This window comes from Ursus maritimus (assembly GCF_017311325.1).
Source record: "Ursus maritimus isolate PB19 chromosome X unlocalized genomic scaffold, ASM1731132v1 scaffold_X1, whole genome shotgun sequence".
Lineage (NCBI taxonomy): Eukaryota > Metazoa > Chordata > Mammalia > Carnivora > Ursidae > Ursus > Ursus maritimus.
This window is the reverse complement of record NW_024423319.1, coordinates 87,098,557-87,200,215: the sequence shown is the minus strand read 5'-3', so window position 1 is coordinate 87,200,215 and position 101,659 is coordinate 87,098,557. Positions and strand designations below refer to the sequence as shown.

At 44.7% G+C, this 101,659-nt stretch overlaps 1 protein-coding gene across 1 annotated transcript; it reads left to right on the top strand.

The window, feature by feature from the left end:
- Window positions 1-18,692: 18,692 nt before the first annotated feature.
- Window positions 18,693-87,590, top strand: LOC103679200 (amine oxidase [flavin-containing] A). The gene is made up of 15 exons (XM_008708715.2): window positions 18,693-19,944; window positions 38,111-38,205; window positions 48,361-48,498; window positions 65,216-65,320; window positions 66,076-66,167; window positions 71,175-71,316; window positions 71,952-72,101; window positions 72,399-72,558; window positions 73,522-73,618; window positions 76,492-76,545; window positions 80,539-80,596; window positions 81,999-82,096; window positions 83,990-84,101; window positions 84,311-84,373; window positions 84,567-87,590. Exons 1-15 carry the CDS (start codon window positions 18,861-18,863, stop codon window positions 84,711-84,713), a joined length of 2,595 nt encoding a protein of 864 aa, XP_008706937.1. The 5' UTR covers window positions 18,693-18,860; the 3' UTR covers window positions 84,714-87,590.
- The last annotated feature ends 14,069 nt before the right edge of the window (window positions 87,591-101,659 follow it).

The following is a 101,659-nucleotide window of genomic DNA, read 5'->3' as shown; positions in this document are numbered from 1 at the left end:
CATGGAGCTTGCTTTTAAAAGAAAAAAAGAGGGGGGGATTTGCCTTGGGAACGTTTGTCAAAAATATCAAAAACGCTTTTAAAGCAGTTGTCAAAATGGGATCACAGATTATTATAAAACTTAATAATTACCTACTAACAAAACTTCACTCTCTTAAATATTAAGACTCGGTTTTCCTGATTATTGGAAGACCTGATAGGGAGAGCAAACATAGGCAATTATTCTGATAAAATGCAGACTCTTTCTTTCCTGGGTAGAGTACTTTAAATAAAAGTAAAGGAACTTTCAGAATCTGTTATCAAAAGGACACCAAAAGCCAAAACAATTTATCTTTTTAACAGAGAAAACCAAATTCTAATTTTGCACCAGCTCACTTTAGTAGCCGGGGCTCCGGAGGCCCCAAACTGACTAGGTTCAGCCACTGGCTGCTGACAAAACCTAAAAGCAGAGACAAACGAGTAGACGAGGTGAAGCAAAGGAATATATTTCAGCGAGGCCACCGCCAGGCAGACAGCGGACTAAGGACTCCAATACTGTATCCGAGGTGCTGGAACTTCTCAGTTTGTAAAAGGAAAAAGAGGAACAAAGGTCAGGGGTAGGTACAGGTGGGCAGCAAAGGTCAGCTCCTCATTGCCAGGGGTGGGGTACGGCTGGCGCAAGACAGTCCTTATTGTTTATGGGGGGGAGGGGGCCAGGTAGTTTCGGTTCCCATCAGGGGGCACTTTGCCCACAGGGTCTTTTGCCTGAGTTAAGAGATAAGCTGGAAAGAACTTAATTAGAAAGTTTCAGGTCAAAATGGAGGTCGTTGAGGTCCTCTTTCACTTTTGATATTAAAATATATTCAAAAAAATAAATAAAGATATATTCATTTCAACCTTAGACCTGAACACACAAAAAATTCCTTTCCAAAGATTCCTTTTGCACAAACTTTCAACTTGCTTTTTCCTCAAAAAAATGCATCTCCATTCCCTGTATCTTCTTTTACCGAAAATACATCTTACTTTCTTTGCATATGAAGATTCTCCCCTTACTATTCTAGTAGCTTCGATGACATATATATACCAGAATTCTTAACCCTTAGAAACCTTAATTTCTAGTGAAAACTAAGAAGTAAACAATTATGAACGGTATTAGCAGTCTGTGGCTTGACAGACTTACAAATACTTCTTATAATTTCTAGAAGCATATGCTTTCTTCTAGTAAATGTCTCAGCATGGCACAAAGTGTGTTTAACAAAAAATCTTCAGCTTCTCTGTAATAAGCTAAAAGTGGATAAACCTATGTTCAGTAATTAATCTTTCCATATTTGGAAACGATCTAAATATTCACTAAATGTCCATCATTTAATTTAACTTAGCAAAACTCTGAAATTTCAAGCTACCAACGAGATTTAGGAAGCTACTTTTAAGGACACCTACCATAAAACATAATTATTCCTAAAGATTTTATCGATCAACTGTTATTCTGCTTGTATCCAAATCATTTGCTTCCAACACGCAACTCTTGATCTTGGGGTTGTGAGGTCAAGCCCCGTTAGGTGTTAGAGATCACTTAAAATCTTTAAAAAATAAACAGGTAAAAAAAAATGATTTTATCTATTTGGAATGTTCCTTATAATGGCCACTGTAATTCCAGGTCATTTTTAGTAAAATTTTGCCAGCTTGCTAGATCTCCGAAACTTATGGGACTATACTTTTTTTTTTAAGTAGGCTCTACACCCAGCATGGAGCCCAACGCAGGGCTTGAACTCACCACCTGAGATCAAGACCTAGCCCACATTAAGAGTCAGACACTCAACCAACAACCAACTGAGCCACCCAGGCATCCCTCCGGGACTCTACTTTTTATATATAAAACAAGCAGGTAGGCTGGAGGGTCCTCGCATACGCACTCACCTCTCTGGATATAAGGGATCCCATTTCTTTTAGCTAGGCCTTTCAGTTTCCCAGAGCCACACAATACCTAAGGAGTGGGGAAAGGGCTGAATGAGCCTGCAGGCCCCAAAGAATGAGGACCACAGTTGCCATCAACGCTTCCTAGCATGGCATCTGGGAACTGAGGAGAAAAAACAACTCTTGAAAGGCCTGAGATAGAGAAGCCTGGGTGGCTCAGTCAGTGCTTTAATAAACCACCGTTTTGCACCAAAAACGTCTCAAGAATTCTTTCTTGGTCGTTGGCTCCGGACCCCACCCCACTGAACCCCACCTGTATTCCAAAACCACATCACTACCAGCCGTTCCCAACGTGGAATCCGCCAACAAGGATGGGCTCCGGCTGGAACCCAACTGCCAGGTCAAGCGGACCTGCTCTGTTAAGGAAAGCCAGTTATTTCGGGAGCTTGTATGCAAAAAAAAGAGCTAAGCTCAACCCCAGGAAAAGGGGAGCACTCCATCTAGCAAGTAGAGGAATGATACAAAATGGAAGCCTCTTGTAGGAGGGAGGGAGGGAGGGTGGGGCAAAAAAAGTTATCAACAAAAGAGAACAAAGGGTTATTTCAGGCCAGGACATCGTTGTGGGGGGAAGGGACCACAGGGTTTTTACCAATGCAGATTACTTCACTAGTGCCAATCAGAGAATTTCAGATTGTTAATAAGGTCACATTCCTAGGAGAGTTGAAACTGTAACTAAGCCTTGCTTTGCCTTCATGGGGGGGCAAATGACTCCATTTTGTGCTTGTTCTTTCTTTTTTAACAAATGAATCAACAACATCCAAGCAAAAATTCGTACAGAGGGAGAATTTAGGTCAAGAAGCAACACAGTATAAAAAATTATGAAACACTGTGTGGCTCTTGCCCATGCATGGCATGTGTGTGTGTCTTGGGGAGCTGGGGAGGTGGCCTGCAGATGGAGAGCCAAACCAGGAAATTGACAATGGCAATGCAATTAACTAGATTACAACTCTTACTTGGATTTGACCATAACAATATTTTATAAATCGAAGTGTTGGCATTTGAACAGTGATATGTATACACATGAAGTATAATTGCTAGTGGGTTCTATGGACTATTATTCAGAAATAACTTCGGCGATGCCGGTGAGCATGCCTAAGTACATTTCCTGGTTTTGATAACTGTACTATGGTTTTGTAATTATTACTGTTGGGGGAAGCTAGGTGAAGGGTACCTAGGACCGTTTTTTGCAACTTTCTGTGAGTCTGTAATCATTTCAAAATAAAAGCTTAAATTTTTGGATTAATGTTTCAGTGATTCTCTTTGCTTTACATAATTGAGACCACACGCCACTTAAATTTTTCTCATGCTTTTTCATTCAATCTTATATCATAATAATTTTCTCATGCCGTGATAAAAGTCGTTGTAAATATAATTTTTGAAGGCTGCATGATCTCCAGTGGCATATTTATAAAATATTCCTCTCCATTTCCTTATTGTTGCATGTTCAGTTGTTCTGAGCTGTAGGGGTTCTTTTTTTGGAAGGGGTTATTATAATAAAAATGATTGAAACAAAGTCCTTATACATAAATGTTTTCCCTGTGTTTATATTTTCATGAACAAGTCACAGAAATAGAACAGTTCAATCAGTAGGAGTGAATATTATTAAGGCTTTTGATACACACCGCCAAAATGTTTTTAGTTTGTACCAGTCCACTTTCCCAAGAGTTAGGTGTAAAAGAATCTTTGGTCACCAGCTAGACCCCAAGACCTGAACTTTACTGCTCACCTGCTTGTCCCCACAGACCTTTGTCCCACATTTTTCAATTAGCCCTTCTTTCCAGCTTATCTCTTAACTCAGGGAAAAGACCCAAGGGGCATAGCAACCCTGATGGAAATTGATACTGTCTCTCAAGTGATAACAACTCCCTCTTTGAAGAGCTCTCCAGGCCCAGGCAACCCTGACTAGATGGAGCTAAACCCTCAACTCACACCTGCTCAGAGAGACCCAGGGAATGACTGATAGTTACCTTTAACTCATTATAATACTACATCTCACCTCACCAGGAGCACCAGGCTCATTCACATCATGTACAATGTACGGATAGGCATGGCTTTTAAGGCGCATGTGTGACCTTATGCCCGCCTCTACATTTTGTGACAAACTCCACTTTCTAAATAGTCATCCTAACCCTCAATAGAAGGAACCCATCCACCCTGGCTCAGGGAGGGCGGGCTTTGGAAGTTATCGCCAGAGATTTTATTTGCTGCAAATAAAGTTTGTGCAATAACTCCACCTGGTATAGTTTCTATCTGGGACTTACCAAGGAGAGAACTCATGTTAGTGTGGTTACACTTTTTCCACACTCCCATTGCCATTTCTGAAAGAACACATCAAGAAGCACTTCAGACAGCAGATTCCTGAGACCTGACTAAGCTTCAGTTCCAGAAGATACCACTTGGTCACATCTCAAAATTGTGGTTTTGCCAACTAAGACCGTTTACAGCGGGTGAACGACAGACAATCAGAGACTGACGTGGCTTGCAAGTTAAAATGTATTTCTTAGAAGAGCCTTAAGGGGCATCTGGCTGGCTCAGTCAGTAGAGCACGTGACTCTTGATCTTGGGGTTGTAAATTCAAGCCCCGCATTGGGTGTAGAGATTACTTAAAAATAAAATCTTAAGGGGTGCCTGGGTGGTGCAGTCGTTAAGGGTCTGCCTTCGGCTCAGGGCGTGATCCCGGAGTTCTGGGATCGAGCCCCACATCAGGCTCTTCTGCTGGGAGCCTGCTTCTTCCTCTCCCACTCCCCCTGCTTGTGTTCCCTCTCTCGCTGGTTGTCTCTGTCAAATAAATAAATAAAATCTTTAAAAAAAAAAATAAAATAAAATAATAAAATCTTAAAAGTCATTCAATCCTTATAATGACTTTAGTTAAAATTTTTTAAAAAATAAAAGAACCATAAATTTTGCACACCTGAAACTAATGTAACATTCTTAAATGTTCACAATTCTTAAATTAAAAAAAAAGAGCCATGGATTCTGCCTACTAGGCCTGAAAATGACATGATTCACAGTGTTGCTTTCACTGAAGGCTGCCTGTTCTGAACACCTTCCAGTTACCCCTCTGGATCTGCTTTCCTCTCTTCCACACCGCTTCCTGCCACGGAAGGCTGTCTTCTGTGGTCTGTAACAGGCTCCCATACGCTCTGGCTTCTTGTTGAGTTCGTCCAATGGGGAGTTAACAGGGAAAAGGGTAAGTGCGGGGTACTGACCCCATCACTCTTTCCCTGTGAGCTCTTCGGGGGCCACTTGTGTCCCTCAACCAGTACTCACTGCTTTTCTCTAGGGAGTCGTCTCCGTATGACTTTATCCTTCCAGATTCCTGGTCTTTCTGGCCCTTCCCGAGGGTGGTAACAGCTCTGCTATGATTTCCTCAGGGGTACCTCGCTGTGCTTTGTAGTCTTCCCGTACCCTGCCCCCACTTTGGTAACTATTCTGGTTACTAACCCTTCTTCAAATTATCCTAATTTGTGTGTGCCTTCTTTTTCCTGGTGGGGCCACAACTTTATTTGCCGCACACCCCACCACAAACTTTATTTGCAGCAAATAAAATCTCTGGCGATAACTTCCAAAGCCCGCCCTCCCTGAGCCAGGGTGGATGGGTTCCTTCTATTGAGGGTTAGGATGACTATTTAGAAAGTGGAGTTTGTCACAAAATGTAGAGGCGGGCATAAGGTCACACATGCGCCTTAAAGTGGAGTGGCCGTTCCGTCTTAACTTTCAGAGAGGTCATGGGCCCTGTGACTGTCAGTGCTGCGCTTCTGTTGGGAGGGATCAGGACTGGCTGGATGACAGAGGGCAGGTGCAAGTCTCCGAGGCTGATTTGGCATCTGTCAATGCCGTGTTCAAGGTTTTAGGCAGGTAACTACCTCTACAGAAATGACACAAGGACACAGACACTGACAGACGGCAGGCAATCAGTTTCCAAATGGTTTTTCTGTCCCGTGTAAGCACTCTAGATAACAGGGGGAGGGGCAGTGGGGAAATCTAAAAAGAATGTCCCATGGACCCCGGTGACCCGAACAGAGTGGTCCCTATGTGTGTCCTACCTGCTGAGAGGAGCAAAATCAATGAAGGGCCTATTGGCAACACCCAGCAGCAGTGCTGTGCCTGGCGAAAGGAAAACTCAGAATTACTAATCCTTGCTTCATTTAAAATGTGGATACTTTGTTCATGGTGAATTTTGGCATTTATTTTGATTTTTTTAAGCTGTATTAAAGTATTATTTATCTTGATTACTCGGTGGTACTTGGTACCCCCTAAACATTGCACCCCGAGGAAAGTGCCTCATTTTCCTCACCCTAGTTTGCCAGACCCGCTGAAGGAGTTAGCTTTGACTCCTCTCTTCCCCCTCGCAGCCTGTACTTGGCTTTACTCTCCAAATACTTCCAGAATCTGATGACAACTGGCCCCCTCCTCGGCTACCACCCAGGCTCAAGCCGCTGTCATCTCTCACATGGTATTCTGCTTACTAGTCAGGCATCCCACATTCCCCCCAAAAAGTGGTAGAATAAATAACAGCCACTTAATTTTGCTCACGATTTTGTGGGACAGGACTTCAGGAAGGCCTCAGCCGGGCAGTTCTTGCTTGGAGTTCCTTAGGCTGTTGTAGCCAGGTGTCAGCTGGGGCTGTGGTGATCCGAAGGCTCAGCTGGGCTGACCGTCCAAGATGGCTCACTCATGGGCCTAACAGCTGATGGCGGCTGCCAGCTGCGAGCTCATCTTGGGCTGTTGAGTGGAACACCTAACACATGGTGTCTCCAGCATGGGGTTCTCTCAGGTGGGGGCCAACTCCCACCGAAGCAAGTGGAAACTTCATGACCTTTTATGTTGTAGCCTCAGAAGTCACACGTTATCACATCCACCAAATTCTCTTGCTTGTAGCAGTCTTAAGATCACCCAGATTCAAGAATGGCCCTAATTGTCTAGCCATCACAAAGTAGCTAGAATCATCCTTCTAAAATGAAAGTCAGATTATTTTACTCTTCTGCTCAAAACTTTGAATGGCTTCCCATCATGCAGAAAAAATCATCCAAAGTCTGTAGCATAGGGGCACCTGACTGGCTCAGTCAATGGGGCGTGCAACTGTTAATCTCAGGGTTGTAAGTTCGAGCCCCACAGCGGGTGTAGAGATTACTTAAAAATAAAATGTAAAAAAACAAAACAAAACAACTCCTTAGCATAGTCCACAAGGTCCGATAAGATCTGTCCATCCCTGCCGCACACTTATTTCCCCCTATTCCCTACATTGTTCACTCCACTCCAACATTGCCTGACTCCTTGCGGTTCCTCAAACAAGTCAAGCATATTTCTAGATTTAGGTATTTGTACTAGCTGTTCTTCTGCCTGGCGTGCTCTTCCCCAGTTATCTTCTTGGCTCTGCCCCTCAGTTTGTTGTCATGGCTACTCAAATGTCACCAGATAGAAGAAGCCTTCCCTGCTCACCTTATACAAGATATTAAACCTGCCCTATTACTCTCCTTCCCCTTGCTGTGCTTGATTTTTCTTCAGAGCACTTGTACTACATGACATCCTCTGTAGCTATTTATTTATTTTTTATTTATTCATTCCTTCTTTATTTATTTATTGTTTCCTCTTCTTTTCCTTTTCCGTCTAACCCCATTAGAATCAAAGCTCTAGGGGCGCCTGGGTGGCTCAGTCGGTGAAGCGTCTGCCTTCGGCTCAGGCCGTGATCCCGGGGTCCTGGGATTCAGCCCCAGGTCAGGCTGCCTGCTCAGCGGGAAGTCGGCTTCTCCCTCTCCTTCTCCTTCTGCCCCTTCCCCCGCTCATGTTCGGGCACTGTCTCTCTCAAGTAAATAAATAAAATCTTTTTTAAAAAAATCTGGAGCGCCTGGGTGGCTCAGTCGTTAAGCGTCTGCCTTCCGCTCAGGGCGTGATCCCGACGTTGTGGGATCGAGCCCCACATCAGGCTCCTCCGCTATGAGCCGCTTCTTCCTTTCCCATTCCCCCTGCTTGTGTTCCCTCTCTCACTGGCTGTCTCTCTCTCTGTCAAATAAATAAATAAAATCTTTAAAAAAAAAAGTCTAAGCTCTATGAGGGCAGAGACATTATCTGTTCTGATCCCTGATGCATCCATACCATCAAGACCAGTGCCTAGCACGTAGGGAGTGCTGGATAAATCTCTCTTCTTCTTTTTTAAAGATTTTGTTTATTTATTTTAGAAAGAGAGAAAGAGAGAGCATGAGCTGTGGGAGGGGAAGAGGGAGAGAGAGAATCCCAAGCAGAATCTCAGCTGCGGGAGGAGTATGACGCAGGGCTCAATCCCAGGACCCCGAGATCATGACTTAAGCCAAAATCGAGAGCCAGACACTTAACCAACTGAACCACCCAGGTGTCCCAATAAATATTTCTTAATGAATCAATGAAAGAACATAGCCATGANTACTCCTGAATGAAATATACATTGTTATTTTTAATGGTTATAATCATCCATTTTATGGGTAATCCAAAATGTATTTAACAAATCCCCTTTATTTGAGTTCCTCTCAATGTATCGCCTGTATTAACAATGAACATGCTTATCGGTAACTCTCTTATAATTATTTCCTTAGGATCATTCCCTCAAGTAGAATTACTAAGTGAAAGAGTATCCATATTTTTAAGGTTTTTATTTTTATTTTTTTTTCCAAATTATTGCCTTAATTTGTATATTTTATTTTTTTTATTTTTTTTTATTTTTAATGATTTTTTATTATATTATGTTAGTCACCATACAGTACATCCCCGGTTTCCGATGTAAGGCTCGATGATTCATTAGTTCTGTATAACACCCAGTGCACCATGCAATACGTGCCCTCCTTACTACCCATCACCGGTCTATCCCATTCCCCCACCCCCCTCCCCTTAAGGTTTTTAATACATATTATCCTAAGATGGACTACTGAGATTCACAATCCTATCGCCAATATATGGGGGTGCTTTTTTCCTGCGATCCCAGCTCATGGCACTATTCCTTCATTTGTCTACTTTAGACACTGTCTATTGACTTCCCTGTATTTTAGATGAGGATTTAATTCAGTTACACCACTCCCACATTCTCTCTTCACTCCCATTTTTGCTTGTTGGCTCATTAATTTAGTTTCTCCTTTATATCTCTGAATAATACACTTAAACCCTTATTTCGGTTTCTACCAATTTTCTACAGTATCTCTTGACGCTTGATAAGTATTATGACACTTCTACATTTTTCTCTACTCCTTCCTCTCCATCATGTGTCAGCTGTTCCTTTATTTTTTATTGTCAACATTGACAACATTTATATTATTTTCCGTAACCGTAACTAAGTATTCTAAAAGTAGAAGAATTAATACAATTTTTTATATAATAACATAGTTAATTGTAGAGCTGAATTATGTGGCATAATTACATAGTGCTTTCTTCTATCTGGTTCCATGGTCATGACCCTCGTGCCAAGCAAAGGAGAATTTGCCTAGTGTCAAGATCAAATGGATTTACTTTTCTTAAATACAACAAATTGCTCAGTAATGGCGCTTTTTTGTTTGTTTCTCTGTTTTTCTTTAATTGAGAGGATAATAATAGGCTTTCGTGGGTGATGGGCATTAAGGAGGAGGGCACGTGATGTGATGAGCACTGGGTGTTATATGCAACTGATAAATTATTGAACACTACATCTGAAACTAATGATGTACTATAAGTTGGCTAATTGAAGTTAAAAAAACAAAAGCAACGATAATAAACTCAAGAAAACAAAAAACAAAAAAAATAATAGGCTTTCATTACTATACTCCTATATGGTCCAATTTATTCATTCTATATCTCCTTTGGGATCCACTATAGTCTTCTTAGAGCCCACCGAATTCTAATTTGTTCTCTTTGCTTTCTAGACTACCAGCCTGTGGTCACTCATATTTTACTGGATTTCCAGTTAGTTCCTTGCCATGGGATAGCCCTCTTTCTTAGTTTTCAGCCTTATTTTTCTAGAGTGCATACTAAAAAAATGTACTTTCAGAAAGAGAGGTAAACTTTCTTCTTTGCTTGTTTGATGAATTTCTTTTGCCTTCATAATGATTAATAACTTCCCTTAGCAAAGAACTTTGGGCTCAAAATAATTTTTCTTCCAGATTGTTTTCTTCCCAACACTTAATATGGAAAATCTTTCAAACCTACAGAAAATTTAAGAGACTATTTTCATTAACAGAGTGCCTGGGTGGCTCAGTCAGTTAAGCATCAGACTCAATTTAGGGTCAGGTCATGATCTCCAGGTCCTAAGATCGAGCCCAGTGACTTAGCATGGAGCCTGCTTAAGAGTCTCTCTCTCCCTCTCCCTCTGCCCTCCTCTCTGCTCATGAGTGCGTGCACGCTCACGTGCTCTCTCTCTCTTTAATAAAAAAAAAAAAGAATATTTTCAACAACGCTAATACACCCTTCACTAGATCCACCAAATGTTGTGCATATCACCACATTTTCAATATTTTTTTCTAAATTATTTGAAAATAAGTTGAAACACTCATGATATTCACCTCAAAGAATTTCTGCCTGCATCTCCTAAGAGTAAGAAAGTTCTCCTACAAAGCCGCAGTACCATGAGCACATCGAGGATGATGAACACTAATGAATAGCATCACCAAATATATAGCCCATATTCGAATCTTCTCAACTGTCACCACGTCTATAGATTGTTTATTTTCCAATCCAGAATCCAATCAGTTTTCTCAGTGTTCGGGCTTTATGCCTTTTTATTCTCTTCATCTTCAACAGTGCTCTTGCCTTTTAGTTTCTTTTCAACATTGACTTTTTTTTTTTTTTTTTTTTTGAGGATCCGTGCCAGTTGTTTTCTGAAATATCCTTTGTCTGGATTTGTGTGATTATTTCCTCATGATGATTCAAGTTAGACATTTTTGGTAAGAATATAGCACACATGAGATTGTGTACTTACTACACCACATCAAAGGACGTTTTATATTAGAATCTTTTTTTGAGTGAGCTCTACACCCAACGTGGGGCTCAAACTCACGACCCTGGGATCAAGAGTCGCATGCTCTACTGACTGAGCCAGCCAGGCGCCTCTATATTAAATTATTGATAACTGATGATCTTAAGTTTGATCATTTGGTTAAGATGATAACTACCGGATCTCTTAACAAAAAAAAAAAAGTTTTTCCTTTATAACTAATACCATGAGCACATGGTATTAGTCTTGCTTGGAGACCATGTGCATAAATTGCTTGGAGACCATGTGCATAAATTGCTTCCTAATAATCTTTCACTCAAGGTTTTTAGCATCTGCTGCGATCCTTGCTTAAACCAATTATTACAAGAGTTGAAATGGTGTTATTAAAAATAAATTTTCTATGTTTACAAGCTGATAGTTTCTGTAAAGAATAACTTTCCTTTTTAAAACTCCTTTCTCCCAATATTTTATTAATTTACGTTCTCATAACACAGCAGACTAATGCATTTTTATTCATCTTTTATTGATTATCATCATAATCCTTTTAATGCTCCAGTTTGATGAGGCAACATTACTTATGGCAAACCTAAGTGCCCTCTGATCAGTAAATAGCATGTGGACTGGTAGAAACTATAAATGAACTATAAATACTTGATGTAAATGTCATAAGCTGGGGTTTCCCTGGTGTGGTGACTGTTACAGTTGGGTATGTCCCATATGAGGGACCCTGGATAATTACGCCTGTGAATAAGTTATTGCCTCCTATGGGGCATGAGGCTGTTATTCCAGGTTAGGTTCCAGGCTTGGCTGATGTGAAACTTCTTCCCTTGTGCCTGAGCAACCACTTGCGGGACAAGAGAGTAGCTGATCGATGCTATGTGGACTGCTCTATGATCTGTCTGCTACTATCGGGTTTCCCATGGCAGAGCATTCTGCCCTGCTGGAAGCTGTATCTCTCTGAGCAGACTGATGCCAGAGGGGGCCCATAGGAGTTTTGTGAGTCTGAAGGTTTCATTGAGCCCATGGAAATCCATAATGGGAATTGCACTCTTTTAAAACAGAATACTCTCAGAAATCCTACTCCCATCCCTACCCCACCATTACATTGTCACACATTTCTCCATTTATGATTTATCTTACCTATGTTTCTGTTTGCAAATAAAGGTACATATTTTTCTTACACAAAGGTACACACACACACACACACACATACCTATAAAGGTATATACCCTGAAAATCACTCATATCAGTTCATAAAGAACATCCTCATTCTTTTTTTTTTTTAAGATTTTATTTATTTATTTGAGAGAAAGAGATAGTGAGAGACAGAGCAAAAGCAGGGTGGAGAGGGAGAAGCAGACTTCCCGCTGAGCAGAGAGCCTGACATGGGGCTCGATCCCAGGACCCTGGGACCATGACCCAAGCCAAAGGCTTGGTCAACTGAGCCACCTCAGGCCCCCTCTCTTTTTTTTTCTTTCTTTTTTTTTAAATGGCTGCATAGTGTTTCACTCTGTAGACAGAATAAAAGTTCATGCAACCAGTTTCCCATGGATGGACATGTAAATTGTTTCAATTATTTTGCTATTAAAAATAAGTTCACAGTAAATAACCTTGGGCATATGTTTGTCCTGTTTGTTGAGGTGTATGGTTAGGGTGAATTCCTAGAAGTAGGAATGCGGGGTCAAAGGGTGAATGCGTACGTGATTTTGTCAGATATCACCAAATTCATCTCCACAGGGGCTGCATAGCATTTTGCGCTTGAGCTCCCGATGAATGAGTGAGCGCTACGTGTCTGCGAAGAAGAGCATTTCAAACTCGGTTGATGTTGTCTGCAGAAAATGCATAAAACTAAGTCTTTGTGAAACAAAATTCGGGAGTCATAAGGAGAAGATACGATGAGATATAGGTGGCATCAGTGAAAAGTGAGCTGGATGAAATGAAAGCTTCAAGTTCAAGAAAAACCCTAAACTGAAATGGCATTGTCAATATCTGCTGTAGAAGCAATAAAAAATAGAATTAGAACTGCAGAGGGGCACCTGGCTGGCTCAGTCAGTAGACCACCTGACTCTTGATCTCAGGGTTGTGAGTTCGAACTCCACATGGGGAGGGGAGCCTACTAAAAAAAAAAAAAAAAAAAAGAAACACTTAAAAAAGAATTAGAACTGCAGAAAATTAAATCACTAATCCGAAGGATAAATGTGATTAGCAGTCTCAGAATTCAGAGGAAAAGGACAGAGACATGGTAATGATAAAGGACATAGAAAGATGCTCCAGTAACATAATTATAAGTGTTTCTCAGGAAGAAACCACTTAGAACAAATGCAATAATCCAAATCAGAGTAGAAGAAAATTGTCCTAGCATGGGGATTAATTAAACCCACAAATTAAAAATCCACAGATTGAAAGGAGTTATGATACCACATGCATACACCCATACACACACAGATCCCCATTATCTTCACAAAATTATTTCATTTCAGGGATAAATAAAACCATTTCCTATAAATATTCTAGAAATAAAGATATCTTTTAAAAAAGATGTTAGGAGCACCTGGCTGGTGCAGTCGGCAGAGCATAGGACTCTTGATTTAGGGGTTGTGAGTTCAAGCCCCACCTTGGGCATAGCATTTACTTAAAAAAAAAAAATAAATAATAATAGTAATAATAATAAAAAGATGTTAAATGAGACTGCCAAATATAAATTTCCTGGATTAATGTTTAGGAATAATCACCATCCCAGTTAAATTAACCAAGGGAGTTTTTAATTGATGAAATGATTCTAAAATTCATTTAAACATACAGGAATATATTAACAGAAACAATATGTAAAAATATCATAAATAATTTATAAAGAAGGGTATTGGGAAGGGACTAGTCCTTCTGTCTGGTGAAATCTACTATAAAGCAGCTGTAAGTAAATCAACGTGGCATTGGTAGCAATGTGGAGAGAATATGCATGTAAATATAATAGAAGAGATGATCCAAAGCCAGATCTCAGTATTTATGTTATATAACGTCAACAAATCCTTGGAAAATGGAAGGATTTTTCTTTTCTTCTTCTTTTTTTTTAAAGATTTCATTTATTCATTTTGAGAGAGCAAGACAGAGAGAGAATGAGAGAGTGAAAGAGCACAAGCCAGGGTGAGGAGCAGAAGGAGAAGGAGCAGCAGATTCTCCACCAAGAAGGGAGCCCGACACGGGGCTCTATCCCAGGACCCCAGAATCATGACCTGAGCCAAAGGCAGACGCTCAACCGACTGAGCCACCCACGTGCCCCTGGAAGGATTTTTCAATAGACAGTTTTGTTATGAGTGGTTAACTATTTGGGGGTGTGTGGGGTGTCTATTTATTTGGTGCTGAAACCCGCGATAGAGCGTCTATTTAAATCCTCACCTTATAACATAACAAAATACATCCCAGTAAATTAGGATTAAATAAATTCTAAAATAACCAACCATCAAAAAACAAAAGAAAATACAATTCATCCTTCAGAACTGTAAGTTTAAAAGCAATGGAAGAAATTACTAAAAGATAGACACAAGCACATCAACTTTAAATTTCCGCTTATCTCCAATGCCATAAACAATACTAAAATATAAATTGGAATAAACTATCTGCAGTGAAAATACAGTGAAGGGTTAATATCTTATTGTACAAATCACTTACAGAAATCAACGACATTAAGGCACGAACTGATCATTCACAACGGAAGAAACTGAAATGGCTAATAAACATCTGAAAAAAGTGATCAGTAATCAAAGAAAGACCATTGCAAATAGCAATGCCATGCTGATTTTTCACCTTTCATGTTAAGAAAAGTTAAAAAGTTAGCTTCCTTAATGGCTTAATGTGAGAGTGGGGGCCGTAAGAACTCAGACAGCAGTTTTTTTTTGTTTTTTTGTTTTTTTGTTTTTTTTTTTGAAGGAGCAATGAGAGCTTTGTTCAGATCCTAGGGCCCTGGACAGTCATTCTTAGACATTGTTGATGAAGTATAAATTTGTATGATCTCTTGGGCAAGTCATTTGGTAACTTCAATCATAGAGCTTTAGAAAAGCTCCTACTCTCTTACCCCATAATTTTAGTTCTAGGACTCTATCTCAAGGAAGTTCGAAAAAAATATGTACAATATTTTTTGCACAAAAATATTAATCTCCAAGCTATGCATTATATTTAAAAATTAGAAAGTATTACATGCTTCATGTTAGAGGATAATAGTTCAGTAAAGTACATCCACGACATGATTATAATGCAATTTTTGCAAATTAAAATGTGAGTATGTATTGAGTAATTATCTAAGTATTGTGCATTTGCTCATTGAACCCTCACTACAGGGATACTGGATATCTTCCCTTGGCCCTTCCAGGTGCACCCACCACTCTTCTCTTTTTCTGACTGGTAAGGGCTGCACCAACAGGATCCCTTGCCTTCTAGCTTCTGGTTGGGGTAGGTCAATGGAGAGGACCAGGGGGCGGCGGGCGAGGAAGATTGGGAATTATTTGTCCTGGCTCCCTCTCTGTGAGTTTCCTGTGGGCTGAAAGCCTCCCTGAACTAAAGGCCACAGCTTATGTAGGCAGCCCCCATCAAACACCACTGTCACCAGGTTCTGATAACTGTTCTCTCCCTTTCCCACTTCACAATGATGCCTTCTTGCTCTCACCAGCCTGGGGATACTGTGTGATTCCCTGTGGTTTCTCTTCATCTTGCCTACCTCTTTTAAAATATTTCCTTTATGATAATCTCTTCAAATGATCTAATTAGAGTTTGCTGTTTCCTACTGGAACCTGACAGATACAACGGCTTATGAGAGTCTATATTTGAGGAGATAGGCACAGAGAAGTCAAGTAATTTGCCCAAGGTCACACAAGGGAGAAAATAATAATTGTAGGGCATGTTGAAATTGTTCCTTTATTTCTCTATTTTAAAATAACTTTTATTGTTTTTATTACAAAAAATACACAAAATATACAATACAAATAAGATGAAGAGAAGAAAATACCCATATTTCCACTCATCTAACCCATCCGGTATTTCTTTAATGAGACTCCCACATTTTTGTCTCCAGCCAAACTTCCCCAATTCTTGTCTCAGGCTCTATGTTCAATTGTCTACTCTATAATCTTCATCTGGATGTCTCAAAGGCACTTGAAACTGAACATGTCCAAAAACAGGCTCATGATCTTCCAAATTCTAGCCACAACCAAGTCCTGTCAATTTTACATGTAAATGTCTCTAATATATCCACAGCTCTCCAGCTGCCACCACCCACCTTAGTCCAAGATGCTATCACCTCTTTCTTTGAAGAATTCCAAGCTTTGTTCTCCCTGTATCTATCTACTCTTGTCTCCTTTAACCCATTATTTACACAGCAGGCAGATAGACCTTTTCAAAATGCAATCTAGTCGTATCACCCCTTGCTTAAAACCTTGCAGTGGCTTCCATTGCTTTGAATACAGACCAAGAGTCTTACTTTGGCTCAGCTAACCTCAGCAGTTTTGTCTCCCCTGTTCCTTTCCTCCCTTTGCTTAGCTCCACTGTCTGGCTTTCAGCTGTGCCCGGGAACCATGCTTCTTTCTACCACAGGGTCTTTGCCCACATTGTCCCTCTTTTGGGGACACATTTTTAAAAAATATTTTATTTATTTATTTGAGAGAGAGCGAGCACATGCATGAACATGAGGGGCTGGGGGTAGGGGAGGGGCAGAGGGAGAGGGAGAAGCAGACTCCCTGCTGAGATGGGGCTTGATCCCAGGACGCTGAGGTCATGACCCTAGCCCAAGGCAGACACTCAACCATCTGAGCTACCCAGGCGCTTTCTGGGACATTTTTACACCCTTCCCCAAAGTTAACCTCCAGAGTGGTCAAGACACCCTAACACTTTATCACTAGGAACCTTTCCAACATAACGTCTATCAGAGCTTACATGAATACATCAAGCATGTGGCTGCCTGTGCATCCCCAGTACTTTGCCCCATGCCTAGTATGAAATCAAATATTTTAATGAAAAGAAATAAATGAAACAGGGATAAGGACAAAGTTGGACGAATCATATTAGAAAGGTCTGAATTTTTTACATTTATTATTTCCTCTTTCTTCGCTTCAGAGTCTAACAAGATAAAAATGATATGGATTTAGTCATGTCTCAACTACTTTTCTACAAAGTAAAAGCTTTTAAAACTGGATAAAGAGGGGCACCTGGGTGGCTCAGTCAGTTAGGCCTCTGCCTTCAGCTTAGGTGATGATCTCAGGGTCCTGGGATGAGCCCTGACCAGCTCCCCCTGGGTTCCCTGCTCAGCAAGGAGTCTGTGTCTCCCTCTCCCTCTGCCTCTCCCCCCATGCTCTCTCTCTCAAATGAATACATTTTTAAAAATCTTAAAAAAACTGGAAAAAGAAAAGACTATATCTCTATTCCTGTACAGTTTCTTCAACAAGATTATTTGATACAGAATTGGGGGGGGGGCAGGAGAAATATTTATAGGTGGGGACGGATCTAGTTGACTTCCTGGAGTTCTCATCACTTACTCTAGATGTTATATCTGTTTTGAGGGTTCTGGTGATGACAAAACCAGCTCTAGGAGGATAAAGTGGAAATTTGAAGAGGGGATAAAACCAGCAAGAGGCTGATTGTACAGTAAAATATATTCACTAAATATCTCTCTTTTTGGTAGGATGGGGAAACATGGTTTTTTTTTTCTTTTGTTTCTGCACCTTAACCAGCCCTTGATCTTCATTTTTTAAGCGTAGGTCTCACTTAATCTGATAGTTAAGGGGTATTGTTTGTTCGTTTTCTTTTTTCTTTTCTTTTCTTTTTTTAAGACTTTATTTACTTATTTGAGGGACAGAGTGGGCCTAAGCTGGGGGAGAGGCAGAGGGAGAGGGAGAAGCAGACTCCCGGCTGAGCAGAGAGCCTGAGGGTGGCTCCATCCCAAGATCCTGGGATCATGACCTGAACCCAAGGCAGAAGCTTAACTGAGCCACTCAGGCGCCCCCGATCATTACCTCTTTTGTAGAGTTCTATGTAAAGAGCCTATGTAAAGAGCCAAAATACATAAAAACTAATCTTTCACATATAAACTAATCTCCTACAAAAACGAATCCCCCTAAATCATAGACACACCCCTCTTCAGCATACCCTAATCCCACCCATTCATTAATAACCAATTTAATGCCACTTTCCCCATAAATTCTTTCTTGATCCTATTCTCCCACCCCAGCAGAAATATCTTCCCCTCTAGGTACTTATCTCTAACCTGTGTGTAGGAAAGTGTTAGCAAAGAATCACATCCCCTCACTCTAGACAATCTAGTGTGCTGAAGAGACCATGAGCTTTGGAGTCCAAGTAAACCCATAACTCCTCAAATACCCTTGTAACCCTGGATGCCAGACTTGGGATAAGTTATTGAAACCTTTTGACTAATTTCTCAATCAGAAATTGTCTCAATTTCTTCATCTATAAAATGGTAACAGTACAAGTACCTCAGAGGTTGCTTGTGAGGATTAGAGACAGTGTTAATTATTTCACCCTACCACCATGCCTGGAACTTAGGCACTCAATAACATTACTCCCCTTTCCTTCTTTTTCACTTAATACACAGCCTTATTGTATGCACAGACTACATTCTACCCAAATTTGAGACCCTCATAGAACCTAAAATCTTGCTTTATACAGGGTACATACCAAATATGCATAAGCAGAATGACTGAATTAATGGAAACGTACTGTCATAAAGACATCAATGTAGCCATTTGTGATACAGGAGCTGCATTTTTCTAAGGCTGATTGCAAGATACCTTTTGCTTCTATGTAAGGGACCTGCCCCACCCTCAGGCCCCCCTCGAGTGTCAGTACCTGAGTCCACCCCGCCCGCAGTGCTTGGCTATCCCCGAATATCAGTACCAGGATCTCCTACATCCACCAACTCTACCCGAGAGTCAGTGCAAGGGTCTGTCCCGCCCTTGAAGCCCGGCTTCCTCAGGGTATCGATGCCAGCACCTCCAGCACCCGGTAACACTCCCGAAGTGTCAGCACACGGGCTCGCCCCGCCCTCGGTGATGGGCTCCTCCTGGAGTACGGCGCAAGGACCTCCCACACCCAATAACTCCCCCCTAGTGTCATCGCTAGCGTCCTTGCAGTTCTCAGGACCCGGCTCCCCCCGACTATCAGCGCACGGATCTGTACGGCTCTCGGAATCCTCCCAAGTGTCCTTGCAAGGGTCTGCCCCGCCCTCAGTGCTCAGCTCCCCCCGGAGTTCGCTGGGAGGATCTGCCCCACTCTCGGACTCCTCCCGAGTGTCGTCGCAAGGGTCCGCCCCGTCCTCGGAGCTCAGCTCTGTCCCAGTTTCAACGCAAGTATCGGCCCAGCTCTCGGAGTCCTCCCGAGCATCGGGACAAGGGTCCACCCCGCTCTTAATGCCTGGCTTCCCCTGGGATTTCATACAAGGACATCTTACACCCAGGAAACCCGGAGCGTCGGGACAAAGGTCCACCCCGCCCTCAGCGCCCAACCCTGCCCGGGATTCTGTGCAAGGACCTCTTACGCCCCGAAACAACCCCGGAGGGTTGGCACAAGGGTCCATCCAGCCCTCAGTGCCCGGCTCCCCCCGAGATTCGATACAAGGACCTCTTACGCCCCGGAACAACCCCGGAGGGTCGGCACAAGGGTCCATCCAGCCCTCAGTGCCCGGCTCCCCCCGAGATTCGATACAAGGGCCTCTTACGCCCAGGAACAACCCCCGGGGGTCGGCACAAGGGTCCGCCCAGCCCTCAGTGCCCGGCTCCCCCCGGGATTCGGGACAAAAACCTCTTACGCCCAGGAACTCCTCCCGAGGGTCGGCACAAGGGTCCACCCAGCCCTCAGTGCCAGGTGCCCCCAGAACATCCGCGGAAGGATCGGCTCCGCCCCCGGACTACCCCCGGCAATCGGTAGAAGGGTCCGCCCCGCCCTGGGCACGCTCCACTCCTATACCTACGCCCCGGGAGAGTCACAACCAGAGCATGGCGAGTCGGGAGAAGGCGAGTACCGCTGGCCACATGTTCGACGTAGTCGTGATAGGAGGCGGCATCTCAGGTCAGTATGGACCGTGGCGGTAACCTGAGGGCCCCTGTCCGGCCCGGGGTGGGGGGTTTACAGTAGTGCCGCGGCATTTGGGGATCTCTCTTGTGCATGCTGGAGTGCAACAGTGCCCAGCCCCGGATCCTGCAAGGCGAGAGTGGGGGTTGGGCCAGTTTTGCTGGTGGTGTGAACTGGGGGAGACAGAACAATAATTTTACTACTACTGTTAAATACTAGCATTTAATTAGCTCTCGCTGTGCAGTTATATTCTGTTCTTTACTGGCATTTCCTCAGTCCTCAGCAGTCCTGTGAGATGGGTACTAGCCCCCATTTTACAAAACCAAGTAACTGAGGTCTGGAGACTTGCAGTAACTTTCCAGAAGTCAAACCACTTAGCTAGAAAGTGGCTGAATGATTTTTTTCCATGTAGGACCTTCACTTCTCATCTCTGAGGTGGCTGCTTTGCCTCACTGATTTCACGTCCTTTGCCCTAAACAGACCATCAGTGTTGGGATTTTTGTAGTATTGAGGTAGTGATAGTGTTATTCCGGTTCTGTTCTTCTCCAAGCACTTTTCCTTAGAAAATTTGGTAAGTGAAGAGGAAGGAAGAATCGTTGAGTAAAAGGTGGGTTTTTTTTTTTTCTCTTTTCTTTCCTTTTTTTCTTTTTTTTTAAAGGAGAGAGGGTGGGCTCTTAGTTTTAACCTACTCGGGCTGTTTTTTCAGAACTTGCAGGAAGATGTAGGGCATGTGTTGTCCAAAGGGAATCCCTTGGTGAAGCAGAGGCCCACAGCCGGTCAGAGAATGCCTTGTTGCGTCCTTTCGTAAGAGCTCCCAGTGACCGAATCCTGTCCTGTGTGGAGCTGGTGAGCCTGGGTTCCCCTGGTCCTGGCTTAGGTTTGCAGCTGACCAAGTGTATGAGGCTTGCCTGTATCTTCCTGGAAACCTCATCATGACTGATAGATTCAGTTGTCACTTTGAGCTGTCATAATTGCTAAAATTTGAAATTCAGGAATTGTGTTTCAGCCCTAGCTAGAATCCCACATGAATCTGCCCAGGACCTGGGAGGGTGTTAATTTCTAAAATATACCTGCAGGATCTGATTTAGAAAGAAGGAGAAAGAAGGGGGAAGGGAGTAAGTAGGATGGCCCCACAGTAGCCATTTGTATAAATTTGGGGGGGGAAACTTAAAAATTAATTTTGAGTGGAGATAGCTTTTGACTTGGTCTCGTGAGGATCAACTGTCTGAATCTCCAGAGGAGAGGCCGGCCTGAGCTGTTGCTCTGGCACTCCAGCCAGTGCCAGCAAAAACATGCAGGTATGTTGGAGCGTCGGAGGAAAGCAGATAATGGTGGAGAGTAAGAAAAAGAAGTGTATTTCTCTTGTTTCCATTCATTCATTCATTCATTCATTCCTTCGTTCATTCAACAAACACTTGCCGAGTGCCTGCAGTGAAGAGAACTGTTGTTTCCAAAAACCTAGTCCTCCCATGCATGCTCCTCATAGTGTGATTGTTGATCACTGGGAAATAAATGTTCCGATTGTGTGGTCTATAAATTGATTAGTTCTCTCTCTTCCCCCATCTCCATACCATCCGCATTTCACAATTTGGGGTTCTTTCTGGGATTTTATCTTTGTCCTTTTCTTGTTCTGTGATCCAGTATTCCTTAGGGAGCATTTTGTCTTTCATTTTCCCTCTGCGCGATTACCTGCTGTATCTCCGTTTCCGCACCTTATTCCCAGTAGTTGGTTGTGAGCAGAGGTGGATTCACTATATGGCTGGCGACGCTCATGCTTTATGGCCTTAGAACTGCAGTTGCCTTCTGGTTTTCATTCTGAATAAATAGCTTCATACCGTGTCTTGTATTGGTAATCTTGCAGTTTTTTTTCTTAGAGGACACCCAAATCATATAAGCTTTGGGCCCCTCGAAACCTGGATCTATGATTACTATTAATTATTAATTTGTTTGTTTCATTTGGGGGAAAGTAAGGGGCCTTTCTTGCACAGTAGTTCACACACCTATTCCAGCAGCCAGCTTCCAGTCCATTAGTGACAGTGGAAAAGGCACGGGGCTTTCTCTCATATCATCTCTGTCACTCGATTGGAGTGATTTTAACACGAAAACTGACCAGAAACATTGCATTTGGGCTGCGGTGCTTTTCCAGATGGTTCACAACTAAAATCAAAAGTAGATGCAAGTCCGGCTCAGGCTAAACCCTGCACACCGACTGAGTATTTCATGAGCAGTCCTACTTAATCCCTATATCAGTTTTAAATGCTTTGGGATATTTCTTATAACTTTTGTCACAACTTGCACACTTTAATATGCTACCCACACACTTAAATATATGGCCAGTACTCAGCATCTGCAGTGTCATTACTTTTGTATAACAATGTAGCTCCCAGAAGAGTACAAATTCCAAATGACATTCCTCAAAATCAATCCATAGTAACAGAATTATCTTTCATTTTTGATAACTCTCTTGGCTGTACAAAGAATGGCAGCATCTTTTTTAATCTCAATTTTAAAGATTATTTGTTTATTTATTTGACAGAGAGCACAAGCAGGGGGTAGTGGGAGAGGGAGAAGCAGGCTCCCCGATGAGCAGGGAGCCCCATGTGCGGCTTGATCCCAAGACCCTGGGATCATGACCTGAGCTGAAGGCACACGCTTCACTGGCTGAGCCAGCCACCCAGGCGCCCCAAGAGTGGCACCATCTTGATATAGCTCCCTCTTGTCATTTAAAAAACCCCATAAAACAGGGGTGCCTGTGTAGCTCAGTGGGTTAAGAGTCTGACTCTTGGTGGCTCACGTCATGATCTCATGGGTGCTGAGATCAAGTTCTGTGTGGGGCTCCATGCTCAGTGGGGAGTCTGCCTGAAGATTCTCTCCATCTGCCCCTCCTCCAATCATGCATACATGTGCATGCTGTCGCTTGCTCCACCTCCCAAATAAATAAATAAATAATCTAAAAAAAAAAAACCCGTAAAACAGAGCATGTCTTGTAGCCACAAAACCCCTTTTTCTGTCCACTAATCAATTACATAATTGTATGTACTGTAGCAGTAGTGGAGAGGGGGAAACCCTCTGCTCATTTGTAAGTAATATAATGGTGTCTTAAACAGACTCTGGCCCTTAGCTGTCATCCATCATCTATCACCAAGTCCTCCTTGAAACTCCTTTCATTCTGTGACACTTGGATCCTGAATTTTTCTGTTGCTTTCTTTGCACCCATATTCTTTTGAACTTCCGGTTTTGAACCGGCCTCGAGGTTCAGCTGTTGATCACTGTTGTGCTCTTATGCACTTTTCCCCTCTCTTTCTCATTCTAGGACTTCACATTTCCCTTATCTATAGAAAGCTCTTAAGTCTCTAGTTTGGATCCATTTCTTTCTCCGAGATCCTGTTCTATATAAGTTCTATAACTTATCTGCTCCTGGATATTTCACCCTTTAATGTCCTGTTCTTAGTTCATATTCATCATGTCCAAAAGCCTCCTTGCCCTCCAACCCAGCTTGTCTTCCTCACTTCCTTGGCTCGGTTCCTGGCACCACCGTGGTGCTTTAGACCCAGTCAACCGATCCTTCTAATTTCTTGTTTTGGCTGTTCCTCTTTGCCTTTCCCAGTGACTCCCCCATCCCCAGGATAGACCCTGGATCCTTTTGGCTTACCAGGTTATGATTGTCTTTCCAGTGGCCACCCTTTACTTCGGGGCTCTCCTTTCATGTCCATCCTGCAGTGTTCTCCCAGAGCTGATTTTTTTTTTTTTTTTCAATTTGAGCATAGTTGACACACAATGTTACATTCGTTTCAGATCTACGACATAGTGATTGGATAAGTCTGTATGTTATTCTAGGCTTACCAGAAGTGTGGCTACCATGTGTCCCATTACACTGCTAGTACAGTACTATTGATTATATTCCGTGTGCTGTACCTTTCACCCCTGTGACTTATTCATTCCATAACCAGACTTGACTTTTTTAAACACTTCTTTCATCACCTTGTTCTCCTGCTCAAGACCTTCCTTCATTGGTCTGTTACCAGCCCCTCAAGCTTCCCTCCATACCCTCAATTATCTAGCCCCACTTTGTTGGACAAGTAGCATCCCCCACTGTCCCCAACATGGACTCACACTGCTGTCTTGTGATCGGTACTACACCATGTTTATTTTGTCCCTTCACCCCTTCCTTGTTTTTGTCTTTCTTAACATGGGAGTGCTTCTCTCTGACCGTTTACATCTTATCCATTCTTCAACACCTGATTAATGACCCTTTTTTTTTATTATGTTATGTGAGTCACCATACAGTACATCATTAGCTTTTGATGTAGTGTTCCATGATTCATTGTTTGCGTATAACACCCAGTGCTCTTTACAACACATGCCCTCCTTAATACCCATCACCCGGCTACCCCCTTCCCCCACCCCATCCCCTCTGAAACCCTCAGATTGTTTCAAGGAGTCCATAGTCTCTCATGGTTCGTATGACCCTTTTTTAAAAAAATATTTTATGTATTTATTTGAGAGAGAGAGTCTGTGCACGCGCGCGCAAGAGCCGGGGAAGCAGAGGGAGAGGGAAAAGTAGACTCCCCTCTGAGCAGGGAGCCCAACGCAGGCCTTGATCCCAGGGCCCTGAGACCATGACCTGAGCGGAAGGCAGACGCTTAACCATCTGAGCCACGTGGGTGCCCCTCATGACCCTTTCCTTTTTTTTTTTTTTTTAAAGATTTTATTTATTTATTTGACAGAGAGAGACGCCAGCGAGAGAGGGAACACAAGCAGGGGGAGTGGGAGAGGAAGAAGCAGGCTCCCATTGGAGGAGCCTGATGTGGGGCTCGATCCCAGAACGCCGAGATCACGACCTGAGCTGAAGGCAGACGCTTAACGACTGAGCCACCCAGGCGCCCCATCATGACCCTTTCCTTAATCACTCTGCCTGCCCTTGATTTTTCCCTGTTAGTGCTTGTCATCTGTAGCTAACAGTCCACACTTATTTTCTGTGTCTATTTCTTGATGTTATTTTAACTATAGCCATTCAGTCACTGACCATAGATGCTAGTTCTAATTCAGGAGCTGACACAGATATAGCAAATGACAGAAACCCAGTGGCATGCGATTTTAAAATCTGCCCCGACCCGAGAATTTCTGAATTGGCTCTCTGTCAGGGGAGAAAAAAAGGAAAAGAAAAGAAAAAACAAAAACAAAAACCCCATCTCCAGGGGTCAATGTATACTTCAGAGTCTTTGGGCCAAAGGGGTTTTTGCCAGGCAGTCCAGTCCAATCACCTAAGATTTTAAGCCTCTCCACGGCATCTCCTTGGTGATGATCTGGCTGTAGCTTTGAACACATCTAGGGAAGGGGAATGCTCTGCCCCTCAAAGCAACTCATTATGAGCAGAGGTGGACCCACTGCCTGGACTCATTCAAGCCCTTTGGGAGCCTCTACCATACGCCAGGCAGTGGCTAGATCACCAGGGGAAAGGTCTGATGTTGAGTAAGTAGTTTCCCTGTCCATAGGGTGCCCCGTCCTCGTGCAAGAAGGAATCGAGTAAGAGAATAATCGATATTCATACAAGGGAAGAAATATTATTGTCATGAGTATGAACAAAGTGCTGGGACCTTGAGAGATAAGTTTCGAAGTGAAAACACTTCAGTCATAGCGCTGGAGAGTCCTGGGTAGTGAGAAAGTTTTTCCATGGTTTTAGAAATTTTTAAGGGCCTGGGGTGCCTGGGTGGCTCAGTCATTAAGCGTCTGCCTTCGGCTCAGGTCCTGATCCCAGCGTTCTGGGATCGAGCCCTGCATCAGGCTCTCTGCTTGGTGGGAAGCCTGCTTCTCCCTCTCCCACTCCCCCTGCTTGTGTTCCCTCTCTTGCTGTCTGTCTCTCTCTGTCAAATAAATAAATAAAATCTTAAAAAAAGAAAAAAGAAAATTTTAAGGGTTGTGTGGAAACAGATCATTTCCAACTAGTGTCTAAGTAGTGGGAATCTCCCCCCCCCCCGCCATATTTTTTATCCACGAGCCAAGCTCTACTTAAAGAATTGAGCACACTAGCCACGTCGAAGTCGGGGCTGTATAAAATCAGTGGGGATTGAATCCTTTTCATCCTCTGAGACAGAAAAGCCATTTTGCAAGAAGGTTGACTACTGTTCTGAATCCCGACAATGGAGTCTACAACATACCACGGTTTCCCTTTTTGCTGAAATACATCACTCTGAAGAATCATTTCTGCTGAGAGCATTTTTGGCATTTTAACCCAGAACTTGGCAGCAGACACTTGGGGCTTTGTAGTGATTAAGAAAAACATTTAAAAAATGCTGCTTATTTTTGGTGCCTTACTTATTTAGATACTCTGAGGTTCAGTGCAGACGGGGCATTAATGTTCTGCCTTTTAGGACAGTTTTGTATTTTGTTCTCAAACTAGGATCCTTTCACTTTAGAAACTTTTTTGATGATGAACAAAGAACACAAGAATATCTGGGTTCTGACTTTTTGAAATCTTCGTGGTTGAATGAGATTTGGGGTTTAGCTGACATTCAATGGGCCGTTTTCTCATTTAGCCAGTGCTAATTGGCTTGACCCAATACGTAATCCTCAGCTAATGTGAAAAATATATTTAACAATAGATTTAAGTACAGTATAATTATATATAAGTATAGTATAACTCTAGTGTAATTGCATCACAGAGACCCATAATTGAGAAAGAGAAAGGTGGAAGCTTGTTATTGGCAAATATGGGTCATACAATCTTTGTGTAGGTGTGACATACACAGATTTTATATATAACTGATCTTGCCAGTATTTGGATTCAGGTGTACCCAGAAAGACTGAGGTTCTGTTGTAGTTTTATTTTTGTTTAACTTTTTAAGAAGATTTTTAGTTATTTACACAAGCAGAGGGAGGGGCAGAGGGAGAAGCAGGCTTCCCGCTGAGCAGGGAGCCCGACATGGGGATTGAGCGCGCGGGGCTCAGTGTCAGGACTCCCGGACCCTGAGCTGAGCCGAAGACAGATGCTGAACTGACTGAGCCACCCAGGCGCCCCCTGTTATAGTTTTATATCACATACGAGAGTTTGCAAGAGCATAGGCATCCAGTCAGCACTTGTTTGAAGACTTTGCTTGTGTGTACGACATGGGTAGATTTCATAATGACAGCTCCCTCCTTTTCCTGTTAGGTTTGAGTGATCAAAACTGCACACAGTGAGCCAAAAGAAGTTTCGTTACATTTTTCACTATTGTAAGGTTTGAGACAAGCTGATTGTTAAGGACTGTTTTTTGCCTTTATGGTGAAAATTATTTTATAGTTTTGCCAGGAATTTGTATTTTCTTCTGGATGATCTGTTCCTTATTATGTTGTTATTTGGCATTATGAATTAGGGCAGCTTCAAGTTTTTTTTCACGTTTAAAAACTTTTTTAAGTCATCTCTCCACCCATTGTGGAGCTCGAACTCACGACCCCAAGATTAAGACTGGCACACTCTACCGACTCAGCCAGCCAGGTGCCCCCAGGGCAGTTTAAAATGTTTAAACTATGGTTTTGTCTTCTATAAAATGAGAGGTTGGGTTAAGTTGGATGATGTTACATGGGATGTATCTTCCAGCGTCTCTTTTAGTAATTAGTAGTCGTCCTACTGTCTGTCTCTTCAGCTTTCTCTTTTGAATCCCCTCCTCAACGTGTTTTTCCTCCCGTGTTGTATTCTGGAAATGGCTTGCACGATCTCTCATGCTGACATCCTACACTAACTGAAATCCGAGTCTGGGGCTCTCTTGCGCATGCTCATTCACACCTCCTCCATGACTTCTCTGAGCCTTAATTTCAAAGCCCTTTTGTAGTTGTTGTTAAGCCAAAGTAAACAAAACCCCACTTTATAGTAATAATCAATTGATTAGGTAAAAGTGTCAATAAGAACATAAACATCAAATGATAAGCTTTGAGAGTTGAGTTTATTACATATTAACCACGTTCAAAGGTCACCGAATTACAAACCGTAAGGGCTCACAGGGACCAGCACAGAGGCACGCAGGGATCAAGCGAATTACCAAACGCCACAAAATTCTTAGCAGCGTAACTTGACTTTGGTCCCTTAAAATGTTGACCACCAGGGTGGTGCTGCTTCTGTACCCCGCCTCGCTGGGCTTGCCCTATAGTTCCATTCCTAGAACTGCAGTAAACTTTAGTTGTGCTTTACTTTGATGCTTGATGCTCTAAAACCTGGTGACTATTGTTTCACAGTAATTTATATTTTACAGTATGTTACATGGCATGTTACTGCTTCACGAACATTTATACTTAAAAAGATGGGACACCCTGTTAAGGTCAAGTGACTTTCATATGAAGAATTTATTTCCTTTTTGACAAGTCCATACCAGGTGTGTTTAGGATAATGTGTAGCAATTGTTCGACTAGTTTCCGTCAGTGGTTCTTCACCTTTTGGATCGTATCTCCCTTTGAAACTCTCCCTTTGAAAGCTACTGAACCTTTCCACCAAAAAAAAAAAATGTGTATTTTTACTCATAGAATTTTTCCCCCTGCCCCAGGCCAGCATCAGATGTTATGGAAACGTCTTCAGTGTCACTGTCCCTGTAGTATAAATATTTGGGGCTGAGACTAAGACTTCACAGAAGTGGTGAAAAATAAGAATTCAAAGGATTCATTAGGTCATTAGACAGTTACAGGTAATGTATATGCAAATAGATAATGATAAAAACAGTCAAGACATCTAGGCTGAAAAATAAGGCACGTGTATCTCCTATATTAAGTCCATGATAAATCAAACAGTGAGCCTGACATGTTTTGGAAAAAAAGAATTTGGGGAGACGACACAGATGAAGAAAATGGAAGGCTGTGGCAGTTGATGTGATTTTTTAAAATAGTTTACCAAGATCGGTATTGACAGATTTTAGGTATTGAAATGAAGCCATTGATATTAAATATACATTTGTTATTTAACATGCATTTGTCATGGCTTATGATCCTCAGTCATTGGAAGCATTTGACAAAATTCAGACCCAAGTAGAAGAGTGAACTTCTGTAGTTTATCTGAGAGTCCACTTGTCTCTCCAGTGACCGTGTGAGGCCCAGAAACCTTCTGTGGTTTTCCAACTAGAAACCTGAAATGCTCTTGGTGTTTGAGGTTGGTTCAGGGGTTCAGTGGTGGCACAGACAAGGGAAGCAGGAAATGACAGACAAGGAAAGGATTTCACGGAGGAAGTAATACCTGGCAGAAGCGTTGTGGGTTTTGGATAAATTCTGAAATGCAACGAAAACGACTTTTCTTTTCTTTTTTTTGCCGGTAAGTCATTTCTTTCGTTTTTAAAACTAGAAACATTTTTTTAATTGAAGTATAGTTGACATATCAAAGATGACCTTTAAGGTGACCGTTTCCAGATTAAATGGGTTTGCTTTGAGCCGTGGCTTAAATTCCAGACCTTTTTCTTGCACACCTGCCTGTGTTTGTTCATTCATTAGCTCATGCATCCATTCATTCAATAAATATCTGTTGATTGAGTGCTCACTGTGTGCTGTGAGCAAAATTTATGTTTTCTTGCTTTGGGAACATTGCTTCCAAACCTCCAGTATGAGCTGCTGTTTGACCATACTTTTTATTGTCCTGGGAGTTTGGAGACCAAGAGTCCTAATGTGCAGTTATGTAAGAATTCTGTTGGCCAGAGATCACGTCACCGAATAATAGAAAGTTAACTTTAAAAACTTAATATGTGATACACATTCTACACGTCCCTAGGTGGTGATGAATGTGGAAATGGAAGAAAAATGTCACTTTTAGGAATTAAGAGGAAGAACTAGGAGAGCCAGCAGATTTTAAGCCGTAGTTGCACTAATGTTTTGCTTCAAAACTCTTGGCTTGTGCTCTAGGCATTGTTCACCTGGGTCCCTGTCCAGGAGAGTTTATTACTGTCAATATTTGGACACTCTTATAAGAGATGAAACCAGCTTTCCCAAAGTGTGTTTTGAGGAGTAGTTTTTTTGAAAAGGCAGAAGGTGGAGAAATGCTGAATTGAACAGGTCTTTTCACTGCAGGACTTATTAGGGCCCTTTAATACACCAGTGTGGGCCACACATTTCCCAGAAGGAGAAAGGGCGTATGTCGCAACGTCCGTGAACACTGATACTTTTCCCCTGAGCATCTTGAGGACTAGTGTTCCCATAAAACATTTTGGAAACTATCTCTTTAAACCACAGTGCAGCTTAGTGTGCAGAATCTAGGGATAGCAGTGTGGAGGGCCCTTGGTGTATTTTTTTTTTAAATTTATTTATTTGAGAGAGAGAACATGAGCGGGGTGGTGGGGGGAAGGAAGAGGGAGAAGCAGACTCCCCACTGAGCAGGGAGCCTGATGCGGGACCCCATCCCAGGCCCCCGGGATCCTGACCTGAGTTGAAGGCAGACGCTTAACCGACTGAGCCACCCAGGCGCTCCCCACCCCGCAACCCTTGGTATATTTTTAAAGTGTCAGTGAAAGAATGGGGTGGGTCGTGAATTAAGGGGTAATTGCATTCCCCAACTTGGGTGAGATCATTTATTTAAAGTGAAGATGAATGCTGAACAATAATCAAATAAATTAGGACTGTCTAGACAACCAGTCTGTCGAATTCAGGGTAAATTGAAGTTAATTGTTAGCTTTCATCTATTTATCATTTGAGACAGCCCTGTCTTTTTAGCTTATCAAAGGGATTAGAAGACTTGGCATTTTCAAAAGCAGAGAATTATTTCTCTGAAAGGAAGCACAAGCTACAGATGGCTATAGGGATGGATAGATAGATCAGAATGGTTAGATGTATGGGGGACGACTTGTGTGTGCGTTGATACTGTCTGTTCTCTTTTGCTAAAAAGTACAGTAATGGATCAGAGACCAGAAAATGTGCTAGTCGCATAGACTCTGCTGACTTAACGTAGGCATAAAGGTTAAAAATGATGCGGCACCCTGTCCTTGTCAGTCTTTCTTAGTTGCTCGAGAGAAATATAATCGAAGCATTAGAAACTTCCTTGTTGCCCTCGTCCAGCTGAGCATTGTTTCGTTTTCCCAGTATGTGGTTATTCTGTTCATTGCAACAAGTATTTCAGCACCTGCGACATGGCAGGATCTAGTCTAGGGATGCGAAGATGTACAACACATTTCTGTTCTCAACAAAGTCCTAAGACACTAGTTAAAAGTCAGATCTCTGGGCAAGGGCTCATGGTGCCTTGGACGAGGGCAAAAGGCCCCGATGGCTTGGACTGGAGTGGCTGTGGTGGCAGTGGGAAGCAGGCAGATTCAGAACATAGTCTGAGGCCACAACCAAGAAGGACCTGGCCCTCGAATGGATTGAGGTATATGACGAAAGGAGAGAAGAGTCAGGAATAGCTTCGAGAGTTCTGACCCGAGCATCTGGCTGTACGGTGGAGCCATTTCCTAAGTTGCAAAGGGGCGGGGAGAGGAATGAGTTCTGGGGAACTATCAAGTGTCCTGCTTTAGACATATTGAGAGGCCTCAGTGACCCGACTTTCTTGGGGACGTCACGGTTTGTTCTAGTGAAGGAGTGGAGCCACCAGGCCATTCGTTGTGGCAGGAAAACCAGAAATTGAACTGGAAAGGGTAGCACGAGCCCCCCCCCCCCCCAAATAGAGTAATATGAAGGTACTTGAAGAAGGAAGGTGAAGGGAAGGGCCCTCGGCGAGGTAGGGAGGCTGGCAGGGCCAAGTGTGAGCCAGGTTCCACGGTCACAGATTTGTATCCCAGGAAGCAAAGGACCATTTCTTCGAAGGCTTCATGGCAGATATTATGAATTCCTTCTCCAGGCACGCTGTGTGGGGTAGGCCCTTCCCCGTCCCGTTTCTATGGGGAGCTTAGCCGCCGCAGCACGCTGGAGACGGGGCAGAATCTGCGAACACGGTTTCCACGGGGCCGGGGCTTGGAGAAGCTGCAGCTTGCTTTGAGGTTGCCATGGCAGCGCTGCTGCCGCCTGCATACTTCCTTGCATCCGGGCCCTCCTGCTCCACCAACCAGCAGTCACCAAAACAATAAAATAAAATAAAATAAGGACAATATTTTGCTTCCATTTGCTCTATAGTAGTTCACATCGAACATGATTTCTTAGTAAGAACAAAACAATTGCCTCAACTCTCCGACGACGACGTGTGCTTTGAAAAGCAGACTTGCCTTTTTTTTTTTTAAGCCTGTCTAATACATCCTTTCACCTATTTTATTTTGGTGTATGTGAAACCCAAATGATGGAAAAAAAATTGGAAGAGGAACTGTCTTGGTTTTTTTTGTTTTTTAAAGATTGTATTTGTTTATTTGACAGAGAGAGAGACCCGACAAGAGAGGGAACAACACCAGCAGGGAGAGTGGGAGAGGAAGAAGCAGGCTCCCTAGCGGAGAGGCCTGATGTGGGGCTCCATCCCAACGACACTTAACGACTACACCACCCAGGCGCCCCAAGGAACTGTCTTGTTTTAAACACCTCATTCCTCTTTAAAATACCGAATTGCCAAGCGATTAAAGATTTGCGCATGCCCTGCTCCTCTGATTTTCCTGTTTTTCAGATTTTTTTTTGCATTTTGAAAGTGATCGGATCCTTATTTACACCATAAGTCCTTTATGGAACTCTTCGGGTATGGGGCTTCTCTGGGCTCTCTACTCTCATTGAAAACCACAGGACATTTGGGAGTCGTGGGTTCTTTTCCTCCTAAGGAGTTTGATTCAGGAGAGGAACAGCTCCTGGTGCAGGTGCAACGAATGGTAGATTTTACCAGTGCCCACTTAGACCTCTTCCCTCCAACGGACCCATGGGAGAACCAGAGCCTTTAGACAGGAGGACACCTGAGCGTCTAGGACACCTTTCCAGGGTGGCCCTTCATCCCTCACAAGCCAATGAATCTCATACACCTGCTGATTTAATACACACTTTCCCCTCCCTGCCTTTATCTCTCTCCTCGAAAGTCTGAGGCCAAGAGTTTATACCTCTCACAGTGTGTGTGGGAGCCAGCTTCTACTGGCTGGAAAGGCCTCTTTCCAATTCCACATTCAGTGATACCACATTGGTAGCTTGAAATAAGTAGTTTAAATCAGACATGATGAGAGTGTCTGTATACCATGGAAACCCAAATGGTGCAGATCAGGTGCCCTCTCCCTCCCTGCAGCCCAGAGGTGGTTGTTAACCATTTAGCAGCATAGCACTATATCAAACCCTTTCCTTATTTTGGTGGGGGTGGTGGTGCACACCAGGAGGGCAGGGTGGGGGGCAGGTCTCTTCTATCCCTCAGAATTCCATGTGGCAATGAAATGATGGAAAATGAGTGAAAGGAGGACCTATAGTGTTCAGTGCTCTTAGCTTTGGCTAATCTATATTTGTTTGGAACAAGATGAACAGTAAATCTCCATGAGATTTATTGTTCTGTTCATAACACATGAAAATTAAAAAAAATATTTGATTATAAAATCTTTTTACAGAAGGAATGAGTCACAGAGACAAAAGGTCCAGCACAGGGAATATAGTCAATGGTACTGTACTAGCGTTATATGGTGACAGATGGGGAGTTACCCTTGTGGGGGGCCCTATACTTCAATTTAAAAAAATAATAAAATGAAATCCATTTTGTAGTAGCTACGTTATATTTGGTGACTTGCCTTCAGGCTTAAAAGCCTTTTCTTTTCTAACAATTTTATCCCATTTACAAAAAAAAAAAAAAGCTAAATAAACATTTTGAAAGATAAGGCAAAAGCCCTTAAGCTAATCCGTGGAGTTGACAATTGAGATATGACTTTTTTCTGTAAATGATTATTGAGTTTTGTGGCGACGAGGGGAGGGCAGAAAGCATAGCGACACACAGAAATGAGAACAAAGTAGGAGTTAAGGAGTGTAATCCAAGACTTAACACCTTGAAGCAGCCGTTGGCTTCATTTGTTTCATTCAAATCAACAGTCACAGAGTAGAAAAACTTTTCTGGACTGTAAGAATTTGCCTGTGCTTTATTTTCAACTTACCGAGTTATTTATTCAAAATTAGCTATTAGTTATTATTTGAAAATAAACACTCAGTCCGTTAAGCATCTAACTCTTGATTTAGGCTCAGGTCATGATCTCAGGGTCCTGGGATCATGGGGTGGGGGCTCCCTGCTCAGCAGGGAGTCTGCTAGAGACTCTCTCCTTCCTCTGCTCCAACCCCCTGCGCATGCGCGCTCTCTCTCTCTCTCATGAATAAATCTTTAAATAACTTTAAAAAAATGGCACCTTGCTATTATTTCCATATTCAGTATTTTCTAATCTTCCAGTTATCGTGGAAGTTCCTTTTTAAAAAGCCTTTTTTAAAGCATTTTTTTCCCACAAATCCTTTTAAAATGTTTTAAACATTGTATTTCTTAAACTAAGGGTTGCAATTTTCCTTGCTGAGATAGGGCCAGTCGTTTTCCTAGAATGCAGAAACCGCCCTTGTGATCAGCTTTTTAATTTTGTTTATATCCTAAAATACCCTTTGTCACTGGTGTGGTCACTGTCCCAACTCAGCTCCCCCTGCTCCCCCCACCCGCTCTAGCTTCCCAAGTGGTGCTTATTCATTATTTGGCTCTGAACGCCACTCACCAAACTAGTAGAGCGTTACACGTTAGATTTGATTTTGCTCAGGCTCCAAGTGAGGGTGTGAGAAATAAAATCCTTCACTTTTCAGGAGACTTTGGTGTAGCCATATTGGGGGCGCGGCTTTCTCACCCAGAATAGGGGGATAATGAAATCGACTCCAAGTGATGCGAACAGGAAAGGCACATGCACCTGACGCTGCGGGACACTGGGGCTGGAGGTCAAGGCCACCTCTGCTGCTTCGTAGGCAGCATGCAGAAGGCCACTTTCTCCTCCTTTAGAAGAGGAGCTACCGATTAATTCGAGTAAAGCCTTGACTGTACTTTTCTAATTGCTTTATAGTTTGATTGAGTAAGGCGAACTGGGAAGAAAGTAACCTTTTTTGTATCTGAGTTTCTGTGCTTTTAAATGTAGAAGACATATAGACATAAGAAGACTGGTGGATAAATATGCTTTTAATAACAACTTCGTCCTTTTTTTAGTGACCCTCTGCAGAAGCGCTTTGGCTCTGTCCCAGAGAACGCATTGCACCAATGCAGACATTTGCTGGCATTGGTTTGAATTTATTTAAATGTCACGGGATGGATGCTTTCTTTATGAGGGGATTCCAGAGATTCTTTGCATACCTAAATCTTTAATGAATGTCAGCAATGTAAGATTACAATGTACTTGAAGGGGCCAGTACTGGTTATTATGGTTTAGCCTCACCACATTCTGGATCTTCTAGACCCCAATTCATCCTTGATTCTGTATAGGAACAAAATGCTGTGTCGGTCTGCGTCCTCTGAGAGCAGACATCAAGACAGAACTAGCCATGTAAGAGACTGACTGTAGGAAAAGCCTGCAACGGAGAAAGGGGGGAGGGAACAGGAGCAGGCAAGTTGCTAAAAAAACCCAAAAAACAAAAAACACAGGGTAGTCCTGTATGATTTCCTACAATCTGGCTTTTGTTGATTGCATCCCAGTAGTACTATTTAAACATGTTCCTCTGGCCCCTAAGTAGAAGATCTAGAGGCTTGATGACATTAGAATTTAGTGTTGGCTCGTTGTCTCCCTCCCCTTCCTTCCTTCCTAACAGCTTCCTAGGTGCTGGTGTGTTCTTCCATCAGGAGGCAGATAACATCTGGTTATCTCTCTTTCTTTGCGTGATGTTAGCAGATGTTGAGGCTTATTACACTAGGTCCATCAATTGATTAAGCATTGCAACATGCTGATATTCTGATTTTATTTGTCTTCACTGATGAGCCAGCATACTTTTATACAGCAAAACCTCCCTTTGTTAGCTCTTTGGTTGCCTTGCAGTTCACTGCAGGTAGAAGTAGGATGAATGCCAGATGCTTTTCTTTTCCTTTAGGCATTTCCAGACTGGTAAGGTGGTTCTTTACCATTCTCCAAAGAACCGGTGAGAGTTTTTTTATTTGTTTAGTATTATTATGAATTCATGGATTTAAGCCATTGCAGTTGTTTTGTGTTTGTCCCCCTGCCCCATCTGCCTCCTGCAGTTGTTATTTTGATTTGATACTCAAATCGTTTCATCTTTGGCCAGTGGGAGTTTCAGTAGGTAGGTTCCTGAACCTTTTTGTCTCAATCCTGGCGGTCTCTGATAGCCTCCTTGCTTTCTGTATGACTTGATGTTCATACTTTTTTGTAATGGGAGTTTGAAGATACCTAGGTATAAGATAGCGTTGGAAGTACAAATAAATAGGGACGCCTGCGTGCTCAGTCAGTTAAGCGTCTGCCTTTGGCTCAGGTCATGATCCCAAGGTCCTGGGTTCGAGTCTTGCATCGGGCTCCTCGCTCAGCGGGGAGCCTGCTTCTCTCTCTGCCTGCTGCTCCCCCTGCTTGTGCTCTTTCTCTCTCTCTGACCAATGACTAAGTAAAATCTTAAAAAAAAGGAAGTACGAATAAATGTAGATTTAAAAATAAATGTGTACACACATAGATTTCCTTACTCTGTGAGCTGAGAGATCCCAGAAGCAATGACACCCCAGTGGCAAGCAGTGCACCTAGAGCCCAGATCTTGGTTTCTAAAACGTTTTTCAGGGCCGCCTGGATGCGCAGCGGGTTGAGTGTTTCCACCCAGGTCATGATCTCAGGGTCCTGAGATCGAGCCCTGCATCTGGCTCCGCACTCAGTGTGGGTCTGCTTGTCCCTCTCCCTCCCTCTCTGTCTCACTCTCAAATAAATCTTAAAAAAAAAATGCTGTTCCCCAATAAAAGGAACCAAGGCTCGTTGGAGACATGGCTGATTCTGGGGCTGGGCAGTGAAAGACAAACTCAGCCTGGAACATCTTGTAATACTAGAAAGTAAGTGCCCAAGCGCGAGGGCGCGCGTGCGTGCACACACACACACACACACACACACACACACGCAAAACGATGGGGGACACAGGAGCTGACTGAAAGAACTCCCAGTGAGCAAAGCTGGAACAATTGGAGCAAAAAAATAAATAACGTAATATTGGATTATAACCCCAAGTATAAAACAACTATCTATGGGTCCATACTGATATAAATAAAATGACTGAATAAGTAAATAAACAGGAGAGAAGAGAGAAATCTCCTTGTGGGAGGATTCCTAATAATTTATGTAGATACTTCATCCTCCAGGAAGTGGAATGTAACTCCCTGCTCCTTAAGCGTGGGCTGTGTGTAGACTTCCTTCCAAAGCATACAGGATGGAAAGGGAGAAGGGAGAGTAGTAGCTTTAGAGTGAAGAAACCTGGCAAACACCACTTCAGCCAGACGATCAGAATTAACGTCAGTGACAAGTCCTGTTGGTAGCATGCCTTGACGTAATGTTAACCCAAGCATTTCCCCTCCTTTTCTGGTATCACTATACTGGGTTTTAAATCTATCTTGTAGGACAGTTTTTATTTACATGTAAAAACCCTGTTCTCAGCTTTGAGCCAATGAATGAAGTGTGATGCATGGTTCCTACCTTTGGAAGCTTTGAATCTAGTGGGAAAAAACAAGCTCTAGCAAGCATGTAATCCAGATATAAATCAGAGGATGTGATTATAAGGGTTTTGTTTTGTTTTGTGTTAAGTAGGCTCCACACCCAATGTGGAGCCCAGCGTGGGGCTTGAACCCACAACCCTGAAGTCAAGACCTGAGCTGAAGTCAAGAGTCAGATGCTTAACTGACTGAGCCACCCAGGCGCCCTCACAAGGGGTTTTTAAGCTCAGAAAAGCACAGATATACTGAGGGCTGGTGTAGCCAGGAGAAGTTTGCAGGAAAACATACTCTTCTGTTTATGCAATTAGGTTTTCTGGAAGAAGGGCACAATAAGGGTTGATTTAGGGGCTCAATACATTCTCTTAAATAGGATTTCATTATCACCAAAAATATATATATTTTTAAAATAATTACATTTTGTCAACCTTATGAGAGATGATAAAATTATGGTAATGTAATACAGGATAGATTATCGAATTGGTGGCCCGATTAATCACAGTGTGGTCAAACTTTATTGGAAAGAGAGCAAAATCAAATGGATTATGTATGATGCCGTGCGTTCATTTTATGGGTAGATCTGGCTAAATCTTGGCTATTTCATGTTCACGTCTTAATATGTTCTTGATTTTGTTTTCGTGTTTGTGTTTGCTTTCTTTGTAGGACTGTCTGCTGCCAAGCTCTTAGCTGAACATGAGGTTAATGTTTTGGTTTTAGAAGCCCGGGACAGAGTTGGAGGAAGAACGTACACCGTGAGGGTAAGTGCTTTTAACGCTTACGTGTAATATCTCACTCACACTGTAAAGGGGGGCACTGGAAGTCACAGAGCTCGAGGTGATCTCAGGGGTTCATGCAGGGAGGCCATTTATCCTTCAGAGCCCCGAACTGCTCCAGCAAGTAAGGGTCCACGCTTTTCAACAAGCACCCGCTGAAGAGCGACAGCCTCTGACCTTTTAGTAGCTTGTATTCTAGTGATGAAAACAAACATGAACAAATAACTTCAATGCACTGTTATAATTTCCATTCCAGAGACCTAAGAGAGTATGTAGTGTCTCCAGTGGGGTTACAGTTTGGCTGGACTTGAAGTGACTATACACCCAAAAGACATGCACATGCGCGCGCGCACACACACACACACACACACACACACACAGAATATAGGTTCCTTATTTATTTATCCAAGGATGCACAACTTAAAAGTTGTGTGGCTACAGTAAGCAGCAGCAGATGTAGTGTATTTTTGTGCAACTTTGTCCTTGGTCCTTGTTCCCTAAAGGAGTGTTGCTGCCAGAGACTCTCTTCGCTCAGGTAAGGCCCGCTAGACACTGAGAAGCTCAGTTCTTGCTATACCGACTGCCTTTTTATACTTGGGCTAACGGCACCATTCTAGAAAAATGCACGCTAACTTTTTTTTTTTTTAAGATTTTATTTATTTATTTGACAGAGAGAGAGACAGCAAGCGAGAGAGGGAACACAAGCAGGGGGAGTGGGAGAGGAAGAGCAGGCTCCCAGCAGAGGAGCCAGATGTGGGGCTCGATCCCATAATGCTGGGATCACGCCCTGAGCCGAAGACAGGCGCTTAACCGCTGTGCCACCCAGGCGCCCCCACGCTATTGTTTACTGTTATTCAAGGACACTGTTGCAGGTGGTCCAGCTGCTGGGAGCTGATGAAAGTGCCCAGGGGGACGACAGGGGGTAGGGAGGAGAGGGCCAAACATGGAAGTTTGGGGAGCATGCAGCTTTAATGGGGGGCAGCGGCAGAGGAGCCAGAGAGAAGCGGTGGAGGCAGAGCAATGCCACGCAGATCGGTGGAGGAAAGAGGAAGGGAGGATGCACTCAGCCAATTCCAAGGGCATCTGACATAGGATGAGGGGCCGCGAAGAGGCCCTTGTGTTTGGCAGTTAGGTCATGAATGAGAGCCTTTTCTCGAGCACACAAATAGACTGTTTTAAAGGCTGGGCACCGACAGGACAAAACCAGACAGTTGCAGTGACTGGTGAGAGAGGAAGCATCTATCTCATTAGAAGATGTATCAGACTTCCAGCGAAATGGCTTAGGCGGTGCTCATTGCAACGGCTCGAGCAATATAAACATTCAGTTATTTTGCGTGAGAAGTCTGGCGGCAGGGAGTCCAGGCTGCTGCAGGCGCCCAGCTTTGTCGTCAAGCCTTTAGGCTCTTCGTGTCTTTGCTGCTCAGCCGTTCTTCGCGTGTTGGCTTATTGCCTAGCAGTAACCAGATGGCCGCTGCGACTCTAAGCATCGAGGCCTCATTGAAGACCGGAAAGAGCACGAAGAGGCCGTCCCGGTTTGTATTTCGATTCCAGCTGGTTACCATGCGGTGTAGTATTCGTTTCCGGTGCCATAGAGCGATTCAACACTTCCGTCCGACACCCTTTGCTCATCCCGGCAAGTGCGCGCCTTAATCCCCAGCCCCCGTTTCACCCATCCCCACGCAGCTCCCCTCTGGGGACCATCTGTTTCTTCTCTAGACTTAAGAGTCTGGTTCTTGGAGAGGCGCCCCCAGTTTGCTCTGCAACAAAGCTTTTCCTTTACGAGAAGACCGCAGCAGACATTCGCTAGTCTCCTTGGCCAGAGTTGGGGCACACAGCCAGCTACCCTGAGCATCTTGGAAGCAGGCGTGGGCCAGGCAACATGAATGGACATGGAAGAGGCAGCCAGGCTCTGAACTACAATAGTGTACCGGCTCTTGCAGTCATACCACGCCATGCTCTCCCTGTCATTTGCTCCCTACCTTTTTTAGATGTACGGGGATGTACCATAGGTCCGTTTTCACTCGGCTCAGCTCTGAGAGTGCTCACCAGCCTTGCTACTCTACAGCGTGGCCCGTGGCCCAGCAGCCTCAGAGTCACCCGGGAGCTTGATAGAAATGCAGAGTCTCGGGGCGCCTGGGTGGCTCAGTCGTTAGGCGTCTGCCTTCGGCTCAGGGCGTGATCCCGGGGTCCTGGGATCGAGCCCCGCATCGGGCTTCTCTGCTGGGAGCCTGCTTCTTCCTCTCCCACTCCCCCTGCTTGTGTTCCCTCTCTCGCTGGCTGTCTCTGTCAAATAAATAAAATCTTTGAAGAAAAAAAAAAAAAGAAATGCAGAGTCTCAGGCCCCGTCCCAGACCCACTGAATCCAAATCTGCGTTTCAACAAGCTGAGACTACTTCCGTAGCATGCCCTATGGTGTATGTTCACTTGCATGCTTGAAATTAATGTAAATCCAGATTAATTGTATCCAGAGAATTTCTGAGTGCCTCTTCAGACGTAGTAGTAGTAGTGGAGTGTAATTCCCTGGGATTCTGGCCCCTGTACTGCCTGCCACGCCGTCTTACCTTGGGTAAGTCCTGTTGGCCCTTTACATCCCAGTTTGCCCATCTGGGCGGCGAGATACGATCGAAATGTACTCGAAGCTCCCTTGCAGCTTCAAGCTCTAGTTGAAGACAGTGTGTTGGAGTGCAAAAGAAGCATTGTGTATCCTGCGTGTCTGACCTTACTAGATAGAATTCTCCTGTCATTTTCTGAAAATTAGTCCTTCACTTTGGAGATGATTATTAAGTTGTTCCTTAAGCCCCACGTTTCTTATCTCTAAAACCTTTTGGTTATTAAATAGGAGCATCAGTCATGTTACAGATTCTTGGTGAAGAGCAGGTTTCTTGATCTAAGGGAAATGAGAATTCCAACAGGCCTGTCCGCGGCTCCGTTATTGCCCAGGCTGATTTTTCACGCTGCATCATTTATATATGTCAGCACCATACGGGAACTATTGTGTATTAAGCATGATACCGTAACTCCTTAGGTATCTGAGGAAGGAACTTTGAAATGCACTTTGCAATACTTACAAGCTAGGACTTAACATTTATAAGATTTCAAATGAATAGGAGGAGGAAAAAGGGCTTTGCGAAAAAGGGACAGAAATGCTATTTCAGAAGAAACTGAATTGAATATTGTTAGAATTGCTTCTAAGAGCATAGTCGGTTAGGATAATTTGGGGTGGTGTTGCCCTAACAGTTACTCTGAGTCTTTAAGTACCGAAATGTTAAATTTGGTGTTGCACTTGGCAGCTGTTTGGGGAGATCCCCGATGAGTTCTGAACTTCCCAATTTTTCGGGTCGCCTGGCTGGCTCGGTTGGTGAAGCGTGCGACTCTTGATCTCGGGGTTGTGGGTTCGAGCCCCACAATGGGTGTAGAGATTGCTTAAAAATAAAATAAAATCTTTAAGGGCTCCTGGCTGGCTCAGTCGATAGAGCACGTGACTCTTGATCTCAGGGTCATGAGTTCAAGCCCCATGTTGGGTGTGGAGCCTACCTAAAATAAATTAAAAAAAAAAAAAAGGAACTTCCTAATTTTTCCTTAGTGTGGTTCCTTTATCATTCTTCAGGACCAAATTTATGAAGTCGAAATGCCTGCGGGGCTATCACAGGGATGGTGTATTGGTTTCCTAATATAGTTGCGTGTTTGTGGCCTCTTCAGAGACTGAGAAATAAGATGAGAATCAACACCCTCAAGATGGAGGTGCAGCATAGCAGAATATGGTGTTACAGTTCCAATATCTTCACGCTGAACCTGAGGCACCTCCTTGAGAATCTTTCACCTTTTCACTTTCTTTCTTTCTGTAAAGAAACATTCTGTAGAAGAAAACAAACGAGCACAAAGACAACAAACAAAACCAGAAGCAGACTAAGTACAGAGAACAAACTGGTGGTGGCCAGAGGGGAGTTACCTGGGGGGGGGGTGAGGGACAAAATAGGTAAAGGGGATTAAGAGGTACAAATTTCCAGTTAGAAAATAAGTAAGTCACTTGAAAGGATTGAAAACTACAGCCTAGGGAGTAGAGTGGATAATATTGTCATCATTCGTGTGGTAAAAATAGGAACTAGTCTGTAAAATGCCTCACACTTTCTACTACTTCACTCAGGATTATTTGCTTTAAAGAGAGTGTCAGTATTCTAAAGACCTCACGTGTCAAATTCCCATGAGTCCTCTTGCTGCCTTTGTTAAAGCCTAGAAATGTATTGGAGTACTGACTCCAGTTTTGTTTTATATTTAAAGAGGGTACTGGAAACTAGAGAAGGTTTGGAGAATAGTACCAAGGGTTAGTAAAAGATAAGGTAAGGGTTATATAAGGGCCAGGTGAAAGAAAGTCAAAGGCACACCTCATTTCTGGTGTTAGGGCAGAATGAAAGCCCTGATTAACGCTCTCCACTGGAATAAGTAGAATGCTGAATAAAATATACACTGGAAATCAGGAATTTGCAGATCTCCTGGAGGTTGAACAGACATCTCAGATTTCACACACCCAACCTGATCTTCTGATCTCTCCATCAAGACCACCATTCCAGAAGCCTTCCCCCATCAAAGGATGGCAACTCCAAAAAACTCAAGCATCACACTCAACACTGTCAGGCCCCACTTTCATTCTGTTGGCTCTGCCTTCAAAATATATCCAGAATTCAGCACTCTGCACTGCTTCCATGGCTGCCACCTGGTGGGAGCCACCATCATCTCTAGGCCAGATTGCTACAGTGGCCTCCTAACTGATTTCCCTGCTTTCACCCCTGCCTCCTAGAATCTACTTAGTGCAGTACCCGGAGCGAGCCTTTCAAACCGAAGTCAGCTTTTGGCACGTCTCGGCTCAAAAGCTTCCACAGGCTTTCTTTCTCACTCAGAGGCCAGGCCAGTGTCCTTACAATGCCCTGTGAGGCTTTCTGTGACCTGCCCCTCTAATAACCTCTCTAACCTCATCTCCAGTTCTCTTTTCCTTTTTTTTTTTTTTTGAGGGGAGGGAGGGACAGAGGGAGAGAGAGGGAAAGAGAATCCCTAGAAGGCTCCACAGCAGGGTGGAGCCTGATGCGGGCTTTGATCTCACCCCACCCAGAGATCATGACCTGAATGGAAATCCGGAGTCGGACACTTAACGGACTGAGCCACCCGGGCGTCCCCTCCAGTTCTGTTTTCCTTGCTCACTCTGTTCTAGCCACACTGGCCTCCTTAATTCTTGAACACACTACTCACCCTCTGCCTTCGAGTCTGCCCTGGCTGTCCTTTCTGCCAGGAATGCTCTTCTCCCAGCGGATGGACACTTCCTCCATTTCCTTCAGGTCTTTATGCAAATATTACCTCCTCAAGGGGGCCGACTTAGCCATTGTATTTTGAACTGCAGTCTTTCCTTTTCTCCCTGCCCTTTCAGTCCCCTTGTCCTCCTGTAGTTTTTTGTTTTTCATTGTTCTTATCAACTTCTGAGATAGTTATCATGTTTGGGGTTCATTCCCAACGGGTCTCTTCCCAGTGAATGTAAGTTCCTTCAGAGCAGGGATCTTTGTTTTGTTTACTGATATAACAGAAGCTCCTTGAAGAGTACCTGGCATCTTGTAGGAGAGCTCGATCTATTTGTTGAATAAACAAGTGAATCCCCAACGCAGAAATAGACTCAAATCCTTTCCACCCAGGCCTCAAATTATTTACACAGGAAAAGTTCCAAAGAAAATAAGTAACTCATAGTTCAAAGTGAGAAAAGTGAGGAAACAAGGCACCAAAAAAGGATAAGCATAAAAAAACGATCCAGAAAGATTTTGTAACAGTCTTATTATGCAAAAGTAAAAAATTACGGTTAAGCGTGTTTTTGTTTTATTTTTAAACTTTTAAATTAATTTATTTTTTAATCTTTGGTTTTTCTCTTCAGCATGTTTTAAAGAAAAGAAGTTCTTAAAACTAAGAGCAGGGTAAAGAAACTAAAAAATGATCAAGTAAATTAAACAATAATTTCTAGATATGAAAATATGCTAATTAAAATGAAAAACTTCAGCGGGCAGATTTAACAGCCTATTAGACACAGCTGAAGACAGTAGATCTGGGAAAAATTATCTACCATGCAGTTCTGAAGCAAAGATTGGAAAATATGTTTTCAGGGGTGTCGGGCAGCTAAGACATGAAAGATAGTGTTATTATGGTATAAAAAAATAATAGCTGATGATTCCCAGCATTGTTGGAAGACACGAGGAAACCTATCAGTTCCAACACACGATAAATGAAAAGAAATTCTCACCCAGGCACAGAGAAGCTGCAGTATACCAAAGAGATCTCACAAGCAATTGTTTTTATTTTATTTTATTTTTTTTATTTTTTATTTTTTAAAAGATTTTATTTATTTATTTGACAGAGAGAGAGACAGCCAGCGAGAGAGGGAACACAAGCAGGGGGAGTGGGAGAGGAAGAAGCAGGCTCATAGCAGAGGAGCCTGATGTGGGGCTCGATCCCATAACGTCGGGATCACGCCCTGAGCCGAAGGCAGACGCTTAACCACTGTGCCACCCAGGCGCCCCAAGCAATTGTTTTTTAAAAAACAAAAAAGGCAAATCACACATACTCTTAAAAAACCCAACAATTAAATTTATGAGTGACCCTTGACTAACAAAAACAGAAGCCAGAAGATAATGTCAGTGTTCTGAGATAGAGAGAAAGAGGAACTAAGCTGAATTCATTACCTGCTTGAACTATCTTTTTGCCAGATGGACAAAAACAGAGACTTTAGGACGCAGATTGGAGGAAATTATAAAGAAAAATGTATTTCAGGCAGAAGGAAAAGATTACAAATAAAATGTCTGAGATTCAAGAGGGGACAGTGAGCAAAGACGTTGGTAAATATTTAAATACAACTCAGCAACATCAAAACAATAAAACAAAGTAATGTCAGATTTGTTTTGAGACACATCTGAACCAAGGTACTTTTATAGCTTATAGATTGGAAAAAGGGTGATCACAGTTGATGCATGAAGGTTTTTGTATTTTTCAGTAGGAAGATAATCTCCTGATAAACTGTAGACTGTATTAGATATGCATGTTAATATTGCTAGGAAAATGTCTGAAATAGGCCTGACTGTTTAACTTCCAAATAAGTACAAGGAAAAAATTAAAAAGAAAAAAGAAGAAACCCCTCATTCCAGAAGAAGGAAAGAAATCAGGGGGAAATGTATTTGAAAAGGCATAATAAAATAAGTAAGTTAAAATATTTAAAAAGAAATAATAATAAATATAAATGCTAAATTTGGGGCGCCTGGGTGGCACAGCGGTTAAGCGTCTGCCTTCGGCTCAGGGTGTGATCCCAGCGTTCTGGGATCGAGCCCCACATCAGGCTCCTCCGTTGGGAGCCTGCTTCTTCCTCTCCCACTCCCCCTGCTTGTGTTCCCTCTCTCGCTGGCTGTCTCTGTCTCTGTCTCTGTCGAATAAATAAATAAAAATAAAAAAAAATGCTAAATTTGTCAGTTAAAGGAAAGCAATTGTCAGACTAAAAACTCTAACTGGAAGTTAGAAAAAGAGATAGACAAATATTAAACTAAGCTGTTATAACTATATTAATATCAGACAAAGTAAACTTTGAACAAAAAAATGTCATTGAAATGTCAGTGCATAATGATAAAAGACCCAGAAAATCAAACAGTTCTGAACTTGTATACAGTGAATAATGTGGCCTGAAAATATAAAGCAAAAATTAACAGCAATCAAAGATAAATGCCCAATGGAGTAGGGAATTTTTTACATAATTTTCTAAGTTACTAATAGATTAAGCAAACAAAAAAGGCTGAGGACCATCAAGCTCATTCTCATGGACATGTATAAACGATACATATCATTTTTTAGACTATATTTTTTTCAAGCAAATATGAAAGTCTTTGAAAATTGATCATGTGCTAGGTTATATAACATGAGCCTGAAGAATTGTTGTCATAAAAACCACATTCTTTGACCACAATGCAGTTATGACAAAAAGATAAACAAAAAAAGTCCCAGCTGGAGAAGTTAAAATACAACAAAGGTTTTAGGAATGCAAGTCTAAAGAGAAATTGTAATGGAAACATGAAAATACTTAAAACTGTACAATGGAAATATTAAAATAAAGTTGTCTGTATAGTTAAAGCAATATTTAGAGGAAGATTTATAGCCCAAGTTCTTCCATTTAGGAAAGAAAAAAAGGCTCAGTATGAATGAATTAAGCATGTAAGGAGTTTGAAAATTAAGAATATAATAAATCTAAAAGAGAGGGGAGAAATAGCATACATCCATGATACAGAAGATAAATATTCAATAAAGAGGATCAATGAGACCAAGGTTGATTCTTTGAAGAGACTAAAAATAGAGAAGTGTCTGGTAAGATTTTTTCAAGAAGAAGAAAAAAGGAACATCTCAAATAAAAGGGATGAAAATGTAGATATAGCTACTGATTCAGGAAAGAATAAGTGAAAAAAGGATATCATGAAATTTAAACCAATAGTTTTGAAACATACATGAAATGTATAAGGAAAAATATGTTTATCAAAATTAACGCTGATTTAAAAAGAAATAGAAAATATGGGTCCTGCGTTAGCCTGGAAGTAAATTGCATCTCGTAGTTTAAGATTTTTCCACAATGAGAACAGCTAGCCTAGATACCTATAGGGTTATATTCTACCCAATGTTTAAAGAATAAATCATTCTGTTTATATACAAACACTTCCAAAGAATAGAAGAAAGTATGATCACTAATTTATGAGATTAGCGATACTCCACTGCAAAAGATAGACAAGGGTTGAAGAAGAGAGGAGAATCTCAATTTCAGTCATGAACTTGGCTACAAAAATCCTAAATAAAACGTTAGCAAAGCATGTCCTGCAATAGAAAGATAATATCAGATTGGGTTTCGCCAGGAAGGCAAGTTGAATAATATTAGACAATCAGTTTTCTGGAAATAACACTTTAGGTGAATTGTCCCAACCCTCCTACTAAAAACAAAGAGATTGGACAAATTGCACTATACACACGCACACAAATCTTCAAAGCATCAGAGAGCTAAGAATGTAGTGAAGAATCACTGGGCCATCTTTTTTCCGGAAAGAATTGACCTACTTTTCCCCTGGAAGTGGGGGGTGGGGGGTGGGGAGTGGGAGTTTTCTGACCACCCAAGAAGCAAGTGAGAGGCTGAGTAGGGCTTTCAAAAGTCATCCAAAACTAGAGCAACAGAAGGTCAAGTCCGGAGCCCACCAAAGTGTGTGCATATGGAGGGAGGTATTGGTAAAGTCCTCATGCTTTGCCTTGGCCTGTGTCCTTGGACCAAGGGTGAACTGTAAGAAAACCAGAGCATGTGTGCATTTCAGCCCAGCTTCGAATCATCTCAGGCACAGGAAATGCAATAAAGTTATCTAGGATTATAAGGGCCCCCAGGTGCTGGACAGAAGCAGACAGAAGTCCTCTCTGGGAAAGATATCATCCTCTTAGGATTCAAATTACTTTGTAGTTTTTCAAATTCAATGAGTGCCACGCAATACAAATTAATCAGGCAAACGAGGAAAGGCAGCATGGATGAGAACGGGTATAAACAACAAAATAGAAACGGACCCAGAAGTTATTACAAACACATGAAGGAAATTAAGTCACCAATATTCAATCTGTTGATTAAATTACCAGGAAATGCGTTCATAAACAAAGCTGGAGAAAATGTAGAACTGCACATTAAGAGGGGAAAGTAAATTATAGTTTATGAAGGAGGGTTTGTATATTTATAAAATAATTTGTTAGGTATACGAATCTTTTTATAGCTTTGTGTGACTTTTCCTGTGATATATTCTTCCCACCTAGTATTTTGTCTTGTTTTTATTTTTTTTTTTTTTAAGATTTTATGTATTTACTCAACAGAGAGAGAGAGAGAGCATAAGCGGGGGTGTGGGGAAGGGCAGAGGGAGAGGGAGAAGCAGGTTTCCCACTGAGCAGGGGGCCCGACACGGGGCTTGATCCCAGGACCCCGGGATCATGACCTGAGCCGAAGGCAGATGCTTAACCGACTGAGCCACCCAGGTGCCCCACTCTTGTCTTTAAGTGAGACATAGAAACTTTTTTCCCTGAGTTTTAACTAAAGTCTTCTGGCCACTTTTTCTCTTTCTACAGAATGAACATGTCAATTACGTAGATGTTGGTGGCGCTTATGTGGGGCCAACCCAGAACAGAATCTTACGGCTCTCTAAAGAACTAGGGCTAGAGACTTACAAAGTGAACGTAAGTGAACGTCTCGTGCAATATGTCAAGGTAAGTCTGACATTTTACTCAAGTCATCAGCGGGAGAGCACCGTACTTGGGAAAATACTTGGTTTTGTTTTTAGTTGTTGTTTCTCAAAGCAATTGTACCAATAGGCTCTCAGCTTTACGGTAGTGTTCCATGTTTTCTTTTTTCTTTTTAAAAAATCCTTGTGGACTCTGGGAATCACTGCCAGGGGTCAGGTCTCAGCTTGTCCCTCCTCCATATCACCCACTGTAACCCTTGAAGGCTGCACCCTCACCCCCAGTCCAACTGGAGTAGGAGGTGCTCAGGTGTTTGGTTTTTTGTTTTTGTCTTTTCACCGTTTATGGAGAGTGGGGGGGGGCGGGGAATTGGGGGGAGCAGGAGTCACCTGTGGCAGACACACACACACAGAGCCGCAGGCAGCCCCCGAGGCACCTATGAGGCAATTCTAAGGCCCCAAGGAGCACAGTAGGCTGAGGCCAGTTCTTAAGATTGAACAGGTTATTCATTCTCATTCTTACCTGACATTTCTTTGCACACTTGATAATTTCCTCTGTGTCGGGCCTTGTCTCTTGGGGAGTCTGGCTGGGTTGTGCAGTTTCTCACTGTGGAAACAAGGTTGTTTCAACTCTGCTGATAATCCACGCAAGAAAAGGGAGCTATTGCCAGTGTTATTCCTTCTTACCGAAGCCAAACATGGAGCATCTGGAGTCTGGAGATGGGCCTTGAGAGGTCAAGTTCTCTGACCTGCCATTGCAGCCCATTTCCTGGAACTAGCATCACGAGGGCAGGGCTCATTTACTCTTTTTTTTTTTTTAAACATTTATGTATTTATTTGAGAGAGAGCATGGGGGGATGGGAGGGGGTAGAGGGAGAGGGAGAGAGTCTTAAGCAGACTGGGCGCTGAGCAGGGAGCCCGACGCGGAGCTTGATCTCAACGACCCTGAGATCACTACCTGAGCCAAAACCAAAGGTTGGAGGCTTAACCCGTTGCACCACGCAGGCGCCCCTCATTTACTTATTCTAATGCCAGGATTCCCACACCAGTAACCACATCATTTCTCAACAGCTTCACCCCAGGCTCCAGACCCTTGGGGAAATTCTGCTGGTTTGGGATGCTTGGGGGAAGAGTCTGGCAAAACCAAATCCAGAAATCCAGGGACGAATGAAGAAAGTGTAAGAGTATAAAAAATTACACGAAGTGTTGATGAACGCTGGCTTCCAGAGGCTTCACGATCACAAAGGGAAAAACCCCTTTGCATCCCCACTTTCTCTTTTCTGCAAGGCCTGGTGTTTCCCTGAACTACTCAATAATAACAACACTGAGAACGATAGCTACTAACATTTGCTGAGCACTTTTACGTGTATCAGCATACGTAACGTATTCGCACTCAACTACTGATTACACAAACGTTCATGGACATTCACTCTCTAGTCCAACTGGGAAGCAAATGAGTTGATGATTGTCCTGGAATCTGAGCAGACTCATGCTTCTCATCTCTTCCTCTCTAACATTCAGGAGCTGAGAGATTTTTCTTTTCCCTGGAGGCTCCCAGTAAAGAACCAAGTGCTTTTTTTATGCATGAACTCATGACATCACCTTGTTAGGCAGGCTTGATTGTCCTCATGTTACAGAGGAGAAAGCTGAGATTCAGAGAAGAAAGCAACTTGACAAGGCTATGAAACTAGTAATGGTCTGCCTCCCCCCGAGCTCCTACTGTTCATGAATCCGAGGACTGACTTACAAAGAAGCATATATTTAAGGGAGTAAACTAAATACCATTCTTTTCATTTAAGACATAATCTCATCTAAAGAAAAGATGGGCTCTAGAAATACTATTAAACCATCCTCTCACATTCTTTAACCTGCCAAAGAACACATATTTCCCCCCAAGATAGACAGCAATGTTAAGGTCAAACAATAGTGGGTCAGTGAGAGGTTCATTTATGTTACCTGAATGAGTGCCTTTCTGCTAGTGATTCTAATAAATTGTATTATTTCTGCAATGAGAAATGGTGTGGGAGATGTTTTTATAATGACCAGGAAGCTGTAAAGTGAAGAGGCCAGATTAGAGAAATTTTATAGTCCATGTAATATTATTAATAAACCATACAGCAAAAAATAATTCCACTTATTTAAAAATATCTCAACCCTTACTGTTCCGTCCACTTCTGGGAGAAAACATGGACTTTTCCCATCACCATAGGGCATTGGGCTAATAATGCAAATTATCTTTGTGACATGCTCTGCATTGGCTCTCGTGACAACCCCAGCTTTTCTAATTTCCCACAGTGCATTCTTTTCAGTAAGTAACCCCAAAATGGTGGTGGGTGAATCACCAGAAGATTGCCATTGTCTAGTTAAAACTAAGCCATATTAATTTTCCCAGTGTGCAGCCTTTTTTTTTTCTTTTTGAAGATTTTATTTATTTGAGAGAGAGAGAGCACAGAGGGAGAGGGAGAAGCAGGCCTCCCGCTGAGCAGGGAGCCCGATGCGGGACTCGATCCCTGGACGCTGAGACCATGACCCGAGCCGAAGGCAGACACCCAACAGACTGACCCACCCAGGCGCACCCCCTGCCCTGGCCGTGCGCAGCCCTAAAGAATGCCTCAGTTATTTCTTCTGTCAGCAGACTGTAGTGCATCCGTTTCAGTGTATTCTAGGATAATTTTAGTATTCACCAGAGAATTATTCGTGACCTTTGGTAGATTGCATTGACAGGGCACACTTTGACACGACAGTGTGCAGTTCCAAGCCTGAGCCTTTGAGCTGAGCAATGGGGCTAGACATCCAGGGGCGTTTTTCACCCTGTCCCTTCCCAGGGAGTCTCTGTCTGTCTACTTCATACATAGAAGGTTCACGTCATTCTTGCTAAATTCATTCATCAGTTCAATAAATAGTTCCTGTATAGTCTTCTCTGTACAAGATATTGTTCTGGGCTGGAAATGGTGGACACAGGATCAAAGTTTCTGCTCGCGTGGAGCTCACCATTAGCTAACATGTCTGCCCGTATCCTTCATGGATCTTGTGAATGGAATACCTATTCTGATTCTTTTTTCTTCAGTTTATTTATTTTTTTAGTAATCTTTACACCCGACGTGAGGCTCAGACTCACAACCCCTGAGATCGAGAGTTGCATACTCTACCTACTGAGCCGGCCGGGTGCCCTAGTAGATCCTGATTCTTCTAGAATAGGTTTTTGAACAGGTTTTACAAATGTGGTGAATTTGATATGGGTCTGTCTAGGAGATCATATCTGATTTGTGAAATTAAATTAACCATGTTGTCTTTACCCTAAACGGTGGATTTGATGTGGCATCAGCTAGGTGTGTTTAATTTTTTTTTTTTTAAGATTTTATTTATTTATTTGACAAAGATAGAGATAGCCAGCGAGAAAGGGAACACAAGCAGGGGGAGCGGGAGAGGAAGAAGCAGGCTCATAGCGGAGGAGCCTGATGTGGGGCTCGATCCCATAACGCCAGGATCACGCCCTGAGCCGAAGGCAGACGCTTAACCGCTGTGCCACCCAGGCGCCCTGCTAGGTGTGTTTAAAACATTATCTCGTCTTTTCCTCTGGATGGTTGTAAGGGAAGCAGGTGGACTTGAGTGCTTCTTGGATTGATTGATCCATGACTCGCATTAGTAAATTGGATGCCCCATCACGATGATTATTTTTATGAGTAAGTTTCATGGAGTTGTGGACACTTTTGGTAAGTTTTGCAGTGCTAAGTCTTGGAGAGGAAGGAAGAGATGCTTGATTTCCTTTTTCTTTTTTCTTCTTTTTAAAGATTTTATTTATTCGAGGGAGAGAAAGAGAGGGAGAGCACAAGTAGGCAGAGGGAGAGGGAGAAGCAGGCTCCCCGAAGGGAGACGCTTAACGGACTAAGCCACCCAGGTGCCCCCCCTTTTTTCTTTTAAAGGGTTCTTCCAGATCTTAATAATGCATGTATGCTGTAGAGAGAGGAACACTGCCTCCAGAGATGGAGGAAGGCATTTTTCAGGCGCTGCTCTGCAGGAGAAATTGACACATTTATGCATTCCCATTTTCTCCCCGCTTTCACGCCGTAAATAAAAATGGAGACTATAAATATATACCACACATTTCTTTTTAGAGAATGGTGTGATACAAATTTATTTAAAACAACATAGGCTTTCCTGATAGTAACAGCTCGCCAAGCAAGTTTTCCTAGTATGGGTTCTTTTCTTCCCACAGCCGTTTACTTGAGGTTTCTATGCCAACGACTGAAATCAAAGGCTTTTCAGAATGTGTGTGTGCTCTGGAATACTAAGTAAAAAAATTTTTTGTTGTTGCTAAGAGGTGAACTCTGTTTTAGCCAGTAGGCTGTGTTGAAAGCCGGGGATTTCTTTTTTTCTTAGTTTGTCTTAATGCTTGCCAGAAATAACGGCATTATGTGGCCCCTTGCTTTATGATGGAGTGTTTCTTTGGGATTAGGGACATATATTTTTAAGCTTTCAACCGTTCCATACCAAGTCACCGAAAGTTATGCTTTCGCTTTCAAGTCTGCTCAGTAGGACAGGCAAGAAACCAAAGGCGTTCGGCTCTTGTAGGGATGTTGCTTACTGGTGTCTTTGTCTCCTTTCCTTCCATCTGTAATGGGCTTCTATTGGTGTCACCTTATTTGAGTGATCCTATGAGGTAGTAAGTATTTCCCCCCATCTTACAGATGAGAAAACTGAGGCTGAGAAAGCTTAGGTGCCAAAGGAAGGCTTTCCAGGTCTTGAGTCTAGGGTCCTGTGGGTTGCATCACATCATTCCGTATTGTGCAGGCAGAAAGTCAATGTGTAAATCCCTTTAAGAAACCGCTGTGAGGTATGACAAAAATCACCTCACCCAAGAGGGTTCTGGACTCCTAATATGACACTCGGGCAGTAGGGACTCCTGTGGACCTGGCCTGCTGTGGACACAGGCACTGGGAGCCCTATATGGTGTCATTCACCAGGGTGGCGTCTTCTCTCACACCCTGAGCCATAAATCTGGCATCGCTCTGGCCTTCAGTGAGCTCTTGACTCCTGAGCAGCCCCCAGGCCACCCCAGTTAGGCACAGCAGGCTGAAGACTACAGATGGGTTCTGTTACTGTGTGAAAATACTAAGTCTAGAGGTCTAGGGCATGGTTTGGAATTGTTAGCCATATATTCTTTTTGTGAAGTGATTTATGTGAACTCATTCGTCAAAGTATGATCGAGATAAGAGTATCTTATTTTATGCCATTATGTCCTCCCTGGCTTAAAAAGAAAAAAAAAAAAAAAGAATAGAAAGGAAAAAAGAGTGGGGCACCTGGATGGCTCAGTTGGTTGAGCGTCCAACTCTTGATTTCGGCTCAGGGCATGATCTCATAGGTCGTGGGGTCGGACTCTGCACTGGGCTCTGTGCTCAGTGGGGAGTCTGCTTGAAAATCCTCTTTCCTTCTCTCTCTGCCCTTCCTTGCCCTTTAAAAACAAATGAGGCTTTAAAAAAAAAAAGGAAAAAAAGAAAGGATTTAAAATAATTTGTATAAATCGGGGTAGAGATGAAAAAAAAAACAATTAGATAAGAACAGGCACATGGTAAATGGGCAGGTGCTCATGATAAATTCTGTTTGATCATAGATTATTTGCTTTCTTCTCTAAATTACAGTTATACATGGGTTTTTAAAAGCAGAGAGGCTAAACATGTTCATATATTCTCACCTTGATCTGTCAAGGGTTTAGTACAGAGATATATGGATGTTGCTTGTAAAAAATAGTTTTTAGTAACTTCCATTCTTTTCCACCTTCCCATTTTAAGAAGACTTCATGTCTTTCTTTTTTTTGTTGTTGTTTTTGCTTATTTCTTGTGTTTACAGGAAAGCGTAATGACAGAAATTCCTCTTAAAGCCTTGTACTGTTTGGAAAGCTAGGTCAGCATTAGCCATTTTCTCTCAAAGCCTCCTTTCTTTTTCCTATAAACTTTCAGGGAGAAATCTCCGATCTAGTTTGTAGAGCATAAAGCTTCTATTTGGTTGAAGTGACAGCCCGATATATAGAAAAGTCAGGTTAATTGTTAGATTTTTTTTCCTTTCTGTTTTTTTTTTCTTTTTTAAAAAAATTGTGGGGGCCCCTGGGTGGCTCAGTTGGTTAAGCGTCTGACTCTTCATTTCGGCTCAGATCATGATCTCGGGGTCGTGGGATCAAGCCCCGCATCAGGCATGGAGCCTGCTTAAGATTCTCTCTCTCCGTTTCCCTCTGCCCCTCCCTGCCCCACATGCGCGCGTGCGCACGCCCTCAAAAAAAAAAAATTCTGGTAAAATGCACATAACATAAAAATTTATCTGCTTAACCTTGAGGTGTACAATTCAGCGACATTAGGTACAGTCACGTGATTGTGCTCCCATCATCTGTTCACAGAACTCTTTTCATCTTCTTGCTATTCATTTTTAATAGAGGCCAGTTCATTACAGCAGTCCTTTTCTTTTTTTTTCCTTTTTTTTTTTTAAAGATTTTATTTATTTATTTGACAGAGATAGAGACAGCCAGCGAGAGAGGGAACACAAGCAGGGGGAGTGGGAGAGGAAGAAGCAGGCTCCTAGCGGAGGAGCCTGATGTGGGGCTCGATCCCATAACGCCGGGATCACGCCCTGAGCCGAAGGCAGACGCTTAACCGCTGTGCCACCCAGGCGCCCCTAGCAGTCCTTTTCTAAGCATTCGTTGAAAAGTGGTCTAGAGTCAGCCTCTGTGACTCAGTGAACTGGCTTTCAGTGGCAGCGCAGAAAGGGGATTCGGTCACACACAAAGGATTTCTCTCAGGCTGTGGAACTTTGCAGTCATCTCCTCAAGTGGGGCCTCGGCGTTGCCGTTAGTGGCCAGTGGAACGAAGCGTCCCATAAGCGTTTTCCTCAAGAGAAAATGCTCTAGTCTCCATGATAACCCAACTGCTAGAGGTTCTGAGCTTTCAGGTTCAATGTTGCCAGTTTGAGGTCAAAATCTCCTTTTTCCTCCCCTTACTTTCTACTTCCTCCCTGTTCCCCCCGCTGCAGCCCCTACTTTACCCCCGACCATGAACCCACTATCCGAGCCCAAAGACTTAATCATTGGTCCTGAAGTTTCAAACTTGTGTAGAGTAGCCTTCTAACCGCTGAAACCTGAAACACCCTTGAACAGCCTTGTAAGTCCCATACCTGGTGCATTCTAAGGTATGGGATTTACAAGGACGTTGAGCACACACTGACCCACCAGAGAGTCTTTGCTTTCATTGCCCTGTTCTGCCGTTTAACGGGATCGATGCTGCCACATGTAGCCCTCTATTTCAGGCCTGGACTCTAAGCTTTTTCACTTCTGTGTCAAGCTCATTGAACAAATACCTTTTGAAAACCGGGTGGACCGCCGAGTTTTAGTAAGTGGCAGTTTTCCTCCCTTTAGAGATGGGAGGAATTTGTAAGGATGCACGTGTTTGGTTCAAGGTCCTCCAGAAGTGTGTGTGAGAAAGAGAGACAGACAGATTTGAAAGCCTAGTCGATAACTAACCTTAGCAAACACAGACCTTGAAACTGGAGAGACAAATGAGGATCGTAATGTGAATACCTCCTATCTGAGCAGTCCAGTACTGCTTTCATACCACTTCCTTTTGTTGTTCCCTTTGTGTTTGGGTCTCATGCAACCAGAAGAAGAAAATTCTAGGTGGAATGGCAGAAAATGTGAATGTTAATTACAGTTAAATGTAATGAACGCTTTGACCCCGAATGCTGTGGAAATGAGTCCTTTCCATTTAAAGCCCGTTTCTCATGTCAGGTTTTTCAAACAGGGGGATCGATTTCTGAACGACTAGTCCATTTCCTTTTATTCTGACAGCGCTCGTGCAATTTGTCAGACTCAAATGATACACTGGGAACCTCAGGCTGAGATTTAATTTTGTATGTTTGCCAGAGTACCCAGTGGCCTAGTTTCCACAGCCATATCCTGCAGATAAATGTCTCTGAAAAAACCTCAGGCTTCAGAGACAATGGGAAGAAAGCGCCACTGGCCCACACTTGCTGCCCAGGAGTCATACGTACAAGCTGACTGGAGGCCCGGAAGTGGGCACAGTCGCTAATCTACATAATCATAGGGGCCAGCGAAGTCCTGAGTATCGGTGACTTTTCCCAGTTCGTAGATTTTTTAAAAATCCTTCTCTGATGTTCAGACGTGGGGAAGATGGTGCTGAGGCTCTAATGGCTCCCGGTCCCCTCTCCCTCCCACGTCTCCCCATCATGATCACGGGGGCCCCCGCTGATGTAACTCCGCGCGGTAGGACGGCAGGCCTGCGTCTGCCCCGTCGCTGGGATACACGAGGTGAATGCGCTCAGTTAACAGCCAGTCTGGCAAGAAGCTCTGCTTCGCGCTTGACCGTCTCTACCTGCTCTGACGTACCTCTCTTTGTACTGCCCGGTTCCTGTTGACTCACTGGTGTGGGATGACGTACGTTCTGGTTGAGGAGACGTCCACATGAGGCTGTATTGCCATTAGGAGCATTTGGAAAATAAATCCTCTGGCTATCACGGCTCCTCTTCCTAGGCCCTGTCTTCCTGTGTTCCCTTGGGCCCCCGAGGGTGCCAGCCAGAGTAGGAAGAAAGCATGCCTAAGGGAATATTTTCTAAGCGACATTAATCCCAACAGTGCTTTGCAAGAGAGGGGGTTTCTTGGCCAGATACACTGTGGGAATGCTTCATGTTCTGTCCCTATCGTTGAGTGCCAAGATGTCTGTTAGCAACTTAGGGGTCTTATGAGGATGAGCAGAAAAAAATTTTTTTAAATTAAAAAGAAAAGCTGTTTCACTGTAAGTCGGGATTTCCCGGGTTCATGACCATGGAACCCATTTTTATATAGCATCCATAAAGAGCAGAGTGAGAAATGCGCACATAGGAAATGGTTTTAGACATTTTCATCTTTTTCTCTTCCCTTCAATACCTTACACATAGGGAGTTCTAGTAAATCTGATGGTAGTATTGATTATGGCTATTTTAGAAAAAATGATGATTAGAAAAAAAATGATGAATGGAGTTCATCATTAAAAATCAGCGCAAAATTGCCATTCATTAGAAGATCTTGTCTGAGGTGAGAAAAGAGGGAGTCATTTGTGTAGAAAGAGGCTGGACTCTTTCTGGAGCCTGGAGGAGCTAGATGTGATATCAGATGGGCTATACCTGTAAGAATTGTATTCTCCTCCCCTTTTTAAAAGATTTTATTTATCCATTTGAGAGAGAGAAAGCAAGAGTGAGAGAGGAGAGAGCACAAGCAGGGGGAGAACAGAGGGAGGGGGAGAAGCAGACTCCCCGCTGAGCAGGGAGGCCCACTCGGGGCTCATCCCAGGATCCTGAGATCATGACCTGAGCCTAAGGCAGACACTCAACCGACTGAGCCCCCCAGGCGCCCCTGTATTTACCCTTTTATTCCTCCATTTAACGAGCGTTTCTCGGAACCTCGGTATATACAAGGCAGTGCAGGAGATATAAACGTGTGTGAGGCATAGCCCCTCTCAGGTGTGTTGAAACTAAGTCGGGAAAGTTCTTACATAAATCAGTTTAATAGGGTAGAAAAGAGTGGCGTGCCATGGGCAGCAAAGTGCTTTAGTCTGCCAGAGGAAGCAGAAGTCATTTCCGACTTCTGTTGCAAGGTAGGATCTTTGGGACCATGTTTCTCTCAGAGCTGTATTTACTCACGCCGACAACATCCACACCTAGAAAGTACATCCTAATAGGCTCCCAGTGGAGGGTCCAGCTCAGGGGCGCTGCAGGTCCCATCTTCCTGACATGGAGACTGAGGCACAGAGGGGGCGGACGGGGGAGTCTAAACCAAGAGGGTGGAGTCATGAACTCTGCTTCTGCCTCTGCCAAGGCACCAGCTGGGATTAATTATACATGTACACGCATCTAGCCACATATATGTTATCCACGCACACCCACCCACATATATGCCATACATGTACATGCATCTACCCACACATGTTATCCACGCACACCCACCCACATATATGTCATACATGTACATGCATCTACCCACATATATGTTATCTACGTGCACCCACCCACATATATGTCATACATGTAGATGCGCCTACCCACATATATGTTATCTACGTGCACCCACCCACATATATGTCATACATGTAGATGCGCCTACCCACATATATGTTATCCACGCACACCCACCCACATATATGTCATACATGTACATGCATCTACCCACATATATGTTATCCACGCACACCCACCCACATATATGTCATACATGTACATGCATCTACCCACATATATGTTATCCACGCACACCCACCCACATATATGTCATACATGTACATGCATCTACCCACATATGTTATCTACGTGCACCCACCCACATATATGTCATACATGCACATGCGCCTACCCACATATATGTCATCTACGTGCACCCACCCACATATATGTCATACATGTACATGCGCCTACCCACATATATGTTATCTACGTGCACCCACCCACATATATGTCATACATGTACACATATATACCCACATATATGTTATCTACACACACATACCCACATATATTATATAAGTACACACACATATACCCACATACATGTCACAAATCTAATGTAAACATAACGTGGACCTCTGAATATCTCCAAAGACGTAGTGAACTTACTAAATTCATCAAAAGCTGCCCAAAGATATTACCCTGTGATGCATCTCACTTAGGATGATCACAAGATTTTAATTAGGAGCAAGGAAAACCAAGAGAAATCAGACGTGAAACCCAGGAATCATAATATCAAACACGTAACAGACAAGAATAAAACAAGTAAATGATTTTTTTTTAAAGGTTGATTATTTATTTATTTATTTGAGAGCGAGCGAGAGAGGAAGAGAGACAGAGATAGCGACAGAGCCTGATTTGACTGGCCGTCGTCAGTCCTTAGGGACATGCAAGTCAAAACTACAGGGAGGTACCCCTCTGCCCCCAGCAGGGTGGCGAGGATCACAAAGTCAGTGACGAGTGTTGGTGGCGAAGTGGAGCTATGGAAACCCTCATCCGACACTGGTGGGAACGTAAAATGCTGCTGCTGCTTTGCAAAATAGTTGTGGGCTCTTCTTCAAAATGGGGTGGGGGGAGGATGGAGAGTGACTGTTAATGACTAAGGGTTCCTTCTTCAGGTGACAAAAATGTTCTAAAATTAGATACGGCGAGGGATGCGCAACCCCATTGAATTAGACACTTTAAATGGCTGGATTACCGAGTATGTGCATTTTTTAAAAGATTTTAGTTATTTATTTGAGAGAAAGAGCAAGCACGAGCTGGGGGAGGGAGGCAGAGGGGGAGGGAGAAGCAGAATCCGTGCTGAGCAGGGAGCCCAATGTGGGGCTCGATCCCAGGACCCCGGGATCATGACCTGAGCCACCCAGGCGCCTCTTGAGTATGTGAATTATGTCTTAATAAAGCTGTTCTGGAAACACAGCCACTCATCCTCACAGTGTAACATTTTCATCTTTTTTTCTAACTGCCTGTTTCTCCTGAGTTAGTGGCATTTGTAAGAGGAGAAAGGTCTGTCAATTATCTTTACTTACCCAAGAGCCTCCGGAAGAGCTCAGGCTGCTGCTGTCTTAATTGCTTTGTTTGTAATTTCTGTATAGAACTAGAGTCCCTTGGGAAAGGCAGCTTAACTATTCATTGGAAACCTTTCATTCTTGACGCCGTGGCGTCATTTGTACGTGAGCTTACTGGTTGTCTTTTTGCCCCGAGATGGGACTGCACAGCACACATGCTGCTGCATCGGCTCACAGCCGTTCAAGTCCCGAGAGAGGCACTGAGAATAAGATGAAGTATCAGGTCATGAGCAAACACCCGGTAACGTGCTGCCAGCCCTTGAAAGTCGTGCAGGAAGTTGTACATTACAGTTGGGAAGTTCTCTTCAATATGGAGGGAGCAGAGGCATGGAAAGTGCAAACCACAACGCTGTGCAAATAGAACAAATCCCTGTGTTGGCTGAGTTCCCCCGGGAAATGGGCGGGCGCGGGGCGGTGGGGGGGGGGAAGGCTGAGGATCAGACCCTGGGGAGGCAGTGGATGGAGGAAGGGTTTTGGAAAGAAGAATGGACACTGGCTGGAGACTTGGGGCAAGCTGCACAGTACGATGGGCTAGATGTTCCCATGGTAGGGTAGCTTGTTTTCGGTAGAGTAGAATGATGTAGGTTTGAAGAGAGCTTGGCTAACCTGCATTTGGAAAGGGGAAGAAAATGATTTTTTTTTTAACTCCTAATAAAACACAGTGCTGCCATCCTATTTAATTGGGTGTCTTTTCAGATGATTTCTTTAGTTAAAGCGTTATTAAGTACTGTGGAAAAGAAACCACCAAAAGATTTCTCTTACAGGCTTGTCAAAACACTGGGACAAGAAGGATGCCAAGAAATTCATAGGAGTTGGGCAGGCTTGTTCCTAAACCAGTCTAGAACATATCTGTTTATTTTCAAGATGATTAAAAAATATTTGGCAGCTTTCCTCAGGAGCCTGTGTTGCTCTTTAATAACACCCACTTCCTTTTGTTTAACTAAAACCTAAAAGTACAAAGAGCTGAAACTCTCCAACACGCCAATCAGTAAACGTTACTCGCTTACTCTAAACTTGGGTTTATTTTCTAGGACCAACAATAAAGAATGCTGTGGGAGCTGTAAACTGTCGTCTCCTGGCGATAGTGTCTTGTTATTAGGAACATCAGTACATTGAGGATGTGGTTTCTCAAAGGGATTTAAGTATTTTGGGCACAGTTCCAGGGACATTGTGTCCTAGTCGACCTCAACAATTTCTACTGTGTCAGAGACACTGTGCTTTAGAGATTAAAGGCCACTTTGGAAGCGTTGGAAGGCTTCAGAGTATAGGTACAAAATGAACTTGACCTTTACTCAAGATTTTTTTCCTTTTATTTTCCAAGAGCAGTAGCCATTTGGAAGTATCTAGAAAGTACTGACCCCTTTGTCAGAAAACTGTACAGTCACATTTACGAGCTTGAGAAGGTCGGGCTTGCAGGCTGTTCTCACTCCATCAGGAGACAGCTCCAGGCCCTGCCACTGCACTGCTTTAGGGATTCACACGCGCAAAATGTTGTCTTGAGTTGTCTAGTTTAGAAGCAGGCCATGGACTATGAGAAACAAACTGAGGGCTTCAGAGGGGAGGGGGCTGAGGGAATGGGATAGACCGGTGATGGGTAGTAAGGAGGGCACGTATTGCATGGTGCACTGGGTGTTATATAGAACTAATGAATCATCGAGCCTTACATCGGAAACCAGGGATGTACTGTATGGTGACTAACATAATATAATAAAAAATCATTAAAAAAAAAAAAAAGAAGCAGGCCATGGAGGAAATAAGCCTTCCAGGGTTTCTGAGAAAGCAAGAGGTGACATAGGTGCCTGTTCCCACATATATGCATTTCTTTAGCAGACTTAGGTTTTCTTTTTTTTTTAAGATTTATTTATTCATTTGTCAGAGAGAGAGATAGAGCATGAGCAGAGAGAGAACCTCAAGCAGACTCCACACCAAGTGCAGAGCGCGACGCAGGGATTCGATCTCACGATCCTGAGATCACGACCTGAGCCAAAACCAAGAGTCAGACACTTAGCCGACTGCGCCACCGAGGCTCCCGAGATTTAGGTGTTCTACAGAATAAGAGCAGAGAAGCCAGACATGAAGAGTGAAACTGACTGATGAAATCCCTTTATCAACTTGGTGCCTCTGTCAACGGAATAAAAATTAATGTTGTACGGGGCGCCCAGGTGGCACAGCAGTTAAGCGTCTGCCTTCAGCTCAGGGCATGATTCTGGAGTTCTGGGATCGAGTCCCACATCAGGCTCCTCCGCTGGGAGCCTGCTTCTTCCTCTCCCACTCCTCCTGCTTGTGTTCTCTCTCTCGCTGGCTGTCTCTCTCTCTGTCAAATGAATAAATAAAATCTTAAAAAAAATTAATGTTGTAGTTGGCCTTTATGATCTTCTTTAGAAATTTCCATGGCTCCCGTTTCTAAAAAGATTGTCAGGCTGCACTCTTCTCTCTCCTTGGATTCTTTACTTCTCCTGCCACCTCTTTGTTTATCAAGGCTCAGATCGTGGGGTCTTTAGGCCATGTGTGAAATGAGACTCCGGTTGGCATCATCCTGAGAAGAACTTTATTAGGAATGTGGGACACATTTTGTTGAATTATATTTATGATACTTTTCTTAATGTCCCCAGATGATTGAGCATGTTTGTTTTTATAAAAAAATATTTCTTCTCAAAGCAAAGATCAGTTTTGTATGAGACTGTTCCTTGAGTATAAATACATTTTACAGAGGAAAATGTAGATTTTCCCCGATTTCAGTTAAGGGAAGAACTGTAATGAAAACCTGATGTTCTGTAGGCTGTCTGTGAACTGTTAGCCCGTCGGCCTCCTCTCTGTAGCTAGCATAGCATTCTGGGTAAAATATCTGCCCATTTTTCTCCAGACGTGCTTCCTCATTTTCCAGGGTTGCTGCTGTTTCCTCAACAGCCAGCTTATACCCCAGAGCTTCTTCGTCTCCATTTTTACTGCTTAGAAACATAAAGATGGTGTGGAAGATTTCTAAGTTTCACATTTCCAAACTCTCCTTCATCCAGTTGGGAAGGTTAAGACGTCTCTAGAACAAAGCTATCTCCGCATTCTATCAACCCTATAGGAAGGCCAGAAAGCTTAATTAATGTTTATGAGCTAAGGCTTCGGGAACAGGAAATTTCCGTTCTACTATTTTCCAGCTAATATCCCTGGGCTTTAGTTTCCTCGTTTATAAGATGGAAATATTAATAGTGCTTGCCTCCACAGGGTTGGGTGAGATAATGCATACGAAGAGCTTAGCCAGGGCCAGGCATGGAGAAAGATCTCAATAAATGTTAGTAATAATGGTGGTGATAGGGGTGGTGGTGATGATAAAGGTTCGGAGTCTTGGCGAGTCGTATTGCAGCATTACAGCAGGGCATGTTGCAGATAAGAAATCAGATCACATAATCTGCCAAGGTTATTTGAATTTGCTGCCGTGGCAGGCAAAATTACTTGTCACTTAATGGCTGCCGTATATCGTTACTCAGTTGAAGAGTGCGTGTGTGCACGCGTGCGTGTGCAAGTGTGTGCACACGCATGCAAATGCTGTTAGCTCTGGTGTCCCTGCCTTGATGGTCAGGAGTTTGGCTTTAGCTCCCCTCCCCCCCCTTTTAAAAAAATTCAACACAGTTCTTAATATTGTGCGGTACACACAGTAGGCTTTCTGCAAATATTGAGTAAGTTTTTATTTGATAAAAAGTAAGAATTGAATGAGTAGACACTATTTTGATCTTACGAATGTTTTAGTTTTAGAGGAACTAAACTAGGAGTAAAACGTTTGAAAATACCTGGGCCTGGTCTCTTTTCCCAAGGATTCGCTCTTGCCTCACTCCAGCGTTTGCCTAGCAAAGGACTTGTCACACGATGGAAATGAAGTCAGTGTGGCAAATAATTAGCTGTCTTTATGTTAGAGGTCTCGGTACCAAGCAATAGAAAGCCGACTCCGGCTAACAAGAGGGGATTTAGCGAAAGGATATCAGAGGGCCCACAGAATCAACGGGAGGCTGGGGGGCCACATTTAGGAATAAGCAGTGATCGGGGGAGCTCTGGCAAGTTAGGGGCAGGAAGCACAGCCATGGCCTTGAGAACAGGAAGCATCTGCACAGAGAGATCCCAGAGTTAGCTTGCTTCTGTTGTTGGGTGACTCATTCCAGGGTCAGAGGGTGTGTGTGATTGGCCAAGCTTAGCTGACAGGCTCACAGCCTGGCTGCACCAGAAGCCAGAGGGGGTGGAGAAAGGATCTAGCCCATCGCCTGCGATAATAGGAGATGATACCCAGGACCATCCTCCCTACACATCTATCCACAGACGAGGAGAAGCAGTTTCCCAGAAAGGAACCAGGATAATATTGGAAAAGGAACATGGATGCTGGGGCAGCCAAAAAAATGTCAAATGCCCGTTGTTCTGTTTCTCATATTTTGCATATTGACTTCCGGCATGGTTGGTAGTCTAGCCAGTCCTTATCTACCCTGTGTGAACCCTAAAACTCAGTCTGAGCTGTTCTGCTTTGTTGTTGCAGTCTTCTTCTTCTTCTTCTTCTTTTTTTTAAGATTTTATTTATTTATTTGACAGAGATAGAGACAGCCAGCGAGAGAGGGAACACAAGCAGGGGGAGTGGGAGAGGAAGAAGCAGGCTCCCAGCGGAGGAGCCTGATGTGGGGCTCGATCCCATAACGCCGGGATCACGCCCTGAGCCGAAGGCAGACGCCCAACTGCTGTGCCACCCAGGCGCCCCTGTTGTTGCAGTCTTCTGCGTAGGCCAAGGACAGTCCTCTGTGTCATCGTCCTGGTCTCATCGGAGTGGGAGGATCCCTCCAAAGAGATGAGCTAGGAACTCAAGGGTCGAGAATATTGTGGCATCAGCATTAGCTATTAGGACGAGCTACCTTTATTTATTTTTTCTATATAAGTAGAAGTAAGTTTGCAGCTATTATTTCCTGTAAATTAAAAACAGCACAATGCCAGGGGGATTTTGCTAATCCAGTTGAAATTTGGGGCCTGTATAGGTGAAATGTATTTACTCCCCACCAGAGGTGCTGCTTCTGCAACAGGAGAGGATACTGTTAGTTTGCAAATGGCTCTTATGTTGGCTGGGTTTTGTTTTTTAGAATACCACCCTAATTTAAGGGATTCTCCTTTGCTTTTATGTTGTAGGGGAAAACTTATCCGTTTCGGGGAGCCTTTCCTCCGGTGTGGAATCCCATTGCCTATTTGGATTACAACAATTTGTGGCGGACAATGGATAACATGGGGAAGGAGGTAAAGTGTGTGTTCAGCTTACACATGACCTGTTACTAACATAACAACAGCAGCTGTTTAATATCCTTCCAATAGTGCAGGGAACATTGCTCTGGACACTCATACATATCCTTTCCAATGCACCCAGCTACTCTGGCGACTCGGTAGCATTTCCACTTGCAAAGAAAATGAGTGCCGAGGGGCAATGGTAATTTCCCCAGCACCACACAGCGAGAGAAGCAGGATTCAAACCCACATGTCTCTGATTGTAATGCCTTGTGTGCTTTCAACTCTATGCCACTGAGAATTTGGGTGACATATTTTCGCCAGGTCTCCTACTCATAGTTGCCTTATCTCTGTGTGATGCCACTTTATATAGTAAAGGAAAGAGGGATTTATTCCCTCCAAGTTTTTTTACTTAGGCCTAGGCTCCATAAGATCATTCTCTCACACTTCAATTGGGGACTTAAGATGGGTGTTGGATTTCAATAATAGGGATCATCATCATAATTACATATTAATTTATACATACATTTATATGTAATTCCTGCTCCCTTTTTTTTCATCATCATCATCATTATGGCGACAGCCTTAAGGCATAGAATGCAGAGTACCTACCCATCCCAACCCCACCACTACCTATATTAGAATTCCGTGCCAATCACACATTCCAACACAGACCCAGAGACTGGTTTTCAGAGGTTCTCCTGAAGGCCTCTTGGCAGGGCAGTGGGCAGTAACCATCACACCTGAATGTGGACCTTCTTCCTCTTCAGATTCCAGCAGATGCACCATGGGAGGCCCCACATGCTGAGGAATGGGACAAGATGACCATGAAAGATCTCATCGATAAACTCTGCTGGACAAAGTAATCTTGACTATTTAAATTTTACTTTTCATCTTTCCTTTGGATCCTTTCTGTCCTATCTTGAACTGCAGTGTTTTTCTTTTCTTTTTTTTAAAGATTTTATTTTTTAAGCAATCTCTCCACCCAACGTGGGGCTTGAACTCACGACCCCAAGATCGAGAGTCACATGCTTCCCCAACTGAGCCAGCCAGGCGCCCCTGCCGTGTTTTTCTTAATAAGTTATAAGAAAAAAGTTAAGAAGAAACCTAATGATCTTTCAGTCAGTAGCAACTTAGAGGGAACTTTAGACACTTGGGGGAGGATTTGAACGTAAAATGAATTTAAAACATTAAAAAAAAAGGAGGTGAATGAAGTGGAATTTTTTTAATGAAAGGGCTATGTGATTTGCAATAAAACAAGTAATTGTGTATTCAGATTATATAGCAGTCAGCTACAGAAGCAATTTGGAAAGATATTAAGGTAATTCCATACAGATGTAGAAAAACATGGAACTGAAGGCAAGCTAGTCTATATTAATGAAAAATATAAATTTTATAATGTTTTCAATGAGAACCTGTGTAATGAGTTGAGTTACTTACAGGTTGTTTAGTCAGCTTTCTGGGCTTGCTATGTGAAGTCACTGTAGCCATTGGTGAGGAATTGTGGTGAATGTGTTAGGCATGGCCCCAAAACTCATGGAGTTAGTATTCTTCTAGCAGGAGAGACTGACATTATGTACATAATTCCATAATGCTGCTAGAGTGACTGTAACAGGGATCTTCACCTGAGCGTAAGGAAAGATGCAGCCATCTTTAAACATAAACCAAGGACTTAGTACATCAACTAAAAACGAGGCAGAGGATGCGAGGAGATAGGGAAGGGTGGATGGTTTGGGGGACAAGGTATCTTCCAAGAATGCCACAAAGTGTATGAGGGAGAGAGAGAGGAAAGATGGATGGTGTAGAAGGAAGCGTCTTCCAGAAATGAGCCATGGTATTTGGGGATAGACAGGAAGGGAGGATGATGTGGGAATATGAAATCTACAAGGAATGTGCCACAGTGGATTGGGGGAGACCAGATGGATGGATAGTATGGAGATGACATGTTCCATAGCAGACGGGGAGAGACAGAAAGGGTGGATGGTGTGGGGGAATGGTATCTTCAAGGAATGAACCACAGTGGAAAAGGAAGAAATGAAAGTTGGATGGTGTATGTGGATGGTATTGTCCACGGATGAGCCACAGTGTATGCCAGTAGACAAAAAGCCTGGATGGTGTGTGTGTGGGGAAGGTATCTTCCAAGAATGACCCAACTGATAAGGGAGAGAGTAAGAATGAAATATGTGAGGGGATGGCATCTTCTAGGTATGAAACACAGTGGACTGGGGGAGACAAGAATGGATGTTTGGTGGGATGGTATCTTCCACGAGTGAGCTTAATCCATGGAGTGAGACAGGAAAGGTTGATGGGGTGGGGGAATGGTATCTTCCAGGAATGAGCCACTATGGATGGGGGAGACAGGAAAGCTGGATGGTATGGGGGTGGTATGTTCCAGGAATGAGGCACAGTGGATGGTGTGTAGAAATGGTATTTTCCAGAGATGAGCCATTTGATGGGGGAGACGAAAAGAGTGGAATATGTGAGAGGGTGGTATCTTCCAGGAATGAGCCACTTGGATGCGGGGGTGGGAGATAGGAAAGCTGGATCATATGGGTTGATGGTATCTTCCAGGAAGGCGCCAAATGAATGGGGACAAAGAAAGAGAGGATGATGTGGGAGGATGGTATCTCCTAAGAATGAACCACAGTGGAGGGGGGCAATAGGAAGGCTGGATGGTGTGAGGCAATGGTAACTCCCAGGAATGAACCACATGGATGGGGGGAGAAAGGAAGGATGGATGGTGTGGGTATATTTTATCTTCCAGTAATGAGTGACATGGATAGGGGGGACAGGAAAGGAGGATTGTGTGGGGTGATGGTCTCTTCCAGGAAGGAGCCAGTGCAAGTGGGTAGGCTGGAAGAGTTGATGGTGTGACCAAATGGAACGAGCCACAGTGGATGGGGGAGGAAGAGAAGATGGTGTGGGAAGATGGTATCTTCCAGGAATAGGCCATGGTGGATGGTGGGTGGGGGAAGATGACAGTAAAGATGATTGGATGGTGGGATGGCATCTTCCAGGAATAGCCATTGTCTATGGAGGTAGATAGGAAGATTGGATGGTGTTGAGGGGTGGTATTTTCCAGGAATGAGCCATAGTGGATTGGGGGAGATAGGGAAGAGAGGATGGTATGAAAAGATGGTATCACCGAGGAACGAGCTACAGTGACTATGGGGTGGGGGGAGTCAGGAAGGCTAGATAATGTGGAAGCAAGGTGTCTTCCAGGAATGAGCGTCAGTGGATAAGAGAGACAGGAAGGATACATAGTGTGGGGGGGAATGGTATCTTCCAGGAATGAGCCAGTTGACTGGGAAGACTGAAAGGATGGTTGGTGCGGTGGGTAGTATCTTCCAGGAATTCACCAATTGATGGGGGGTATAGGAAGAGTAGAAACAGTTGAGGGGTGAGGGGATGGTATCTTCTAGGAATGAACCACTGTAGGGGGAGAGAGGAGGGATGGATGGCTAGAGGGGAAATTTATCTTCCAGGAAGGAACAGTAATGATGGAGATGGGGGAGGGGTACTGGGAGACTGGATGATATGGTGACAACTGTCATCTGGGAAACAACACAGTGATTGTGGGAGACCTGAGGGAAGATAGAGGTTGGAGGATGGTATCTTCCAGGAATGAGCCACAGTGTACGGGGGAGAGGGGAGACAGGATGGTTGGTGGTGGCTGAGAGGATGATATTTTCCAGGAATGAGCCACAGGTTATGGGGGAGACATGAAGGTTGGATTGGTATCTTCTAGGAATGAGCCATATAAATGGAGGAAGACAGGAAGAGTGGGTAGTGAGGGTGGATGGTATCTTCCAGGAATGAACCACATGGATAGGGGGAGTCAGCAGAGATGGATGTGGTGGGGAATGTTATCTTCCAGGAATGAGCCATAATCCATGGGGGTAGACAGGAAGGATGTAGGTATGTGTTGGGGCGGAGGGGGGGCAGTGACATCTTCCCGGAATGAGCCACAGTAAATGTGGGAGATGAGAAAGCGCTGATGGTATGGTAGAATGGTATCTACCAGGAATGAGCCTTGGTGGCTGGAGAGGAGAGAGGAAGAGGATGAGATGGAACCACCCAGGAATGAGCTACAGTGACTGTGGGGGGAAATAGGAAGGGTAGATCATGTGGGAGCATAGTGTCTTCCAGAAACGAGCCTCCGTGGGTAGGAGACACAGGAAGGATGGATGGTGCGGGGGGGATGATATGTTCCAGAAGTAAACAATAATGGATGGCAGGGGAGAGGGTGAGTGGATGGTGTGGTAAGATGGTATCTTCTAGGAATGAGCCATTATGGATGGGGGAGGCAGGAATGTTGGATGGTGTGGAAAGATGGTATGTTCCAGGAATGAGCCATAGTAGAATGGGGGGAGACTAGAGGTGTGGCTGGTGTGTTGGGAAGGTTGCTCCCACAAATGAGCTACATGGGTGGGGTAGATGGGGGAGAGTAGACGGTGTGGGAGGATAGTATCTTCCAGGAATGAACCACAGCGCATGGGGGGAGACAGTAAAGATACGTGGTTTGGTGAGGTGGTATCTTCCAGGAATGAGCCATAGTAGATGTTGGGGAATAGGAAGGGTGGATGGCCTGTTGCGTGATGGTATCTTCCAGGAAGGAACCACAGTGACTCAGGTATGTGGTGGTGGGGGGAGCTACAGGAAGGATACATGGTCTAGGGGATGGTATTTTCTGGCAATGAGCTACAGTGATGGTGGATAGGAGACAGGAATAGGGATGATATTGGAGGCATGGTATCTTCCAGGAAGGAGCCATAGTGGTTGGAGGAGACAGGAAAAGTGGATGGTGTGAGGGGATGGTACCATCCAGGAATGAGCCACAGTGACTGTGGGAGGAGACAGGAAGGGTGAATGATACGACAGTTAGGTAACTTCCAGGGATGAGGTGCGGGGCATGAGTGTAGACAGCATAGGGGAGTGATGTTGAGGGATGGTATCTCAGGAATGAGGAAGGTTTAAGGGAGATACAAAGAGTGAAGGTTGGTAGGGGAATGGTGTCTTCCAGGAATGAGCCACTGTGGATGGGGGAGACCACAGAGAGGGATGGCTGTGATGGGTGGTATCTTCCAGGAGTGAGCCACCGCGAATGCTGGGAGATAGGACCGGTGGGTGGTATGGGGGGTATCATGTTCCCTGTAGTGAGAACAGGAAGCAGCTCTTGAAGGCCCGAGATGGGGAGATGGGCATGTTTTAACAATATGACAGTGTACCTGGTATGACTCTAAGGGTGCCACGAGAAAGCGATGTAATCAGAGGGCGGAGAGCTGGTTGAGAGGCTGATGGTGGAAGACAGAGCGGCCACGGTCAAGATTTTTGCCTTTTGCCATGAATGCCATTGCAGGGTTTTATGAAGAGCGGTTTGGTTTGGTTTGGTTTTGCGTTGTCCAAAGACGTCATTGGCTGTAATGTGGCGAAGGATCAAAAGGGGCTGAGTCATAAACCAGGTGGGGGGGGGGCACGACCGTTGTGACCCCAGTGAGGGATGTGGGTGCACTGGAGCAGGGTGGGGGCAGTGGGGGTGGAGAAGAGAGGACGGTTGTCCAAATAAATGAGAACTGTATCTTTAGCCATCCCTCACCAGCATCTTGACCCTCGCAGACGGTACCAGAATGTATATATTCGGAGCGAACCCATACCTGCCTCAAAACAAAGGGAAAGGTGGTGTTTCACCAGGAATTAAAATACGCATTCCTTCAGAGGCTGAGCCCGTGAGGGTTGGTTGGTTTGTTGGTTTTTTCCCTCAAAGCAGCGCGAATGCTTTTGAAGCACACTGAATCGTGTTTTACAAAGTTGCTGTGCTGTGAAGCGTGTACGCGTCTATGCCTGACTGTCGCCTTTGTCACGTGACCAGGACTGCTAGGCGGTTTGCATCGCTCTTCGTGAACATCAACGTGACCTCTGAGCCCCACGAGGTGTCGGCGCTGTGGTTCTTGTGGTACGTGAAGCAGTGCGGAGGCACCACTCGGATATTCTCTGTCACCAACGGGGGCCAGGTACGGAGTGCCCGTTCTCAGCCTGTAACTTCATCTGTGGTGCTGCCCTCGCCCTGGAAGCCAGCTTCGTGGCCGCTTCCGTGTCTGGAAACGTGGGTGGATTTCAAATGATTTCAACAAACGTGCCCCAAACCACAAGCTCCCCTTTCCTTTTCTCGTTCCTGGAGATCCGTTCACAGCTCAAGAATGTTTTGTTTGGAGCGAATTGGGTTTTGGGAATTCGGGTCCCTCCTTTTTTGGGAGGTAGGTAAAGTTAGTCTCTCTCTGTGGGAGGAGCTAAATGACGACGCTCAGCTCATTCTCAAAAACTTCTAGAACTGGTAAAACGATGGTACTTCAAGTCCTCTCTGTTGCGGACAGGCTGTGTCCCACAGTGCAAAGTGTAGTGTCTTTCTCCACTAAGTGAAGAATTCCTCTCCTCAGGCGACCTCCAGAACTCCCTAAGTTGGTCTTGTGGCCCCAAGAGGTGTCGGCCCCTTGACCCGTAGCCTTAGGAAATGCGGGACAGTTGCATCTTGGAAGTATCTTTATACTTAGAAATTCCACATTGCTTCGTTTGGCCTGTATTTTACTTTCCGAGCTATGGTGACCGATATTTGATATTTATAGCCCCCGTTGCCCGCCTTCTCCTACAGGAACGGAAATTTGTGGGCGGATCGGGTCAAGTGAGTGAACGGATAATGGACCGCCTCGGGGACAGAGTGAAGCTGAGGCGTCCTGTCACCTTTGTGGACCAGTCAGGTGACAACATCATCATCGAGACACTGAATCATGAACTTTATGAGGTAATGCAGCCGAGGCCCAAGGAGCGTATATTGAATAGGCTTCGTGTCTTCTGCAGCTTCTAACCAAATATAATCCAAGCAGCGGTGTGATTAACGTTGGTGTGTCTCCAACTCCGTTTTCCAAATTACCATTTTGAGTTGACCTGCCTTGTTCTGTCGTGCTGCCTCACAGTGGCCTCATTTTGTATGTGGTGACTGCTCGGGGTCATTCTAAATGATAAATGTGGTGTCTCTCCCCCTCTGTGAAGACCGAGACTCACACGTTTGAGGTGGTATTTTTGTGTCTGTGTCTTTTAGTGCAGATACGTAATTAGTGCCATCCCGCCAACTTTGACTGCCAAGATACACTTCAACCCCGAGCTTCCACCCGAGAGAAACCAATTAATCCAACGTCTTCCGATGGGGGCCATCATAAAGTGCATGATGTATTACAAGGACGCCTTTTGGAAGAAGAAGGGTAGGCTGCGCTTACGCACGTGTAAATTGTGTTAAGTGAAGGGACCCCACTCTCTTTAGGGACCTTCTAGTAGACCCCGAACAGAAAAAAGATGACAAAGATCAGTATTTTTAAGTTGGCAGAGAAAGGATCAGAAATGTCAGTCTGTCCATCTCTTCACAGCCCCTGGTGTGGCACAAAGTGACCCCAAGAGCACTTGCTGTCAGTGAAAGGGAAGGGAGAGTTCCCACTGAGTGGAGGGGGCACCGTTGCCCTGGTTCCTGGCGTATGTCCTGCCCCTTACTCTAAATGAGACAGGGACCCAAGGGGTCCAGTGCGAAGAGTGTCGCTCTGAAATCCCGCAGTCCTGGGCTTCACTTGCTTACTGGCTGAGCGGCCTTGGCTGCGACACTTGACCTCTCAGCATTGGTCTCCTTGCGTCAAATGGCGACAGGGAGACCTACTGTCAGGATGTACACAATTAGCCCAGGCAGGGCCTGGGTGGATATGGTGACTACGGTTTCGTAACCCTGCCCCTCCTCAAAGGATTCCTTCCTCCTGCTTCTCCCCTGGGCTCCCGGGGTGATTCCCTCCGACGCAAGGCAATTCCTCTCTTCCCCCATGTATTGCAGGGCTCTAGGGCCATGGTAGTTTGAGCCCTGCATTGGTCCTATGTGACCTTTATGTAAAGGTCATTGAGATGGGTCGTTTTCCACGTGTCTGGGTCAGCAGACATCCTTGTGTAGTTAATGTGCGTATTTAATAAGGAGATATCTTCTAGGGTTGGGGCAAAGACTATTTGAGATTTGCCTTCCTCTTAGCAAAAAAGTTTTATATATAGCACACACACATACATACAACTTTTTTGCTAGGCAAATCTCACATATAAGTATCTATATATTTATTTTACATATGTATATAATGCTTTCCCTAAGTTTTTGATGACGTCAGTGTCAATCTCCTATTAATTTTCTCCTTGTTAAGATTATTGTGGTTGTATGATCATCGAAGATGAGGAAGCTCCAATTTCAATAACCCTGGACGACACCAAGCCAGATGGATCGCTGCCCGCTATCATGGGGTAAGTTAGAGCTCGATGCTCTGCATTTTCTTAGTCGCGTTCATGTCTAGGTGTGGATGTGGCCAGAGCCTATGGAATCAAGCTCAGGCAATCGTAAATAACCCTGTGGAAATATATCCTTTTCCATGTTTTAAAATATTAATGTTTTGTATGTGGCACGAAACTCCAGGAAACTTTACGAAAACTGAACACTGTTTTGAACTTGTGCCCATTTCTCTCTTTCCCCCACGGAACTATTGAGGACAGAGTGAAGGAAGAAGCTAGACAGACAGGCGGTGTGGTAGACAGCCCCGCCCAGGGGCAGAATGTCCACACTCACCTAGAATGAGAATTGACTGTTTAATTCTGTAAAACCGTTCAGAGCTAGCATTTCTGGGCTGTAGGCTTTTCTCCATTCCAGACATCACTACACCGCAAACTCGAATACACTAATCATCACCCAGCGATAGGAGACCAACGACCAGTGAGGAGGGGCCTTTTAGGCAGAGCCGGGCCTTGAGTGGATGTCCCTCGTTGTGATGGATCGCGCCGCAGCTGTCCTTCACTAGGGATGGTCCAGGGTTTGGTTCTGTGTCCGGAAGAGGAGAGCTCTCCCTTCTCCTCCCAGCCCCCCCCAGGGGTCCAGACAACCAAGCAGTGCTTTCACAGAGGAATTGCTAGGGAGTGCCTCCGCCTTCCCAAGTGCCCTGGCTTTGACCCTTCCCCAAAGCTCCACAGATAAAAAGGCTGTTGATTCTACCACATGACAACAGAAGAGCGCAGGGTCTGTAACAGCCAAGTGACTTCAGACACTGGCGGTTTTCCCCTTCCCCCTTGGGAGAGTGGAGCTCACGCACATTGCATCAGTGAGGGGAAATTACAAAACCAGAAGCAGACCCATGACCCGGGACTTAGCAGTCAGTGCCACTGGACTGGCCACGAGACATTTTGTAACCACGTCTCTGGCTGCAAAATATCAGACCTAGCACCGGCCTCCCTGGGAAGGGCGGGGGCTCACGGCGTCGTGAGCAGAGGAACAGCGCATATGCTCTTCATCTCCAACCGCACTGGGCAAGAAGGGACACGGATCGTGTGGGCAGTTTGCCATCACCTTCTGAGTGCCAGAGTAAAAACCCTCAAGACCAGTCCCACTGTGGATGGAAGGACACCGATGTTCTTCTTGCCCTGGGGGTTAGATATTGTGGGAATTGCCTTTCTGGGCTTTCTCGGGCTTTATTAGTCAGGACACGTATGGCAGAGGTTTTCCAGATGGGAATGGGGTTATTTAGGCAGTTCCTAAAAAGTGATACTCTAATCTGTTTTATCTGGACAGTTGCTTACGCCCTGCCCTGCTCTGGGACACTGCATGGTCTCCACCCTGCTCTTTGCTCTGGGCCATGAAAGCCTTAACGACGGGGGTGGTAATTGTCCAGCGCTGTATTTGTGATGACTCGTACCTTTTGGCAAGTAGAAAGGACCTTGTACTTTAGAGCCGTGAAACGTCCCCAACCCAAAGCCAGCGTGTTTAATTTCCTCAATAAAACCGCAAAGCAAGTTAAAGAATAGTTGTCCATAGTTAGAGCTGGATCAAAGGGGTTGTTTCATTCTCGATTTGAGATTTGGCAGGAATGGCCACCGAGAACTGCCCTTTAGGAAAGGAGCTTTAAGAAGCACCCAAGATCGAAATCATTTAATGTTTCATCTGATATCGGTGATGTTCACTGAGGGCCTGTCTAAGCCTCAGATAATTGATTCCTGCATAAACTTAAAATTTAACCAGAATCATTACTAGCAAGCCACAACGTAACAGTGTTAAATCAAGCAAAAGTAGGACTGTACCCCATCAAGTTCACTATTCAGATTTCTTCGGTAGTCACAGATTCCTCTGGATTAACGCAAATACCTTGCTTCCCAGAATGATCTCGAATAACAGACAGCTCTAAAGGAATTGCCAATCAAATTGAGGAACAGTTTAACTTAGGGGTGAGGGAGAGGACGAATTGTCTGTTGGGCTCTTGCATTCTCAGTCCCGTTCTGCTTGTCTTTTTGGTCTAGAACAAAAGAAATATAAGTGTAAAATTTTTTTTACAGATAAACTATAACTGAGTTTCACTGAGTTACTGAATTTGGGGACTGTGCTAGGCCAGTTTCCCGGAAGCCAACTAGGAGATGGAGATTTAGGTGCAGGGGTTCATTAGGGTGTACGCCGGGGTCACTGCCTGTGGGGAAGCGAAGGAATCAGGATTGGGGAGAGAGAGAGGTTGGGCTCCAGTGTTGTCATCCATCACATAAGGAGCTCTGGAACTGGGATGGCCCTTTAGAGGTGTCATGCCCTGAGGTGAGGGAGTGGACTTTGGTACTCACCGTACCCCAGAGCCGATCATTCTGGGGCGGGGCGGGACCTTGAGCCGGGCAGCCCTCTGCTACAGAATGCCGTCACTGGGGGGGAAGGGTGCAGCCCTGAGCTCAGGGTAATGACTGCTTGGTCCTGAAGAGGGATCTGGGGGGCCCACCATGGCATCCACTACAACTACTTACTTTGATTTGGATTTCCAGCTTTTGCTAAGTATTTGGCAGAAGGCAACTGTCAATTACCAGGATATCATTTAACGCGTTCAACTAACATTTGATTTGTCACTCCATGCCAAGAACCGTGCTGAAATTTGGGGGCAAAACACTGGTAGGAGGCGGCCAGTTACATAGGGGTCTGCAGCCTAGATGGGTTCTGGACACAGGCAGACGGAAGGCAGCCTGGCGTTTGCTCTAATGGAGGGAAGTAATGGGAGTGCGGGGGAGAGTTCCTGAATGCTGAGTGGGCGGAGCCAGGAACATTTCCCAAAGAGGAGGCAGCTCTTTCTCTCACCTAATCGTTCAAATGTAACCTCTCTCTGCAGCTTCATACTTGCCCGGAAAGCAGACCGACTTGCCAAGCTCCATAAGGAAATAAGGTACGAAGCGACGTCTGAAACACATAGAAAAGCTGAGCTTTATATTGTGCTTCTTACACTAACAACAGTATAATGGCGTCGTGAGAAACACCACGATTCACTAATAGTCTTAAGATCCCAATACATCCACCTTTTTGTCACCATGGCAACCTTTGTGTTACAAGTCCCCTCGACTCAGTGCTTGCCTGTATGCATAAATTAATTTAGGTTTACATATTCGGGTTTATCGTACAGTGGTTGAGAGGTAGGGTTTCCCTGTGGGGTAGATGGAGAAAAATTAGAGGAAATGTTAATGGTGCAGAAAGCTTTAGAGGCTGAGTCCTGATCGCCTTGCGAGACCATTATCCCTTTTGCAAGGTTCTCCAACGTGTGCTTTTTCTGAAGAGCAAAGCCATACGTGTGGGTTTCAACCTCTTGCCACTTGTGTACGTGGAAGTGTTCCCCTTTGATTTTCTAGGACACAGCTCTGACGTTCCCTTCTCCTGGTAACCTCCTAGTATAAAACAATCATTTTAGTACAGTGGCTTTTTTTTCTTCCTTTCTCCCTTTCTCTTTCTGCCTTGTATTTGTTTTGTTTTGTTTTGCCTTGGAATCCTTTCCTTTGTTCAGAGAAAATCAAACCAGGAACTCTTAACCTGGAAGCAGTCGTTTGGCTATTGGGGGCGGGATGCCTCTGGGAATTTCTGGACTTCCCTTCCGGAGGGTAGCCCTAAATCCTTTGTTAGCTTTTGAAGAGGACCAGGACGCACACAGACATGCACTTCTCTCTGCCTTTAATTAAACAATAAATCCGCAAGCAGCTCTTGCTTTGAGAGTGACTTTGATGGCTTTGGCAGTCAGGCTGCAGAAGTTCCCATGTTTGCGCATGAAATTGTTTCTTTGAGCTACTCCGAGGTCTGATTTCGGGAAGGGAACTCTTTGTCCGTCTCCTTACTCAAAAGGGAATCATGGAACACTACATCAAAAACTAAGGATGTACTGTATGGTGACTAACATAACATAATAAAAAATTATTATTTAAAAAAAAAAAAGAATTTGGGGTCTGGTGACAGGGAATGGTTTGCCCAGGTCTCCACAGCTAGCTTGTGACAAAGTCAGGAATAGGATTCAATGCAAACTTGTTTTTCATGACGCCACACTAAGCTTGACATTTTCTTTTGGATTTCCTGCTTTCCCTCTTTATTAATAGTAAAATAAATACCAGCCTGGATGTAGACATTTGGTTATGATTCCACATGGTGGCTGAACTTCTCAAAAGTTTTTATAAGGCAAAACCCTTAGAACTCCGAGTGTGTCTTTGACCGGAGCGAGATTCCCAGAACTGACCGCGTCAGCATCTGCCAGAGAATCTTTGGAAAATACTTTTTTTTTCTAAGGCCCATAGATTATGATTTGGTAGGTTAGGGGTGGGGCGTGAGTATTTTGTATTTTTTTTTTAAGATTTTATTTATTTATTCAATAGAGATAGAGACAGCCAGCGAGAGAGGGAACACAAGCAGGGGGAGTGGGAGAGGAAGAAGCAGGCTCATAGCGGAGGAGCCTGATGTGGGGCTCGATCCCAGAATGCCGGGATCACGCCCTGAGCCAAAGGCAGACGCTTAACTGCTGTGCCATCCAGGTGCCCCAGTATTTTGTATTTTTTAACAAGCTTTTCAAATGATAATGAGGGGCGGCCAGATTTAGACACCAGTGAGTAAGCACAACTACGCGAGATCTGCACAGTGATCTCTTTTGGCCATCACTGAAAATATGTTCTATTATTTTTAGAGCCCAACTAACCAATCACTGCATTGCTCTAACAGTTTTGACTTACATAACTTTTCCAAAAATTACATTTTCAGGGAGGAAGGGATGGGGGGGGAAGGTACTTTCCTGATGGATTTGTATGAACTCATCCTTGACTCCTCTAATAATTATAAAATACAGTAAATAATGACTTCCATTTCTATTATAAGTGGCTTATTGTCCATGCATGAAAAATTAACTGCAAGGTAGGTTGATTGGATTTTAGATTTCATTCTGTTTTAATAAAGATTTTATCACATGTCCCGAAAATAAGCTAAGCATCATTTAAACCTTCAGAATAATGATCGTCCATACTTTTGTTTTCTGATTGACTCTCAAATGTTGGAATTTCCCTTGTAACACTCACTGGGAATAGGTAAGAATCTGTCATCTCATCATAGAATAGGAAAGAGGCTACCATACTATGCTGAGGATAAATTTTGATTCAGTACATTTTTTTAAGGTTTTACTTATTTATTTGACACACACAGAGAGAGAGGGAGAGAGCACAAGCAGGGGGGAGCGACAGGCAGAGGAGAAGCAGGCTCCCCGCTGAGCAGGAAGCCTGATGTGGGGCTCGATCCTGGGACCCCGGGATCATGACCTGAGCCGAAGGCAGATGCTTAACCCACTGAGTCACCCAGGCGCCCCAATTCAGTACATTTTTATTGAGCTTCAGCCTCCTCATCTTTGACATAAGGGGCTTGGATTGGGCAGAGAGAGACAGTGGCAGACAGTAGTCTGGAAACTTCTTCCATTTCTGCCTTTCCTTTATGGTTATTGAATCTGCGGTAGCAGCACCTCCTTCAAGGAAACCAAACTTTTCCTGTTTGTACTGGAACTTATAGAGCCACCTGATGTTCTAGGACATCACCTCAGCAGTGGCCTTTTGTCTTGTTTCTGAAAACTGTCCGTGGGAACATGGTGACAGTAAGCCGCCATGTTTATGATTTCACCTCCTCTTCCTGACTTAACACTGTATCTCCATGAAATGGAAGTTCTGGGAGTTATATAAGTGGCCTAAATGTGAGCATTTGGACAAATTTATAAGGTTAGATTTTGTCCCCCATTGTTCAGAGAAATTGATGATGTGTTTTAAAAATGTTTTCTAATGTAATTGGCAACATAAAATCATCATTTAAAAAAACCACTCTTTCTTTTATTACTATTAAGTATCACTGTCCCTCCCTTCCTTTCCCCCTGCTGTCATTTTTGGCCATTTGTCTCTTTACCTTTCAATACTTGTCTTTCAGATTTGAGGTAAACCCTGCACCCCATTTTTTAGCAATTTTTTTTCCAGTCGCTCATTAGCACATAACAAATATTTTGGAGCAGTTTCAATGTTTAAACTATATAAAAACTAAAGAAGGTAAATACCAAAGTATATAACTGGCTCAGCATGAACCTGTTCAAACAAATCCTGAAATTGAACCATTTATTTCAAAAAGGGATGATTTTAGTAAATTAGCACTTTTTAATTTCCCCAAGAGGGGTTGTGAGTTTAAAAATACCTGTTTCAAGAAGCGCTTAAATCAATGAAGCTACTGATTTTTTTTTAAGACCTACCACGTGTCATGTGCTGTGATAGTCATTTACATAATGAATTAGGTGGGTAGCCAAAGATTGAGGTGACATCGTGTAGCACATCCCTTGGAAGTACCGTGTCTACAGACCATTCTGTCACGTGCCCGATGACTAGAGTCGCACGACCATAGGCCTCTCATGGTGTGGGATATTTTATGTTACACTTAAAAGATTAAATGAGCTTCAGATGTTCATAGATCTTTAGAACATAAGTGGAGGATAGTTAAAAGATGCTGTCATATGAACTCTGGACTTCTAAAAGGGATTATTCTAGAGTTCTACGTGTTCCAGAAAAGTGACTTAGCATCATTTCCTAAACGGACCGCGCTTAATCGAATCTTATTTTCCCCATTTGAATCCTGAATAGATATGCTATCGGGTAGTAAAAGAGGCAAAAACGTAAAAGGGAAATTCTGTTGCGTCTTCAAATCAAATGACCGCATTGAGGCACAGAGGGCTGACCTGAGTGCAGAGATTCATGGAACTGTTCGTGTTGTGTAGTTACCATTGATGTTAGGTTTTCCTTAATACATCTGGCTTATTAGCGAGAGCCCTGGAACTCACTGTGTTTATTCTCTACTCAGTTATCACTTCCTTAACATTTTTTTTTACTCTTCTTTATAGGAAAAAGAAGATCTGTGAGCTCTATGCCAAAGTGTTAGGATCCCAAGAAGCTTTACAAGTAAGAAACCCTCAGCTTTAATCCCTAGAAGGTTCTGCTGTGTTTGCTGTAAGTGGTAAAGCAAAGCAGAGTCTGGTTTCCTGACAGTCTTATGAAGAGAGTCTTATGAGGGGATATGCTTACTGGAGGATTAACTTCGGTCACAAAAAGGCCAATGAAAGCTGCCGTCAGGTGCATACAGTTTCTGATGCCGCAGATTCTTGGGCTGTTTCCGTGTTCCCTGGATAACTGGCAGCCAATTGCAATCAGGGCCTGGAGTCACAGGTATTAGCTCCGGGGTGGGTGAGCCCAGTTCCCAGAACAGAGGTCCTGCCCTTGCGTCAAAGCCAACTGATTACTCTGAAGCGAAATCCCAAATACTTCCTCATTTGCTGGTGAGGGCGAACTAGCGTATACGTGACAGGATGGGCAGACTCTCTCAGGTCAGAGCCACACTAATTGATTTTTCCATCCATAGACTCCATTCACAGCTCGTGTAGGGATTTCAGTGCTTTCAATCCACCACTGAAAGTGAGGATGGGAATGAAATTCTATCTGAAGATCCTATTAGCTAGCTGGGGGCTCTTTCAGGGGATTATCTCTGAACTGGTCAAACAATAAACTTGCAGACTCTGTTAGGGAAAAACTGAGAGAATGTTCTCTCATGTCTCTTGGAAACCATTGCTCATCTTTAATTGTCCCCATTTTAGCAGGATTCCCATCATTTACTTTTCCAGCTCAGAGAAATGGCTCCAAAAATAGCCTTTCTTAGACATTGTGTTTATCTTTTTTTTAAAGATTTTATTTATTTATTTTAGAGAGAGACAGTGCAAATGGGTGGAGGAGTAGTGGGAGAGGGACAAGCAGACTCCTCGCTGAGCACAGAGCCCGACTCGGAGCTCCATCCCAGGACCGCGGCCTGTGCTGAAATCAGGAGTCAGACACCCAACCGATTGAGCCACCCAGGCGCCCCCACATATCTTATGCCTCCTCCCTTCCACCCCTTGTTTTTTTCCCAGCCGTGGTAGATGGGGAAATAAAGTCTGTTATTCAGAGAATCCAGAGATTTGAGCAGATCTTTCCAGAATGTGATTATTGATGGGGTTTCCCCTACGGGAAACTTAGTCTAAAGATTTCAGAATCTGTGCGGCAATGCCCTATCTCCCAGATATTGGAATACTCCATGCCTCCCCTCGTCAAGGGGTCGAAAAAGTCAAAGTATACGTGTTTTGTCACTTGGTACCTCCCCGAAGGCCATTTACTTGGTACTGTCGTTTCCCCTAAAATGAAATAAAACAGGGCCACTTTTTTTTTTTTTTAACATAAACTTTTTGTTAAAGTAAAATACATGAGAGCCTTCATGGTTGACGGGTAGCATTTCAGCTTTGTCTTCCCTTTGGAATTCTCTCCCCACCGAATACAGCCGGTGCATTACGAAGAGAAGAACTGGTGCGAGGAACAGTACTCCGGGGGCTGTTACACCGCCTACTTCCCCCCTGGGATCATGACTCAATATGGAAGGTACTACCCAGACACCATCCCAATTAATCCAAGACATGCACCAAACTTTTTTTTTTAAGATTCATGTATTTATTTATTTGTCAGCGAGAGAGAGAGCACAAGCAGGGGGAGCAGCAGGCAGAGGGATAAGTAGGCTCCCTGCTGAGCAGGGAGCCCAATGCAGCATTCGATCCCAGGACCCTGGGATCATGACCCAAGCTGAAGGCAGACGCTTCACCGACTGAGCCACCCAGGTGTTCCGACATGCATCAAACTTAAACTCATAAGCAAAGTTCAAGGGGAACTGTAGAAATAGTAATCAGCATTCTGATTTCGAATGCCCCAGGTAGTCAGCGTGTAGATTTCTGGGTGTCCGTAGGAGAGTAAGGATGTCAGTACGTAGAAGGTTAGCGCAGAGAGCAGTAGCAGAGCACCGGTGAGGGTTTCAGATGTCAGTGCTCCCTGTGAGCACTCCGCGAGCTGCAGTGTCCTCCAGCTGGCCTTCTTGAGCTCAAGTAGACATTGAGTTTCACATGACTGCCCTGGGTAGCAGTCTCCCCCTAAGGACGTTGGCTAAACGCATCTGGCTGCAGCTGCTCCCCTTCGGGCGAGCCGTCCCTTCCCTGGACAGCTAACCTGTGAGGAGGGGATCTCTGCACCAATTCGGGGAGTCCACCTTGGCTTCGAAGCCCCATAGGCCCCAGAAGAGCCATTGTCTCTTGTAACGGCCTCATAGGGCACGGGGGCTGTCCAGGGACATGCTCAGCTACAAGAGGCGGGACACTCGGGGAAGCCCAAAGGGAGAGCGTCCTGCTGGGTATTTGTAGCTCCTGGCCGTCTTCCCAGCCCCGACGCAGTTGCCAGTGGGAGGCCGGGAAAGGCGTTTTGGCATGAGCAGTGTCGCTTGGGAACGTCCGCGGTGGGTTACTTCCATCAGATTCCCAGGGGAACTGACCTGGAAGGTTAACTCCAGCTCACGTGTGTCCACAGAGAAACCCTTCCTTACATGAGATTTTTCTTTGTTTTTAATTAATTGAATCAAATAGTCTTTGTTAGTGATAACGGGACTGATGAACCAGAGTAGTTCCGAAGGCAGACTAGAAGCCCAGATTTGCAAACTAGAATCAAGGACAGGTGAAACCAAAGATTCCTGAATTGGAAAAAGGAGAGAAGGCCTTGGGGGTGGAGGGTGTGCCGTTCGGGAGATTGTATGAAAATGGCAGCAGACATGACAGGAGTCAAAGCCGACAAGCTAGGAGAGGACGCTTGCCCATTCAGCCCAGCCCTTCCATGGCTTTCTTTTTCAAGACCTCTTTGGAAGAGAAGGCCCATTTCCCTGTCCTCAGCCAGTCTCCACATAAATTCACAGAAGCCAACTGTATAGAGGTGGTTATTTTGAGACAGAAAGACATCTAATCCCTCGGGTCCCTCCTCTGCTAGAAATCAGTTCCTCTCCCCGTCTTCCCACTCGCCACTGTTGTTCCTCCTGGTACCCTGGAGTGCCCACATGGCTGGGGCCTGCTGCCGGGTCCCCTCTCATGAAAAAGGCACCCCTTTGGAAAGATGGTGTCCGGAGCACAATGGACCGCAAATAGGAAACCTACAGCCAAGAAATCGATTGTGGATTTCATGTGTGCTCTTGTCTTCTGATCCTGGCTGGCTAGGAAAAGGCCCGCGTCCCCTTTAGTGACTGGTGATCTGATAGCCTGATTCTCTCTGGCTTGAAAGTTCAGATCCTTGGGCACAGGCCCAGGGAATGGGGAGGGGCCTTTCACCTTTGGCTGAGCCACCAGGGAGTTCTGGAAACTATCTGAGTTGCGCTGTCTTGTCTGGGGCAAATGAGGGCAGCGACAGGCTCTTTCCCCCTCTGCGCCTAACCAGGTAACTCTGTGTGACCTCTCTGTTCTCTCGAAGGGTCATTCGAGATCCGGTTGACAGGATTTACTTCGCTGGCACAGAGACGGCTACACACTGGAGCGGTTACATGGAAGGGGCAGTAGAGGCCGGTGAACGGGCAGCTAGAGAGGTAAGGGAGGGAGCCACGTCACCGTGTCTCGCGAGGCCGGTGGTGGTTTTGGCATCAGGCCTTTCCGGCTCTTGACACGGATAAATGTGCAACTCCGCCTCTGTGCCGCTCAGTCCTCTCCTGGGGGGGCTCCTCGAGGGCGAGCAGGGCCTTGCGTCCGTCGGAACTTTCGGAGCTCGCTGCATAATACCCCGGCCACTTTCTTGCAGGTCTTGAGTGCTCTGGGGAAGGTGGCCAAGAAAGACATAAGAGTCCAGGAGCCCGAATCAAAGGTGAGTTCCGCGGCTTCTCCCTGGCCCAGTAATCGCATGCAGAGCTCTTGACTGTCATCTTGTAGCGTGTGAGGTCATTGTAGATGCCGCTCTCGGGCATATGTCCACACCCTGGCTTGGCGGGTATGTTCTGCCCGCCCTCGTCAGGGCGAACGAGGGTCGCTCTGCTAACGGTCTCTGCTCATGCATCCAGGATGTACCATCTGTGGAGATCACCCACACCTTCTGGGAGAGGAACCTGCCTTCCGTGACAGGCCTGCTGAAGATCATTGGATTTTCCACATCCGTCACTGCCCTGGGGATTGTGGCGTACAAATTCAGGCTGCTGACACGATCCTGAAGTTTCGGCCTCGAGCTTTCTGCTTACTCTTCCCCAACATCACCAAAAGCAAAAATGTTGGCGAAGGCTGTATCTTTGGACCATCTTTAAATGCACTGGTTTTCACCCATAAGTTTAGTCTCGGTGTCAGCGTAAAAACAACCCAAAGAATCACCTCATGAATTTCAATAAGATCAAGTTCCATCGCATTATTTGCCTTGTGTAGACAAACTTGGGTTGACTGGTAGAATAAAACCCTGTGATCCACCCCTTAATTTCAAGATGCCTAATTGAAGTGCTGATGAGAAACAATTTCTGTGTCCTGTTTTGCTCTTCTTTAACACGAAACGTCTGATGATTGTGGAAATGAAGTGTTTCGCTTCCTCTTTGTAGACGTTGAGTAGGTGACGGCCCAGCCTGTGACTGTCCTTTTCAGTCCTTAGGAGAGAGTGAAGTGTAGGTCGAGAGCCCAGAGGCTCGCAGCTTCCTGGGGGTGAGCAGCTCCCCCTTTGGATGAGGGGTAGTAAATGAAAGCAATGGAGGCGTAGGCCATTGAGGGACATCTTATGGGCCGTCCTGGCCACTTCTGCTTCCTGTGAAGTTTCTAGGCATCTCGTCTTGGTGTTTCAGGTGACTTCCTGTGACCTGTGTGCAGCTTCCTCGGGGAGCAGAGTAAACTAGTGGCAGGCCTATCCCCCAGGAGGCCTCCTAATGAGGTCCACATGACACCCACTGCAGTAGGCATCTTCCCTGCCTCCTGGAATATGGCTAGACGTCATGATAACCTTCTCTGCCAATTTCAAGAAAGTATTTTCCTTTTTTCGGGTAGACCCTGGCTGTCTGAAGGCCCCTAGTGGTATATATTTTTTTTCTTTTTTCCTAGGACCACAGTAGAATTAGGCAGATCTATTAACTTAAATGACAGAGGTACCTTTGAGTAAATATTAGCCTGCTGATCTCTCTCAAATAGGAACTGAAATACGCATGATAAATTTCTGATGGCTATTTGTTGAGACTATCAAATAGAGAAAGGAAATTGGGGCTTTATATTATAACTTCACTGGCTTTAGTTGTTAAGTTTATGACAGACATGAAATTGAGTGATTTTAGTATGAAGACTGAGTTCTCTATTTTAGGAGTAATGTGGGCCCAGAACAGTGCCCGCTTCTTTCTGGCCTTTCCCATTTTAAAAATTGAGATTTTTTTTAAAGTCCCTTCCAGAGGTTTCAGCCATAAGACTACCGTTTTACATATAAGCATCTGGGGAAAAAATCAACACCGATGTGATCAAATAAAGCAGTTGACAAGATTCAGTGGACTTGGGTATACAGGTGAATACATAGTAACACCTTATCCCACATCAGTAATGAAGGAGACATTTCGTTTTAGGTGGAGTTTCTAGGTAGCTAAAGTGTACTCTTTCATTTGCCAAAAATTTTACGTTAAAATTTTGATGGGCATACTTCCACACATGATTCAACAAGCTTCATTCAAATTCACCTTCTTAAATTAATCAGGCCAATCCTTATGTGTCTCAATCATTTTATACTTTTATAAGAGAGTAATATTACTGTTGTGTTTGCCCCTCTACTGAATATGTCACATGGTGGTTTTGTAACTCGTGAGTCTACGGCTTCTCTCATACTGCTTCTCCCATATTCGGGATTTTCGTACCCTTATTATCTCTTAATACCTCTGAACCTAATCTCCTATCTTTATTGAACGGAATTAAAGGTTGCCAGAGAAAATCAACCGAAGTTTATTACATAATTAACCTTATAAATTCACAAGTCCCTGGACCCTGATAATGAGGGGTTAAGGTATTCCAGTTTTGCCTATCCTAAGAGCAAAGAGCAGGATTTTTCTGCCACTCTTTACTTTGTAATTGAAAAGCGTTTTAGCTAACGTAGGAGTTTGGGTAACGTCTTGGATATGCTCCAGTCCATAAGGAGTTGCCACACATTATATCAAACTGCTCAGAGAAATCACATCCCTGATCTATTTGAGTTGTTTCTGTTCACTTATTAACTTGGTTCTGACACACCTTTTGGGAAATGCTGACTTAAACTTAACTAGCAACACTTTTAACAGTAAGGAGGTTGTTAACGTATCTAAGTCTTTAATGCTAATGGACTCCTGAGTATGTGATTGACCCTCTTTTCAAACTTTTTAGAAAACCAATGAATTTACCCTAATGAGATCACCCCTGTTAAACTGTAGATTAAACTATAGACTGAGCTTAAAAATAAATGCTTTTAGGGGCGCCTGGGTGGCACAGCGGTTAAGCGTCTGCCTTCGGCTCAGGGCGTGATCCCGGCGTTCTGGGATCGAGCCCCACATCAGGCTCCTCCACTGGGAGCCTGCTTCTTCCTCTCCCACTCCCCCTGCTTGTGTTCCCTCTCTCGCTGGCTGTCTCTGTCTAATAAATAAATAAAATCTTTTAAAAAAATAAATAAATAAATGCTTTTCTAGGTGTTCTGAGACAGGAAATCAGAGCTGAGAACTCCCACCATTTTATTTGTCCACCACCAAGATCCTGTAGGCCTTTCTTCCCACCCCAAGAAACGACAGGCAGTTCAAGCGGCTGACAGAGCCTGGCATTTGTTTCACAGTCCTGAAGGCTGCGTTGGCCTCACTCCACAGTAAGGTTGAGAATTAGACATAAAAAGGTAACCTTTTGGTCACAACTCTTAAATAAGGACTTGGACCGCACTGAAGAGAAAATACCGAAGGATCGTGAACTGTGCTTGGTTTGACTGTGAACTTGGTGCCTAGTGTTCTGTCTGAAATGTACGCTACATGTGGGAGTTTGCATATGTGTATGTTTTGCCATTGAATTAACGAGTTTGCTGGTGTGGTACTGTTTTGTTTGTTAATAAAGAGCACTACCATCCCTGATTCAGTCCTGGCTCCTCTTTGTAGTCAATGGGGGATGGGCTTACAGGGCCACTTCGTGCTGATTCCCAAATTCTCACAGTTCCCTTTGACTGTCTTGTTCTCGCAAGGTTTCCTGGGAGCTGATGAAATGCTAGAATATTGTGTTCCTGACTGGGTCACAAGCGGTGTGGAGTCCGATGGCAGCTTTCTCACCTAATTCGCTTCTGATGCCTTGAGCAGATCACGGTGTCAGTCTCCCCATCTGGGAGAGGGTGGGTTGCACTTGATGGCATCTAAGGATTCTTTTCATGGCAGCCTTATGGGCTTTATACGTGGGTTGCCAGCTCTCTATTTTCGCCTCTACTGGTATGGCAGGGGCAAGTCACTCTGTGCCTTGGTTCATTTCTTTTCTTAGGTTGGGTTCCCTGGAAACAGATGGAGAATCGGGGCAGAAACTTCAGTGGGGACGGCTCTCAGGAAATACAGCTAAGGGGGGTGAGCAAGGTGGGAGTGGGCAGGACTTGACCTACTAAGCAATTGCAGCTGAGGCCTCAGCAGATCCTAGGGGGAGCTGGGAAGGCCCTTCACAATTGACCCCCATTGAAACAATGGGTCTGGCCTCTATCCCTTCATTAGCTGCCCTCTGGGAGCGGGTGTTACCGTGGCAGGTCACTAGGCAGGGCCAAGGACCATTCCTAGTGAGGAACTGCAGTGAACTGAGATCAGCCTGTATTCCCAGTAGCTGGGGAATCCTAGGAGGGGCACCCACGGTATCCACTTACTCCCCATGAGAATACAGTTGTCCTTTGTCATGTAAAAGACGTTGTGAACTTGAGCTCTGGTTTTACAGATAGTATGGAGCTATCTCTCTGAGCCTATCCCTGTTAGATAAGGAAACTGCTTTTTGAAGGTTGTACTTCTTTTTTTTAATATAATATTTTTTTATTATATTATGTTAGTCACCATACAGTACATCCCTGGTTTCCGATGTAAAGTTCGATGATTCATTAGTTGTGTATAACACCCAGTGCACCATGCAATATGTGCCCTCCTTACTACCCATTACGGGTCTATCCCATTCCCCCACCCCCCTCCCCTCTGAAGCCCTCAGTTTGTTTCTCAGAGTCCATAGTCTCTCATGCTTCATTCCCCCTTCTGATTATCCCCCCTTTCTTTATCCCTTTCTTCCCCTACCGATCTTCCTAGTTCTTATGTTCCATAGATGAGAGAAATCATATGATGATTGTCTTTCTCTGCTTGACTTATTTCACTTAGCATTATTTCCTCCGATGCCATCCATGTTGCAGCAAATGTTGAGAAATCGTTCTTTTTGAAGGTTGTACTTCTGTACTAGTTACGTGGAAGCTAAAACTCAGAATTGGAAGAAACTCTGGAAATGCTTCAACCTCTGTCTCAATGAAGAAGCCCCTTCAACAGGTTACTAACAGATCAAAGGGCGGGGGGATGTGCATTTATAAGCAGGAGCCCCAAATCTGATGTTTTCAGGAGTGAGGCATCTGGAAATGAACAGCAGCAGGTATGATGCATTAGGGAGTAGTGGGGATTGTGGTTCACCTGGTGAGTATCTGCCTCTCTCAACAGTACCTACATTCAAAGTGCTTTAAAAGATTGTTCACGGATGAAAACATGTGAAGGCTTCACTCACAATTGTCAAAATTGTTCTGAAGTCTCTGATAAATAAAACAAGGCTTGGTTTTACATCATTTTTTATTTTATTATTTTTTAAAGATTTTCTTTATTTATTTGACAGAGAGACAGCCAGCAAGAGAGGGAACATAGGCAGGGGGAGTGGGAGAGGAAGAGGCGGGCTCCTAGGGAGCCTGATGCAGGGCTCGATCCCATAACGCCGGGATCATGCCCTGAGCCGAAGGCAGATGCTTAACGACTGAGCCACTTAGCCCCCTCCCTTCCCCCACTCCCTTTTAGACCAGAAATCTCCCTCAAGAGCTAACCCTTCCCCCAGCCCACCCCGGGCAATGCTTATCTCCCGAGTCGATGTATGATTGACAAAAACAGTGCCAAACTTTATTGGAAAAACCGCATCCTTGCAGTGAGATAAAACGCACAGCTCTTCTGTCGGCGTTCAATCTGGGCTGACTACAGTGTCATTTGAGTAAACAGGACCTCAACATTGGATGGATTTTTATAACTACGAAGCTGCTGTGTCTGCTTTATACCAAGGTGGTGGGGAAAATGCCAGGTATGTCCGTTGGCCTGGAGGGGCTGGCTGAGACATTGGAGGAACAGACAGTCATTCAACACACGGTTACTGAGCACCTACTATGTGCTAGTAAGCACCGCGCTGGGAGTCAGCAGTGAGCAACACAGACAGAGCCCACCTCGTGGAGCACAAAGTCTAGCGCAGACGCCAAGAAACACATTCACTGTGGCTCTGATCAGTGCTGTGCCCGAAAAGCAGAGAATGTGCGAATGCAGGGGAAGTGCTCTGGGGGGACATGAGATTCAAGGGGAAGTTCCTAGGATCTGTCCTGACCCCTCCATAAGCGTCACTGTGTGGCCATTCAGTGAGAATACCGCATTGGGCCGAGAAAGGAAGTACAAAATAACAAGAACGGTGTCTTAGTCCCTTCGGACTGTTCAGCAAATGCCGTCAGCTGGGTGGCTTCTACACAGCAGGCATTTATTTCTCACAGCTCTGGAGGCTGGGAAGTCCCAGATCAAGTGTCCAGCAGATTCAGTGTCTGGTGAGAGCCCGCTTTCTGGTTCATAGATGAGGCCTTTTCACTGTGTCCCCCATAGGGTAGAAGGCACTCGTTCTGGCTTCTTTTTGTAAGAGCAGTAATCCCATTCACGAGGGTGCCACCCTCATGACCCACCCACCTCCCAAAAGCCCTGCTTCCTAATACCGTCCACGTTGGGGTTAGAATTGCAACGGAGGAATTTTGTGGGGAGACAAACATTCAGTCCTTAGCAGACAGCATGGCGAAATGGTAAAGAAAATCACAAGCACCCTCAGTAAGTGCTGAATGTTAAGTCCCATTTGCTCCATTGACCACTGCTCACCTTAAGTCTTGTTACTGTTCTCCACCTAGCCCTTCTCCGCCCCAGGACATCCGTATCAACTAGAACTATCTTGCAGCCCCCTGTGCGCACAGGCCACCTAAATTTGTTTTAAAAGAGTGCCATCTTCTGGCCAAATACTGCTGTTTCAGGTATACAAGAGTTCTGGTTTTGGGGAAACTAAGAGGTGTCGCCTTCAGCCAGAATTTCCTCCAGACACATTCGTCTGTGCTCTCTTACTTCCCAGTTGCTACGTGGATCAGAAACATTTACTGCTTAATATCCACAGGCTTTCCTCTGCCCAAACCCCCCAGGAAGAGTTTTTGTTAGAACGGCTCAGTTGCTCGGCTTCTATTGTGTTCGTTGGGATACTGGGTTAGGAAAATGGGTGCGAGCCGAGAGAGCTGGAAGGAATTATTTTTACCGTAGATAGGGCAGGGAACGAATCCAGGAAAATCAGGAGACAGGGGCTGGAGATTAGGGGGGAGAGGAGAAAGTTCTAGAAAATCAACCCGGGGCTCTGGAGTGCAGCTGGAGAGAAGGAGTTTGCAAAAACTGCCTTGACCACCTAGGAACACAGAAAGTGAGGAGGATTTTTAGGAAGTCTGGCTAAGAGTCGTGTGGTGCAGTAAGGATCTACACTACTCTTTATACTTTGGGAATCTAAATTGTGTTTCTTACAGATACTATATTGTACTAGGAGAACCTTAGAGGTCCCTCAAACAGCTTATATTATTCCGGGCTATATAAATTCAGAGAACATATGCTTAATAGTGCCTGGCATCCTGAACTGTGCCTAAGGGTCCTGTGGGTTCAGTTAATGGGATCTCAGACGAACTAAACAGAAGGATGTCAGCAACCATGCCCTGGAAAGACCACATCTAAGCTGATAAACCGTGCATTCGATTCTCCCAGTGAATTTGATTTATATTAAGAAAAAGAGGTCTTCTTGCCCATCGTGAGTCTTCAGCTGACTACCATGGACCATTATATCAGCATCAACCAGTAAACATGGGAGGTGCCAACGTGGGGTCCCTAGGCGGCCCGAAGAGGCCGCCTGTGTTAGACGGGCTTTGTATCTCCAGAGCAGGCCAGAATGTGCATCCTAAAGCCAAGTACGCTGGGAGGTGTGTGTGTGTGTGGGGGGGGGTCCAGTGAGACAGGCTAAAGGCAGATCAGCTTCTCTGACAAAACAACTCCCTTGGCTATGTCCGCCATTTTAATTCTATAGGCTTCTCCCTCTCCTCCTCATGCTCTCTCTTGCTATCTCTGTCTCTATCTCTCTTTCTCTCAAATAAATAAATAAAATCTTAAAAAAAAAAGGAAGACTGGTTGGGATTGGCAGAGTCTATGACATCGTAGCTCAGAATGGCTAGGTACAGTGAGGTTGGGGTCTTTGAAGTGAGTCTTGACGAGCAAGCTGTCAGTCTGGAGAAAGAGGCTGTTGTTGGCAGTTCAGAGTTTTGTATTCCAGGAACAAGTCTTTCCTGGAACAAGAAGCCAAGTTGTTTTGACTGGTTCAGCTCAGGGCCAGGAAAGCATGTTGGTTTCAGTTCTTAGATTTAACACAGAACTGAGAATACTCAGGATTGTGACACGCACATTTTTATTTCCTGGCCTTAAGAACTGTCTTTAGAAACAGAGTCCTGGTAGTAAAGTCATCCTCCTTTGCAGACGAGCATGCGTGTTAAGAGCTCGGGTTTCTGGGGCCAGCTGGGCCTGGGTTTGAATATTAGTTCTAAGCATGCTTTTTCTCATCTGCCCAATGGAGCTCTTCAGTGGTTCCGAGCATTCACTAGGAGAATGTAGGCGAAAGCCGTTAGTAACGATAGATGGTAGCTTTAAGAACGTAAAGAAGATTCGAGATCACAGTTTGTGGTCTATGAGGACTCCGACTTCTAAAAGACACCTTGAATCACTTCTTTCTTCTACTGTCATCTCTCTAGTTATCTCCTGCCCGAATGTCCAGGCGTCTCTTCTACCATACCACCTGAGTAGCCTGAGTGATCTTTTAAAAAATGCAAGTCTGGTCGTGTCAGTCGAGGCTCAAGTCTCTCCAATAGCTGCTGCTTGCACTTTGGATAAGACCACATATGGGGGCACCTGGGTGGCTTAGTTGTTAAGCATCTGCCTTTGGCTCGGGTCATGATCCCGGGGTCCTGGGATCGAGCCCCGCATTGGGCTCCCCGCTCAGCGGGAAGCCTGCTTCTCCCTCTCCCACTCCCCCTGCTTGTGTTCCCTCTTTCGCTGTGTCTCTCTCTGTCCAATAAATAAAATTAAAAAAAGAAAAGAAAAGAAAAGAAAAGACCACATATGGCGGCTCAGAAGGCCTTGTCTGCTTTTTTCCCTGCCTGCTACCCTAACCATGCCTCAAGCCACTCTTCTGTCTGTCAGAACCTTCCAGCGTCTAACTCTGCTTATAAATCCTCAGACATATCCAGTCCTCTTCTGTCTCAGCTCCCTCTCTCTAGAAGGTTCTTTTCCCCAGTGTTCACTTGGCTAAATCCTTTGGGTCACTGATGATATATCATTTCCTCAATGATGCCTTTCCTGACGATACCTTTCCCACAATTCATTCTCCTTTATAATCTCTCATCATTGTCTTCTCTTTCCCTCCCTAAAGCTTTGAAATCACATGTGTGTTTAAATGATGTTTAATCTCTCCTCCAAATGATAGGCCCCACCACAAATGGGGCGTATGTGTGCAGAGATCTGGGGGCCATCAGCCCTCTGGGCAGAAGGACAGGGTCTTGGGTGGCCGGAGCCCCCAAGACACTCGCTTCCAGGCCTGGAGTGACCTTAGCCATTTACCCAATATGCCACACAGATACAATCATTCCCCCCCACCCCTTCCCCCTGTGTCATTTGTGAAAAGCACTGGCTTAAGCCAGTATTTTGGGCACACATCGAGATATAAGCAAGCAAAGACCAAGAACCATCATTAATATTCACATTTTCCTAAGCGACATCACTTGCAGGAGAAAAATTAAAATGTACTGTCATTTCCCTGGACCACAATTTCATATGGTCCCTGGCATCATCATGGTAATGACATAGCTTCAAACGTATCCAGCCACAAATTCAAGTTTGCTGCTCTTTAATTATTTTACTTCCATTGCAACATGCCCTCAAAAGAAGGAATTTAAATGAGCCAATTAGTAACCGGAGGTCAGTCTGGAAGAAATAATTGACAGGAGCAGGCCTCAGATCTCACCAGGGTTCCTGGATTTAAATTGGAATCTAAGAGAGAAGCATTTATTCATTATTTATTTCGCTCGATCATTTATGACATGCCCAGTCTTCAGGGGAAGCTGGGTATCTGGCTGAAATACAAAATTAACGAATTAAAATTAACAAGCACAGAAAAGAACAAATCCAGTCTCCCCCCCGTTCGCTTCAAGGGCTGGGGCTGACACTGGACATACCCGGGAAGGGTGCCCTTGGCTTCTCAAACTTAGGCCAACCTTCTCCTCCGCACTCCGCCCCCCACTTCCAGCAACACCCATGAAACCGTCCATGGTAGACATTTCTGTTTAGGTGAAGAAAAAAGACAGATTTGGGACGATACGAGGGTTGTTTAGCATGAAGTGAGTGCTTTCAAGCACTCTGCAGAGAACAGTCCTTCAGGGATGAACGTGCAGGAAAACTGGCTCTGCACGGCCGGTCCCTCGGAGACAGAAAGGAGCCCATACACGGTGTAACGTCGTCTCCTCGGGCAGACGCAACACGGTAGGTGGCCAGGATGAGCGGAGGGAAACAGCCTTGGTGGCCAGGGAATGCTCAGAGGGAAAGGTGGGCTTTCCATGCAAGGGTCGAACCATTCTGTCTGGGTTTCCAGGATGTCTTGGGGGGCTTGGCAGAAGACGGTAATAGGAAATCTGAATCCAGGACAGGGCACGCTTTCAAGCTCAGGCAAGAGGGCCCCGCATACAAGGAGCAGAGACCGGGCCTCTGGCAGAATTCCCGGGGGGCTGCTGAAGGTTACAGGGCACACAGCCTCAGTCCCGTTCCCTAAGGCAGACCCATCTTCGTCAAAGGATGGGGTTTGGAGCCAGTCTTAGGTCAGTGGTCTGCATTGGGCACTTGAATTTTCCTGTTCTCACCACATCTCCCTATTAAGCCAGGGTATAGCTGGAACCCGGGTGCTTCCAATCTCCTAGCCTTGCCTCCCAGCTCTATATGACCTTTCGTACCCCCGCTGAGGGCTGGACCTCTGAATCCACCTGCCGTCATCTCCAGGGACCTCGACTGACTCACCTGAGACCCTGCTGTTCCACCCCGCTCGCCTATCCAAGTGACTCTACCAAGCCAGGGGCACTGTGGGATTGCCACTGCAAGGCACGATGGGTTTGGGTTGGGCGGGGACAGCCTCACTGACCCCTCCGACTCTCCTCCCCTTGGCTTCCTGAAGAGGGACATTGTGGCACTGAGTGGCGGAAGACAAAATGTAGAAATTCTCCAGACTGACAACAGGGGAGGCTGCCCACGACAGAGGAGATAGTGCTGTCCTCCAGGGTAAGTCCCAGGGGAAGGTCGTCAGGCCACATTCCGCTGGGTGGACAAAAGTCCAACACCGTCACCTTCCCCTGTCACACATCTTTATTCTAGCTCACCCATCTGCTTTTTCACTGAGCTCTTTTTCTTTTCTTTCTATCTTTCCTTTCTTCTCCTCTCCTCTCCTTTCCTTTTTCTTTCTTTCTTTTTCTTTTTTTAAAAAGATGTATTCATTTACTTTAGAGAGACAGAGAGAGAGAGCACTGGGGAGAGGGGCAGAGGGAGAGAGAGAATCCCAAGCAGACTCCATGCTGAGCACAGAGCCAGACATGGGGCCCGATCCCACGACCCCGAGATCACCACCTGAGCCGAAATCAAGAGTCAGATGCTCAACCGACTGTGCCCCCCAGGTGCTCCTCCCTGAGCTCTTCCAAACAGGGAACACACCTTTCTGAGGTCAAGCCACGAAAAGCATCTTTTGGCATTCCCCTGCTGACCCTTGAGAAGCATGGGACACATTGGGGACCCTCTTCCTGCTGTCAGCAGGATCTGGGAAAAGGAGGAGGTTGCCCACTGAAAGGACACCTGGGGGAGGCACAGGAGAGGCCTGAGGAAAAGCTGACGTTGAAGGGGTTGATGGGGCTGAAGGGGCAGGGGGGGAACAGGAGCCCGGAAAGTGAAGGGGAAGGAGGAATCAGGGGTCTCCTCCCAACCTGATGCACTCACCTTGCGCGGATACGGCTCAGAAGCCCCTCTGCAGAGTGGATTTTATTTCTGGGTTGGCCACAATTTGATGACGCTTATCCACACCAGGGTAAGATGCGCCAGGAATCCGCTTGGTGGGCTGGATGTGCGTTGTGAGAGACGCCCTATCCAAGAGGCTTTCTGATGTACTATTTCGGACAGGGTGACAAGCTAAAACAGGGACACTTCAGGCCTTGGTCACTGTGTCCTTGCTGGAGGCCCTCAGGTACCACACCCGGACAGCAGCTGCGTTTCCTCGTGTCCGGCTGCTTGTCTCACCCTTATCCTCATCCATTTTCTGCTCACCTGCCATCTTTGTTTGGGGGGGCGGGACCATGAGTCTTGATTTTCTGCTTTGCTTAATTAACTTGATATTTACATACACAGCGGGATGTTGCCCCAAATCCTTTGGGAAGGAGCAGACAATAAGCAAATACATAACAAGAGCAGATTGTCCAACCAGGTGTCGGAACGCCAGACATCTAGACCAGAAATGTTTGCAGAAGACTTTAAGAGATAACTCCTCACCTTCTAACATCAGGTTATTGTAATCACCGAAAAGCTGTCATAATGTAGCTTATGATGGGTGATCAGAGTGAAGTCACAGTCATCTTTCCGACTACACTACTTGCCATGGTTCTCAGATACGTTTCTTTTAGGGATCCCTGCTGTTTGCAATTGAACAAATATCTATGGAACATGTTGCACGAAGTGTTTGCATGTCTCAGGGGTTCATCCTCAGACATTTCTCTATCTGTACTGAATCCCAGTGCTCCCCAAATTACATCACCAGCCCCGACCTCTCCCCTAAAGTCTAACAGTCTACCTGACGTCCCCACTTGGATGTCCGTGGATATGTAATAGACCCCCCCAGACTATTACACCAGACCGAGAGACCAGAGTCTCTGGCTTGGATGGCTGCCCCGGCCTCCTGACCAGCCTCCTGCTCCCCCTCTTCCTGCAGAATAACCTGCTTTCCAAATTGCGAAGTGAGTCCCAGGCTGGCTTCCCCAGGACGCTGACTCCGAGATGCGGAGGTGTACGCAGGGAATATTCTGGAAAGTGCCCTTGGGCTCAATGCTTGTGAGGGAATGAGGGAAACAGAATTGGGCAGAAGGTGAAGTTGAACTATGCCCTCATTGTTGTAGAGTTGTCAGCTGTTCCCATGGGAGCTCTGGAGCTGGGAAAGTCTTTTGTATCCCCTCTGGGCCCTGTCACTGGAAGGGGCAGATCTTTGGGCCAGGGCGGTCTCTTCAGCCTACAGAAAGGGACACAGCCAGGAGCTCTCAGCTTCCCAACTTTCAAGGAGAATGAGCGCCCTCAGTCCCAAAAGAGGGATCTGGGTGGCACACCACAGTGTCCACTACAAGGCAATTCTTGTCAACAGTTGCCAAACCCACGCCCCTAGTAGAAATCCTTCCGTGGGTTGTCTTCACATTTAGAAGAAAAGCCAGAGCCTTGCTATGGCCTAAGACTTCCTACATGATCTGGTCCCCGTCAAACTCTCCAACCTTACTTCCTATCGTTCATTTCCTGTGACTGTTCGCTCCTGCCTCACCGGCCCCATTGCTCTTCCTCTGATGTTCCAATCCCACTCTCACCTTCGGGCCTTGCACTCGCTCTTCCTGCTGCCCCCAAAGAGCGTCATGCTTCCTTCCCTTACTTTATTTAGGACTCTGCCTTAAAGTCACCTTCTCAGAGAGACCTCAGCAGACCCCCCAGCCTACCGTAGCCACCCTCCGCCCACATCACAACGTTTCCCTTGTCTTTGCTTACATTTCCTTGACGACACTCCTCTCCACCCACCGTGCATCACAGTATTGACTGATTGATGGTCTACCCATTAGCATTTAAGTTCCACGAGGAGAGGGGCTGCCTCCCTTCTGTTCACAACTCTATTCCCAGCACCTAGGAAAAGACCTGGGATAGATAGTATTCGATATACGTTTGCTGAGTTGTGGTCGAATGGTGATCATTCTTTAATCCATATAATGCAATGGGCAAAAGAACATATCGAGAAGATGTTGGGGGTCAGACAGAGTGCTAAGAGAGCAAGAGAAAAGCTGTTTTGAAAAGAAAATATCTAAGCTTGGAAATAGCAGTAATGCAGAAAGTTCAGGTCCTTGGTGTTCTGGATAACTTCTTTTTTTTAAATTTTAATATTTATAAAAGATTTTATTTATTTATTTGAGACAGAGAGAGCACAGAGGGAGAGGGAGAAGCAGATGCCCCGTTGAGTGGAGAGCCACACACGGAGCTCCATCCCAGGACCCCAAGATCACGACCTGAGCCGAAGGCAGATGCTTAACCAATGGAGCCACCCAGGCGCCCCCGGATAACTTCTTATAATGCTGGTTCAGGGAGTAGAGAACACTTGGAGGTTTGGAACAATCCCAGGTGAGATTGTAACTGATTTTTTAAAAAAAGATTTTATTTATTTATTTGAGAGAGAGAGCGAGAGCACAGAGGGAGAATGAGAGGGAGAAGCAGACTCCCTGTTGACCAGACAGCCTCATGCGGGGCTCCATCCCAGGACCCCAAGATCATGACTTGAGCCCAAGGCGGATGCTGAACTGACTGAGCCACCCAGGCGGTTTGAAGCCTATGTCCACGTCTTACTGATTCTGAGACCTTTGCCTCATAGCATCTCTGAGACTCAGACTCCTCATCTGTAAAGTGGGGATGATGGGGGTGATTTCAGGATTAATAGAGATGATGATGTACAGTGGCTGGTAAAGAATACATGTTATTAGAATATAATTAATAATAAGCATGATTATTATCCAAAGACAGTCTTATAAGAAGGTCTTAAATTGTGTCAAGTCAGGTGGATCTTTTAGGATGCTTTGGACTGTAAGTGCCAGAAAACACATACTCAAACTTGTTGAACTTACTTCTCATCGGGCCAGCCATCCCAAGACAGGGTAGGCTGTAAGTGGGGTGCATCAGGGATGTGACTCGGTACCTCCATGACTTTTTTGGCTCTGACCCGTTCTGCGTATGGGACTCGTCCTTGGCTTGGAAGCTAGATGGCTGTAGCAATTACAGATATCTCATCCAGACACTTGCAACGTCCACAGAAAGGATGGGATGGGACTTTTTATTTCATGAGTCTGTTTTTAAGAGTGAGGGACCCTGGGACGCCTGATGGATTCAGGCAGTAGAGCATATGACTCTTGATCTCAGGTTGTAAGTTCAAGCCCTGTGTTGGGTGTAGAAATTACTTAAATATAAAATCTTAAAGAAACTCACTCTCTCAGAGGCTCCAGCCTACACCCCACGAAGACTTTTTTTGTTTCCTTAGCCAGAATTACATAACGTAGTGAGGCTTAGGTCAATCACTGACAAGGGAAACAGGCCCACCACCACTGGCTTAGACTAAACTCTACCCACATCTTGGGGCCGAGGATGTGGCCAGCTTACCTATCCTGCAGTATAGCAGCAGGTGAACAGCTGAGCAAAATCAAGATTCTTTTAGGAAGAGAGCAGAAGGATTGCATATGGAGTAAGTCTAATACCCAACATTCCGCCTAACTTGTGGCTCAGAAAGAGCTGGCCATTGCCAATGGGAATGGCCTGTTAGTGTAAAGGCCCCTCTTTACACAGGAACAGGTGCCCTGCTCCTCTACTGCTCTTTTCATCGCCCACCCTGCCCTTTGCTTCGGTGGTCATTTTGGCATTGGGCACCTGAAATAAAGGGGGCTCAAGGACGCAGGGCTTTGGCAGGGAGGCTTTCATATTACTTAAGGACACAATTTATTTCCTGATTTTAACATGCCAAGCAGGTTTTAGAAAAATGTGACTTTGAAGACAACCCTGTCCTTGGAGTGCTTCTAAAAAACATTGAGATGCCTGGTCCAAAGGGCCAACATCACCAGTGCGCCTTGGGCTCCAGAAGGAGTTCTATTTATCTAAGCCTAGCTTTGACCGGGGGACTGGGGCCCGAGCACGTGGCAGCACTGGAGGTTAAAGCAGCAGAAGAGGACAACACGAGGTCAGAGAAGAGGAATGGGTCATGGAGATGAGGGGCTTATGGCCCAAGCCAGCTCTCACCTTCTTCTGAAACAGTTGTTGGTCTTTCTCCCATTGCCCCCCTCTCCCCCATCCTCCGCCATAACTCCAGGACTTTGTCCCTGCTTTGCTATAGCCCAGGGAAGATTCTGGTGTTGAAAGCTCTTGACAACAAGTTAGGGAAAAGAAAACATAATACAATGAAATGGCCTAGAGGGAAGACAGTGAAAGAAGAGGTCAAAAGGGATCATGGATGGAGGCCAGAGGCTGAAATGTCATTCTGCTGGAGTGGTATACGATATGTCAGTGACTCATTGCCTGGTCTCAGCAGAAATGACAAGAGCAATCACATCAGAAAGGAGCAACCCAGGGTAAGTGCAGGGTCTGATTAGATCAGTTATTTCCAATACAGGAGCTTGGCTTCTAGTGTCCACAGACCTAAATGTTATTAAGGTCACTTTTCAGGAGAATTTCCAGCTCAAATGAGTCTTCTTCAGCGCTTAAAAAACAAACCAACAGGAAACAAACAACAAGAACAAACCCACCACCACATTACACCAGGTTGTCTACACAGTTCCCTAGGGTCCAGAACTTTCCAGACTATTTTGTTTGATTTATAAGGTTTAATCTATTGGGTTTTTTGTTTTGTTTTTTAAAAGGTTTTGTTTATTTATTTATTTATTTATTTATTTATTTATTTATTTATTTAAGAGAGAGAGAGCATGAGCAGGGGGATAGGGGCAGAGGGAGAGGGAGAAGCAAGCTCCCCGGTGAGCAGGGAGTCCGATGAAGGGCTCGATCCCAGGACCCTGGGATCATGACCTGAGCCGAAGGCAGACGCTTCACCAACTGAGTCACCCAGGTGTCCTGGTTTAATCTATTGTTGAAATGAGGACTTGTCCTTCTTAGTTTGGGGCCTAGGCTAAGATGGGAGTAAAGGGATCCTATCCCGACAGATTGTCCAGGAGACAAAATCCTAAAGGGTGTGCAGTGGTCGAGGGCTAGAAAACTGGGAACAAGCAGAGCCGAAGTTTGAAAGAAAGCAGAGGGGAGGGAGGAATGTCGGTAGAGGTACGCTCTGACTCTGTTTCCATAGAAAAACCAGCAGAAGTAAAGTAGGGGAGGGGCGCCTGAGTGGCTCAGTCGTTAAGCGGCTGCCTTCGGCCCAGGGCGTGATCCCAGGGTCCTGGGATCGAGGCCCGCATTGGGCTCCCTGCTCCGCTGGGAGCCTGCTTCTCCCTCTCCCACTCCCCCTGCTTGTGTTCCCTCTCTCGCTGGCTGTCTCTCTCTGTCGAATAAATAAATAAAATCTTTAAAAAAAAAAAAGAAAGAAATCAGGCAGAGAAAGAAATACCATATGATCTCACATGTGGAATCTAAAAACAAAACATGTCATCATCATAATAATAATTAATTAATTAATTAAAACAAGGAAGTGGGTCCTTACAACTAGGACAGCTGCTTTTGTGATCTCTACCCTGAGGACAACTGATTAGACTAAGGTCGATTCCTGAGTCAGAGATAGCATTCTACGGGTGGCCAATGGCCCCTGCGTTCACCTGGTCCAAAGGCTTTTTGTGGCACTGGTGAAGACAAAGGCCACAGGATGGGGGCAGGCTAAGTCACAGGATTGGGGTAACGGTGCCTGATCCTGAGAGGTGACAGTAGAGTGGCTGCTGTGTCACTTGACCTACTGAGACATCTCGACAATGACCGACGTTCTAGGACATCATGAGACTGACTGAACTACAGTGAGCTGATCTCCCCTACTTCACTTCTTTTTTTTTTTTTTTTTTTTT

Excerpts from the sequence above, each read along its gene's own strand:
- LOC103679200 (XM_008708715.2), top strand. The coding sequence starts at position 18,861 with ATGCCAGCACCTCCAGCACCCGGTAACACTCCCGAAGTGTCAGCACAC. Across the intron at positions 19,945-38,110 it reads GATAGGAGGCGGCATCTCAG|GACTGTCTGCTGCCAAGCTC; the intron begins GTCAGTATGGAC and ends CTTTCTTTGTAG. Across the intron at positions 66,168-71,174 it reads GATAAACTCTGCTGGACAAA|GACTGCTAGGCGGTTTGCAT; the intron begins GTAATCTTGACT and ends TCACGTGACCAG.